The following is a 127,335-nucleotide window of genomic DNA, read 5'->3' on the forward strand; positions in this document are numbered from 1 at the left end:
ATTCGACTTCATCTCCTCTTCGTTCGGAACAAGAGGTTATCGGAGGTCATCAGAAAAAGAACACAGTCCATACCGTTTATTAGGCAATGATAATAATACAACAAGTAGCAGTTGGTGAAGCTAGCTGTGTACAGTAGTCAGTAAAATAGATAAACAAACCAAACTGTTTTAGGGAACAACACTGTTCTCATAGCATGTGACATTCATTTCAAACAAAGACAGTTCTTTGTCTAGTACATACAAAATCAACAGCAAAAAATATATATAATGAATCAAAAAATACATGTATTCTTTTTTGCCATGAGAGAAAGAAAAAAGTATGAGGAAAAATGGCAAGTTACTGTAAAACTATGGCAAGTTACTGTAAAACTATGGCACGTTACTGTAAAACTATGGCACGTTACTGTAAAACTATGGCACGTTACTGTAAAACGATGGCACGTTACTGTAAAACGATGGCACGTTACTGTAAAACTATGGCACGTTACTGTAAAACTATGGCACGTTACTGTAAAACGATGGCACGTTACTGTAAAACTATACTATAGAAATGCTGTAATGTCACTGGTTAGACCAGTCCCCTACAGACAGACAGACAGAGAGATGACTAAACAAGCTTCATACTGTCGCTAATAGCAACAGCTGTCTATCAAATACATGTGTAGATTAGTGTACTCATATTAGTGTGTATTTCTGTCTGTTTTGATTTGTTTAAAAACTCCCTGCTAAATAGCTCCATGTAAAAGCAAGTCAAATATAGTATGGAGTAAAGTCAGATACATGTATACCGGTAATCATATCAGTGTGTAATTAACAGTAGACGTGTCAGTCAGTGATGCCACTGTGGACCCAGTCATCCAAGGAATGTTGAGTTATTAAACAGTAGATGTGAGATTGTGAGGATTTATAATAATGTAATGTCGTTTCTGACATAACATCTGTGTGAGAATATAACATATACAAGACATCTAGAAAGAGAATGTGTGGTTAACCTGCTAGTTTGGAGAAAGTAGTGTTCAGAGTAGAGCAGAGTAGAGTGTAGTAGTGTAGAATTTAGTAGAGTAGAATTTAGTAGAGTAGAATGTAGTAGTGTAGAGTGTAGTAGTGTAGAGTGTAGTAGAGTAGAATGTAGTAGAGTAGAATGTAGTAGAGTAGAATGTAGTAGAGTAGAATGTAGTAGAGTAGAGTGTAGTAGAGTAGAGTGTAGTAGAGTAGAATGTAGTAGTGTAGAATGTGGTAGAGTAGAATGTAGTAGAGTAGAATGTAGTAGAGTAGAATGTAGTAGAGTAGAGTGTAGTAGAGTAGAGTGTAGTAGAGTAGAGTGTAGTAGAGTAGAATGTAGTAGAGTAGAATGTAGTAGAGTAGAGTGTAGTAGAGTAGAATGTAGTAGAGTAGAATGTAGTAGAGTAGAGTGTAGTAGAGTAGAATGTAGTAGAGTAGAATGTAGTAGAGTAGAATGTAGTAGAGTAGAATGTAGTAGAGTAGAATGTGGTAGAGTAGAGTGTAGTAGAGTAGAATGTAGTAGAGTAGAATGTAGTAGTGTAGAATGTAGTAGAGTAGAATGTAGTAGAGTAGAATGTAGTAGAGTAGAGTGTAGTAGAGTAGAATGTAGTAGAGTAGAATGTAGTAGAGTAGAGTGTAGTAGAGTAGAATGTAGTAGAGTAGAGTGTAGTAGAGTAGAGTGTAGTAGAGTAGAGTGTAGTAGAGTAGAGTGTAGTAGAGTAGAATGTAGTAGAGTAGAGTGTAGTAGAGTAGAATGTAGTAGAGTAGAGTGTAGTAGAGTAGAATGTAGTAGAGTAGAATGTAGTAGAGTAGAGTGTAGTAGAGTAGAATGTAGTAGAGTAGAATGTAGTAGAGTAGAATGTAGTAGAGTAGAATGTAGTAGAGTAGAATGTAGTAGAGTAGAGTGTAGTAGAGTAGAATGTAGTAGAGTAGAATGTAGTAGAGTAGAGTGTAGTAGAGTAGAATGTAGTAGAGTAGAGTGTAGTAGAGTAGAGTGTAGTAGAGTAGAGTGTAGTAGAGTAGAGTGTAGTAGAGTAGAATGTAGTAGAGTAGAGTGTAGTAGAGTAGAATGTAGTAGAGTAGAGTGTAGTAGAGTAGAATGTAGTAGAGTAGAATGTAGTAGAGTAGAGTGTAGTAGAGTAGAATGTAGTAGAGTAGAATGTAGTAGAGTAGAATGTAGTAGAGTAGAATGTAGTAGAGTAGAATGTGGTAGAGTAGAGTGTAGTAGAGTAGAATGTAGTAGAGTAGAATGTAGTAGTGTAGAATGTAGTAGAGTAGAATGTAGTAGAGTAGAATGTAGTAGAGTAGAGTGTAGTAGAGGAGAGTGTAGTAGAGTAGAATGTGGTAGAGTAGAATGTAGTAGAGTAGAATGTAGTAGAGTAGAGTGTAGTAGAGTAGAATGTAGTAGAGTGTAGTAGAGTAGAATGTAGTAGTGTAGAATGTAGTAGAGTAGAATGTAGTAGAGTAGAATGTAGTAGAGTGTAGTAGAGTAGAATGTGGTAGAGTAGAGTGTAGTAGAGTAGAGTGTAGTAGAGTAGAATGTAGTAGAGTAGAATGTAGTAGAGTAGAATGTAGTAGAGTAGAATGTGGTAGAGTAGAGTGTAGTAGAGTAGAGTGTAGTAGAGTAGAATGTAGTAGAGTGTAGTAGAGTAGAATGTAGTAGTGTAGAATGTAGTAGAGTAGAGTGTAGTAGAGTAGAATGTAGTAGAGTGTAGTAGAGTAGAATGTAGTAGAGTAGAATGTAGTAGAGTAGAATGTAGTAGAGTAGAATGTAGTAGAGTAGAGTGTAGTAGAGTAGAGTGTAGTAGAGTAGAATGTAGTAGAGTAGAGTGTAGTAGAGTAGAATGTGGTAGAGTAGAATGTAGTAGAGTAGAGTGTAGTAGAGTAGAATGTAGTAGAGTAGAATGTGGTAGAGTAGAATGTAGTAGAGTAGAATGTAGTAGAGTAGAATGTGGTAGTGTAGAGTGTAGTAGAGTAGAGTGTAGTAGAGTAGAATGTAGTAGTGTAGAGTGTAGTAGAGTAGAATGTAGTAGAGTAGAATGTGGTAGAGTAGAATGTAGTAGAGTAGAATGTAGTAGAGTAGAGTGTAGTAGAGTAGAATGTAGTAGAGTAGAGTGTAGTAGAGTAGAGTGTAGTAGAGTAGAATGTAGTAGTGTAGAATGTAGTAGAGTAGAATGTAGTAGAGTAGAATGTAGTAGAGTAGAGTGTAGTAGAGTAGAGTGTAGTAGAGTAGAGTAGAATGGAGTAGAATGTAGTAGAGTGGAGTAGAGTAGAATGGAGTAGAGTGGAGTAGAGTAGAATGGAGTAGAGTGGAGTAGAGTAGAATGGAGTAGAATGTAGTAGAGTGGAGTAGAGTAGAATGGAGTAGAATGTAGTAGAGTGGAGTAGAGTAGAATGGAGTAGAATGTAGTAGAGTAGTGTGTAGTACTATAGTAGAGTGTAGTTGAGTGGAGTGGGGTAGAGTAGAGTGTAGTAGAGTGTAGTGTAGTAGTAGAGTAGAGTGTAGTAGTAGAGTAGAGTGTAGTAGAGTGGAGTAGAGCAGAGCAGTAGAGTAGAGTAGATCGGTATAGTACAGTAGCATATAATAGAGTAGAGTAGATCGGTATAGTACAGTAGCATTTAATAGAGTAGAGTAGATCGGTATAGTACAGTAGCATATAATAGAGTAGAGTACAGCAGAGTAGAGCAGTAGAGTATTGTAGATTACAATATAGTATAATAGAGTAGAGAAGTAGAGTACAATATAGTATAATAGAATAGAGAAGTAGAGTATAATATAGTATAATAGAGTAGAGAAGTAGAGTATAATATAGTATAATAGAGTAGAGAAGTAGAGTATAATATAGTATAATAAAGTAGAGAAGTAGAGTATAATATAGTATAATAGAGTAGAGAAGTAGAGTATAATATAGTATAATAAAGTAGAGAAGTAGAGTATAATATAGTATAATAAAGTAGAGAAGTAGAGTATAATATAGTATAATAAAGTAGAGAAGTAGAGTATAATATAGTATAATAGAGTAGAGAAGTAGAGTATAATATAGTATAATAGAGTAGAGAAGTATAATATAGTATAATAGAGTAGAGAAGTAGAGTATAATATAGTATAATAAAGTAGAGAAGTAGAGTATAATATAATAGAGTAGAGCAGTGTGGGCCACTAGCCTTTATTTGACCTCAGCTCAGCTAAACACAAGATCCAATAAGACAAAATTGGGGTGCATTTCAATAGTGTAAAGTATCTCCCCCCCTCCTTTTCTTACTGTCTCCCTCTCGAAGACCGGAGATGAAACGACCAGAGGAAGCTACCTTAGACTATCGAGATACACCCAGGGGCTTACCTTAGACTATCGAGATACACCCAGGGGCTTACCTTAGACTATCGAGATACACCCAGGGGCTTACCTTAGACTATCGAGATACACCCAGGGGCTTACCTTAGACTATCGAGATACACCCAGGGGCTTACCTTAGACTATCGAGATACACCCAGGGGCTTACCTTAGACTATCGAGATACACCCAGGGGCTTACCTTAGACTATCGAGATACACCCAGGGGCTTACCTTAGACTATCGAGATACACCCAGGGGCTTACCTTAGACTATCGAGATACACCCAGGGGCTTACCTTAGACTATCGAGATACACCCAGGGGCTTACCTTAGACTATCGAGATACACCCAGGGGCTTACCTTAGACTATCGAGATACACCCAGGGGCTTACCTTAGACTATCGAGATACACCCGGGGGCTTACCTTAGACTATCGAGATACACCCGGGGGCTTACCTTAGACTATCGAGATACACCCAGGGGCTTACCTTAGACTATCGAGATACACCCAGGGGCTTACCTTAGACTATCGAGATACACCCAGGGGCTTACCTTAGACTATCGAGATACACCCGGGGGCTTACCTTAGACTATCGAGATACACCCAGGGGCTTACCTAAGACTACCGAGATACACCCAGGGGCTTACCTAAGACTATCGAGATACACCCGGGGGCTGACAGACATAAAGACAAGGAGACAAGAGGACAATGTGGGGAGGGGGGCAGTAGCGTGTGTGTCAGCCGTCAGGGGGTTATACTGTCAGCTCCACAGGGTGGGTTGATGTAAAAGTCTCTATATATCCGATCCTTTCATTCTGCGCTTGGAGGGGGGCACCAGACGGGCGGGCAGTTCAGGGGGCAGACCATGCCCCTCTAACTTCACCTCGATCAGGTGGCTGGCCAGGGCAAACTCCTCGTCATCCAGCATGCCATCCCGGTCCACATCCGACAGCTTCCAGATTCTCCCCAGTACGGAGTTAGGCAGCCGGGTGCTCACCATCCAGTCCTTGGCCTTGGTGCCACTCAGCTTGCCCTCGTTGGGCGCCAGGTTGTAGAAGATCTCGTCGTATTTGGGCTTGTCCTTGGTCACTACCCAGGACATCTCGCCCTCTTCCTCGCCATCCTCCCCCCCATTCTCCACCTCTCTGAATGGGTCATTCTCCACAAAGGGCCCGGCGCGGGTACCCAGGAAGGCACCCCCTTGCACCCCTGGCTGCACCCCCGCGTCAATCTCCTCTTGGCGTAGCAGGGGCATGAGCTTGGCGATGTCGGACGCCAACAGCTCATCCAGAGCAGCCATCAGGGACGGCTTCAGGGGCTTGAACTTAGTGAAGTCATGGATCAACAGCTGCTCCTGGACGGGAAACAGAGGCCACAGCAAACTAGTTAGCCAAATCATCTGGCACATATTACAGAGGGATGAACTACCAGACTTGAGCTTTGGACATTGAAACCTGAATAGAAATATTAGACTAAACATACCTGCATCTTGACGCAGTCAGGGAAGTCCCCAGCAGAGATGTGGTGCTGCAGCTGGATCTTGGAGAAGATGACAGGAAGTTGGTAGATCAGGTTCTTCTTCATTTTGTCCTTCCTGAAGGTTGGCATCTCCTTCTTTAGATAGCTGATGATGTGGGCATGCACCTGGAGGGGGGAGAGAGAGATGTGGGGGGGGGGGGGGGGGATGTGGGGAGAGGGAGAGAGAGGGTTGGGGAGAGAGAGATGTGGGGAGAGGGAGAGAGAGGGTTGGGGAGAGAGAGAGGGGGTTGGGAGAGGGGTGTGGGGGGATGGGGAGAGGGATGTGGGGGGATGGGGAGAGGGATGTGGGGGGAGAAGGATGTGGGGGGAGGGAGAGAGAGGGGGGAGAGGGATGTAGGGGGAGGGAGAGAGAGGGGGGGAGAGGGATATAGGGGGAGAGAGAGAGAGGGTTGGGGGAGGGAGAGAGTTAGGGGGGAGAAGGATGGGGGAGAGAGAGAAAGAAAGAGAAAGACGAGTAGAGTGAGAGAATTAGGGGGGGGTGGCAAATATTAACTTCAGCAATGCCACTCTCTCCTCATTTTCTTATATGAACCTAGTAAAACACCTTATTCCTCAGTAACGCGATCTACTAGACAGGATGTGTGTTACAGAGTTGATTATATCATACCATCTACTTCAACAGAAAGGGATGAGTGAGCGACGTTGATAAGCGAGAGACGTAGAGAAAGATTCAGATAGATATACCATTTGTTTTCTAGTTTGGTAATTACAGGGCTCATCTGTAAAAAAAATAAATAAAGACCTTGGTCTCCCAAATAAAACATAAAACATGTATTGTAGAGAGAGAGAACCTACCCTGACCAGTCGTGCCCTCTTCACCAGGTCATTGAGTTTCCTGAGGGCTGCATTATGAGGAAGATTCTGGATGTCACTAAACAGATCTTCCTCTTCCAGCTCAAACAGACGACGGTTATCAGCGACCAGCAGCGGCTCGGACCAGAACGACCCGATATACACCCTCAAGACCTCTGGAGTGTTGAACACCTGTTAAATCATATCAATAATATCAATCAATTGTATCACAAAGTGCTATATACACTCCCAACTGCTTTAGGTGCGGGCTTTACGGGCTAACGTTAGTTAGCTAACATTACGGGCTAACGTTAGTTGGCTAACATTACGGGCTAACGTTAGTTGGCTAACATTACTGGCTAACGTTAGTTGGCTAACATTACTGGCTAACGTTAGTTAGCTAACATTACGGGCTAACGTTAGTTGGCTAACATTACGGGCTAACGTTAGTTGGCTAACATTACGGGCTAACGTTAGTTGGCTAGCTAACTGGCTATAGCAGCCAAGGACGTTCGCTATCTTATTTGTTTGTGATGATTAAACTCAAGTGTCAAGGCCAACAGTTTATCTTCCGATGACTTCAGCCATGTGAAAAACCTTCCATAGCAAAATATAGCTAGTTTCCTTTGCTTGTAGCTTGCCTCTAATCTGACTGGTGTTAGCTAGCTTCTAGCGCTGTTGTTGCGCAACCTAAGTGCTTTGGTCCGGTTTTAGAACTCTGAGATTCGGCTAGAAATGAGCATGTGAGAGCGATAAATTACAAATGTAATGAAAACTGTTGCCCCTACAAACTTATTCAGTCCGAAAGGTGGCAAGTCTAATAATGGTCACTTTATGGACGCTGTAGTAACAGTTCTTATCCGACCCCAAGACATTGAGTTAGGTCGGGGCAAGACATTATATATTTTACCTAATGCTAAAGACCCTGATAAAAAATCTGTGTGGTTCTCGTTAACTACCGGACGGCTCATGACGAGAGGCGAGGAGTGAGTTGTGTATCTCCAATCAAGTTGATTTGGAACTTTTCATCGACATTGGTGGCATATTAGATATGATGGTAGGGAGATTTGAATCAACCAATGAGCTTCAACCAATGAGCTTCAACCAATGAGCTTCAACCAATGCATATCGCCCCCACAATAATATTTATTTTCTAGTGATAGTTTAATGTTGTCATCATTTATACAGTTTTTACTAGCTGTAGTATGACAACATTTCCCTTTGGGGGATGAATAAAGGACTCCTCTCACCTTGCCCAGGGACCACATTAGAGCTCCGTAGATTCTCATCAGCTGTTGTGTTCCCACCATGTCAGCCTTGTTCAGGACAACACGAAGTTTGTCCTCGTTACCCCGCAGCGCTCCGATGGCCTCGGAGAACTCATCACTGATCTCCAACTTGTGTGCGTCGAACAGGAGTATTATGCGGTCAACGCGCTCCGCAAACCAACGTAGCACCGCTGGGAAGTCATAGCCTGAGGGAGGGTTAGGGGTCAGAGGTCAGGGGAGAGACGGGACACGAGGGGTCTGTCAGAGTATTAATAGTTGACAGTGAAAAGGAGATTAGGGTGTTACATTTCTAGATTTGCAACACGCTGAGCACAAAACACGCTGAACACAAAACACACTGAACACAAAACACGCTGAACACAAAACACACTGAGCACAAAACACACTGAGCACAAAACACACTGAGCACAAAACACATGAGCACAAAACACACTGAGCACAAAACACATGAGCACAAAACACATGAGCACAAAACACATGAGCACAAAACACATGAGCACAAAACACATGAGCACAAAACACGCTGAACACAAAACACACTGAGCACAAAACACACTGAGCACAAAACACATGAGCACAAAACACACTGAGCACAAAACACACTGAGCACAAAACACATGAGCACAAAACACACTGAGCACAAAACACACTGAGCACAAAACACACTGAGCACAAAACACACTGAGCACAAAACACACTGAACACAAAACACGCTGAGCACAAAACACGCTGAGCACAAAACACACTGAACACAAAACACATGAGCACAAAACACACTGAGCACAAAACACATGAGCACAAAACACACTGAGCACAAAACACACTGAACACAAAACACACTGAACACAAAACACACTGAACACAAAACACACTGAGCACAAAGCACACTGAGCACAAAACACACTGAGCACAAAACACACTGAGCACAAAACACACTGAACACAAAACACACTGAACACAAAACACACTGAACACAAAACACACTGAACACAAAACACATGAGCACAAAACACGCTGAGCACAAAACACGCTGAGCACAAAACACATGAGCACAAAACACACTGAGCACAAAACACATGAGCACAAAACACACTGAGCACAAAACACGCTGAGCACAAAACACATGAACACAAAACACATGAACACAAAACACATGAACACAAAACACACTGAACACAAAACACACTGAACACAAAACACATGAACACAAAACACGCTGAGCACAAAACACATGAGCACAAAACACGCTGAGCACAAAACACGCTGAGCACAAAACACATGAGCACAAAACACACTGAACACAAAACACACTGAACACAAAACACACTGAACACAAAACACAAAACACACTGAACACAAAACACACTGAACACAAAACACACTGAGCACAAAACACACTGAACACAAAACACATGAGCACAAAACACATGAGCACAAAACACATGAGCACAAAACACATGAGCACAAAACACACTGAGCACAAAACACATGCTTAACATGTCTCTCGTGGAAAATAGATGTTATCTCAATGAGAAAAACCTGTTTAAATAAAGGTCAAAAAAATAAAATATATATAAAAAAAAAAAAATACATGTTGAAGCACTCCCATGAAGTTGGTTTTAGAGCACATCATGGACGCGCACACACACACACACACACACACACACACACACACACACACACACACACACACACACACACACACACACACACACACACACACACACACACACACACACACACACACACACACACACACACACACACACACACACACACACACACACACACACAGGAGAGGGGAATAGGGCAACACAGACCCTTCACATCTCTCTCTGATGAGTCCTTCGTTCCTAACATTCCTCTAACTGATACAGTTTCCTCTCCAGTATCTGCCGTACATACGTTACGATGTGACTCCAACAGGACCTTGAGCAGAAAGCTCTCCTAACTGATAGGTTGGAATGTAATAACATAACACTGGAGGCAATGACATACCCTCATATGTTCCACAAGGCTTAGTCTCTTCTGTTGTTCCAACATCATCATACTTCATGTTGTTATAGTTACTCATGCCCCATGAACGGTGACACAGTATTAGGATGGAAAGGGAGGGAATTTAAGGAGTGAGAGACAGATTGATGAGGCTTCATGCTCAAAACCTCTGTCCTGTATTTATCTTTGTGTGCGTTCCTGACAAGATGTGGTGGAGGAATCTGAAGAACTCTCCAGGGTCCCCCTGTATCCTCGTCCCCCTGTATCCTCGTCCCCCTGTATCCTCGTCCCCCTGTATCCTCGTCTCCCTGTATCCTCGTCCCCCTGTATCCTCGTCCCCCCTGTATCCTCGTCCCCCCTGTATCCTCGTCCCCCTGTATCCTCGTCCCCCTGTATCCTCGTCTCCCTGTATCCTCGTCCCCCCTGTATCCTCGTCCCCCTGTATCCTCGTCTCCCTGTATCCTCGTGCCCCTGTATCCTCGTCGCCCCTGTATCCTCGTCTCCCTGTATCCTCGTCCCCCTGTATCCTCGTCCCCCTGTATCCTCGTGCCCCCTGTATCCTCGTCCCCCTGTATCCTCGTCCCCCTGTATCCTCGTCCCCCTGTATCCTCGTCTCCCCGTATCCTCGTCCCCCCTGTATCCTCGTCTCCTGTATCCTCGTCCCCCCTGTATCCTCGTCCCCCTGTATCCTCGTCCCCCTGTATCCTCGTCCCCCTGTATCCTCGTCCCCCCTGTATCCTCGTCCCCCTGTATCCTCGTCCCCCTGTATCCTCGTCCCCCTGTATCCTCGTCCCCCCTGTATCCTCGTCACCCTGTATCCTTATCTCCTTGGGGTGTCCAATCAAAAACAAATCTTTTGACAATTTGGTAAAATAGGTTAATTGTGTAGATACCGCTCTAAGAAAACCAATGCTCCAAACCTCATGTCTCAGTCATAATCCGTTCAAAACTTATTGTAGTTTTTACCCTTGAAGGATGGCCAAGATTAGGCTGACTAAATCAATGGAGGCCAAACTGGTTGAATCCACGTGGAAAACTGATTGGATTTGCAAAACATCATCAATGTAAAGGAATTGAGTCTTTTATTTAGCCAAATTCAACCTAAATCCATTGATATGGTGACATTTGTTGTTGATTTCACATTGAATTCAAGGTTAGTTGACAACTCAACCAAATATACATCAAAAGCAGACGTGGAACTGACGTCTGTGGCCCAGTGGGTTGCGTCAGCTAGGCTGGATGCTGTGAGAATTAAGGCTAACTGACACTTAAATTTAAACTCTCATCTTTCTTCTCATATCCAGAGGACATAAAACAATACAGAGGTAAGATCGATTTTCAGACATGACGTAGTATTTTCATATTTTAGTTCTTTAGTTTAAGTTCATTCATATTTTCAAATTCCTGTTATTTTTCAAAGATTTCTCAGAAAAACAAGCGTATCTGTGAAATTTCAACGGAGCTTTTTACATTTATTTGGGCTTGTGTCGTGTTCATTTTGTTTTTTACGACCCGCGGAAACCACTTCGCAGAAGACCACCCCGACATGTAAAATCCTCAAAAGTTGCGGCAAGAAGTGGCACAGCTATGTCAACAGAGATCGCTGCTTATGATTGGATGTAATAAGGTGACGAAATCCGACTTCCCAGATATAATGTTAATGATGTGGTAGAGAAAGACTGAACGATTCAGAACATAAACAATCATATTTGTCTTGGTAAAATGTCTTTTATAACGTAAGGAAGTTCAATTTCATCACCAAAGCATGTTTTCACACACACACTACCCTATATCCTTGTCACCTTATATCCTTGTCAGCCTATATTCTTGTCACCTAAATCCTTGTCTCCTTTTCACCCTATATCCTTGTCTCCTTATATCCTTGTCTCCTTGTCACCTTATATCCTTGTCACCTTATCCTTGTCAACTTATATCCTTGTCAACTTATATCCTTGTCACCCTATATCCTTGTCTTCCTATATCCTTGTCTCCTTGCCTCAGTGCATGGAGGTCGGTCACATGGGTTAGCCAGGTCAGGAGGGAGGAAGTAGTTGTTTTAGCTGACCATGACAGATGAGGGATCAGACCCGGTGTGTACCAGGAGTGTCTGTGACCCCCTACCTCCTCCTCACCTTGTCCTGTCTACTCCCCCCTACCTCCTCCTCACCTTGTCCTGTCTACTCCCCCCTACCTCCTCCTCACCATGTCCTGTCTACTCCCCCCTACCTCCTCCTCACCTTGTCCTGTCTACTCCCCTCCACCTCACCTTGTCCTGTCTACTCCCCTCCTCCTCACCTTGTCCTGTCTACTCCCCTCCACCTCACCATGTCCTGTCTACTCCCCCCTACCTCCTCCTCACCTTGTCCTGTCTACTCCCCCCTACCTCCTCCTCACCATGTCCTGTCTACTCCCCCCTACCTCCTCCTCTCCTTGTCCTGTCTACTCCCCCCTACCTCCACCTCACCTTGTCCTGTCTACTCCCCTCCACCTCACCTTGTCCTGTCTACTCCCCCTACCTCACCTTGTCCTGTCTACTCCCCCCTACCTCACCTTGTCCTGTCTACTCCCCTCCACCTCACCTTGTCCTGTCTACTCCCCTCCACCTCACCTTGTCCTGTCTACTCCCCCTACCTCCACCTCACCTTGTCCTGTCTACTCCCCTCTACCTCCACCTCACCTTGTCCTGTCTACTCCCCCTACCTCCTCCTCACCTTGTCCTGTCTACTCCCCTCCACCTCACCTTGTCCTGTCTACTCCCCTCCACCTCACCTTGTCCTGTCTACTCCCCTCCACCTCACCATGTCCTGTCTACTACCCCCTACCTCCACCTCACCTTGTCCTGTCTACTCCCCCCTACCTCCACCTCACCTTGTCCTGTCTACTCCCCTCCACCTCACCTTGTCCTGTCTACTCCCCCTACCTCCACCTCACCTTGTCCTGTCTACTCCCCTCCTCCTCACCTTGTCCTGTCTACTCCCCTCCACCTCACCTTGTCCTGTCTACTCCCCTCCACCTCACCTTGTCCTGTCTACTCCCCTCCACCTCACCTTGTCCTGTCTACTCCCCTCCACCTCACCTTGTCCTGTCTACTCCCCTCCACCTCACCTTGTCCTGTCTACTCCCCTCCACCTCACCTTGTCCTGTCTACTCCCCTCCACCTCACCTTGTCCTGTCTACTCCCCTCCACCTCACCTTGTCCTGTCTACTCCCCCTACCTCCACCTCACCTTGTCCTGTCTACTCCCCCTACCTCCACCTCACCTTGTCCTGTCTACTCCCCTCCACCTCACCTTGTCCTGTCTACTCCCCTCCACCTCACCTTGTCCTGTCTACTCCCCTCCACCTCACCTTGTCCTGTCTACTCCCCTCCCCTCCACCTCACCATGTCCTGTCTACTCCCCCCTACCTCCACCTCACCTTGTCCTGTCTACTCCCCTCCACCTCACCTTGTCCTGTCTACTCCCCTCCACCTCACCTTGACCTGTCTACTCCCCTCCACCTCACCTTGTCCTGTCTACTCCCCTCCACCTCACCTTGTCCTGTCTACTCCCCTCCACCTCACCTTGTCCTGTCTACTCCCCCCTACCTCCACCTCACCTTGTCCTGTCTACTCCCCCCTACCTCCACCTCACCTTGTCCTGTCTACTCCCCCTACCTCCTCCTCACCTTGTCCTGTCTACTCCCCCCTACCTCCACCTCACCTTGTCCTGTCTACTCCCCTCCACCTCACCTTGTCCTGTCTACTCCCCTCCACCTCACCTTGTCCTGTCTACTCCCCTCCACCTCACCTTGTCCTGTCTACTCCCCTCCACCTCACCTTGTCCTGTCTACTCCCCTCCACCTCACCTTGTCCTGTCTACTCCCCTCCACCTCACCTTGTCCTGTCTACTCCCCTCCTCCTCACCTTGTCCTGTCTACTCCCCTCCACCTCACCTTGTCCTGTCTACTCCCCTCCACCTCACCTTGTCCTGTCTACTCCCCCCTACCTCCTCCTCACCTTGTCCTGTCTACTCCCCTCCACCTCACCTTGTCCTGTCTACTACCCCCTACCTCCTCCTCACCTTGTCCTGTCTACTCCCCCCTACCTCCACCTCACCTTGTCCTGTCTACTCCCCTCCACCTCACCTTGTCCTGTCTACTCCCCCTACCTCCTCCTCACCTTGTCCTGTCTACTCCCCTCCACCTCACCTTGTCCTGTCTACTCCCCTCCACCTCACCTTGTCCTGTCTACTCCCCTCCACCTCACCTTGTCCTGTCTACTCCCCTCCACCTCACCTTGTCCTGTCTACTCCCCCCTACCTCCACCTCACCATGTCCTGTCTACTCCCCCCTACCTCCACCTCACCATGTCCTGTCTACTCCCCCCTACCTCCACCTCACCTTGTCCTGTCTACTCCCCCTACCTCCTCCTCACCTTGTCCTGTCTACTCCCCTCCACCTCACCTTGTCCTGTCTACTCCCCTCCACCTCACCTTGTCCTGTCTACTCCCCTCCACCTCACCTTGTCCTGTCTACTCCCCTCCACCTCACCTTGTCCTGTCTACTCCCCTCCACCTCACCTTGTCCTGTCTACTCCCCCTACCTCCACCTCACCTTGTCCTGTCTACTCCCCCTACCTCCACCTCACCTTGTCCTGTCTACTCCCCTCCGCCTCACCTTGACCTGTCTACTCCCCTCCGCCTCACCTTGTCCTGTCTACTCCCCCTCCCCTCCACCTCACCTTGTCCTGTCTACTCCCCTCCACCTCACCTTGTCCTGTCTACTCCCCTCCACCTCACCTTGTCCTGTCTACTCCCCCCTACCTCCTCCTCACCATGTCCTGTCTACTACCCCCTACCTCCACCTCACCTTGTCCTGTCTACTCCCCCTACCTCCACCTCTCCTTGTCCTGTCTACTCCCCTCCACCTCACCTTGTCCTGTCTACTCCCCTCCACCTCACCTTGTCCTGTCTACTCCCCTCCACCTCACCTTGTCCTGTCTACTCCCCTCCACCTCACCTTGTCCTGTCTACTCCCCTCCACCTCACCTTGTCCTGTCTACTCCCCTCCACCTCACCTTGTCCTGTCTACTCCCCTCCACCTCACCTTGTCCTGTCTACTCCCCTCCACCTCACCTTGTCCTGTCTACTCCCCCTACCTCCACCTCACCTTGTCCTGTCTACTCCCCCTACCTCCACCTCACCTTGTCCTGTCTACTCCCCTCCACCTCACCTTGTCCTGTCTACTCCCCTCCACCTCACCTTGTCCTGTCTACTCCCCTCCACCTCACCTTGTCCTGTCTACTCCCCTCCACCTCACCTTGTCCTGTCTACTCCCCTCCCCTCCACCTCACCATGTCCTGTCTACTCCCCCCTACCTCCACCTCACCTTGTCCTGTCTACTCCCCTCCACCTCACCTTGTCCTGTCTACTCCCCTCCACCTCACCTTGACCTGTCTACTCCCCTCCACCTCACCTTGTCCTGTCTACTCCCCTCCACCTCACCTTGTCCTGTCTACTCCCCTCCACCTCACCTTGTCCTGTCTACTCCCCCCTACCTCCACCTCACCTTGTCCTGTCTACTCCCCCCTACCTCCACCTCACCTTGTCCTGTCTACTCCCCCTACCTCCTCCTCACCTTGTCCTGTCTACTCCCCCCTACCTCCACCTCACCTTGTCCTGTCTACTCCCCTCCACCTCACCTTGTCCTGTCTACTCCCCTCCACCTCACCTTGTCCTGTCTACTCCCCTCCACCTCACCTTGTCCTGTCTACTCCCCTCCACCTCACCTTGTCCTGTCTACTCCCCTCCACCTCACCTTGTCCTGTCTACTCCCCTCCACCTCACCTTGTCCTGTCTACTCCCCTCCTCCTCACCTTGTCCTGTCTACTCCCCTCCACCTCACCTTGTCCTGTCTACTCCCCTCCACCTCACCTTGTCCTGTCTACTCCCCCCTACCTCCTCCTCACCTTGTCCTGTCTACTCCCCTCCACCTCACCTTGTCCTGTCTACTACCCCCTACCTCCTCCTCACCTTGTCCTGTCTACTCCCCCCTACCTCCACCTCACCTTGTCCTGTCTACTCCCCTCCACCTCACCTTGTCCTGTCTACTCCCCCTACCTCCTCCTCACCTTGTCCTGTCTACTCCCCTCCACCTCACCTTGTCCTGTCTACTCCCCTCCACCTCACCTTGTCCTGTCTACTCCCCTCCACCTCACCTTGTCCTGTCTACTCCCCTCCACCTCACCTTGTCCTGTCTACTCCCCCCTACCTCCACCTCACCATGTCCTGTCTACTCCCCCCTACCTCCACCTCACCTTGTCCTGTCTACTCCCCCTACCTCCTCCTCACCTTGTCCTGTCTACTCCCCTCCACCTCACCTTGTCCTGTCTACTCCCCTCCACCTCACCTTGTCCTGTCTACTCCCCTCCACCTCACCTTGTCCTGTCTACTCCCCTCCACCTCACCTTGTCCTGTCTACTCCCCTCCACCTCACCTTGTCCTGTCTACTCCCCCTACCTCCACCTCACCTTGTCCTGTCTACTCCCCCTACCTCCACCTCACCTTGTCCTGTCTACTCCCCTCCGCCTCACCTTGACCTGTCTACTCCCCTCCGCCTCACCTTGTCCTGTCTACTCCCCCTCCCCTCCACCTCACCTTGTCCTGTCTACTCCCCTCCACCTCACCTTGTCCTGTCTACTCCCCTCCACCTCACCTTGTCCTGTCTACTCCCCCCTACCTCCTCCTCACCATGTCCTGTCTACTACCCCCTACCTCCACCTCACCTTGTCCTGTCTACTCCCCCTACCTCCACCTCTCCTTGTCCTGTCTACTCCCCTCCACCTCACCTTGTCCTGTCTACTCCCCTCCACCTCACCTTGTCCTGTCTACTCCCCTCCACCTCACCTTGTCCTGTCTACTCCCCTCCACCTCACCTTGTCCTGTCTACTCCCCTCCACCTCACCTTGTCCTGTCTACTCCCCTCCACCTCACCTTGTCCTGTCTACTCCCCTCCACCTCACCTTGTCCTGTCTACTCCCCTCCACCTCACCTTGTCCTGTCTACTCCCCTCCTCCTCACCTTGTCCTGTCTACTCCCCCTACCTCCACCTCACCTTGTCCTGTCTACTCCCCTCCACCTCACCTTGTCCTGTCTACTCCCCTCCACCTCACCTTGTCCTGTCTACTCCCCTCCACCTCACCTTGTCCTGTCTACTCCCCCCTACCTCCACCTCACCTTGTCCTGTCTACTCCCCTCCTCCTCACCTTGTCCTGTCTACTCCCCTCCACCTCACCTTGTCCTGTCTACTCCCCCCTACCTCCACCTCACCTTGTCCTGTCTACTCCCCTCCTCCTCACCTTGTCATGTCTACTCCCCTCCACCTCACCTTGTCCTGTCTACTCCCCCCTACCTCCACCTCTTCTTACCTCGGCTCACCCTCTGCTTCGCTCCTGACAGGATCCCCGGCGTGTCGATGATGCTGATGCTCTCCAGGACCTGATTGGGCAGCTGGGCGCACTGGAACCTATCACGCAACAGCAGAGAAGGGGGCGGGATATGACACAACACTCATACAATGCCTTACAAAAGTATTCATCCACCTTGGCGGTTTTCCTATTTTGTTGCATTACAACCTGTAATTTAAATAGATTTTTATTTGGATTTCATGTAATGGACATAAACAAAATAGTCCAAATTGGTGAAGTGAAATGAAAATAATTACTTGTTTAAAAAAGTGATGCGTGCATATGTATTCACCCTCTTTGCTATGAAGCCCCTAAATAAGATTTGGTGCAACCAATTACCTTCAGAAGTCACATAATTAGTTGTATAAAGTCCACCTGTGTGCAATCTAAGTGTCACATGATCTCAGTTTATATACACCTGTTCTGAAAGGCCCCAGAGTCTGCAACACCACTAAGCAAGTGGCACAATGAAGATCAAGGAGCTCTCCAAACAGGTCAGGGACGAAGTTGTGGAGAAGTACAGATCAGGGTTGGGTTATAAAAAAATATCCGAAACTTTGAACTCAACACCTCTCATCACCCCGAGAACCCCATCGCCACAGTGAAGCATGGTGGTGGAAGCATCATGCTGTGGGGATGTTTTTCATCTGCAGGGACTGGGAAACTGATCAGAATTGAAGGAATGATGGATGGTGCTAAATACAGGGAAATTCCTGAGGGAAACCTGTTTCAGTCTTCCAGAGATTTGAGACTGGGATGGAGGTTCACCTTCCAGCAGGACAATGACCCTAAGCATACTGCTAAAGCAACCCTCGAGTGGTTTAAGGGGAAACATTTAAATGTCTTGGTATGGCCTAGTCAAAGCCCAGACCTCAATCCAATTGAGAATCTGTGGTACGACTTAAAGATTGATGTACACCAGCGGAACCCATCCAACTTGAAGGAGCTGGAACAGATTTGCCTTGAAGAATGGGCAAAAATCCCAGTGGCTAGATGTGCCAAGCTTATAGAGACATACCCCAAGAGACTTGCAGCTGTAATTGCAGCAAAAACTGGCAAGGTATTGACTTGTGGGGGGTGAATAGTTATGCACGCTCAAGTTTTCAGTTTTTTTGTCTTATTTCTTGTTTGTTTCACAATAAAACATATTTTGCATCTTCAAAGTGGTAGGCTTGTTGTGTAAATCAAATTATAGATTTGTGGGGTTTATATTTTAATTCCAGATTGTAAGGCAACAAAATAGGAAAAATGCCAAGGGGGTTGAATACTTTCTCAAGCCACTGTAAAACAATAACACAATAACACAATAACACAACATGGAACAGTTAGAGGAGGGTCTAGCATCTATAATTTACCTACAGGTTCTCCTCAGGTCACTCAGGTCAGGGAAGCTTTCCAAACATTCCACTAAATGCCCCCCCCCCCCAACCCCCCTCCCGTCCACCGCTCCATCAGTTAACATCAATGGAATGAATGTGGATAATGGAGGAACATGATGCTGAGCGATTAACCCGCCCAAAAAATGTCTGAGTTTAATGCACAGCTTCTCTAAAGATAAATCAGATCAACTGAACTGAACTGTGTGATGTAGTAGGGAGTTGTAGTTTCCAACAGGTCAATAATCTACATAGTTTAGTGCAGAAAACGTGGTAATTAACTACAATGACCGTAATCCATTGTGCGCCTACATGTCCGGTCTGTGTGGGGCACGGAGACGAGAGAGAAAGAATGAAGAAGGTGCGATGGAGAGGGATACAGAGCAGTTGCTTCACTAGGGATCTCTACCTGAAAATACATGATCTAAGTGATTGATAGTTGGTATTCAGCAGTCTTAAAGCCTTATTTACTTTGAACAAATAGTAAAATAGGGATTTTGTCAGACAGAATAGACAGCAGCTCTATAGAGATGAGATGATGACTTGGAATAAAATAATATAGTTATCAAATAAAACTAATGTAATATATTATATATATAACTAATGTAATATATTATATATAACTAATGTAATATATATATAAAACTAATGTAATATATATATAAAACTAATGTAATATATATATATAACTAATGTAATATATTATATAACTAATGTAATATATATATAACTAATGTAATATATTATATATATAAAACTAATGTAAATATATTATATATATATATATGTAACTAATGTAATATATTATATATATAACTAATGTAATATATATATAACTAATGTAATATATTATATATATAAAACTAATGTAAATATATTATATATATATATATGTAACTAATGTAATATATTATATATATAAAACTAATGTAATATATTATATATATATAACTAATGTAATATATTATATATATATAACTAATGTAAATATATTATATATATATATGTAACTAATGTAATATATTATATATATAACTAATGTAATATACACAACAACTGAAATGTGTTATTAAAGTAAAGTCATGTGAATAACTGATGGTTAATAAGTAATAAACAGTAATGGACAGTTAACTACCATCATGGGACTTTTATTGTTTTATTATGTGTCTAAAAACATAATCGAAATCTTAAACCATGATAATTTTATAAATAATCAAACCAAAGCTGAACCAACCTAAAAAAAAAAAGAAAACACTCTCAGCACAGTCAAGGTAACAGCTAAAGGCGATCTAGGAACCAGATCATGAGTTGAGAGCTGGACTCATTGTGCTACTGTGTCGGACTACTCCCTTCCCAGGACCCATTGTGTTGAAGCAGGACTCTCAATGCTCTGGGCTTCCTGAAGGAAAACGGTCTCCAGTGCCATAGCCTCAACAATATGACCTGCTAATGATCGTCCGCTAACAACAACACCAGCTACTTCCTGATTCAGATGGCTTTAACGAGACCAGGGCTTCACCGGACAGGAAGGACTGACGCAAACACACCCCACCAAGGAGGGGGAGAGAGAGCGAAAGAGAGAGAGAGAGAGAGAGAGAGAGAGAGAGAGAGAGAGAGAGAGAGAGAGAGAGAGAGAGAAAGAAAGAGAGAGAAAGAAAGAGAGAGAAAGAGAGAAAGAGAGAAAGAGAAAGAGAGAAAGAGAGCGAAAGAGAGAAAGAGAGAAAGAGAGCGAAAGAGAGAGAGAAAGAGAGAGAGAGAGAGAGAGAGCGAGAGAGAGAGAGAGAAAGAGAGAAAGAGAGAAAGAGAAAGAGAGAAAGAGAGCGAAAGAGAGAAAGAGAGAAAGAGAGAGAGAGAGCGAGAGAGAGAGAGAGCGAGAGAGAGAGAGAGCGAGAGAGAGAGAGCGAAAGAGAGAGAGAGAAAGAGAGAAAGAGAGAGAAAGAGAGAGAGAGAGAGCGTAAAAGAGAGAGAGCGAGAGAAGAGAGACCATTCCTTGGATCTTTGTAATTTGTGCGTCAGAACGTCAGAATGCTAGATCTAGCCTGATGGTTATAGTTAGGATTTTGGGAGTGTAGGCTGGTCCCAGATCTGTGCCTTAAGGTTACATCTACTGTATCTCTACAGTTGATATGGCTTCAGTATAACAGCAAACAATGTTCCATAAACAGTAAGGCCGAGCTGCCACAGCTTGCCTCAATAGAAGGAAATCCCATGAAAAAGGGTATCCCAGACGACAGGATAAACACACCAGAGCAGTGGAAAATACCTCAGGGTGATTCAGCCCAGCCAGTCTGCTCTGCTTTACCCTGGCCCTGCCATGTCTCTGACGTCACCTGTTAGTTAGTCCTGCATGGTTTGTGGCTCTTGGGGCCCTCTGACCCTGCCTTTAAACTGGAGCACATAGCAGCTCATATCTGAGTACACGACCTCCCCCCACGCTCTCCCTCTCTACAGAGATATCACTCCCTTTCTCCATTTTTCCACAAATAAGGCAAGTCCCTCCCAGCTCTGAAATTTGGCACGGACACTTGGAATTCCACAGAGCAAAAAAAAAACTAACACACTTCTTTCTCTCCCTTCCTCCAACCCCGTTCCCTTCAGACAGGCCCTTCTAGAACATTCTAAAACACGACATCCTGCATTCTGGATTCCGCCCCTGTACTCACCTGTTGAGGAAGGTGTTTCCGAAGGGGTTGAGCTTGCGAAAAGGTTTGTTGGGGTCAACGATGAGAGCGTTGCCCGGGATCACCCCTTCCACCTCGCCGTGCATGATGGCTGTGAAACAGTCGGTGGTCGGCTCTGGTCCTATCCTGCTTCCTGGAATATCCTGCTCCAACAGATACCTGTTACACACAGCAACGGGTCACCAGGTCAGATACCTGTTACACACAGCAACGGGTCACCAGGTCAGATACCTGATACACACAGCAACGGGTCACCAGGTCAGATACCTGTTACACACAGCAACGGGTCACCAGGTCAGATACCTGTTACACACAGCAACGGGTCACCAGGTCAGATACCTGTTACACACAGCAACGGGTCACCAGGTCAGATACCTGTTACACACAGCAACGGGTCACCAGGTCAGATACCTGTTACATACACAACAACGGGTCACCAGGTCAGATACCTGATACACACAGCAACGGGTCACCAGGTCAGATACCTGTTACACACAGCAACGGGTCACCAGGTCAGATACCTGTTACACACAGCAACGGGTCACCAGGTCAGATACCTGATACACACAGCAACGGGTCACCAGGTCAGATACCTGTTACACACAGCAACGGGTCACCAGGTCAGATACCTGATACACACAGCAACGGGTCACCAGGTCAGAATGAATACTAGCAGTAAATCAGGACGACATACGGTTATGATGTGTAGTACTACATTAATAGAGCCCAGGTAGCTAGAGTCAGTCATAGGACACAGAGGCCCTTCATTTATAAAGGCTGGTCTAGAGTCCCTACAGTATAATCTGGGAAAAGTCTTACTTGATAATGGTAGTCTTGCCAGTAGACTACTACCCCACCAACAGCACCATGGACTATAGGTTAACCTGTCATGTACAGGGCCTTCAGAAACCATGGACTATAGGTTAACCTGTCATGTACAGGGCCTTCAGAAACCATGGACTATAGGTTAACCTGTCATGTACAGAGTCTTCAGAAACCATGGACTATAGGTTAACCTGTCATGTACAGGGCCTTCAGAAACCATGGACTATAGGTTAACCTGTCATGTACAGAGTCTTCAGAAACCATGGACTATAGGTTAACCTGTCATGTACAGTCTTCAGAAACCATGGACTATAGGTTAACCTGTCATGTACAGAGTCTTCAGAAACCATGGACTATAGGTTAACCTGTCATGTACAGGGCCTTCAGAAACCATGGACTATAGGTTAACCTGTCATGTACAGAGTCTTCAGAAACCATGGACTATAGGTTAACCTGTCATGTACAGAGTCTTCAGAAACCATGGACTATAGGTTAACCTGTCATGTACAGAGTCTTCAGAAACCATGGACTATAGGTTAACCTGTCATGTACAGAGTCTTCAGAAACCATGGACTATAGGTTAACCTGTCATGTACAGAGTCTTCAGAAACCATGGACTATAGGTTAACCTGTCATGTACAGGGCCTTCAGAAACCATGGACTATAGGTTAACCTGTCATGTACAGAGTCTTCAGAAACCATGGACTATAGGTTAACCTGTCATGTACAGAGTCTTCAGAAACCATGGACTATAGGTTAACCTGTCATGTACAGGGCCTTCAGAAACCATGGACTATAGGTTAACCTGTCATGTACAGGGCCTTCAGAAACCATGGACTATAGGTTAACCTGTCATGTACAGAGTCTTCAGAAACCATGGACTATAGGTTAACCTGTCATGTACAGGGCCTTCAGAAACCATGGACTATAGGTTAACCTGTCATGTACAGGGCCTTCAGAAACCATGGACTATAGGTTAACCTGTCATGTACAGAGTCTTCAGAAAGTATTCATACCCCTTGACTTATTCCACATTTTGTACTGTTACAGCTTGAATTCAACATGGATCAAATAGATTTTCTTTCTCACCCATCTACACGCAATACCCCATAATGAATGATAAAGTGAAAACATGTTTCTATACATTTTTGCAAATGTATTGAAGATACAGCAAATATCTTATTTACATAAGTAAATACATGTTAGAATCCCATTTGGCAGCGATTACAGCTGTGAGTCTTTCTGAGTATGTCTCTAAGAGCTTTGCACACCTGGATTGTACAATATTTGCACATTATTCTTTTAAAAATTCTTACAGCTCTGTCAAGTTGGTTGTTGATCATTGCTTGACAGCCTTTTTCACGCTGATTGAAGTCAAAACTGTAACTTGGCCAGTCAGAACGTTCACTGTCATCTTGGTTAGCAACTCCAATGTATATTTGGCCTTGTGTTTTAGATTATTGTCCTGCTAAAAGGTGAATTCATCTCCCAGTGTCTGTTGGAAAGCAGACTGAACCAGGTTTTGCTCTAGGACTTTGCCTGTGCTTAGCGCTATTCATTTTCTTTTTATCCTAGTCCTTGTCAATGACAAGCATACCCATAACATGATGCAGCCACCACCATGCTTGAACATATAAAGACTGGTACTCAGTGATGTTGATTTGCCCCAAACATAACACTTTGTATTCAGGACATAAATTGCCACATTTTGTGCAGTTTTACTTTAGTGCCTTGTTACAAACAGAATGTATGTTTTGGAATATTTTTTTGTCTGTACAGGCTTCCTTCTTTTCACTCTATCATTTAGATTAGTATTCTGGAGTAACTACCATGTTGTTGATGCATCCTTAGTTTTCTCTTATCACAGCCATTAAACTCTGTAACTGTTTTAAAGTCACCATTGGCCTCATGGTGAAATCCCTGAGCGGTTTCCTTCCTCTCCGGCAACTGAGTTAGGAAGGACACATGCCTTCTGCTTTTCTTTTTTTTCTTTTTTTTATAAACAAAACAATTCTACAAAACATAATTTCACTTCAACATTATAGGGTATTGTGTGTAGGCCAGTGCCCCCCCCAAAAATCTCAATATAATCAATTTTTAGTTCAGGCTGTAACATAACAAAATGTGGAAATAGTCAATGGGTGTGAATACTTTCTGAAGGCTCTGTATATAAACTTTACTATATGTAAAGCTTACTGAATATAAACCTTAGTGTGTATAATATCTTACTTGATGAACGTAGTCTTGCCAGTGGAGTACTGTCCCACCACCAGTACCATGGGTTTGTTGTCAAAGTCTGCGTCCTCCAGAGAGGGGGAGTGGAAGTCATGGAAACCGTAGTACTGCTCCAGGGGGAGGAGCTTCTGACGGTACAGAGACTTTAGCCCCTCTGTTACCGTCCTGATCACCTCAGGAGTTTTCTTCACATCCTTACGGCCCCAACGAGACATCCTGATTGGCCGACTGGCTGAATGATTGGCCGATTGGTTGATTGTTGTCCTTCAAGAGGACTTGGGAGTTCCGTAAAGTACCTGTGGGTGTGTGTGTGGGAATGTGTGTCTGTGTGTGTGTGTTGCGTCTGTTTCTTGAAGGTGACCCTGGGACTGTTTTCAGGTGTTTCCTGTGTTTTAATGTGAACTCTTCTCCTCTGAGACCTCTTCTTCAGTCGAGCCTCTTAGAAGATGGTACTGGATGTTACTGTACGGCCTGCTTTATGTCCTTAAAGCTCTGGTCTGAGGTCTTCCCTCTCCACTCTGACTCCTGAAAAGACTTCTGTGGGGGGAAAAAAAGAAAACCAGCAATGAAACGTAAATTATAAACATCCAGAAAGACACGAAACACACTGCTGCAAAAGAAAACCGTCAACAAATTGTCAACATGTTCCAGTGCCATTTTGTAGTGACAGGAGAAACAACGTAGAACAGAAACAACTAGAAACAACGTAGAACAGAGAGTCTGTTCAGAACACGCTACACATACAGAACATACAGCTAGATGTATAGGGACCTAGCATAGAACCGCTATGATACTCAACAATAGTTTAGTGGGATTTCAGGTCTATGCATACAAATTCTGTCTGCAACATTGTGAATATTACAACCTACTGAACACTGCCTGTCTACTGCTTTGACTTTTCCTACGGACGTGGAGTCAGATTTAGCCCACTACAGTGCATTGTCTGGAAACTACAGTATATTGTCTGGACTCTACAGTACAGGGAGAGAGAGAGAGACACAGCTGCATGTGAGCTCTCACATTTTTCAACATGTTTTTTTTTAACAAAAAGATAGATTTGGAGTTAGATAAACTTGGATTTTTTCCCCGGCAGGGACACATATAGGATGCTACCCTACACAGTATAACTTGGATTTATTCCGGCAGGGACACATATAGGATGCTACCCTCCACAGTATAACTTGGATTTATTCCGGCAGGGACACATATAGGATGCTACCCTCCACAGTATAACTTGGATTTATTCCGGCAGGGACACATATAGGATGCTACCCTCCACAGTATAACTTGGATTTATTCCAGCAGGGACACATATAGGATGCTACCCTACACAGTATAACTTGGATTTATTCCGGCAGTGACACATATAGGATGCTACCCTCCACAGTATAACTTGGATTTATTCCGGCAGGGACACATATAGGATGCTACCCTCCACAGTATAACTTGGATTTATTCCGGCAGGGACACATATAGGATGCTACCCTCCACAGTATAACTTGGATTTATTCCAGCAGGGACACATATAGGATGCTACCCTACACAGTATAACTTGGATTTATTCCGGCAGTGACACATATAGGATGCTACCCTCCACAGTATAACTTGGATTTATTCCGGCAGGGACACATAGGATGCTACCCTCCACAGTATAACTTGGATTTATTCCGGCAGGGACACACATAGGATGCTACCCTCCACAGTATAACTTGGATTTATTCCGGCAGGGACACACATAGGATGCTACCCTCCACAGTATAACTTGGATTTATTCCGGCAGGGACACACATAGGATGCTACCCTCCACAGTATAACTTGGATTTATTCCGGCAGGGACACACATAGGATGCTACCCTCCACAGTATAACTTGGATTTATTCCGGCAGGGACACACATAGGATGCTACCCTCCACAGTATAACTTGGATTTATTCCGGCAGGGACACATAGGATGCTACCCTCCACAGTATAACTTGGATTTATTCCGGCAGGGACACACATAGGATGCTACCCTCCACAATATAACCTTCACTCCAGATTCAAAACTACAAACCTACAAACTAATTTTGGACAAAATTACCTGGAAGGATTACTACTTGCAAGGATTCCTTTTTTCAAGCTGTACAGAGGGTGCTTTGGCAAACAAACAGTAGAGACCCGAGGACACCATCCAACCCGGAACTGAGACAGACCAGACACAACTTTAATTAGCACTGAGGTGTGAAGTGAGAGGTGTCATAGCCTTTGAGCCCAACAAATGGCGGGAGTCTGTTCAGAGACAATCCACTGGCATTTTCTACACAAAATCTCCCTCCAAAAATTAAAGCTTCTTCCAAGTGGGTGTGACACTTACTCCCTTTGCCTGCTGCACCGCTGCTTGGATTCCACCTGGTGATCTGTTCACCGTCTGCCCTGGCCTGTCTCCCCCTGTCTGGTACAGGTACCCCCACCACATTCCCCCCTCTCTCCCGAGCTTTCGCTCGCCTCCAGCACACAGGTACTGTTGGAGCGAGTGACTCTGAACTTACAATGGCTAACCCCAAGTCGTTATATATTTTTTCTTGTGCATTTTGCTATTTGCCTCATGACTCCTGCATGCTTTGTTGACTATGCCCTTTCTTGTTTACCCAACCGTGGGATTAACTATGTTTGTTTCCACACTCGGGACTCTCTATTGGTTACACGTACTCTTGGCCTCCCATCCTATTCTAACCACCTCTCGCCGGCTTTGTATTCATGTTACCTGATGAAATTGCTGTACAATATGATCTTGTTGCCATCTGATGCACATTCAGATGTCATAAATCAGCACTGCAGAGCTCTCCCTGTCCTCTGCCGTGCCCTGATTGTATTACTATTGATGATATCTGGAACCGTGCATGTACACCCTGGCCCATCTATTGTTGCTAGCCCCAATTCTGACTTGTGTTCTGATATCTGCTTCACTGATTTCTGCTCTCGTAAAAGCCTGGGTTTTCTGCATGTTAACACTAGAAGCGTATTACCTAAAATGGATCAATTGAAAGTGTGGGTTCTCAGCTCCAATCCAGATGTGCTGGTTTTAACCTTTTTCGGCAAGGCAGGTCTTCCAAAGGTGGGGGAGTGGCAATCTTTACCAAGGATCACCTTCAGTGCTCGGTTGTCTCCACCAAGTCTGTCCCCAAACAATTTGATTTGCTGGTTTTAAGCATTAAACTTTCAAATAGCTCTTCGTTGACTGTTGCTGTGTGTTATCGTCCTCCATCAGCACTGGCCTGTACCCTCGCTGCCCTCAGCTCTCCCCTGGCCCCTTACACTAAGTCTGAATTTGTCCTGCTAGGTGACCTAAACTGGGACATGTTTAAGCCACCTGACCAAGTCCTAAAGCAATAGGACTCCCTAAATCTTTCTCAGATTATTACCAATCCCACAAGGTATGACTCCAAACACCTAGAACAGGCTACTCTCCTTGATGTTATTCTCACAAATAATCCTGATAGGTATCAGTCTGGTGTTTTCAGTAATGACCTTAGTGATCACTGTTTTACAGCCTGCGTTCGTAATGGCTGCTCAGTTGAACGACCTGTCCTGATTTGTCATAGACGCTTGCTAAAAGAAAATTAATTAGCAAGCCTTCCTTCATGACCTGGCTTCTGTAAAATGGTATAGAATCAGCGAGATCCCCCCTCTGTCGAAGACACTTGGACCTTATTTTTTTATATTTTCAGTGGTGTTGTTAACAATCACGCTCTCATAAAGAAAATGAGAATTAAAAACAGGTTCCTGGTTCGACCGTAATCTTGCAGAGTGACTCCACCTCAAGAATTGCATTTGGTGAAAGGTTCGGCACACGTATACTCAGGCTGACTGGCTCTCCTTCAGGCAAATGAGAAATCAGTGCACTCGGGCTATCCGGAAGACCAAAGTTAGTTACTTTAAGGAGCAGTTCTCTCTCTGTGGGTCTAACCCCAAGAAGTTCTGGAAAACGGTTAAAGACCTGGAGAATAAACCCTCCTCCTCACAGCTGCCCATGTCCCTTAATGTTGATGATGTGGTTGTTACTGACAAGAAGCACATGGCTGAGCTCTTTAATCACCACTTCATTAAGTCAGGATTCCTATTTGACTCAGTCATGCCTCCTTGCCCGTCCAACTTTTCCTCATCTCCCACCCCTTCTAATGTGACTATCCCCGATGCTTCTCCCTCTTTTTCCCCTGCCCCGCTACAAAGTTTCTTCCTGCAGGCGGTCACTGAGTCCGAGGTGCTAAAGGAGCTCCTTAAACTTGACCCCAAAAAAACATCTAAGTCAGATGGTTTAGACCCTTTCTTCTTTAAGGTTGCTGCCCCCATCATCACCAAGCCTATCTCCAACCTTCTTAACCTGGCTCTCCTCTCTGGGGAGGTTCCCATTGCTTGGAAGGCAGCCACGGTTCGTCCTTTATTTAAAAGGGGGAGATCAAGCTGATCCTAACTGTTATAGGCCTATTTCTATTTTGCCCTGTTTTCATCAAAAGTGTTGGAAAAACTTGTCAATAATCAACTGACTGGCTTTCTTGATGTCTATAGTATTCTCTCTGGTATGCAATCTGGTTTCCGCTCAGGTTATGGATGTGTCACTGCAACCTTAAAGGTCCTCAATGATGTCACCATTGCCCCTTGATTCTAAGCAATGTTGTGCTGCTATTTTTATTGACTTGGCCAAAGCTTTTGATACGGTAGACCATTCCATTCTTGTGGGCCGGCTAAGGAGTAATGGTGTCTCTGAGGGGTCTTTGGCCTGGTTTGCTAACTACCTCTCTCAAAGAGTTCAGTGTATAAAGTCAGAACATCTGCTGTCTCAGCCACTGCCTGTCACCAAGGGAGTACCCCAAGGCTCGATCCTAGGCCCCACGCTCTTCTTAATTTCCATCAACAACATCGCTCAGGCTGTAGGAAGCTCTCTCATCCATTTATATGCAGTTGATACAGTCTTATACTCAGCTGGCCCCTCCCCGGATTTTGTGTTTAACACTCTACAACAAAGCTTTTTTAGTGTCCAACAAGCTTTCTCTGCCCTTAACCTTGTTCTGAACACCTCCAAAACAAAGGTCATGTGGTTTGGTAAGAAGAATGCCCCTCTCCCCTCGGGTGTGACTACTACCTCTGAGGGTTTAGAGCTTGAGGTAGTCACCTCATACAAGTACTTGGGAGTATGGCTAGACGGTACACTGTCCTTCTCTCAGCACATATGCAAGCTGCAGGCTAAAGTTAAATCTAGACTTGGTTTCCTCTATCGTAATCACTCCTGTTTCACCCCAGCTGCCAAACTAACCCTGATTCAGATGACCATCCTACCCATGCTAGATTACGGAGACATCGTTTATAGATCGGCAGGTAAGGGTGCTCTCGAGCGGCTAGATGTTCTTTGCCATTCGGCCATCAGATTTGCCACCAACGCTCCTTATAGGACACATCACTGCACTCTGTACTCCTCTGTAAACTGGTCATCTCTATATACCCGTCGCAAGACCCACTGGTTGATGCTTATTTATAAAACCCTCTTAGGCCTCACTCCCTCCTATCTGAGATATCTACTGCAGCCCTCATCCTCCACATACAACACCCGTTCTGCCAGTCACATTCTGTTAAAGGTCCCCAAAGCACACACATCCCTGGGTTGCTCCTCTTTTCAGTTCGCGATTAGAACGAGCTGCAACAAACACAAACTGGACAGTTTTATCTCCATCTCTTCATTCAAAGACTCAATCATGAACACTCTTACTGACAGTTGTGGCTGCTTCGCCTGATGTATTGCTGTCTCTACCTTCTTGCTCTTTGTGATGTTGTCTGTGCCCAATAATGTTTGTACCATGTTGTGTTTCTACCATGTTGTGTTGCTTCCATGTTGTTGCCATGTTGTGTTGCTACCATGCTGTGTTGTCATGTGTTGCTACCATGTTATGTTGTTCTCTTAGGTCTCTCTTTATGTAGTGTTGTGGTGTCTCTCTTGTCGTGATGTGTGTTTTGTCCTACATTTTTATAATTAAAAAAATTCCCAGCCCCCGTCCCCGGTAGGCCGTCATTGTATATAAGAATTTGTTCTTAACTGTTTTGCCTAGTTAAATAAAAACTAAAAATTGTAAGAGCATGTCTGGAAAAACATGGTGTTCCCTTGGAGTGGAAACACTAACACACACACAGCTCTGCACACACACACACACACAGCTCTGCACACACACACACACAGCTCTGCACACACACACACACAGCTCTGCACACACACACACACACAGCTCTGCACACACACACAGCTCTGCACACACACACAGCTCTGCACACACACACACACAGCTCTGCACACACACACACACAGCTCTGCACACACACACACACACACAGCTCTGCACACACACACACACACACACAGCCGTGTGTCCACTCACACCCAGCCCTGCTACATTAGTAGCCTACCTCATTTCCTTACATTGAAATGAGTAAGACATCAGATTTTCCGAGAGGATGTGTTTGTTCTCAAGGGAACGTTAAATGAGTGAATGATTATGAATTGTTCGCACAATGGAACGCTGTTGGAGAATGTTGGAGCGAACACACACACACACACACACACACACACACACACCAATCCTCTCTACATGCACAAACACAGTCTGCCCTTTCATCCGTGGGCTGTTAATCACCAGTCTGCTTTGAGAGAGCAAGTTATTACAGGAGTCAACTACCAAATGGTGCTGTATGCCCCTAGAGAAACATTACATCTGATAGGTATGAATGGTGCTGTATGCCCCTAGAGAAACATTACATCTGATAGGTATGAATGGTGCTGTATGCCCCTAGAGAAACATTACATCTGATAGGTATGAATGGTGCTGTATGCCCCTAGAGAAACACTACATCTGATAAGTATGAATGGTGCTGTATGCCCCTAGAGAAGCATTACATCTGATAGGTATGAATGGTGCTGTATGCCCCTAGAGAAACACTACATCTGATAGGTATGAATGGTGCTGTATGCCCCTAGAGAAGCATTACATCTGATAGGTATGAATGGTGCTGTAATGTAACTGTGTGTGGTGATAGTCAGATCAGATAGCACCTCCTGTCTTTATCTCTTTCTTTCATTCTCTCTCCCTCGGCCGGAAGAGCTACAGTGAGAGAATAAGGATAAGATCAGTCACACATCAGTAGATTTGAACTCATCTGTGGAGAGAGAGCGAGAGAGAGAGAGAGAGAGAGAGAGAGCGAGAGAGAGCGAGAGAGAGAGAGAGAGAGAGAGAGAGAGAGAACTTCCTGGACAAAATGTTTCCCTGCAATAGCGAAGGTGTAAACTTAGCAGTAGAAATCCTGAATAGTATATTTAACGTAGCACCTTTTTTTTAATAAGAAAATTAGTAGCAATGAGAAAATGGTTTGATGAAGAGCGCAAAAACCTAAGAAATACATTGAGAAACCTATCCAACCCAAAAACACAGACCCAGAAAACCAGAACGCAGGCCTTTACTATGGGGAATCAGTACAGAAACACACTACGAAAAAAGAAGGAACAGCATGTGTGAAAACAGCTCAATAACCACGTTTCCATTCACAGAGTTTATGTGAGTAAAGTCATACGAATTAAAATACATAAATCACGACAGCTGTGATGGAGACAGGAATTTCCGGTACAATTTTATACATGCCTACAGATAATTTGTTCGTTCGACATGGTAAGGATCTTTTTGAGTCTGTAAAATTAATAACGCACGAAATGGCGGTGGAAATGGCTTTATGCACAGATATTGATATAATAAACATCATATTGAAGTAAACTTGAAATCACGCGATAATATGCTGTGTGGGTCCTCCCACTACCACTCGGGAAACCAGTTAGTTTATTAGGCTACAGATTATTTATAATTTATGATGAACTTCACAGGGTGGCGAAAGGTGATGAGCTGGATGCTCCTTTTTTATAAATATCTTGGGTCTTATTCTGGTGACACGATGATCGATGCTGTTTGACTAATACAAATATTCTCTCTCTTACCCGTAATAATCATAATGTAGACTAGACAACCTGCACTGTATCTGTGAGACGTTGGCTAGAGCGCACGGGTCAAGACCAGAGGAGGCACATTTCATATTTAGCGCAACAGTTTCCGTGGCAAAACTACCGGTAACGTTTAAAATGAGATGGAAACACATTGAACTTTCGATTTTTATTCGGTAAATGAAAACTTAATCGGAAAAGTTAAGTGTGTGCACGTCTTTCATCACGCAACAATATCCTCAACAAGTCCGTTTTGTGGGAACAGCAGTCTTTATCCAGATTTTAGAATATTTGCATGGAAATCTGTTGCCGTGGAAACCTTAGCTAGAGAGATGGAAGATTCCAGAGTATCAAGTCACTTCTGTAAAACAGTGAATAAACAACAACACAAAGAGTTATTTTTACAAAATGGAGATGTATGTATGGATAAACCACTTCTCCAACCCTATAACAAAGAACCTAGAGCTAAAATATATTATACATGATCATTTACTAAACTTAGAATCAACTATTAAAGATTACCAGAACGCAATGGATTCTCCAATTACATTGAATGAATTACAGGACAAAATACAAACCCTCCAACCCAAAAAGGCCTGTGGTGTTGATGGCATCTTAAATGAAATTATTAAATATACAGACCACAAATTCAACTTGGTAATATACAAACTCTTCACTATTATCCTCAGCTCTGGCATCTTCCCCGATATTTGGAACCAAGGACTGATCACCCCAATTCACAAAAGTGTAGATGAATTGAACCCCAATAGTTACAGTGGAAACTGTGTCAACAACAGCCTCAGAGAAACCCTCTGCAGTATCATCAACAGCAGACTACAACATTTCTCCAGTGAAAACAAATGTCAAATTGGCTTCTTACCAGAATCCCGTATGACAGAGCATGTATTCACCCGGCAAACCTTAATTTAAAAAAAACAACAATCCTAAACAAACCAAAGTATTCTCATGCTTTGTTGATTTAAAAAAAGCTTTTGATTCAATTTGGCATGAGGGGCTGCTGTATAAACTGATGGAAAGCGGTGTTGGGGGGGGGGGGGGGGGGGGGATCAATGTCCACAGACAATAAGTGTAAAAATTGGCAATAAACACAGAAGTATTCCATCAGAGCCGGGGGATGTATCAGGAATGCAGCTTGAGCCCCACCCTCTTCAACATATATATACCAACTAATTGGCGAGGGCACTAGAACAGTCTGCAGCACCCGGCCTCACCCTACTAGAATCTGAAGTCAAATGTCTACTGTTTGCTGATGATCTGGTGCTTCTGTCCCCAACCAAGGAGGGCCTACAGCAGCACCTAGATCTTCTGCACAGATTCTGCCAGACCTGGGCACAGACAGTAAGGTACCAGGACCACAAACATAAATTCTATCTAGACACTGTTGCCCTAGAGCACACAAATAATTACACCTACCTCGGCCTAAACATCAACACCACAGGTAACTTCCACAAGGCTGTGAACAATCTGAGACACAAGGCAAGAGGGGCCTTCTACGCCGTAAAAAGGAACATCAAATTAGAAATCCCAGTTAGGATCTGGCTAAAAATAAACTATATATACAAAAGCATGTGGACACGCGTTAAAATTAGTGGATTCGGCTATTTCAGCCACACCCGTTGATAACAGGTGTATAAAATCGAGCACACAGCCATGCAATCTCCATAGACAAACATTGGCAGTAGAATGGCCTTGCTGAAGAGCTCAGTGACTTTCAACGTGGCACCGTCATAGGATGCCACCTTTCCAACAAGTCAGTACTTCAAATTTATGGCCTGCTAGAACTGCCCCGGTCAGCGGTAAATGCTGTTATTGTGAAGTAGAAACATCTGTCGTAAAAAATGGTCTGTCCTCGGTTGCAACACTCAATACCGAGTTCCAAACTGCCTCTGGAAGCAACGTCAGCACAAGAACTGTTTGTTGGGAGCTTCATGAAATGAGTTTCCATGGCCAAGTCATGACGCAATGCTGAGCGTCGGCTGGAGAGGTGTAAAGCTCACCTTCATTGGACTCTGGAGAAGTGGAAACACATTCTCTGTAGTGATGAATCACGCTTCACCATCTGGCAGCCTGACGGACGAATCTGGGTTTGGCAGATGCCAGGAGAACACTACCTGCCCTGATGCATAGTGCCAACTGTAAAGTTTGGTGGAGGAGGAATAATGGTCTGGGGCTGTTTTTCATGGTTCGGGCCCCTTTAGTTCCAGTGAAGGGAAATCTTAACTCTACAGCACACAATGACATTCTAGACGATTCTGTCCCAACTTTGTGGCAACAGTTTGGGGAAGATTTGTACAGGGTAAAAGGGATCTTGAAGAAGGAAGGCTATCACGCCATTTTGCAACAGCTAGCTAGCTGGCTACAGTAGGCCACTTTGTAGGCTATAACTCAACTGACTTACACGCTGTTTAGCTAAGTGAATAAAATCTCATTAGCTAGCTATCTCGATGTTGTCATTGTAAATTAAAAACAGTCTCCAAATGGTTTTGTAGATAATGGCCATGGAAGAGGGTGACATTGCAGCTCCAGCTATCAGTGAAGGGAGAGTGTAGGCTACTGGACAGGACAGTGTAGGCTACTGGACAGGAGAGTGTAGACTACTGGAAAGGACAGTGTAGGCTATTGGACAGGACAGGAGACTGTAGGCTATTGGACAGGACAGGAGAGTGTAGGCTACTGGACAGGACAGGAGAGTGTAGGCTACTGGACAGGACAGGAGACTGTAGGCTACTGGACAGGACAGGAGAGTGTAGGCTACTGGACAGGACATGAGACTGTAGGCTACTGGACAGGACAGGAGAGTGTAGGCTACTGGACAGGACAGGAGAGTGTAGGCTACTGGACAGGACAGGAGAGTGTAGGCTACTGGACAGGACAGGAGAGTGTAGGCTACTGGACAGGACAGGAGAGTGTAGGCTACTGGACAGGACAGGAGAGTGTAGGCTACTGGACAGGACAGGAGAGTGTAGGCTACTGGACAGGACAGGAGACTGTAGGCTACTGGACAGGACAGGAGACTGTAGGCTACTGGACAGGACAGGAGAGTGTAGGCTACTGGACAGGACAGGAGAGTGTAGGCTACTGGACAGGACAGGAGAGTGTAGGCTACTGGACAGGACAGGACAGTGTAGGCTACTGGACAGGACAGGAGAGTGTAGGCTACTGGACAGGACAGGAGAGTAAAGGCTACTGGACAGGACAGGAGAGTGTAGGCTACTGGACAGGAGAGGAGAGTAAAGGCTACTGGACAGGACAGGACAGTGTAGGCTACTGGACAGGACAGGACAGTGTAGGCTACTGGACAGGACAGGAGAGTGTAGGCTACTGGACAGGAGAGGAGAGTAAAGGCTACTGGACAGGACAGGAGAGTGTAGGCTACTGGACAGGAGAGTGTAGGCTACTGGACAGGAGAGTGTAGGCTACTGGACAGGAGAGTGTAGGCTACTGGACAGGAGAGTGTAGGCTACTGGACAGGAGAGTGTAGGCTACTGGACAGGGCAGGAGAGTGTAGGCTACTGGACAGGGCAGGAGAGTGTAGGCTACTGGACAGGGCAGGAGAGTGTAGGCTACTGGACAGGGCAGGAGAGTGTAGGCTACTGGACAGGAGAGTGTAGGCTACTGGACAGGACAGGAGAGTGTAGGCTACTGGACAGGAGAGTGTAGGCTACTGGACAGGAGAGTGTAGGTTATTGGACAGGACAGGAGAGTGTAGGCTACTGGACAGGAGAGTGTAGGCTACTGGACAGGACAGGAGAGTGTAGGCTACTGAACAGGAGAGTGTAGGCTACTGGACAGAACAGGAGACTGTAGGCTACTGGACAGGAGAGGAGAGTGTAGGCTACTGGACAGGACAGGAGAGTGTAGGCTACTGGACAGGACAGGAGAGTGTAGGCTACTGGACAGCCCCGGACAGTGTAGGCTACTGGACAGGACAGGAGAGTGTAGGCTACTGGACAGGACAGGAGAGTGTAGGCTACTGGACAGGAGAGGAGAGTAAAGGCTACTGGACAGGACAGGACAGTGTAGGCTACTGGACAGGACAGGAGAGTGTAGGCTACTGGACAGGAGAGGAGAGTAAAGGCTACTGGACAGGACAGGACAGTGTAGGCTACTGGACAGGACAGGAGAGTGTAGGCTACTGGACAGGAGAGTGTAGGCTACTGGACAGGAGAGTGTAGGCTACTGGACAGGAGAGTGTAGGCTACTGGACAGGGCAGGAGAGTGTAGGCTACTGGACAGGGCAGGAGAGTGTAGGCTACTGGACAGGAGAGTGTAGGCTACTGGACAGGACAGGAGAGTGTAGGCTACTGGACAGGAGAGTGTAGGCTACTGGACAGGAGAGTGTAGGTTATTGGACAGGACAGGAGAGTGTAGGCTACTGGACAGGAGAGTGTAGGCTACTGGACAGGACAGGAGAGTGTAGGCTACTGAACAGGAGAGTGTAGGCTACTGGACAGAACAGGAGACTGTAGGCTACTGGACAGGAGAGGAGAGTGTAGGCTACTGGACAGGAGAGGAGAGTGTAGGCTACTGGACAGGACAGGAGAGTGTAGGCTACTGGACAGGAGAGTGTAGGCTACTGGACAGGACAGGAGAGTGTAGGCTACTGGACAGGACAGGAGAGTGTAGGCTACTGGACAGGACAGGAGAGTGTAGGCTACTGGACAGGACAGGAGAGTGTAGGCTACTGGACAGGACAGGAGAGTGTAGGCTACTGGACAGGAGAGTGTAGGCTACTGGACAGGACAGGAGAGTGTAGGCTACTGGACAGGACAGGAGAGTGTAGGCTACTGGACAGGACAGGAGAGTGTAGGCTACTGGACAGGACAGGAGAGTGTAGGCTACTGGACAGGACAGGAGAGTGTAGGCTACTGGACAGGACAGGAGAGTGTAGGCTACTGGACAGGACAGGAGAGTGTAGGCTACTGGACAGGACAGGAGAGTGTAGGCTACTGGACAGGACAGGAGAGTGTAGGCTACTGGACAGGACAGGTCATATTGAGGGAGAACATTATGAAAAGATTCTCCTGTTCCAGTCCCTAGAGGGGAAAACTTTGAGGACAGAGAGACAATAGCAACATAATATTCAGTGCTGTCGATTTTGAGTATAATGAAGTCTGTTACTTTGTGTTGTTTTTTGACCTCGGATATGGAAATCTGTTAAAGCCTGTTTACAGATGAAGAGAGAGGTCCTAATGAACGTCCCCAAGAGACTAAGGGTATATCCTGTATGTCACGGGTTAAATGTGTAGGCCAACCTATGGTAGCAAATGTTGTATACAAAGACACAGTGAAACCATCAAACACAATGTACAAAGCATTAAGAACACCTTTCTAATGGTGAGTTGCACCTCCCCCTTTTGTCCTGAGAACAGTCTCAATTCGTCGGGGGGGGGGGCATGGACTCTGGAAAGCGTTCCACAGGGATGCTCACCCAGTAGATCAGGGGTCAGATTGGCCACCACTGGTAATGGGGTTTTGTTTGTTTACCTGAAGTAATGTTTTAGTAATAATAGCCTACTTGTTACGACTCAATTATCTAGTGTTGTTTTACAAACCGGTTAGATTATTTTGTAAAATTTTAAGTATTGAATTCTTTGAAGTGAAGTGTTTAAACTTGTTTTAATTGTTAAACTATTCTTCAAAATGAACTAGTGTCAATGTTGATGAAACACATATCACATTCCCGCACTAAAGAGAGAAAGGGGTTCTGTGTTTTATTCTCAAATTAACATTTCCTTTTTGGGTCTACTTTTTAGTTTTTATTTGATTGTCACACTCTCTCTCAGTAAGTCAACTATGTGAAACCATTTGGCAGCTTATCATATGGAATGCATCACCATAGGCCAGCCATAGACCTACAGTATGATGGCATTACTAGCATCTGAAGCAGAGAAGAGCTCAAACTCACACATTGTTTACATGTTGAGCTTTATGTTCTCAGTGTAAAATGATACCAGTAGATAATGTATACGAGTCAGACCATATACCAGATTGTGTACACACCTTTTAAATGCTGACATATCAAATAGTATAGTGCAAATCCAACCCTTGTAATGTAGATACAGTATGAAAATTAGGCTACACGAGATGAGCATTAAAATTTAACATTTTACGAGGTTCATTTTGAATTTTAATTCATTTTGGCAACGTTGCTTGCAAAATGGTTGCAGTTGTTCCCATAGATAGACAGTACATAGTGTCTCTATGTGTCACTGACCCTGGATAACCTAGTGACTGGGCTAACACTGCTAACCTTTTAGGTCAATATGCTGTTGTTATTAACATTTTATTTGGTTTATAATAGAAATTGAACTAGCTAGTAGTAGTTTACAAGGTATGCTGACTTTTCTCAAAAACAAACATCATCATGGCTAGCTCCTCGTTCCTCATGGCTAGCTCCTCGTTCCTCATGCTAGCTCCTCGTTCCTCATGGCTAGCTCCTCGTTCCTCATGGCTAGCTCCTCGTTCCTCATGCTAGCTCCTCGTTCCTCATGCTAGCTCCTCGTTCCTCATGCTAGCTCCTTGTTCCTCATGGCTAGCTCCTTGTTCCTCATGGCTAGCTCCTTGTTCCTCATGGCTAGCTCCTTGTTCCTCATGGCTAGCTCCTTGTTCCTCATGGCTAGCTCCTCGTTCCTCATGCTAGCTCCTCGTTCCTCATGCTAGCTCCTCGTTCCTCATGGCTAGCTCCTCGTTCCTCATGGCTAGCTCCTCGTTCCTCATGGCTAGCTCCTCGTTCCTCATGGCTAGCTCCTCGTTCCTCATGGCTAGCTCCTCGTTCCTCATGGCTAGCTCCTCGTTCCTCATGGCTAGCTCCTCGTTCCTCATGGCTAGCTCCTCGTTCCTCATGGCTAGCTCCTCGTTCCTCATGGCTAGCACCTCGTTCCTCATGGCTAGCACCTCGTTCCTCATGGCTAGCACCTCGTTCCTCATGGCTAGCTCCTCGTTCCTCATGGCTAGCTCCTCGTTCCTCATGCTAGCTCCTCGTTCCTCATGCTAGCTCCTCGTTCCTCATGCTAGCTCCTCGTTCCTCATGCTAGCTCCTCGTTCCTCATGGCTAGCTCCTCGTTCCTCATGGCTAGCTCCTCGTTCCTCATGGCTAGCTCCTTGTTCCTCATGGCTAGCTCCTTGTTCCTCATGGCTAGCTCCTTGTTCCTCATGGCTAGCTCCTTGTTCCTCATGGCTAGCTCCTTGTTCCTCATGGCTAGCTCCTCATTCCTCGTGCTAGCTCCTTGTTCCTCGTGCTAGCTCCTTGTTCCTCGTGCTAGCTCCTTGTTCCTCGTGCTAGCTCCTTGTTCCTCATGGCTAGCTCCTTGTTCCTCATGGCTAGCTCCTTGTTCCTCATGGCTAGCTCCTCATTCCTCATGGCTAGCTCCTCGTTCCTCATGCTAGCTCCTCGTTCCTCATGCTAGCTCCTTGTTCCTCATGGCTAGCTCCTTGTGCCTCATGCTAACCTTTACCATTTCAGATGTTCATATGGCCAGCATGTCTCCCCTCTTACTGCAGCTTTACCTCATCTCAAAATAACAGAAATGCTGTGAAATGTTTTGTCACCAGTGTTCGTTTTGTTGACACGTTTCGTCCTCACTGTTACTCCTCCGGCATTAATCTGGTGAGCATCTTTGGAGCTCCGCCCAAGCAAGGCATTTGATTAGGTTGACGTGTCGCGAGGAGTCAATTTACACCGGGGTTCCCGACCCCTCTTTAACTGATTTCTGACATGGAACTTTCCCAGGCTTACCCGGTTGCCGTGACGAGGCTACCATGTCCTAAACAAAGTACATTGTGGCAGAACACCTGACCACTGTGACGAACCCAAAACTAAGAAAATCCTCGACTATGTACAGACTCAGTGAGCATCAAATCAAAGTTTATTTGTCACGTGCGTCGAATACAACAGGTGTAGGTAGACCTTACAGTGAAATGCTCACTTACAAGCTCTAACCAATAGTGCAAAAAGGGTGTTAGGTGAACAATAGGTAAGTAAAGAAATAAAACAACAGTAAAAAGACAGGCTATATACAGTAGCGAGACTATAAAAATAGCAAGGCTACATACAGGCACCGGTTAGTCGGGCTGATTGAGGTAGTATGTACATGTAGATATGGTTAAAGTGACTATGCATATATGATGAACAGAGAGTAGCAGCAGCGTAAAAGAGGGGTTGGTGGGTGGTGGGATACAATGCAGATAGCCCAGTTAGCCACTGTGTGGGAGCACTGGTTGGTCGGGCCAATTGAGGTAGTACATGAATGTATAGTTAAAGAGCATAGCCTTGCTATTGAGAGAGGTGACAATAGGCAGACCTGGCTCTCAAGAGAAGACAGGCTATGTGCTCACTGCCCACAAAATGAGGTGGAAACTGAGCTGCACTTCCTAACCTCCTGCCAAATGTACGAACATATTAGAGACACATATTTCCCTCAGATTACACAAATCCACAAAGAATTCAAACACAAATAACATTTTCACAAACTAGATTTATTTGACTGCTAATAATATATTATAAATGTTATTCTCTTGAATCTTTGTGTGTGTAATGTTTACTGTTACTGTCTGATTATTTTTGTCTTTAATTCACTTTGTGGGTTTTATTGGTTGTTTTAGTTTTTCACTACAGTGGGGGAGAAAGGGAGAGAGAGGGGGAGAGAGGGAGAGAGAGGGAGAGAGAGGGAGAGAGGGAGAGAGAGAGGGAGAGAGAGAGGGAGAGAGAGAGAGAGAGGGAGAGAGGGAGAGAGGGAGAGAGGGAGAAAGGGAGAGGGAGAGGGAGAGGGGGAGAGGGTGAGAGAGGGGGAGAGGGAGGGGGAGAGAGGGGGAGAGAGAGAGAGGGGGAGAGAGGGAGAGGGGGAGAGAGGGAGAGGGAGAGAGAGAGAGGGAGAGAGAAAGAGAGAGGGAGAGGGAAAGAGAGAGAGGGAGGGAGAGGGAGAGAGGGGGAGAGGGAGGGGGAGAGAGGGAGAGAGGGAGAGAGGGAGAGAGGGGGGGAGAGAGGGAGAATATTTTCATGTCACAAGACTAAATGGGGCAGAGGGGTAGAGTCAAAATGGTGACAGAGGAGAGAGGAGTTGGCATCATCACAATATAATCCAAACAGCAGTATCAGACATAGGATATGGAGAAAATGGTTCCTATGGGGTAACTACTATCTAGCATTAGAGAGAATGGATTCTCTGGGCTCCTATGTGTTAACTACTATCTAGCATTAGAGAGAATGGATTCTCTGGGTTCCTATGGGGTAACTACTATCTAGCATTAGAGAAAATGGATTCTCTGGATTCCTATGTGTTAACTACTATCTAGCATTAGAGAGAATGGATTCTCTGGGTTCCTATGGGGTAACTACTATCTAGCATTAGAGAGAATGGATTCTCTGGATTCCTATGTGTTAACTACTATCTAGCATTAGAGAGAATGGATTCTCTGGGTTCCTATGTATTAACTACTATCTAGCATTAGAGAGAATGGATTCTCTGGGTTCCTATGGGGTAACTACTATCTAGCATTAGAGAGAATGGATTCTCTGGATTCCTATGTGTTAACTACTATCTAGCTCTGGGTTTTGGGTTAGGCTCCTTTATGAAAGCATAACTCACAAACTGTTGAAGATCATGGAAAATGCCTTGTGGGTTTGTACACATTGCAACACAGTCACAGTCAGTCCTTGGACTGGAAACAAGCAAGTTACCATTCTATCTAGATTACTGGCTGAGCCAAACATAATCTATAGTGAACATTCTAGAGTACTGGCAGAGCCAAATAGAATCTATAGTGAACATTCCAGAATACTGGCTGAGCCAAACATAATCTATAGTGAACATTCCAGAGTACTGGCAGAACCAAACAGAATCTATAGTGAACATTCTAGAGTACTGGCAGAGCTAAATATAATCTATAGTGAACATTCTAGAGTGCTGGCAGAGCCAAACAGAATCTATAGTGAACATTCTAGAGTACTGGCAGAGCTAAATATAATCTATAGTGAACATTCCAGAGTGCTGGCAGAGCCAAACAGAATCTATAGTGAACATTCTAGAGTACTGGCAGAGCCAAACAGAATCTATAGTGAACATTCTAGAGTACTGGCAGAGCCAAACAGAATCTATAGTGAACATTCTAGAGTACTGGCAGAGCCAAACAGAATCTATAGTGAACATTCCAGAGTACTGGCAGAGCCAAACAGGATCTATAGTGAACATTCCAGAGTACTGGCAGAGCCAAACAGAATCTATAGTGAACATTCTAGAGTACTGGCTGAGCCAAACATAATTTATAGTGAACATTCTAGAGTACTGGCAGAGCCAAACAGAATCTATAGTGAACATTCCAGAGTACTGGCTGAGCCAAACATAATCTATAGTGAACATTCTAGAGTACTGGCAGAGCCAAACATAATCTATAGTGAACATTCTAGAGTACTGGCAGAGCCAAATAGAATATATAGTGAACATTCTAGAGTACTGGCAGAGCCAAACAGAATCTATAGTGAACATTCTAGAGTACTGGCTGAGCCAAACATAATCTATAGTGAACATTCTAGAGTACTGGCAGAGCCAAATAGAATATATAGTGAACATTCCAGAGTACTGGCAGAGCCAAACAGAATCTATAGTGAACATTCTAGAGTACTGGCAGAGCCAAACAGAATCTATAGTGAACATTCTAGAGTACTGGCAGAGCCAAACAGAATCTATAGTGAACATTCTAGAGTACTGGCAGAGCCAAACAGAATCTATAGTGAACATTCTAGAGTACTGGCAGAGCCAAACAGAATCTATAGTGAACATTCCAGAGTACTGGCAGAGCCAAACAGAATCTATAGTGAACATTCTAGAGTACTGGCAGAGCAAAACATAATCTATAGTGAACATTCTAGAGTACTGGCTGAGCCAAACAGAATCTAGTGAACATTCCAGAATACTGGCTGAGCCAAACAGAATCTATAGTGAACATTCCAGAGTACTGGCTGAGCCAAACAGAATCTATAGTGAACATTCTAGAGTACTGGCTGAGCCAAACAGAATCTATAGTGAACATTCCAGAATACTGGCTGAGCCAAACAGAATCTATAGTGAACATTCCAGAGTACTGGCTGAGCCAAACAGAATCTATAGTGAACATTCGAGAGTACTGGCAGAGCCAAATAGAATCTATAGTGAACATTCTAGAGTACTGGCAGAGCTAAATAGAATCTATAGTGAACATTCCAGAGTACTGGCAGAGCCAAACAGAATCTATAGTGAACATTCCAGAGTACTGGCTGAGCCAAACAGAATCTATAGTGAACATTCTAGAGTACTGGCTGAGCCAAACAGAATCTATAGTGAACATTCCAGAATACTGGCTGAGCCAAACAGAATCTATAGTGAACATTCCAGAGTACTGGCTGAGCCAAACAGAATCTATAGTGAACATTCGAGAGTACTGGCAGAGCCAAATAGAATCTATAGTGAACATTCTAGAGTACTGGCAGAGCTAAATAGAATCTATAGTGAACATTCCAGAGTACTGGCAGAGCCAAATAGAATCTATAGTGAACATTCTAGAGTACTGGCAGAGCCAAACAGAATCTATAGTGAACATTCTAGAGTACTGGCAGAGCCAAACAGAATCTATAGTGAACGTTCTAGAATACTGGCAGATAGAATATTCTAGAGCAGAGGTTCCAAAAATGTGGGGTGTGCCTCGGGGGGGGGGGGGGGGGGGGGGGTGTAGAAAATGTGTAGAATTGCAGGAAATTTGCTTTAAAATGACACACAAAAAAAGTATCTATCCCATGCCAAAATGTATAGAATTGCAGGAAGTTAGCTTTAAACCTGTGAAATGTTCTCTGCCAAACAAATAGGGGTGTGAACAGTTTGTATCATTAATTAACAGTGGCCATAGAGATAGACGTGGCGTACCGGGGGGGGGGGCTTAAGAGATGGCGCAGTAGGGAACTGTACAGAGACAGAGTTTGGTAGTTTTAACAGACAGGGCAATATATCTAGGAGTTCACTGTAACAGTTGGAACAGAGTGACCCTAACAGAGTGACCCTAGCGAAATGCATCAGACCTTCACCAAGACCTTCCATTTCACTGATTCAAATTCTAAACTTTCAACTTTTTCCATTCAGTGCTTCACAATTTCCATAAAAGGTCTTTATACGGGAACTTGTTAACACAGTTTAGGTAACATGAGTTTAAAGTCAGAAAACAAAACCCTTACCTGGTGAAGATGGGAGAAACGTCTCCTCCCTTCAGGAGGTTGTAGAATGAAAGGTTAGAGAGTTGCTCCTGCATGTATGCTGTCAGTAAATACTAGCTAGTCAGGAGGGTGCTCTCTCTCTCTACTGTCAGTAAATACCAGCTAGTCAGGAGGGTGCTCTCTCTCTCTCTACTGTCAGTAAATACCAGCTACTCAGGAGGGTGCTCTCTCTCTTTCTCTACTGTCAGTAAATACCAGCTAGTCAGAAGGGTGCTCTCTCTCTCTCTCTACTGTCAGTAAATACCAGCTACTCAGGAGGGTGCTCTCTCTCTCTCTACTGTCAGTAAATACCAGCTAGTCAGGAGGGTGCTCTCTCTCTCTACTGTCAGTAAATACCAGCTACTCAGGAGGGTGCTCTCTCTCTCTACTGTCAGTAAATACCAGCTACTCAGGAGGGTGCTCTCTCTCTCTACTGTCAGTAAATACCAGCTACTCAGGAGGGTGCTCCTGTGAGGTAAGGGCAACCAGAAGCCTGTCAGTCCGTGGGATGGTTTCTCTCCAGAGTTGAATATATTTCAGATGAAGGGGTCCTCTCTCTGCTAGCTGGAGGAAGACAGGGACACACTGACTACACCTTTCTCTCTCTCTCCCTCTCTCTCTCAATGCACCTCCTCTCCCAGCGATGCCAAGCAAAACTCTGGGACTAACCCTGAGTCTCTACTGTTTAGAGCTGGGAAAAAGGTTGGGTGGGGTACTGGCAGGGAAGGTTGAGGAGGGTGGAGAGCACGGTGTGTACGTGCGATGGGGGAGTTGGATAAATAATTTGGGTGGAGTCTTTCTTTGATGACAACCCCAATACAGAGATCTTCAACAGATCTTAAAGAGTCTAGATTAGATTAAAGAGTCTAGAGATTACACATCCTGCCAATGGTTGCATTATTCAGTTATAGTTTCTCCCAGTTCTTTTTTTTAAATGTAATAAACATTCTCAGAGACCACCCCATGACTTAGTTTAAGTTCCCAGCATTTAGACATTTTCCACTGTCTACCTTCTCTCCTCCTCTTTCCACTGCTCCTCCTCCTCCTCTCCGCAACTCTCTAAACCCCGCAGGCACACCAACCATCACCCCAGCGCAACGTTTCCACTACCACCGGCGCCTCCTGCTGGCTCTCAGCTACATTACATCCTTCTTCCCCTCCAAAAATCGACACCTCTTCTGTCATCGTTACTCATCCAAAATGGTATGTAGGATGCCCTGAATGTAAGCAAGGCCAGTTTTTCCAGTTGCCCAGTTTTTCCTGGTCAAATCACATGAGTGAAAAACGTTTTACATCAACAAACACAAGGCACTGTAATAGAAGCACTAGAAGCATCACAAAAACATCCTGTGGCGTTCTGCATTAGCATCGAATAGCCCCCCGCGATATGCAACTTTTCAGGGAAGTCAGGAACCAATATACACAGACAGTTAAGGAAAGCGGCTGGCCACGGCTGGCCATGCTTTCCACCTGGCTACACCTACCCCGGTCAACAGCCCTGCACCCCCCCACAGAAACTTGCCCAAGCCTCCCCCATTTCTCTTTCACCCAAATCCAGATAGCTGATGTTCTGAAAGAGCTGCAAAATCTGGACCCATACAAATCAGCCGAGCTAGAGAATCTGGACCCTCTCTTTCTAAAATTTTCCACCGAAATTGTTGCAACCCCTATTACTAGCCTGTTCAACCTCTCTTTCGTATCGTCTGAGATCCCCAAAGATTGGAAAGCTGCCGTGGTCACCCCCCTCTTCAAAGGGGGAGACACTCTAGATCCAAACTGCTACAGACCTTTATCTATTCTACCCTGCCTTTCTAAGGTCTTTGAAAACCAAGTTAACCGAAGCATTTCGAATCCCACCTTACCTTCTCCGCTATGCAATCTGGTTTCCGAGCTGGTCATGGGTGCACCTCAGCCACACTCAAGGTCCTGAACGATATCATAACCGCCATCGATAACAGACAATACTGTGCAGCTGTATTCATCGACCTGGCCAAGGCTTTCGACTCTGTCAATCACCACATTCTCATCGGCAGACTCAACAGCCTTGGTTTCTCTAATGACTGCCTCGCCTGGTTCACCAACTCCTTCTCAGACAGAGTTCAGTGTGTCAAATCGGAGGGTCTGTTGTCCGGACCTCTGGCAGTCTCTATGGGGGTACCACAGGGTTCAATTCTCGGACCGACTCTTTTCTCTGTATATATCAATGATGTCGCTCTCGCTGCTGGTGATTCTCTGATCCACCTCTACGCAGACGACACCATTCTGTATACTTTTGGCCCTTCTTTGGACACTGTGTTAACTAACCTCCAGACGAGCTTCAATGTCATACAACTCTCCTTCCGTGGCCTCCAACTGCTCTTAAATACAAGTAAAACTAAACGCCTGCTCTTCAACCGATCGTTGCCCACACCTGCCTGCCCATCCAGCATCAGTACTCTGGACGGTTCTGACTTAGAATATGTGGACAACTACAAATACCTAGGTATCTGGTTAGACTGTAAACTCTCCGTCCAGACTCACATTAAGCATCTCCAATCCAAAATTAAATCTTGAATTGGCATCCTATTTCGCTACAAAGAATCCTTCACTCATACTGCCAAACATACCCTCGTAAAACTGACTATCCTACCGATCCTCGACTTCGGCGATGTCATTTACAAAATAGCCTCCAACACTCTACTCAGCAAATTGGATGCAGTCTATCACAGTGCCATCCGTTTTGTCACCAAAGCCCCATATACTACCCACCACTGCGACCTGTACTCTCGTTGGCTGGCCCTCGCTTCATACTCGTTGCCAAAGCCACTGGCTCCAGGTCATCTATAAGTCTTTGCTAGGTAAAGCCCCGCCTTAACTCAGCTCACTGGTCACGATAACAACACCCACCTGTAGCACGCGATCCAGCAGGTATATCTCACTGGTCACCATAGCAGCACCTACTCGTAGCACGCGCTCCAGCAGGTATATGTCACTTGACACTCCCAAAGCCAGTTCGTCCTTCGGCCGCCTTTCCTTCCAGTTCTCTGCTGCAAATGACTGGAAAGAACTGCAAAAATCACTGAAGCTGGAGACTTATATCTCCCTCACTAACTTTAAGCACCAGCTGTCAGAGCAGCTCACAGATCACTGCACCTGTACATAGCCCATCTGTAAATAGCCCATCCAACTACCTCATCCCCATACTGTATTTATTTATTTATCTTGCTCCTTTGCACCCCAGTATCTCTACTTGCACATTCATCTTCTGCACATCTATCACTCCAGTGTTTAATTGCTATATTGTAATTATTTAGCCACTATGGCCTATTTATTGCCTTACCTCCGTTATCCTACCTCATTTGCACACAATGTATAAAGACTTTTCTATTGTATTATTGACTGTATGTTTTGTTTATTCCATGTGTAACTCTGTGTCGCAGTTGTAAACGAGAACTTGTTCTCAACTGGCCTACCTGGTTAAATAAAGGTGAAATAAAAAAAAATCAACTCTTTTAGAAAAGAAGCAAGGTTTAATTTACAGTTTTACTAAATGTACATTTATTTTTTAAAAAGTTTCATTATACACAATAAATACAATACAAAATTAATCTGTAATAATATACTACCAATTCTCTTCTGGGTTTTTTGTACATTATTTTGTTTGTCCATGTTGCTGTTGCTCTCGCTGCGTTTGGGTTTGACTTCTCCACTGGGCTTTGAAGAGGGATGACATGGAGGAAGAGAGGGATAGATGGATGAACAGTGACAGGGGGGGTGTAGGGTCTGTGTGTTGACTGAAATGCAGCTAACATATTGAACTAGTCAGAAAGACAACATCTTGCCAGGACAACCAGAGACATTCACAACAGAAGAGATGTGTTTTAACATGCAGGCGATTTCATCACTACATGTCTTCATCAACACCTCATCAATACAGTAATGGGGTTCCATTAGAGACCGACAGCACCCACAACAGTCAACCCACAACAGTCAGTCAGAGAGCAGTAACAACAGTCAACCCACAACAGTCAGTCAGAGAGCAGTAACAACAGTCAACCAACAACAGTCAGTCAGAGAGCAGTAACAACAGTCAACCAACAACAGTCAGTCAGAGAGCAGTAACAACAGTCAGTCAGAGAGCAGTAACAACAGTCAACCAACAACAGTCAGTCAGAGAGCAGTAACAACAGTCAACCAACAACAGTCAGTCAGAGAGCAGTAACAACAGTCAACCAACAACAGTCAGTCAGAGAGCAGTAACAACAGTCAGTCAGAGAGCAGTAACAACAGTCAACCAACAACAGTCAGTCAGAGAGCAGTAACAACAGTCAACCAACAACAGTCAGTCAGAGAGCAGTAACAAGTCAGTCAGAGAGCAGTAACAACAGTCAACCAACAACAGTCAGTCAGAGAGCAGTAACAAGTCAGTCAGAGTCGCCACCTCGCTATTAAAACCAGTCAGATACACCATGAATATGATGATAGACAACAGGAGAAGAGGACAGTTGATCTGGGGGACACATGGACAACAGGAGAAGAGGACAGTTGATCTGGGGGACACATGGACAACAGGAGAAGAGGACAGTTGACCTGGGGGATACATGGACAACAGGAGAAGAGGACAGTTGACCTGGGGGACACATGGACAACAGGAGAAGAGGACAGTTGACCTGGGGGACACATGGACAACAGGAGAAGAGGACAGTTGACCTGGGGGACACATGGACAACAGGAGAAGAGGACAGTTGACCTGGGGGACACATGGACAACAGGAGAAGAGGACAGTTGATCTGGGGGACACATGGACAACAGGAGAAGAGGACAGTTGACCTGGGGGACACATGGACAACAGGAGAAGAGGACAGTTGACCTGGGGGACACATGGACAACAGGAGAAGAGGACAGTTGACCTGGGGGACACATGGACAACAGGAGAAGAGGACAGTTGACCTGGGGGACACATGGACAACAGGAGAAGAGGACAGTTGATCTGGGGGACACATGGACAACAGGAGAAGAGGACAGTTGATCTGGTGGACACATGGACAACAGGAGAAGAGGACAGTTGACCTGGGGGACACATGGACAACAGGAGAAGAGGACAGTTGATCTGGGGGACACATGGACAACAGGAGAAGAGGACAGTTGACCTGGGGGACACATGGACAACAGGAGAAGAGGACAGTTGATCTGGGGGACACATGGACAACAGGAGAAGAGGACAGTTGATCTGGGGGACACATGGACAACAGGAGAAGAGGACAGTTGACCTGGGGGACACATGGACAACAAGCTGAACCAGAAACTCTATTTGGGGTGCTGATAGAAATCCCGATATGGAAAGAGACACATGGATCTGTATGTGATGATATGGTTAAACCAGATCTCTCTCTTCCTGGTGTGGGTTACCTAGTGACAGCAGGCTGTAGGGCGTTCTATACCAGACCTCTCTCTTCCTGGTGTGGGTTACCTAGTGACAGCAGGCTGTAGGGCGTTCTATACCAGACCTCTCTCTTCCTGGTGTGGGTTACCTAGTGACAGCAGGCTGTAGGGCGTTCTATACCAGACCTCTCTCTTCCTGGTGTGGGTTACCTAGTGACAGCAGGCTGTAGGGCGTTCTATACCAGACCTCTCTCTTCCTGGTGTGGGTTACCTAGTGACAGCAGGCTGTAGGGCGTTCTATACCAGACCTCTCTCTTCCTGGTGTGGGTTACCTAGTGACAGCAGGCTGTAGGGCGTTCTATACCAGACCTCTCTCTTCCTGGTGTGGGTTACCTAGTGACAGCAGGCTGTAGGGCGTTCTATACCAGACCTCTCTCTTCCTGGTGTGGGTTACCTAGTGACAGCAGGCTGTAGGGCGTTCTATACCAGACCTCTCTCTTCCTGGTGTGGGTTACCTAGTGACAGCAGGCTGTAGGGCGTTCTATACCAGACCTCTCTCTTCCTGGTGTGGGTTACCTAGTGACAGCAGGCTGTAGGGCGTTCTATACCAGACCTCTCTCTTCCTGGTGTGGGTTACCTAGTGACAGCAGGCTGTAGGGCGTTCTATACCAGACCTCTCTCTTCCTGGTGTGGGTTACCTAGTGACAGCAGGCTGTAGGGCGTTCTATACCAGACCTCTCTCTTCCTGGTGTGGGTTACCTAGTGACAGCAGGCTGTAGGGCGTTCTATACCAGACCTCTCTCTTCCTGGTGTGGGTTACCTAGTGACAGCAGGCTGTAGGACGTTCTATACCAGACCTCTCTCTTCCTGGTGTGGGTTACCTAGTGACAGCAGGCTGTAGGGCGTTCTATACCAGACCTCTCTCTTCCTGGTGTGGGTTACCTAGTGACAGCAGGCTGTAGGGCGTTCTATACCAGACCTCTCTCTTCCTGGTGTGGGTTACCTAGTGACAGCAGGCTGTAGGGCGTTCTATACCAGACCTCTCTCTTCCTGGTGTGGGTTACCTAGTGACAGCAGGCTGTAGGGCGTTCTATACCAGACCTCTCTCTTCCTGGTGTGGGTTACCTAGTGACAGCAGGCTGTAGGGCGTTCTATACCAGACCTCTCTCTTCCTGGTGTGGGTTACCTAGTGACAGCAGGCTGTAGGGCGTTCTATACCAGACCTCTCTCTTCCTGGTGTGGGTTACCTAGTGACAGCAGGCTGTAGGGCGTTCTATACCAGACCTCTCTCTTCCTGGTGTGGGTTACCTAGTGACAGCAGGCTGTAGGGCGTTCTATACCAGACCTCTCTCTTCCTGGTGTGGGTTACCTAGTGACAGCAGGCTGTAGGGCGTTCTATACCAGACCTCTCTCTTCCTGGTGTGGGTTACCTAGTGACAGCAGGCTGTAGGGCGTTCTATACCAGACCTCTCTCTTCCTGGTGTGGGTTACCTAGTGACAGCAGGCTGTAGGGCGTTCTATACCAGACCTCTCTCTTCCTGGTGTGGGTTACCTAGTGACAGCAGGCTGTAGGGCGTTCTATACCAGACCTCTCTCTTCCTGGTGTGGGTTACCTAGTGACAGCAGGCTGTAGGGCGTTCTATACCAGACCTCTCTCTTCCTGGTGTGGGTTACCTAGTGACAGCAGGCTGTAGGGCGTTCTATACCAGACCTCTCTCTTCCTGGTGTGGGTTACCTAGTGACAGCAGGCTGTAGGGCGTTCTATACCAGACCTCTCTCTTCCTGGTGTGGGTTACCTAGTGACAGCAGGCTGTAGGGCGTTCTATACCAGACCTCTCTCTTCCTGGTGTGGGTTACCTAGTGACAGCAGGCTGTAGGGCGTTCTATACCAGACCTCTCTCTTCCTGGTGTGGGTTACCTAGTGACAGCAGGCTGTAGGGAGAGTCCCCTCAGTAGTGTTCAGTAGGACACACCGTAGTAAAACCGTTTGCAACAGAAAACAAAAATCTGTGTTCTTATTGGACTAGTTTGTGTAGTTTCAGAATTCTTTTCACCCGTTTCATACCTCGTGAACATGACCAAAGTGTTATTATTAACCAGGAGACAGACAGACAGACAGACGAGCAGACAGACGAGCAGACAGACAGACGAGCAGACAGACGAGCAGACAGACAGACAGACGAGCAGACAGACGAGCAGACAGACAGACGAGCAGACAGACAGACGAGCAGACAGACAGACAGACGAAACATGATGAACTAAGGAATGTAATGGAATACAGCGTGTGAATGAAAAACCTCAAGACTAATTACTCTAATGAATGATTGAGCGTGGTTGAGAGAGCAGAGGAGACTTCCAGAGTAAAGCATGATACCTTTTTACAGAGAGAGAGAGTCGTCACCATCCACCCATCCATGGTGTGACTGAGAGCATTGGGTCATGTTGTAAAGTAGACAACATTCAGATGGACAAACAGTTTATCAAAGCACAGTGAGACTTCTCTGTGCACCTCTCCTCCTCTTCAGTCTCTACTGTCCCGTGTGTGTGTGTGTGTGTGTGTGTGTGTGTGTGTGTGTGTGTGTGTGTTATCTGCCTTGAGTCTGTGGCACCAGGCCGCCGTTGCGTCCTCTGCCTCCAACCTGAGAAGAGGAGGAGGATGAGGAAGAGGAGGAGACTGAGGGTCTGTGTGTGTTTGAGGAGGACTGGGGGCCCGTGGCGCGCTGACTGTGGTGTGGCTTGGCGGAGCCCCCTTTGGCCCCGCGCGGCGTGGGTCCCTGGGCTTGGCCCTGCAGGTTGAGGATGGAGTCGATGGCACACTGCAGGTGCTCGTTAAGAGACTCATCGTGTGGCGGGGAACCGGAAGAGAAGGAGGCGTTGTCCATGTCAGGGGAGTCCGACTTACAGCGCTTAGCAGGAAGTGATGAGTCTCTGTAACAGGAAGCATCTGACGGCGTGGACGGGGGCCCAGGGGCATGCTGGTCCATTCTGAATGTTCCGCTCCCTGACCTCTGATGGTTTTTACTGCTCACCCTTTTACACCTCCCCACGTCCGCCCCTCTGTCCCCTCTGTCCCCCTCACTGTCTCTGGATCTGTCTGAGAGGTGAGGGTTTGTGTTTTTGATGCCACGGTACAACACCTCCATTTGCTCCAGACCTTGCACTAAGCCAGGGGAGGAGGAGGTGGAGTTCCCCAGCCTCGGGGCCTCTCGGCTGGGCTCTGTGTAGGGGTGGGAGCCCGCCTCCCTGGAGCTGCCTCCTCTCTTCTCCAACTTCACGTTGGCGATCACTGTCCGCTCCGAGAGGGCAGAGGGTGAGGAGGAGGGCGGTGGGAGGGGAGATTTGGGGGGTGAGGGGGAGGGACGGGGGTACGGGACACTGTCTCCTCCTCCTCCCGGTACGCCCGGTCGGACGCGCGGGCTGATGTTCTCCCGGTAAGTCTTCCGTAGCGGTAGGCGGCAAGTGGTCTGAGGAGGCGTGACCGTGGAGGCGGGGTTACGCTCGACTCCACCCACATTGTGATGTTCTAACGTTCCGTTCATCTGAGCAGTGAAGGAGGACGAGGATGGTGTTGTCGTTGATGATGAAGACCAAGGGTGATAGGAAGAGGAGGATGGGGGTGGGGGGGCTGTGACTCTCTGGAGGGGGCTGGGGGTCGCCTGTGTGGTTGCTATGGAGACCGTTGCAGAGGAAGTGGCATTACAGGTAGGGGGCGGAGTCCTAATGACAGTAGTTATAGAAGGAGGCGTGGCCAGTGCTGCTACGGCTCGGGCTTTTGGGTGTGTCAGTGTTGATTGGGGCTGGGTGGTAGGCTGTGGTTGGGCTGATTGGGGCTGGGTGGTAGGCTGTGTCAGTGTTGATTGGGGCTGGGTGGTAGGCTGTGTCAGTACTGATTGGGGCTGGGTGGTAGGGTGTGTCAGTGCTGATTGGGGCTGGGTGGTAGGCTGTGTCAGTGCTGATTGGGGCTGGGTGGTAGGCTGTGTCAGTGCTGATTGGGGCTGGGTGGTAGGCTGTGTCAGTGCTGATTGGGGCTGGGTGGTAGGCTGTGTCAGTGCTGATTGGGGCTGGGTGGTAGGCTGTGTCAGTGCTGATTGGGGCTGGGTGGTAGGCTGTGTCAGTGCTGATTGGGGCTGGGTGGTAGGCTGTGTCAGTGCTGATTGGGGTTGGGTGGTAGGCTGTGGTTGGGCTTGAGGCTGGGTGGTAGGCTGTGGTTGGGCTTGAGGCTGGGTGGTAGGCTGTGGTTGGGCTTGAGGCTGGGTGGTAGGCTGTGGTTGGGCTTGAGGCTGGGGGGTAGGCTGTGGTTGGGCTTGAGGCTGGGGGGTAGGCTGTGGTTGGGCTTGAGGCTGGGGGGTAGGCTGTGGTTGGGCTTGAGGCTGGGGGGTAGGCTGTGGTTGGGCTTGAGGCTGGGGGGGGGGTGGTGTGTGGACCGGGTCGAGGGCAGTGTTGTGTACCACCTTACTAAATCCCGCTTCCTGTTTGATCTTGAGCTTCAAGCCGATGCGTGGGCGGGCGGCGTAAGTCTTCATGGGAGGTTTACTGGTCCTCTGGGGAAGAGAATCACCATCATCTTCATCAGCTGGACGAGAGGAGGGGCGGTAGGAGGAGTTGGAGGAGAAGGGGCGGTAGGAGGAGTTGGAGGAGGGAGGCGGCGGAGGACCGTGGCTGAAGGAGGAGCTGTGACTCTGGGTGTCGGATGTCTGCCTGACCCCTGACCCCGACCTGGCTACAGGAACTGGGGAGCTGGACCAGGAGACAGACGCCCCTGCTCCTCCCTGCTTTATAACCAGCTTGGTGGAGGGGAAGTGGGCCGGTGTCGAAGCTGCGATGGGGATGGGAGCTTTATCTGCCCCTGCCGCAGATACACTACTCCACACGGCGCTGGGCTCAGCCGACACAAAAGACTGGGGCTGGGGCATGCTGGCAGATCCACTCTCCCGCTCCAGCATCTTCGAGTTGGCCACATACTCCTCTGGAGAGAGAGAGAGCGAGACAGAGAGAGCGAGACAGAGAGAGAGAGAGAGAGAGAGAGAGAGAGAGTGAGAGAGCGAGACAGAGAGAGAGAGAGAGAGAGAAAGAGAGAGCGAGACAGAGAGAGCGAGACAGAGAGAGAGAGAGAGAGAGAGAAAGAGAGAGAGAGAGAGAGAGAGAGAGAGCGAGACAGAGAGAGAGCGAGACAGAGAGACAGAGAGAGACAGAGAGAGAGCGAGACAGAGAGACAGAGAGAGAGAGAGAGAGAGAGAGAGAGAGAGAGAGAGAGAGAGAGAGAGAGAGAGAGAGAGAGAGAGAGAGAGAGAGAGAGAGAGAGAGAGAGAGAGAGAGAGAGAGAGAGAGAGAGAGAGAGAGAGAGAGAGAGAGAGAGAGAGAGAGAAGAGAGAGAGAGAGAGAGAGAGAGAGAGAGAGAGAGAGAGAGAGAGAGAGAGCGAGAGAGCGAGACAGAGAGAGCGAGACAGAGAGAGCGAGACAGATGTTATAAGATGAGGCAGAGATGAGAGACCTAACCAAAGACAAATCTACTCCAAATACTAAACTGATTAGCTATATGCTGCTCTGCTGCTGTACACAAGAGGGACAGACTGACCAATAGAAACGTTACAGAGCTTCTCCTTGCTGATCTCTTGTCATTTTTGTCAAGTCTCTCACTCCCCAAGAGGTTGATCACCTCAAGACATTTACCTGGGATAACACATCTACCAGGGATAACACTGTCATGACATTGGCCTGGGGGTAGGTTTATGACAGTCATAAATACACCCCCCCCCCCCCCCTTTTTTCCTCTCTCTACCCTACTGATGTGACATTTGAAAATCCCTTGGTTAACATAGAGATTCTGGGAACATCAGAAGGTGGGGGGAAATTAACCATATTGTGATAATCCGACCAGTTGAACATATGGGTTGGTACTTAATGAATATGATGTCAGTTCGGTTGTCATCTGAGACATTCTCATCAATGACAGGATGACATAAACTCTACAGTGGAAAGTCTACATATTAGAGTTATCAGATTCACATGGAATTGTTGGGCAATTTAAATGTTTGAATATAAAATTATTGGTGAAAAGATGAAATGTAATTTTAGCTTCCAAATGAGAGATTTGGGTTTTCACAAGGGCTCTGCTCAATCAGTGGCCCGCCCCTGTGAAGAGACATGGGTTATAAACTATGAAACACACCCTTCTCTCCCTCCACTATATAAAGCCTTGACGAAAATGTAACCTCCTGTTCCGAGGATGTGAGGGTGACGGTCCATACATTAAGAGGACTAACATGTCAACTGTTCCGGGTACATTAGGATGACGATCCGATGTCAGATTGGTTCAGATAATAACTACAGAACGAAGCCAACCTCAGCGTGAGCTTTGGTTTGCGAATGGTATGAACTTTGAACTCTTATTCGCTACAGAAGTGATGCAAACGTGGGCTAGGAAAGAACGGACAGAGTATCCCGTCTACCACACAACGACGTTACTACAACGTATTCAATTTACCAGCAGAGAATCTTCAAAGGACAAATGACTCTGTTGGGCAACACGGCCTTCCATCTACCACCAACCTACCGAAGCGCAGCTCAGAGTAAATATTTATTGCATTTCCCTTTTCCAAATGGGCGGTAATTTAGAATGCATAAGATAATGTATTTACGATAGCATGGCTTCTCCCTTTGTTCCTCAAGTCTTCCCGCTCTTTCACTCAAACCCAGCCCCCTTTTCTTTTGTGTAACCAGCTGTCATATCTGTTCCGCCCGCTAGGGACGTTTTCCTTTATGACGTAATTTGTAATCATTCTGTGTATATGTAATTCTGTGTGATTAGTTAGGTATTTAGTAAATAAATAATTAAACCCAATTTTGTATTGCTGATTCAACTTGTTAGCCAGGGTTCGTGAAGACAACCAAGAATTTACAACTTTCAGATGAGACTGAAATAAGGTGACGATTAATATTGACTGCTATTGATGTAAAATATTACTAGGTCTTTAAGAGTTTATTCGGAAGATAACAGCTCTATAAATATTATTTCGTGGTGCCCGACTCTCTAGTTAATTACATTTACATGATTAGCTCAATCAGGTAATATTAATTACGGAGAAAGGATTTTATAGAATAGCATGTCATATCACTTAATCCGGCATAGCCAAAGACACGACAACACATCTACCAACACATCCACCAGGGATAACACATCCACCGGGGATAACACATCCACCGGGGATAACACATCCACCAGGGATAACACATCCACCAAGACATTGACCATTGATAACACATCCACCAGGGATAACACATCCACCAAGACATTGACCAGGGATAACACATCCACCAGGGATAACACATCCACCAGGGATAACACATCCACCAGGGATAACACATCCACCAAGACATTGACATGGGATAACACATCCACCAGGGATAACACATCCACCAAGACATTGACCAGGGATAACACATCCACCAAGACATTGACCAGGGATAACACATCCACCAGGGATAACACATCCACCAGGGATAACACATCCACCAGGGATAACACATCCACCTGGGATAACACATCCACCAGGGATAACACATCCACCAGGGATAACACATCCACCAGGGATAACACATCCACCAGGGATAACACACCCACCAGGGATAACACATCCACCAAGACATTGACCAGGGATAACACATCCACCAAGACATCGACCAGGGATAACACATCCACCAGGGATAACACATCCACCAGGGATAACACATCCACCAGGGATAACACATCCACCTGGGATAACACATCCACCAGGGATAACACACCCACCAGGGATAACACATCCATGATAAGTATGTATTGATATTTATCTAAAGGCTGTAGCAGGTCTATCCCTGGAAAGGACGGGGTCTTGTCTTGGTAGATGTGTCTATCCCTGGAAAGGACGGGGTCTTGTCCCAGAGAGTTCTGTGATATACATTGCATTCGGAAAGTATTCAGACCCCTGGACTTCCCCCCCCCCCACACATTTTGTTACAGCCTTATTCTAAAATTGATTAGATAGTTTTTTCCCGCCTTCATCAATCTACATACAATACCCCATAAAGGCACCTAAAGGAGTCTCTGACCATGAGAAACAAGATTCTCTGGCTCGATGAAACCATTAAGCATGAATACTTTCCAAATGCACTGTGGATCCACACACACCCGTTGAAAAGTATTGGAACACCTACTCATTCAAGGGTTTTGCTTTATTTTGACTGTTTTCTACATTGTAGAATAATAGTGAAGACATCAAAACTATGAAATAACACATATGGAATTATGTAGTAACCAAAAAAGTGTTAAACAAATCAAAATACATTTTATATTTGAGATTCTTCAAAATAGCCACCCTTTGCCTTGATGACAGCTTTGCACAGTCTTGGCATTCTCTCAACCAGCTTCATGGGAATGATTTTCCAACAGTCTTGAAGGAGTTCCCACATATGCTGAGCACGTGTTGGCTGCTTTTCCTTCACTCTGCGTTTCGACTCATCCCAAACTATCTCAATTGGGTTGAGTTCGGGTGATTGCGGAGGCCAGGTCATCTGATGCAGAACTCCATCACTCTCCTTCTTGGTCAAATAGCCCTTACACAGCCTGGAGGTGTGTTGGGTCATTGTCCTGTTGAAAAAGAAATGGATAGTCCCACCAAGCGCAAACCAGATGGGATGGCGTATCGCTGCAGAATGCTGTTGTAACCATGCCTTGAATTCTAAATAAATCACTGACAGAGCCACCAGCAAAGCACCCCAACACCAAAACAACTCCTCCTCTGCCATGCTTCACCGTGGGAACCACACATGCGGAGATCATCCGTTCACCTACTCTGCGTCTCAAAAAGACACGGCAGGTTGGAACCAAATATCCCAAATTTGGACGCATCAGACCAAAGGACAGATTTCCACCAGTCTAATGTCCATTGCTCGTGTTTCTTGGCACAAGCAAGTCTCTTCTTATTATTGGTGTCCTTTAGTAGCGATTTATTTGCAGCAATTCGACCATGAAGGCCTGATTCACACAGTTTCCTCTGAACAGTTGATGTTGAGATGTGTCTGTTACTGAGATGTTGATATGTGTCTGTTATTTGGGCTGCAATTTCTGAGGCTGGTAACTCTAATGAACTTATCCTCTGCAGCAGAGGTAACTCTGGGTATTCCTTTCCTGTGGTGTTCCTCATGAGAGCCAGTTTCATCATATCGCTTGATGGTTTTTGCAACTGCAGTTAAAGAAACTTTCAAAGTTCTTGACATTTTCCAGATTGACTGACCTTCATGTCTTAAAGTAATGATGGACTGTCATTTCTCTTTGCTTATTTGAGCTGTTCTTGCCATAATATGGACTTGGTCTTATACCAAATAGGGCTATCTACTGTATACCAACCCTACCTTGTCACAACACAACTGATTGGCTCAAACGCATTAAGGAAAGAAGTTCCACAAATTAACTTTTAACAAGGCACACCTGTTAATTGAAATGCATTCCAGGTGACTACCTCATGAAGCTGGTTGAGAGAATGCCATGAGGGTGCAAAGCTGTCATCAAGGCAAAGGGTGGCTACTTTGAAGAATCTCAAATATACATTTTGATTTGTTTAAAACCTTTTTTTTGTTTACAAATGATTAAAGCTCAGTATTTGTATTATTCAACTGTCGTCTTTTTCCCTCATCCTTACGAAGGTATCCAATCATTCCGGACCCCACTTTGTGTGTGTGTGTGTGTAAATATACACTGAACAAAAAGATGAACGCAACATGTAAAGTGTTGTTCCCATGTTTCATGAGCTGAAATAAAAGATCCCAGAAAAATTCCATACGCACAAAAAGCCTATTTTCTTTCAAATGTTGTTCACAAATGTGTTTGAATTAGTGAGCGTTTCTCCTTTGCCAAGATAATCCATGCACCTGACAGGTGTGGCAAACCAAGAACCCGATTAAACAGTATAATAATTACATAGGTTCACCTTGTGCTGGGGACAATAAAAGGCCACTAAAAAAAATTGCAGTTTTGACACACAACACAATACCACAGATGCCTCAAGTTTTGATGGAGTGTGCAATTGACATGCTGACTGCAGGATTGTCCACCAAAGCTGTTGCCAGAGAATTGAATGTTCATTTCTCTACCATAAGCCACCTCCAACGTCATTTTCGGTAATCTGGCAGTATGTCCATTCGGCCTCACAACCGCAGACCACGTTTAACCACGCCAGCCCAGGATTTCCACATCTGGCTTCTTCACCTGCAGGATCGTCTGAGACCAGCCACCCAGACAACTGATGAAACTGAGGAATATTTATGTCTGTAATAAAGCCCTTTTGTGGGGAAAACCTCATTCTGATTGGGGAGCCAGGCCCAGCCAGGGGGGTGGGCCTATGCCCTTCAAGAGCCACCCATGACTGCACCCCTGCCCAGTCATGGAAAATCCATAGATAAGGGCCTAATGAATTTATTTAAATTGACTGATATCCTTATATGAACTGTGGCGCAGTAAAATTGTTGCGTTTATATTTTTCATAAAGTATATATATATTTTTATATATAAAAAGGTACAGGTATATTATATATACACTGGGGTCCAGAATTATTGGTGCCTTCAGAAGCTTAACAACCTCTTATTAAGGCTCGGGTGGAGTGTTCGGAAGTTCGGATGAATGATGTGCCCAAAGTAAACTGCCTGTTACTCAGGCCCAGAAGCTAGGATATGCATGTAATTTGTAGCATTGGATAGAAAACACTCTGAAGTTTCTAAAACTGTTAAAGTAATGTATGTGAGTATAAGAGAACTGATTTGGCAGGCAAAAACTAGAGGAAAATCCATTCGGACATTCTTTTTTTTGAGGTCGAAAGCCATTTCAATGATAGCCTATGGGAAAAACAAATAGATAGGATCCTATGGCTTCCACTAGATGTCAACAGTCATTAGAAAGGGTTTCAGGTTTGATTTTTGAAAAAATGAACAAGTAGTTGTAGTTTTTCCAAGGTGTCCCTCATTAGAAAAGTAGTCTTGTTGCACGCGTGAATGAGGTGCGCGCTCTTCGTTATTTATCTTCCCTGTTGAACATACTATTCTCTGTCTTAAATTGTATTGTTTATTTAGATATTTGAGTACCTGAGGATTAATTAGAATCATCGTTTGACTTGTTTGGACGAACTTTACCGGTAACGTTTTGGATTCGTTTGTCTGCATGTTGAACGAGTGGATTACTGAGATCAATGGTGCCAACTAAACTGACTTTTTTTGGATATAAAGAGGGACTTTATCGAACAAAACGATATGTGTAGCTGTGACCCTTGGGATTGCAAACAGAGTTAGATCTTCAAAGTTAAGTGATTTATTTAATCGCTTTGTGATTATTTGTGATTTTTGTGACGCCTGTGCTGGTTTGAAAAAGTATTTTGATGTGGGGCGCAGTCCTCAGATAATCGCAAGGTATGCTTTCGCCGTAAAGCCTTTTTGAAATCTGACAACGCGGTTGGATTAACAAGTTAAGCTTTTAAACGATGAAAGACAGTTGTATTTTCATGAATGCCACGAGTGTGCAAAGCTGTCATCAAGTCAAAGGATGGCTACTTTGAAGAATCTCAAATATAAAATATATTTTGATTTGTTTAACACTTTTTGGGTTACTACATGATTCCATATGTGTTATTTCATAGTTTTGATGTCTTCACTATTATTCTACAATGTAGAAAATAGTAAAAAAATAAAGAAAAACCCTTCAATGAGTAGGTGTGTCCAAACATTTCACTGTTACTGTATATATATTTATATGCTGCAACTAGACAAGAGAAAATTAGTTTTGATCAGTCATGGAAATACATATATATATGTGGAAAGTGTCTTCAAATGAGTGGTAAACGGATATTTCGCTGAAACGCTCAGTGACTTTCAACGTGGCACCGTCATAGGACGCCACCTTTCCAACAAGTCAGTTCATCAAGTTTCTACCCTGCTAGAGCTGTCCCCGGTCAACTGTAAGTGCTGTTATTGTAAAGTGGAAACGTCTAGGAGCAACAACGGCTCAGCTGCGAAGTGGTAGGCCACACAAGCTCACAGAATGGGACTGCCGAGTGCTGTAGCGCGTAAACACAATCTGTCCTCGGTTGCAACACTTCACTACCGAGTTCCAAACTGCCTCTGGAAGCAACATCAGCACAAGAACTGTTCGTCAGGAGCTTCATGAAATGGGTTTCCATGGTCGAGCAGCCGCACACAAGCCTAAGATCACCATGCATAACGCCAAGCGTCGGCTGGAGTGGTGTAAAACTCATCGCCATTGGACTCTGGAGAAGTGGAAACGCGTTCTCTGTAGTGATGAATCACGCTTCACCATCTGGCAGTCCGACGGAGGAATCTGGGTTTGGCGGATGCCAGGAGAACGCTACCGGCCTCAATGCATAGTGCAAACTGTAAAGTTTGGTGGAGGAGGAATAATGGTCTGTTGCTCTTTTTCATGGTTCAGGCCCCTTAGTTCCAGTGAAGGGAAATCTTAACGCTACCGCATACAATGACATTCTAGACGATTCTGTGCTTCCAACTTTGTGGCAACAGTTTGGGAAAGGCCCTTTCCTGTTTCAGCATGACAATGCCCCCGTGCACAAAGCGAGGTTCATACAGAAATGTTTTGTCGAGATAGGTGTGGAAGAACTTGACTGGCCTGCACAGAGCCCTGACCTCAACCCCATTAAACACCTTTGGGATGAATTGGACTGTGAGCCAGGTCTAATCGCCCAACATCAATGCCCGACCTCACTAATGCTCTCGTGGCTGAATGGAAGCAAGTCCCCGCAGCAATGTTCCAACAACTAGTGGAAAGTCTCCCCAGAACGGAAGAGGCTGTTATAGCAGCAGAGGGGACCAACTCCATTTTAATGCCAATGATTTTGGAACAAGATGTTTGACGAGCAGGTGTCCACATACTTTTGGACATGCAGTGTATATCCATCCATCCATTCATATCTATATATCTATATACACACATACCTATCTAGATATATATATATATCTATCTATCTATCTATCTATCTATCTATCTATCTATCTATCTATCTATCTATCTATCTATCTATATATATATATATATATATATATATATATATCTATATATATATATATATATATATATCTATATATATATATATCTATCTATCTCTATCTATATATCTATATCTATACACACACACATACCTATCTATCTATATATATATATATATATATATATATATATCTATCTCTATCTATATATATATATCTATACACACACACATACCTATCTAGATATACATCTATATATATATATATATATATACAGTTGAAATCTGAAGTAAAAAAAAAAGAAAAAGGGGGACGCTTGCAAGCTGAAGAACACCATCCCAACCGTGAAGCACGGGGGTGGCAGCATCATGTTGTGGGGGTGCTTTGCTGCAGGAGGGACAGGTGCACTTCACAAAACAGATGGCATCATGAGGACAGAAAATGATGTGGATATATTGAAGCAACATCTCAAGACATCAGTCAGGAAGTTAAAGCTTGGTTGCAAATGGGTCTTCCAAATGGACAATGACCCCAAGCATACTTCCAAAGTTGTGAGGAAATGGCTTAAGGACAACAAAGTCAAGGTATTGGAGTGGCCATCACAAAGCCCTGACCTCAATCCTATAGAAAATGTGTGAGCAGAACTGAAAAAGCGTGGGCGAACAAGGAGGCCTACAAACCTGACTCAGTTACACCAGCTCTGTCAGGAGGAATGGGCCAAAATTCACCCCACTTATTGTGGGAAGCTTGTGGAAGGCTACCCGAAACGTTTGACCCGAGTTAAACAATTTAAAGGCAATGCTACCAAATACTAATTGAGTGTATGTGTATTCTAGGGAGTTTTTCCAAGCCATCGTGTTTCTACACCTGCATTGCTTGCTGTTTGGGGGTTTTAGGCTGGGTTTCTGTACAGCACTTTGAGATATCAGCTGATGTAAAAAGGGCTTTATAAATACATTTGATTTCATTTGTATGTAAACTTCTGACCCACTGGGAATGTGATGAAAGAAATAAAAGCTGAAATAAATAATTCTCTACTACTATTCAGACAATTCACATTCTTAAAATAAAGTGGTGATCATAACTGACCTAAAACAGGGAATTTTTACTAGGATTAAATGTCAGGAATTGCATTTAAACTCAGTTTTTCCACATTTGGCTAAGGTGTATGTAAACTTCCGACTTCAACTGTATACACACACACACACACACACACACACACACACACACACACACACACACACACACACACACACACACACACACACACACACACACACACACACACACACAGTATAGTATTACCAGGTCTGTCCCTGGCGAGGATGCGGTCCTGTCCCAGAGAGATCTTCTCCTCCTGAATAAACATCCTGTCCATCATTACCATCTCAGCTGACGGGCCGAGGCGCTGTGAAACATACGACAGGGACACAGCCAACCAGGCAATCAACACACCATAGCACATCAGTTAGCAAGACAATCCTAGTGAGGGACAGAAAGACTATCCTAGTGAGGGACAGAAAGACAATCCTAGTGAGGGACAGAAAGACTATCCTAGTGAGGGACAGAAAGACTATCCTAGTGAGGGACAGAAAGACCACACTGAACAGACAGAAGGAATCCTAGTGAGGGACAGAAAGAATACACTGAACAGACAGAAGGTATCCTAGTGAGGGACAGAAAGAACACACTGAACAGACAGAAGGAATCCTAGTGAGGGACAGAAAGAACACACTGAACAGACAGAAGGAATCCTAGTGAGGGACAGAAAGAACACACTGAACAGACAGAAGGAATCCTAGTGAGGGACAGAAAGAACACACTGAACAGACAGAAGGAATCCTAGTGAGGGACACACTGAACAGACAGAAGGAATCCTAGTGAGGGACAGAAAGAACACACTGAACAGACAGAAGGAATCCTAGTGAGGGACAGAAAGAACACACTGAACAGACAGAAGGAATCCTAGTGAGGGACAGAAAGAACACACTGAACAGACAGAAGGAATCCTAGTGAGGGACAGAAAGAATACACTGAACAGACAGAAGGAATCCTAGTGAGGGACAGAAAGAACACACTGAACAGACAGAAGGAATCCTAGTGAGGGACAGAAAGAATACACTGAACAGACAGAAGGAATCCTAGTGAGGGACAGAAAGAACACACTGAACAGACAGAAGGAATCCTAGTGAGGGACAGAAAGAACACACTGAACAGACAGAAGGAATCCTAGTGAGGGACAGAAAGAATACACTGAACAGACAGAAGGAATCCTAGTGAGGGACAGAAAGAACACACTGAACAGACAGAAGGAATCCTAGTGAGGGACAGAAAGAATACACTGAACAGACAGAAGGAATCCTAGTGAGGGACACACTGAACAGACAGAAGGAATCCTAGTGAGGGACAGAAAGAACACACTGAACAGACAGAAGGAATCCTAGTGAGGGACAGAAAGAATACACTGAACAGACAGAAGGAATCCTAGTGAGGGACACACTGAACAGACAGAAGGAATCCTAGTGAGGGACAGAAAGAACACACTGAACAGACAGAAGGAATCCTAGTGAGGGACAGAAAGAACACACTGAACAGACAGAAGGAATCCTAGTGAGGGCTGAGTAAGGAGACGGACCTTTATACAGGGAGAAGGACAAGAACGATTGAGATCAATGTGAGAAAAAAAATAGCTCATAAAGGTAACAATATTAATAACTTACTGTTGATAATAACGTCAAATAATATGATTTACTTACTGTTGATAAAAACATAAAATAATATGATTTACTTACCGTTGATTCCTCAAAAAGCAGGTGTCTGTATTTATCCAGCATGGCCTGCGTTCTCTTCAGGAGCTGGCTGGAAACCCTCTCGAACTCATCATCCACTAAGGGGGCAGAGAGGGAGAGAACGGAACATGGGACATCAGATGGTGGGAACCCAACGGTAATTAGGGCTTGGAGTTTCTGGTCAGGTCATGTGGTCAATCCCGACCATACACATTAGGGCTGGGAATTGCCAGGGACCTCACGATATGATATTATCACGATACGATATGTATTGCGATTCTCACGATTCTATATGTATTGCTATTTTAATGTGTTTCGGATGTCCCAAACATATGGCTCACTATACGTCTTCTGCAACGAGACAAGAGAGAGCATGAGAATGGTTTTTGATCAGGAAATAAAGTGCTGAAAACATGCTCACAGCAAAGCTGTCATCAAGGCAAAGGGTGGCTACTTTGAAGAATCTCAAATATAAAATATATTTTGATTTGTTTAACATTTATTTGGTTACTACATAATTCCATATGTGTTATTTCATAGTGTTGATGTCTTCACTATTATTCTACAATGTAGAAAACAGTCAAAATAAAGAGAAACCCTTGAATGAGTAGGCGTGTCCAAAACGTTGACTGGTACTGTATATTGTGCCTTCGGAAAGTATTCAGACCCCTTGACTTTTCCCCCACATTGTTATGTTACAGCCTTGCTCTAAAATGAATTAAATAAATAATCCTCAGCAATCTACACACAATACCCCATAATGACGTCACAATACCCCATAATGACGTCACAATACCCCATAATGACGTCACAATACCCCAGAAATACCTTATTTACATAAGTGTTCAGACCCTTTGGTATGAGACTTGAAATTGAGCTCAGGTGCATCCTGTTTCCATTGATCATCCTTGAGATGTTTCTACAACTTGATTGGAGTCCACCTGTGGTAAATTCAATTGATTGGACATGATTTGGAAAGGCACACACCTGTCTATATAAGGTCCCACAGTTGACAGTGCATGTCAGAGCAAAAACCAAGCAATGAGGTCGAGGAAATTGTCTGTAGAGCTCCGGGACAGGATTGTGTCAAGACACAGATCTGGGGAAGGGTACCAAAACATTTCTGCAACATTGAAGGTCCCCAAGAACACAGTGGCCTCCATCATTCTTAAATGGAAGAAGTTTGGAACCACCAAGACTCTTCCTAGAGCTGGCGGCCCAGCCAAACTGAGCAATCGGAGGAGAAGGGCCTTGGTCAGGGAGGTAGGTGACCAAGAACCCGATGGTCACTGACAGAGCTCTAGAGTTCCTCTGTGAAGATGGGAGAACCTTCCAGAAGGACAACCATCTCTGCAGCACTCCACCAATCAGGCCTTTATCAATTATAAGTGAAATAATGTCTGTAAACAATTATTGGAAAAATGACTTGTGTCATGCACAAAGTAGATGTCCTAACCGACTTGCCAAAACTATAGTTTGTTAATTAACAAGAAATTTGTGGAGTGGTTGAAAAACAAGTTTTAATGACTCCATCCTAGGTGTATGTAAACTTCCGACTTCAACAGAATATAACGTAATAACGGCACGTAAAATTTTGTGTGCGACACGTGCAACACAGCATTCCTAACCTAGCCCACAATGTCTGCAGTGTGGATCGTGCAGTCAACAAGTCAAGCAGTCATTTGAAAAATAATTAAATTTCAGCGAAACAACTCAAAGGAGAAATCCATTAAAGCCAAGATAATGGAATTCATTGCCCTTGACAACCAACTGTTCTCTGTCGTTGGTGATGTTGGCTTTCGCCGACTGGTCGAGCACCGGTACACACTACCAAGTGCACAATTTTTCAGATGTTGCATCACTGCTATTAGCTTCACGACATACATACTATGGAACGCGGTTTGGGTCTTTGCGTGTCAAAAAAGATACAGTAGCACTGTCAAAGCTATACTAAAAAAGTCTGCAAACACCGGCCACAAACGAACGATGCGTTTACAATACAGCGTTGGTAATAAAGCATAATTTGTTCGACCACAACTTCTGGGGTAGCTAGCTTTAGCTTGGTACCTAGCTAGCACCAATACAACCAGCTTGAAAACAATGACTGCAGTCATTTTCATTATTCTTAGCAATGATTTAGGAATCCTTGTGAGTAATACCCTGAATACACCGCTCGCGTCGCAAAATACATTTTGAAATCTATGTTATTAAATTATTGCACCCACACTGCGTCTGCGTTGCAAAGGGCTAAAATAGAAGTCATTTCTATTTCTGACGCAGATCGCGCTGCAAGTCCTGCCCATCTCCTTATTGGTTTATTGAAGCAGGTACCCACGTGCCATCTCCTCATTGGTTATACCCACGTGGGTGATTGAAAGACGAACTGTGTTGCCGGTCATCGTGGTAATACTATGAAAGTTTAGATGCCAATCACCATACAAGTTCAAAGATGAAAAGGCCTGGAAGGAGGAGAGATGACGAGAAACGATTCGGTTGACTGTTTTATGTGTGGATTAATTGTCGGAGTAGAGGACCTTGTGCATTTCAGGTAAAATAACAACTCAATGTTTATGTTCCAGGACAAATTAGCTAGCAACAGCAAGCTAGCTAAATAGGACAAATTAGCTAGCAAGTGCAAGCTAACTAGCTAAATTGCCATACATGTTTAATGCTTTCCGACCTGTCCCCAAATTAATGTCATTGGTTCAGAGTTTGTTATGATATTTTAACCTGCGTGTCGTGATCGCGTTTGGTGTAGGGGGACAAAATAAATGTATGCACGATAGCGCACGATGGCGCACGTGCGCAGCCGGTTTGGGTTCTGTGTCAGTATTAGCTAGGTTGCCACTTGTTGTTCGCCTATTGAAATTGAACTTCAGTTCATGAAAATAAATAGCTAGCCAGCTACATAACACTGTTGCCCAAAGCTAACGTTATAAGCAGCCAGCTAGCTTCATCTGGCTAGTGTCGCTCGACCGGACCGGGTTATGTGTTGTGAAGCTAGCCACAATAAGGATTAGGCACAATAGAGGAATTTGACGTTTGCCTTCAAAATAAAAGTATGTCATTGACAGTGATGCAAATGAATACAAATACTAGCATTACGCCATACTTTTATTTTGAAGGCTAACCGCAAAGTCCACTATTGTGGCTAATCCTTATTGTGGCTAGCTTCACATAGATGGGTCCGACCACCATTAATCAAATAAAAACGGTCTTAAAAATTAGTGATATTTTAGATGTTTTATATTAGCTAGCTAGCTATAGCTACTGAAACAGATTATGTTGTGTTTTTTGACACATCAAATAGTGTTATTTGACGTGTATCTTTTCTGACACGCAAAGATCCAAACGGCGTTCCATAGAAACCCTGGTTGAGAATGAAACGACTGAACAAATGAACAACGAAACAGCACAGCAAGTAAGTGAAAAAAATAGGATTTGATTATGTTTTACTGGTAATGGGGACATACGTAAATGTCAACCAAATAACTCTTTGGTCAGTGTGGTGTGTGTGTGTGTAACCTTTATTTAACTAGGCAAGTCAGTTAATGACGGCCTGGACGATGTGCGCCACCCTATGGGACTCCCAATCACGGCCGGATGTGATACAGTCCGAATTCGAACCAGGGACTGTAGCGACACCTCCAGCATTGAGATGAATGTTAAATATCGGTTATCGGTATCATTTTTTTTTGGCAAGGAAAATAAATCGGATATCGGCCAAAAATGTCATATCGGTGCATCACTAATAAAAACCTGTTTTTGCTTTGTCATTATTGGGTATTGTGATGTCCTTATGGGGTATTGTGATGTCCTTATGGGGTATTGTGATGTCATTATGGGGTATTGTGATGTCCTTATGGGGTATTGTGATGTCCTTATGGGGTATTGTGATGTCCTTATGGGGTATTGTGTGTAGATTGATGAGAAAAAATCAATTTTAGAATAAGGCTGTAATGTAACAAATGTTAAGGGGTCTGAATACTTTCCAAAGGAACTGAGTGAACTCCCTAAGTATTGGGACAGTGACATATTTTTTAGTGGTTATGGCTCTGTACTCCAGCATTTTGGAATGATACAATGACTGAGGTGAAAGTGCAGACTGTCAGCTTTAATTTGAGGGTATTTTCATCCATATCGGGTGAATCGTTCAGAAATTATAGCACTTTCTGTACATAGTCCTCCCATTTTAGGGGACCCAAAGTATTGGGACAAATTCACTTACATGTGTATTGAAGTAGTTAAAGGTCTGATATTTGGTCCCATATTCATAGAACACAATGACAACATCCAGCTTGTGATTCTACAAACTTGTTGGATGCATTTGCTGTTTGTTTTGGTTGTTTCAGATTATTTTGTGCCCAATAGAAATGAATGGTAAATAATGTATTGTGTCATTTTGGAGTCACTTTTATTGTAAATCAGAATAGAATAAGTTTGTTAACACTTCTACATTAATGTGGATGCTACCATGGTTACGGATCATCTTGAATGAATCGTGAATAATGAATCGAGAAAGTTAGATGCACAAATATCATACATGCTAACCTCTCACCATTACAATAACAGGGGAGGTTAGCATTTTATATCATACCCCCGAGACATGCTAACCTCTCACCATTACAATAACAGAAGAGGTTAGCATTTTATATCATACCTCCAAGACATGCTAACCTCTCACCATTACAATGACAGGGGAGGTTAGCATTTTATATCATACCCCCAAGACATGCTAACCTCTCACCATTACAATAACAGGGGAGGTTAGCATTTTATACCATACCCCCAAGACATGCTAACCTCTCACCATTACAATAACAGGGGAGGTTAGCATTTTATATCATACCCCCAAGACATGCTAACCTCTCACCATTACAATAACAGGGGAGGTTAGCATTTTATATCATACCCCCAAGACATGCTAACCTCTCACCATTACAATAACAGGGGAGGTTAGCATTTTATACCATACCCTCAAGACATGCTAACCTCTCACCATTACAATGACAGGGGAGGTTAGCATTTGATATCATACCCCCAAGACATGCTAACCTCTCACCATTACAATAACAGGGGAGGTTAGCATTTTATATCATACCCTCAAGACATGCTAACCTCTCACCATTACAATGACAGGGGAGGTTAGCATTTGATATCATACCCCCAAGACATGCTAACCTCTCACCATTACAATAACAGGGGAGGTTAGCATTTGATATCATACCCTCAAGACATGCTAACCTCTCACCATTACAATAACAGGGGAGGTTAGCATTTGATATCATACCCCCAAGACATGCTAACCTCTCACCATTACAATGACAGGGGAGGTTAGCATTTTATATCATACCCCCAAGACATGCTAACCTCTCACCATTACAATAACAGGGGAGGTTAGCATTTTTATCATACCCCCAAGACATGCTAACCTCTCACCATTACAATAACAGGGGAGGTTAGCATTTTATATCATACCCCCAAGACATGCTAACCTCTCACCATTACAATGACAGGGGAGGTTAGCATTTTATATCATACCCCCAAGACATGCTAACCTCTCACCATTACAATGACAGGGGAGGTTAGCATTTTTGGGGGCTATGATATTTGTGCATCTAACTTCCTCACTCATAATTTTTCAGTAGTCATTGTGTGCTATGAATATGGGACCAAATAATAAACTTTTAACTACTTTAATACACATAAGTGAATTTGTCCCAATACTTTTGGTCCCCTAAAATGGAGGGACTATGTACAGAAAGTGCTGTAATTTCTAAACGTTTCACCTGATATGGATGAAAATACCTTTAAATTAAAGCTGACAGTCTGCATTAATCTCATAGTCATTGTATCATTTTCAATCCAAAGTGCTCGAGTACAGAGCCCCCCAAAATTAATATGTCACTGTCCTAATAGGTTTAAGGGGGGGGGGGGGGGGTCTTCACATAAAGTCCCCACAAGGATAGTAAAACAAGGAAAAGTCTCCCATGACATTTCCCACATCCCCTCAAGGACAAAGGCTATTTTAAATTTAGGGGTTAGGTTTATTAGTTACAATTAGGGTTAGGTTTAATGTTCAGGTTTAGGGGTTAGGTTTAGGGGTTAGGTTTAGAGTTACAGTTAGGGTTAGGTTTAATGTTCAGGTTCAGGGGTTAGGTTTAATGTTCAGGTTTAGGGGTTAGGTTTAGGGGTTAGGTTTAGGGGTTAGGTTTAGGGGTTAGGTTTAGGGGTTATGTTCAGGGTTAGGTTTAGGGTTAGGGGTTAGGTTTAGGGGTTATGTTCAGGGTTAGGTTTAGGGTTAGGGGTTAGGTTTAGGTTTAGGCATTAGGGAAAAATTGGATTTTGAATGGAAATACATTTTAGGTCCCCACGAGGATAGAAAAACAAGTGTGTGTGTACCTCTGTGGTAGTTGTGTGGTGGTGCCCTGGTAGAGGTGGTAAGGCACCAGGCGGGTCAGGGTGTGTGTACCTCTGTGGTAGTCGTGTGGTGCGGTGGCAGTGCCCTGGTAGAGGTGGTAAGGCACCAGGCGGGTCAGGGTGTGTGTACCTCTGTGGTAGTCGTGTGGTGGTAAGAGGTGGTAAGGCACCAGGCGGGTCAGGGTGCGTGTACCTCTGTGGTAGTCGTGTGGTGCGGTGGCAGTGCCCTGGTAGAGGTGGTAAGGCACCAGGCGGGTCAGGGTGTGTGTACCTCTGTGGTAGTCGTGTGGTGCGGTGGCAGTGCCCTGGTAGAGGTGGTAAGGCACCAGGCGGGTCAGGGTGCGTGTACCTCTGTGGTAGTCGTGTGGTGCGGTGGCAGTGCCCTGGTAGAGGTGGTAAGGCACCAGGCGGGTCAGGGTGTCTTCAAAACACTGGAAGGAAGAACTGTAGTCTGGGTGGAGGACTGAGCCCTGCTGTTTCCTCAGCTGCTCCAACATCCTACACACACACAGTCAGAGAACATTGGTCACAAGACTGGATTGGCATACTTATAACAAGTGGTATGACAACACGCATGCACGTAAACATAAGGGCAAGGCACCCTACTTTGCTGTACTACTATGACTGACCCTGTACAACAACACCTATCATACTACTATGACTGACCCTGTAAAACAACACCTATCCTACTACTATGACTGACCCTGTACAACAACACCTATCATACTACTATGACTGACCCTGTACAACAACACCTATCATACTACTATGACTGACCCTGTAAAACAACACCTATCCTACTACTATGACTGACCCTGTAAAACAACACCTATCCTACTACTATGACTGACCCTGTAAAACAACACCTATCATACTACTATGGCTGACCCTGTAAAACAACACCTATCATACTACTATGACTGACCCTGTAAAACAACACCTATCCTACTACTATGACTGACCCTGTAAAACAACACCTATCCTACTACTATGACTGACCCTGTAAAACAACACCTATCCTACTACTATGACTGACCCTGTAAAACAACACCTATCCTACTACTATGACTGACCCTGTACAACAACACCTATCATACTACTATGACTGACCCTGTACAACAACACCTATCATACTACTATGACTGACCCTGTACAACAACACCTATCCTACTACTATGACTGACCCTGTAAAACAACACCTATCCTACTACTATGACTGACCCTGTAAAACAACACCTATCCTACTACTATGACTGACCCTGTAAAACAACACCTATCCTACTACTATGACTGACCCTGTACAACAACACCTATCATACTACTATGACTGACCCTGTAAAACAACACCTATCCTACTGATATGACTGACCCTGTAAAACAACACCTATCATACTACTATGACTGACCCTGTACAACAACACCTATCATACTACTATGACTGACCCTGTAAAACAACACCTATCATACTACTATGACTGACCCTGTAAAACAACACCTATCATACTACTATGACTGACCCTGTAAAACAACACCTATCATACTACTATGACTGACCCTGTAAAACAACACCTATCATACTACTATGGCTGACCCTGTAAAACAACACCTATCATACTACTATGACTGACCCTGTAAAACAACACCTATCATACTACTATGACTGACCCTGTACAACAACACCTATCATACTACTATGACTGACCCTGTAAAACAACACCTATCATACTACTATGACTGACCCTGTACAACAACACCTATCATACTACTATGACTGACCCTGTAAAACAACACCTATCATACTACTATGACTGACCCTGTAAAACAACACCTATCATACTACTATGACTGACCCTGTAAAACAACACCTATCATACTACTATGACTGACCCTGTAAAACAACACCTATCATACTACTATGACTGACCCTGTAAAACAACACCTATCATACTACTATGACTGACCCTGTAAAACAACACCTATCATACTACTATGACTGACCCTGTAAAACAACACCTATCATACTACTAACTCTATCCGGTGGATGTGACAACAGTTTTTTATAATCCATACAAACAGAGAGAAATAAAACTTGATTGTTTCACACAATGTGGATATTTCACAGGGCCACACGATACAGGACCATGATACAGGATGACGATGAAGGACCATGATACAGAATGACGATACAGGGCCACGATACAGGACCATGATACAGGATGACGATGAAGGACCATGATACAGAATGACGATACAGGGCCACGATACAGGACCACGATACAGGACCATGATACAGGATGACGATGAAGGACCATGATACAGGATGACGATGAAGGACCATGATACAGGATGACGATACAGGACCATGATACAGGATGACGATGAAGGACCATGATACAGGATGACGATACAGGATGACGATACAGGATGACGATGAAGGACCATGATACAGGATGACGATACAGGGCCACGATACAGGGCCACGATACAGGATGACGATACAGTACAATGATACAGGACCACGATACAGGACCACGATAGAGAATGATGTAATAGCATACCTGGCTTCCTTGCTGGGTTCAGCAATACTGAAAGGCATCTTCATAGTAGCAGTCTGTCAGGTGAACAAGACACAGCATCCATGACATCACACCATCCATGACATCACCCCATCACACCATCCATGACATCACCCCATCCATGACATCACCCCATCCATGACATCACACCATCCATGACATCACACCATCACCCCATCCATGACATCACCCCATCCATGACATCACACCATCACCCCATCCATGACATCACCCCATCCATGACATCACAGCATCCATGACCATCACCCCATTAGAACACAGACCCATCCATGACATCACCCCATTAGAACACAGACCCATCTATATGGTCAGATTAACATAGAATGGTACCGGAGTATCTGGCTGATGTTTTACGGTCTCCTAACCAATTGTGCTATTGTTAACGGATGAGCTCCGATCAAGACTATCCGACCAACGGGACATTTAAAAGCTGTAATATCTTCTGTTTCACCGAGTCGTGGCTGAACGACGACATGTATAACATACAGCTGGCTGGGTTTTCGGTGAATCGGCAGAACAGCTGCCTTCGGTAAGATAAGGGGGTAGTGGTCTGTGTCTATTTGTCAATAACAGCTGGTGCACAAAATCTAATATTAAGGAAGTCTCTAGGTTTTTCTCGCCTGAGGTAGAGTATCTCATGATAAGCTGTAGATAACACAATTTACCAAGAGACGCGTAACAAAGCTCTCTCTCGCCCTTCATTTGGTAAATCTGACCACAATTCTATCCTCCTGATTCCTGATTACAAACAAAAATGAAAGCAGGAAGTACCAGTGACACACTCAATAAGGAAGTGGTCAGATGACACAGATGCTAAGCTACAGGACTGTTTTGTTAGTACAGACTGGAATATGTTCCGGGATTTTTCCGATGGCATTGAGGAGTACACCACATCAGTCACTGGCTTCATCAATAAGTGCATTGAAGATCACGTCCCAACAGTGATCGTACGTACATACCCCAACCAGAAGCCATGGATTACAGGCAACAACCGCACTGAGCTAAAGGGTAGAGCTGCCGTTTCTGACGAACCCCCAAACAGGCAAAGTGTCAACACAGAAGGCCCAAAACATTGCCAAAGATTCCAGCCACCCCAGTCATAGACTGTTCTCTCTGCTACCGCACGGCAAGCGGTATTGGAGCGCAAGTCTAGGTCCAAAAGGCTTCTAAACAGTTTCTACCCCCAAGCCATAAGACTCCTGAACAACTAATCAAATGGCTACCCAGACTATTTGCATTGTCCCCATCCCACCCGCCTTTTTACGCTGCTGCTACTCTCTGTTTATTATCTATGCATAATCCCTTTACCTCTACCTACATGTACATATATATTTTTTTATTTAACCTTTATTTAACTAGGCAAGTCAGTCAAGAACAAATTCTTATTTACAATGAAGGCCAACACATATAACCTCATTACTAACCGGTGCCCCCGCACATTGACTCTGTACCAGTACCCCCTGTATATAGCCTCCACATTGAGTCTGTACCGGTACACCCTGTATATAGCCTCCACATTGACTCTGTACTGGTACCCCCTGTATATAGCCTCCACATTGACTCTGTACCGGTACCCCCTGTATATAGCCTCCACATTGAGTCTGTACCGGTACCCCTGTATATAGCCTCCACATTGACTCTGTACCGTAATACCCTGTATATAGCCTCCACATTGACTCTGTACCGGTACCCCCTGTATATAGCCTCCACATTGACTCTGTACCGGTACCTCCTGTATATAGCCTCCACATTGACTCTGTACCGGTACCCCCTGTATATAGCCTCCACATTGACTCTGTACCGGTACCCCCTGTATATAGCCTCCACATTGACTCTGTACCGGTACCCCCTGTATATAGCCTCCACATTGACTCGGTACAGGTACCCCCTGTATATAGCCTCCACATTGACTCGGTACAGGTACCCCCTGTATATAGCCTCGCTATTGTTATTTTATTGTTGCTCTTTAATTATTTGTTATTTTTCTTTTTTTCTTTTTTTATTATTATTCTTTTTTTTTTTTTTGGTTTATTTCAGTTTTAGTAAATACTTTTAACACTTTTTTATTTTCTTAAAACTGCATTGTTGGTTAAGGGCTTTAAGTGAGCATTTCACTGGAAGGTATTTGGCGAATGTGACAAATAGCATTACATACAACAGTGGTTGTTAATCCTGGTCCCGGAAACCCAAAGGGCTGTTCACTGTTGTTTTCACCCTCGCAGTACACTCCCGTATACCACTAATCAACTCACCACTAAGCCATTGATCATTTTAAATCAGACGCGGTACTGCAAAGGCAAGAACAACCATGTACAGCCCTTTGGGTCGCCAGGACCAGAATTAAGAACCACACACATACAGTAACAAATGGAACCCAGTAGGATTGGTTGAGGGTCTCCTCACCTGTGTTTGTAGCGAGACCAGACCAGTGGTCTGCTGTGTTGACATCATATGACCCAGACCTGACCCAATCACCTGGATCATCCCCAGGCTCCTCCCTCCCGTCTGACCAATCAGGCCTTCAGGCGTTGACTGGAAGAGCAGTAGAAACAAAATAATCATGTTTTATTACATATTTATCCGATTTAACTTTTAATCCAGGTATGTCAGTTAAAACTTCTTAAGGCTAGGGGGCAGTATTTTCATTTTTGGCTAAAAAACGTGCCCATTTCAAACTGCCTATTTCTCTGCCCCCGAAACTAGAATATGCATATAATTGTCAGATCAGGATAGATATTTATCCGATTGAACTTTTAATCCAGGTATGTCAGTTAAGAACAAATTCTTATTTATGTCAATTGGATGGACAATAAAGCTTTCATTTTATTTTAAAAAAGGAGTCACTACTTCTATCAAAATGGTTGAAAGGAGCACGGATCGTCAGTAGGTACTACCCACCTGCACAGACTGATGTAGGCACTGTTGACCAGGCTGGTGTCCTGACTGGTTAAAACTAGCTGGAGCCACGCCCCCTTGGTTCACCTCAACTCTACCTTGACCCTGCACTCCTGAGAACACCTGCACGTCATTGGATGCTGCAAGAGAGAAAGAGGAGTCAAACATTTCGCTGTAGATTGTGGTTTTTATGAAGAGATCATTGCCAACCACACTGAAGAAGTAAGGAGATTCAGCAACACTTGGAGGACAATGGAATAATAATAAAAAAAAAATGGAATTTAAATGTTTTTCTAAAAGCTTCTTTATTGCTAAAAGTAGAAGCAAAGCGTTTCGGCTTTTGGTCTTCATCAGGGTTGTTTTTGGCACCTGTTGTTTTTCTCTGACCTGTGGCAGGAGTCTTGACCAGCACAGACGCCTGCTGTGAGCTGAACTGGGCCTGTTGTTGGGGGATGAGCAGAGCAGGCACATCCTGCTGTGAGCTGAACTGGGCCTGTTGTTGGGGGATGAGCAGAGCAGGCACATCCTGCTGTGAGCTGAACTGGGCCTGTTGTTGGGGGATGAGCAGGGCAGGCACGTCCTGCTGTGAGCTGAACTGGGCCTGTTGTTGGGGGATGAGCAGAGCAGGCACATCCTGCTGTGAGCTGAACTGGGCCTGTTGTTGGGGGATGAGCAGGGCAGGCACGTCCTGCTGTGAGCTGAACTGGGCCTGTTGTTGGGGGATGAGAAGAGCAGGCACGTCCTGCTGTGAGCTGAACTGGGCCTGTTGTTGGGGGATGAGCAGAGCAGGCACATCCTGCTGTGAGCTGAACTGGGCCTGTTGTTGGGGGATGAGCAGAGCAGGCACATCCTGCTGTGAGCTGAACTGGGCCTGTTGTTGGGGGATGAGCAGAGCAGGCACATCCTGCTGTGAGCTGAACTGGGCCTGTTGTTGGGGTGGAGTTTGGGGTTGGCTGTGCTGCTGTTGTTTGGCCTGTAGTAAAATGTTCTGTTGGACCTGCGAGTGAATAATGGACAGATAGAACAGAAATGAGTAGAAATACTTTGATAGTAACGTATATAATGATTGAAAAGCTGGTTTTGCTGGACTAAGACCCCTCTCACATATCAGGCAAATAAACATGCAAGTAGAAGAAAGTCGTGAAGAGGGCACGACAAAACCCATTCCCCCTCAGGAGACTGAAAAGATTTGGCATGGGTCCCCCGATCCCCAATAAGTTCTACAGCTGCACCAACGAGAGCATCCTGGTTGCATCACCGCCTGGTACGGCAACTGCTCGGCCTCCGACCGTAAGGCGCTACAGAGGGTAATGCGTACGGCCCAGTACATCACTGGGGCCAAGCTTCCTGCCATCCAGGACCTATATACTAGGCGGTGTCAGAGGAAGGCCCTAAATATTATCAAAGACTTCAGCCACCCTAGTCATAGACTGTTCTCTCTACTACCGCACGCAAAGCGGTACCGTAGCACCAATTATTTATTTGTATTTTATTTAACCAGGTAGACTAGTTGAGAACAAGTTCTCATTTACAACTGCGACCTGGCCAAGACAAAGCAAAGCGACACAAAACAACAACACAGAGTTACACATAAACAAACGTACAGTCAATAATACAGTAGAAAAAGTCTAGGTCCAAGAGGCTTCGAAACAGCTTCTACCCCAAAAACCATTCAACTCCTGAACATCTAGTCAAATGGTTAACCAGACTATTTGCATTGCCCCCCCCCCCCCCCTCTTTTACACCACTGCCACTCTCTGTTGTCATCATCTATGCATAGTCACTTTAATAACTCTACCTACATGTACATATTACCTCAACTAACCGGTGCCCCGCACATTGACTCTGTACCGACACCCCCCTGTATATATTGTTATTTTACTGCTGCTCTTTAATTACTTGTTAATTTTATTTCTTATCTGTATTTTTTTGAAACTGCATTGTTGGTTAGGGGCTCATAAGTAAGCATTTCACTGTGAAGTCTACACCTGTTGTATTCAGCATTTCACTGTGAGGTCTACTACACCCGTTGTATTCAGCATTTCACTGTAAGGTCTACTACACCTGTTGTATTCAGCATTTCACTGTGAGGTCTACTACACCTGTTGTATTTAGCATTTCACTGTGAGGTCTACTACACCTGTTGTATTTAGCATTTCACTGTGAGGTCTACTACACCTGTTGTATTCAGCATTTCACTGTGAGGTCTACTACACCTGTTGTATTCAGCATTTCACTGTAAGGTCTACTACACCTGTTGTATTCAGCATTTCACTGTGAGGTCTACTACACCTGTTGTATTTAGCATTTCACTGTGAGGTCTACTACACCTGTTGTATTTAGCATTTCACTGTGAGGTCTACTACACCTGTTGTATTCAGCATTTCACTGTGAGGTCTACTACACCTGTTGTATTCAGCATTTCACTGTGAGGTCTACTACACCCGTTGTATTCAGCATTTCACTGTGAGGTCTACTACACCTGTTGTATTTAGCATTTCACTGTGAGGTCTACTACACCTGTTGTATTCAGCATTACACTGTGAGGTCTACTACACCTGTTGTATTCAGCATTTCACTGTGAGGTCTACTATACCTGTTGTATTCAGCATTTCACTGTAAGGTCTACTACACCTGTTGTATTCAGTATTTCACTGTGAGGTCTACTACACCTGTTGTATTCAGCATTTCACTGTAAGGTCTACTACACCTGTTGTATTCAGCATTTCACTGTGAGGTCTACTACACCTGTTGTATTCAGCATTTCACTGTAAGGTCTACTACACCTGTTGTATTCAGCATTTCACTGTGAGGTCTACTACACCTGTTGTATTCAGCATTTCACTGTAAGGTCTACTACACCTGTTGTATTCAGCATTTCACTGTGAGGTCTACTACACCTGTTGTATTCAGCATTTCACTGTGAGGTCTACTACACCTGTTGTATTCAGCATTTCACTGTGAGGTCTACTACACCTGTTGTATTCAGCATTTCACTGTAAGGTCTACTACACCTGTTGTATTCAGCATTTCACTGTGAGGTCTACTACACCTGTTGTATTCAGCATTTCACTGTGAGGTCTACTACACCTGTTGTATTCAGCATTTCACTGTAAGGTCTACTACACCTGTTGTATTCAGCATTTCACTGTAAGGTCTACTACACCTGTTGTATTCAGCATTTCACTGTGAGGTCTACTACACCTGTTGTATTCAGCATTTCACTGTAAGGTCTACACCTGTTGTATTCAGCATTTCACTGTGAGGTCTACTACACCTGTTGTATTCAGCATTTCACTGTGAGGTCTACTACACCTGTTGTATTCAGCATTTCACTGTGAGGTCTACTACACCTGTTGTATTCAGCATTTCACTGTAAGGTCTACTACACCTGTTGTATTCAGCATTTCACTGTGAGGTCTACTACACCTGTTGTATTCAGCATTTCACTGTAAGGTCTACTACACCTGTTGTATTCAGCATTTCACTGTTAGGTCTACTACACCTGTTGTATTCAGCATTTCACTGTGAGGTCTACTACACCTGTTGTATTCAGCATTTCACTGTGAGGTCTACTACACCTGTTGTATTCAGCATTTCACTGTGAGGTCTACTACACCTGTTGTATTCAGCATTTCACTGTAAGGTCTACTACACCTGTTGTATTCAGCATTTCACTGTGAGGTCTACTACACCTGTTGTATTCAGCATTTCACTGTGAGGTCTACTACACCTGTTGTATTCAGCATTTCACTGTAAGGTCTACTACACCTGTTGTATTCAGCATTTCACTGTAAGGTCTACTACACCTGTTGTATTCAGCATTTCACTGTGAGGTCTACTACACCTGTTGTATTCAGCATTTCACTGTGAGGTCTACTACACCTGTTGTATTCAGCATTTCACTGTAAGGTCTACTACACCTGTTGTATTCAGCATTTCACTGTGAGGTCTACTACACCTGTTGTATTCAGCATTTCACTGTGAGGTCTACTACACCTGTTGTATTCAGCATTTCACTGTGAGGTCTACTACACCTGTTGTATTCAGCATTTCACTGTGAGGTCTACTACACCTGTTGTATTCAGCATTTCACTGTAAGGTCTACTACACCTGTTGTATTCAGCATTTCACTGTGAGGTCTACTACACCTGTTGTATTCAGCATTTCACTGTAAGGTCTACCTACACCTGTTGTATTCAGCATTTCACTGTAAGGTCTACTACACCTGTTGTATTCAGCATTTCACTGTAAGGTCTACACCTGTTGTATTCAGCATTTCACTGTGAGGTCTACTACACCTGTTGTATTCAGCATTTCACTGTAAGGTCTACACCTGTTGTATTCAGCATTTCACTGTAAGGTCTACTACACCTGTTGTATTCAGCATTTCACTGTAAGGTCTACCTACACCTGTTGTATTCAGCATTTCACTGTAAGGTCTACCTACACCTGTTGTATTCAGCATTTCACTGTGAGGTCTACTACACCTGTTGTATTCAGCATTTCACTGTGAGGTCTACTACACCTGTTGTATTCGGCATTTCACTGTGAGGTCTACTACACCTGTTGTATTCAGCATTTCACTGTAAGGTCTACTACACCTGTTGTATTCAGCATTTCACTGTGAGGTCTACTACACCTGTTGTATTCAGCATTTCACTGTAAGGTCTACTACACCTGTTGTATTCAGCATTTCACTGTGAGGTCTACTACACCTGTTGTATTCAGCATTTCACTGTAAGGTCTACTACACCTGTTGTATTCAGCATTTCACTGTGAGGTCTACTACACCTGTTGTATTCAGCATTTCACTGTAAGGTCTACTACACCTGTTGTATTCAGCATTTCACTGTGAGGTCTACTACACCTGTTGTATTCAGCATTTCACTGTAAGGTCTACTACACCTGTTGTATTCAGCATTTCACTGTGAGGTCTACTACACCTGTTGTATTCAGCATTTCACTGTGAGGTCTACTACACCTGTTGTATTGGGCATTTCACTGTGAGGTCTACTACACCTGTTGTATTCAGCATTTCACTGTGAGGTCTACACCTGTTGTATTCGGCGCATGTGACAAATAAACTGTGATTTGATCAATTAAATTAACAACCAATCAAAACATCTGAGGAGTGAGAGAAGTGTTAGGGTGTGTCCCTTCACACCTGGTGTAGTTTCTGTTGTGGAGAGGACTGAGCGATTGGCTGAGCGATGGGCTGAGCGATGGACAGAGCCTGGAGCTGCAGTGGGACCTGGGTCTTCACCACTCCACCGCCGGGGGCCCCCACCTCGGGCACCGTGAATTGGAACCCTGCAGGAGGGCCCTGGAGAGTCTGGGGGGGTTTGGGGGAACAGGTGGGAGGGGGGACGTCAGGTTGGTAGAGAGCAGGCTGGGAGGGGGGCCGGGACTGGATGTGCTGCTGTTGTTGCTGTTGTTGGGCAGGCTGGGGGGAGCCAGGGATCTGGTTGTGGATAATGAACATTGGGGGAAGAGATGAGGGGGTGCAGGAGCGGACGGGGGTCTGTGGCTGGGAGGGGGTGCGGGACTGGCCATGGTGGTGGGGGGACTGCAGGGGGAAGGGGGAGGGCTGAGGGCTGTCCGACAGAGGGGGAGCAGTGTGGGAGGCCAGGGGCTGGGAGGGGGACAGGCTCTGGAGCTTCAACTGCTGTCCAGCCGCCTGGGGCATCTAGGGTTAGAGGTCAAAACAGACAGGAAACACGTCAGATACAGAGGTACCAAATAATACCAGACTTTAAGAAAATAAAACATGTGAAAACAGCATTATAACATCATCAAGGAGGAGCAGAGAGGAGCAGAGAGGAGTGAGGACAGAGGAGGTGAGGAGAGCAGAGGGGAGCAGGGGAGCAGAGGGGAGCAGAGAGGAGTGAGGACAGAGGAGGTGAGGAGAGCAGAGGGGAGCAGAGAGGAGCAGAGGCAGGTATAGGACATCAAGCTAAAACAGGAGAGGAGCAGAGAGGAGTGAGGACAGAGGAGGAAAGAGGACAGAGGGGGTGAGGAGAGCAGAGGGGAGCAGAGAGGAGCAGAGAGGAGTAGAGAGGAGTGAGGACAGAGGAGGTGAGGAGAGCAGCGAGGAGCAGAGGCAGGTATAGGACATCAAGCAAAAACAGGAAAGGAGCAGAGAGGAGTGAGGACAGAGGAGGAAAGAGGACAGAGGAGGTGAGGAGAGCAGAGGGGAGCAGAGGGGAGCAGAGGAGAAAAGAGGACAGAGGAGGTGAGGAGAGCAGCGAGGAGGAGAGCAGCGAGGAGCAAAGCAGCGAGGAGCAGAGGAGTAAAGAGGACAGAGGAGGTGAGGAGAGCAGTGAGGAGCAGAGGAGGGGGAGAGCAGAGAAGAGAGAGAGGACAGGAGAGCAGCAGGATCATCTTTCAGAGAGAACAGGTTGTGAGGACCACACAGAGACACAAGCACCCTGCCAGTCAGTTTCTACAGGATCACTAGAGGCTGGTTTTATACTCCTTCACTACCGCCCATGGAAAAGAACAAGTCCGTAGCATTCTGCCTGGCCTGCGAGAGACAGTTGAAAGGAGGAGAGATGATCTTGTGTTATTATGCTGAGGGGAACCAGTGGACACGGGGCGGGGGTTCCGGGAATAGAAGGGGGTGGGGGCATCTTGGTTTGGGGCAAAACCCAGTTGTTGCATGAGAGGGGTAGAGAGACTGAAGCAAAGAGGGGTGGAGGAGGGAGAAAGAGCAGGAGGAGGGGAGAGTGCAGGATGAGAGAGGAGAGAGAGCAGGAGGAGGGGAGAGTGCAGGATGAGAGAGGAGAGAGAGCAGGAGGAGTGGAGGGGGAGGAGAAAGAGCAGGAGGAGGGGGGAGAGAGCAGGAGGAGGGGAAGGCAGGATGAGAGAGGAGGGGAGGGCAGGATGAGAGAGGAGGAAAGGGCAGGAGGGGGGAGAAAGAGCAGGAGGAGGGGAGAAAGAGCAGGAGGGGGGGAGAGGGCAGGAGGGGGGGAGAGGGCAGGAGGGGGGAGAGAGTGCAAGAGGGGGGAGAGAGTGCAAGAGGAGGGGAGAGGGCAGGATGAGAGAGGAGGAGAGGGCAGGAGGGGGGAGAAAGAGCAGGAGGAGGGGAGAGGGCAGGAAGGGGGAGAGAGAGCAGGAGGAGGGGAGAGAGAGCAGGAAGGGGGAGAGAGAGCAGGAGGAGGGGAGAGAGAGCAGGATGAGAGAGGAGGAGGGCAGGGGGGAGAGAGAGCAGGAGGAGGGGAGAGGGCAGGATGAGAGAGAAGGAGGGCAGGAGGGGGGGGAGAGAGCAGGATGAGAGAGAAGGAGAGAGCAGGAGGGGGGGAGAGAGCAGGATGAGAGAGAAGGAGAGAGCAGGAGGGGGGGGGAGCAGGATGAGAGAGAAGGAGAGAGCAGGAGGGGTGAGAGAGCAGGATGAGAGAGAAGGAGAGAGCAGGAGGGGGAAGAGAGAGCAGGATGATGTGTCACGGACTCCGTTGTCTGTAGCGCAGAAGAACGATGGAGTGTGTGGATAGGTGAGAGAGAGAAAGGGGGTGAGAGAAAATGGTTGAGAGAGAGAGGGGTAAGTCAGTTTACTAGATGGTCATGCCATGCAAAGAGAAGAGACTGAGACAGGTCTAGATATGACAGGTGTAGTATTCTACCATGAGATATGACAGGTGTAGTATTATGAGATATGACAGGTGTAGTATTATGAGATATGACAGGTCTGGTATTATGAGATATGACAGGTGTGGTATTATGAGATATGACAGGTGTGGTATTATGAGATATGACAGGTGTGGTATTATGAGATATGACAGGTGTGGTATTATGAGATATGACAGGTGTGGTATTATGAGATATGACAGGTGTAGTATTATGAGATATGACAGGTGTAGTATTATGAGACATGACAGGTGTAGTATTATGAGATATGACAGGTGTAGTATTATGAGATATGACAGGTGTAGTATTATGAGACATGACAGGTGTAGTATTATGAGACATGACAGGTGTAGTATTATGAGACATGACAGGTGTAGTATTATGAGACATGACAGGTGTAGTATTATGAGACATGACAGGTGTAGTATTATGAGACATGACAGGTGTAGTATTATGAGATATGACAGGTCTAGTATTATGAGACATGACAGGTCTAGTATTATGAGACATGACAGGTGTAGTATTATGAGATATGACAGGTGTAGTATTATGAGATATGACAGGTGTAGTATTATGAGATATGACAGGTGTAGTATTATGAGATATGACAGGTGTAGTATTATGAGACATGACAGGTGTAGTATTATGAGACATGACAGGTGTAGTATTATGAGACATGACAGGTGTAGTATTATGAGACATGACAGGTGTAGTATTATGAGATATGACAGGTATAGTATTATGAGATATGACAGGTGTAGTATTATGAGATATGACAGGTGTAGTATTATGAGATATGACAGGTGTAGTATTATGAGATATGACAGGTGTAGTATTATGAGACATGACAGGTCTAGTATTATGAGACATGACAGGTCTAGTATTATGAGACATGACAGGTGTAGTATTATGAGACATGACAGGTGTAGTATTATGAGACATGACAGGTGTAGTATTATGAGATATGACAGGTATAGTATTATGAGATATGACAGGTGTAGTATTATGAGATATGACAGGTGTAGTATTATGAGATATGACAGGTGTAGTATTATGAGATATGACAGGTGTAGTATTATGAGACATGACAGGTCTAGTATTATGAGACATGACAGGTGTAGTATTATGAGACATGACAGGTGTAGTATTATGAGACATGACAGGTGTAGTATTATGAGATATGACAGGTGTAGTATTATGAGATATGACAGGTGTAGTATTATGAGACATGACAGGTGTAGTATTATGAGATATGACAGGTGTAGTATTATGAGACATGACAGGTGTAGTATTATGAGATATGACAGGTGTAGTATTATGAGATATGACAGGTGTAGTATTATGAGACATGACAGGTATAGTATTATGAGATATGACAGGTGTAGTATTATGAGATATGACAGGTATAGTATTATGAGATATGACAGGTGTAGTATTATGAGATATGACAGGTGTAGTATTATGAGATATGACAGGTGTAGTATTATGAGATATGACAGGTGTAGTATTATGAGATATGACAGGTGTAGTATTATGAGACATGACAGGTGTAGTATTATGAGACATGACAGGTGTAGTATTATGAGATATGACAGGTGTAGTATTATGAGATATGACAGGTGTAGTATTATGAGACATGACAGGTGTAGTATTATGAGACATGACAGGTGTAGTATTATGAGATATGACAGGTGTAGTATTATGAGACATGACAGGTGTAGTATTATGAGACATGACAGGTATAGTATTATGAGATATGACAGGTGTAGTATTATGAGATATGACAGGTATAGTATTATGAGATATGACAGGTGTAGTATTATGAGATATGACAGGTGTAGTATTATGAGATATGACAGGTGTAGTATTATGAGATATGACAGGTGTAGTATTATGAGATATGACAGGTATAGTATTATGAGATATGACAGGTCTAGTATTATGAGACATGACAGGTGTAGTATTATGAGACATGACAGGTGTAGTATTATGAGATATGACAGGTGTAGTATTATGAGACATGACAGGTGTAGTATTATGAGACATGACAGGTGTAGTATTATGAGATATGACAGGTATAGTATTATGAGATATGACAGGTGTAGTATTATGAGATATGACAGGTATAGTATTATGAGATATGACAGGTGTAGTATTATGAGATATGACAGGTGTAGTATTATGAGATATGACAGGTGTAGTATTATGAGATATGACAGGTATAGTATTATGAGATATGACAGGTCTAGTATTATGAGACATGACAGGTGTAGTATTATGAGACATGACAGGTGTAGTATTATGAGATATGACAGGTGTAGTATTATGAGACATGACAGGTGTAGTATTATGAGACATGACAGGTGTGGTATTATGAGACATGACAGGTATAGTATTATGAGATATGACAGGTGTAGTATTATGAGATATGACAGGTGTAGTATTATGAGATATGACAGGTCTAGTATTCTACGATGAGATATGACAGGTCTAGTATTCTACGATGAGATATGACAGGTCTAGTATTCTACGATGAGTCAAATCCACCACTGTCCTTCCCATACATGAGTAGTGATGTCACATTCAGGAACACATGCATGTTTGATAATATATTTATCTCTAGATTGTTTATAATAATACAGGAAATGTTTCTACATCTACCATGCGTCCACAACCATAGTATGTACGACCCACTATAATCCATACTCAGCCATGCATGTCCATGACTGGAGAGGGTGAGACACAGACAGACAACCTCTGACACATGGGCAGTGACAGTAAGAAAAAGGCTTTTTACATAGAAAGCAGGGCTGGAAACCCACTCCAGACACACCCAAACACAAGCGGCAGAGACGTGAGGGTGAATAGATAAACAAAGTGAGAGTTATGACAACAGACTGGTGATTTACAGGAAACAAATTGTGCAGAGAGAGAGAGAGAGAGAGAGAGAGGGATGAGGGAGGGAGAGAGATGAGGGAGGGAGAGAGAGATGAGGGAGGGAGAGAGAGATGAGGGAGAGAGAGGGATGAGGGAGAGAGAGGGATGAGGGAGAGAGAGGGATGAGGGAGAGAGAGAGATGAGGGAGGGAGAGAGGGATGAGGGAGAGAGAGGGATGAGGGAGAGAGAGGGATGAGGGAGGGAGAGAGAGGGATGAGGGAGAGAGAGAGAGGGATGAGGGAGGGAGAGAGAGATGAGGGAGAGAGAGAGAGAGATGAGGGAGGGAGAGAGAGAGAGGCAGACAATGTCCTAACAGAGTGGCAGTGGCAGCAACAGGGGGGTGGGGCTTAGCATTAAGGGGCGTATTGTCTACCTGGTTTACCACTGCTGCCTCTGCTAATTGGCTGTCAAGACCCGAGGGTGTGTGGCCAGAGCTGCTGTTGCTGCTGACGATAACGGACGCTGGCACGCCCACTGAGAGAGAGGGGGCGGGGTCATTCTCTGTCTGTCGCTGGTCCTGACATGGGCACATTAACGATTCAGGAAGAGAGGGAGGGAGAGAGAGAGATGAGGGAGGGAGAGAGAGAGATGAGGGAGGGAGAGAGAGAGATATGTGGAGTGAGGGAAGGAGAGAGAGAGATGTGGAGGGAGGGAAGGAGAGAGAGATGAGGGAGGGAGAGAGAGAGATGAGGAGGGAAGGAGAGAGAGATGAGGGAGGGAAGGAGAGGGATGAGGGAGGGAGAGAGAGATGAGGGAGGGAGAGAGAGATGAGAGAGGGAGAGAGGGATGAGGGAGGGAGAGAGGGATGAGGGAGGGAGAGAGGGATGAGGGAGGGAGAGAGGGATGAGGGAGGGAGAGAGGGATGAGGGAGGGAGAGAGAGATGAGGGAGGGAGAGAGAGGGATGAGGGAGGGAGAGAGAGGGATGAGGGAGGGAGAGAGAGAGATGAGGGAGGGAGAGAGAGGGATGAGGGAGGGAGAGAGAGAGATGAGGGAGGGAGAGAGAGAGAGAGATGAGGGAGGGAGAGAGAGAGAGCGATGAGGGAGGGAGAGAGAGAGAGATGAGGGGGAGAGAGAGAGATGAGGGAGGGAGAGAGAGAGAGATGAGGGAGGGAGAGAGAGAGAGAGATGAGGGAGGGAGAGAGAGAGAGAGATGAGGGAGGGAGAGAGAGAGAGAGATGAGGGAGGGAGAGAGAGATGAGGGAGGGAGAGAGAGAGAGAGATGAGGGAGGGAGAGAGAGAGAGAGATGAGGGAGAGAGAGAGAGATGAGGGAGGGAGAGAGAGATGAGGGAGGGAGAGAGAGATGAGGGAGGGAGAGAGAGAGGAGGGAGGGAGAGAGAGAGGAGCGAGGGAGAGAGAGAGGAGCGAGGGAGAGAGAGAGGAGCGAGGGAGAGAGAGGGATGAGGGAGGGAGAGAGAGATGAGGGAGGGAGAGAGAGATGAGGGAGGGAGAGAGAGATGAGGGAGGGAGAGAGAGATGAGGGAGGGAGAGAGAGATGAGGGAGGGAGAGAGAGATGAGGGAGGGAGAGAGGGATGAGGGAGGGAGAGAGAGATGAGGGAGGGAGAGAGAGATGAGGGAGGGAGAGAGAGATGAGGGAGGGAGAGAGAGATGAGGGAGGGAGAGAGAGAGATGAGGGAGGGAGAGAGAGGGATGAGGGAGGGAGAGAGAGGGATGAGGGAGGGAGAGAGAGAGATGAGGGAGGGAGAGAGAGAGATGAGGGAGGGAGAGAGAGAGATGAGGGAGGGAGAGAGAGAGATGAGGGAGGGAGAGAGAGAGAGATGAGGGAGGGAGAGAGATGAGGGAGGGAGAGAGAGAGATGAGGGAGGGAGAGAGAGAGAGATGAGGGAGGGAGAGAGAGAGAGATGAGGGAGGGAGAGAGATGAGGGAGGGAGAGAGATGAGGGAGGGAGAGAGATGAGGGAGGGAGAGAGAGATGAGGGAGGGAGAGAGATGAGGGAGGGAAAGAGAGAGATGGAGTGAGGGAGGGAAAGAGAGAGATGGAGTGAGGGAGGGAAAGAGAGAGATGGAGTGAGGGAGGGAAAGAGAGAGAGATGAGGGAGGGAGAGAGAGAGAGATGAGGGAGGGAGAGAGAGAGAGATGAGGGAGGGAGAGAGAGAGAGATGAGGGAGGGAGAGCGAGAGAGATGAGGGAGGGAGAGCGAGAGAGATGAGGGAGGGAGAGCGAGAGAGATGAGGGAGGGAGAGCGAGAGAGATGAGGGAGGGAGAGCGAGAGAGATGAGGGAGGGAGAGAGAGATGAGGGAGGGAGAGAGAGGTGAGGGAGGGAGAGGGATGAGGGAGGGAGAGAGAGGGATGAGGGAGGGAGGTAGGAATTGGGATGAAGGGAGGGAGAAGGAAGAGAAAGAGGGATGAGGGAGGCAGGGAGAGAGAGGGAGGGAGGGAGGGAGGGAAGAGGCAGGGAGAGAGAGGGAGGGAAGAGGCAGGGAGAGAGAGAGGAGGAGGAGATGGGGAGTAAAATAGGAAACCAGAGGTAGGTCAGACCAGGATACCATTGGAATCAGTCTATCATCCATGATGCATCACTCTGTTATCTAGTTGGCCAATGTTAACTGTTCACTTCCGATCAACAACAATGTCAACAGAGACAGGAGTGGTAGAGGAGGAGAGAAGAGGTAGAGGTAGAGGAGGAGAGAAGAGGTAGAGGAGGAGAGAAGAGGTAGAGGAGGAGAGAAGAGGTAGAGGAGGAGAGAAGAGGTAGAGAGGAAAGCGGTAGAGGAGAGGTGGAGAGTTCTAGAGGACAGGTATAGAGGACAGGTATAGAGTATGGGTGGAGGTAGAGAGGTAAAGAGGAGAGGTAGAGAGTAGGGCTGTTGCGGTGACAGTATTCCTGCCATACCGGCAGTCATGAGTCCAGACCACATTCAAATTATACGTGACCGTCGAACCACTGCAATCTCCTCTTATGCACCCTGGACATACGTTGGTAGTACTAACGACCATCAGGTCCTAATGGCCTGGTACTCAGAGCTCTAACGACCAACAGGTCCTAATGGCCTGGTACTCAGGGCTCTAACGACCATCAGGTCCTAATGGCCTGGTACTCAGAGCTCTAACGACCAACAGGTCCTAATGGCCTGGTACTCAGAGCTCTAACGACCAACAGGCCCTAATGGCCTGGTACTCAGGGCTCTAACGACCAACAGGTCCTAATGGCCTGGGACTCAGGGCTCTAACGACCATCAGGTCCTAATGGCCTGGTACTCAGGGCTCTAACGACCAACAGGTCCTAATGGCCTGGTACTCAGAGCTCTAACGACCATCAGGTCCTAATGGCCTGGTACTCAGGGCTCTAACGACCATCAGGTCCTAATGGCCTGGTACTCAGAGCTCTAACGACCATCAGGTCCTAATGGCCTGGTACTCAGGGCTCTAACGACCAACAGGTCCTAATGGCCTGGGACTCAGGGCTCTAACGACCATCAGGTCCTAATGGCCTGGGACTCAGGGCTCTAACGACCATCAGGTCCTAATGGCCTGGGACTCAGGGCTCTAACGACCATCAGGTCCTAATGGCCTGGGACTCAGGGCTCTAACGACCATCAGGTCCTAATGGCCTGGGACTCAGGGCTCTAACGACCATCAGGTCCTAATGGCCTGGGACTCAGGGCTCTAACGACCATCAGGTCCTAATGGCCTGGGACTCAGGGCTCTAACGACCATCAGGTCCTAATGGCCTGGGACTCAGGGCTCTAACGACCATCAGGTCCTAATGGCCTGGGACTCAGGGCTCTAACGACCAACAGGCCCTAATGGCCTGGGACTCAGGGATCTAACGACCAACAGGCCCTAATGGCCTGGGACTCAGGGCTCTACTGCCCCTCAAACGACTCTGACAAGGCTCTGACAAACCATGAGAAACAAGATTCTCTGGTCTGATGAAACCAAGATTGAACTCTTTGGCCTGAATGCCAAGCATCACATCTGGAAGAAACCTGGCACCATCTCTATGGTGAAGCATGGTGGTGGCATTATCATGCTGTGGGGATGTTTTTCAGCAGCAGGAACTGGGAGACTAGTCGGGATCGAGGGAAAGAACGGAGCAAAGTACAGAGAGATCCTTGACGAAAACCTGCTCCAGAGCGCTCAGGACCTCAGACTGGGGTGAAGGTTCACCTTCCAACAGGACAACGACCCTAAGCACACAGCCAAGACAACACATGAGTGGCTTTGGGACAAGTCTCTGAATGTCCTTGAGTGGCCCAACCAGAGCCCGGACTTGAACCTGATCGAACATCTCTGGAGACCTGAAAATATCTGTGCAGCAACGCTCCCCATCCAACCTGACAGAGCTTGAGAGGATCTGCAGAGAAGAATGGGAGAAACTCCCCAAATACAGGTGTGCCAAACTGAGTAAAGAGTCCGAATATTTATGTAAATGTGATATTTTAGTTTTAATAAATTCGATTCTTTCCCCTCTAAAATTCTGTTTTTGCTTTGTTATGATGGGGTATTGTGATGTCATTATGGGGTATTGTGATGCCATTATGGGGTATTGTGATGTCATTATGCGGTATTGTGATGCCATTATGGGGTATTGTGATGTCATTATGCGGTATTGTGTGTAGATTGATGAGGAAAAACATTAATGTAATCCATTTTAGAATTAAGCTGTAACGTAACAAAATGTGTAAAAACAGAAGGGGTCTGAACACTTTCAGAATGCACTCCGTTACTATTGATGTTCTCGAACAGATTTCACTTGGTTTCCCCAAATGAAGCACTAGGGGGCAGCAGGGTTGGAGTGCCCATACACAGTTTGGGTGGGATATCACCTGTCCCGCAGCAAAATAACACGAGTAGCCATCCAGACATGAGAGAAAAACCTACCGGAGGGAAAGTGGCCTCCATTCACTATTCGAGTGCATAATCTATTTTTCTTCTTGACCCTGTTCCTGCCCATTTGATACATCGGCCATTTTAAATCACAACTAAATTGTACATATTAGGTAAAGACAATATTCAACTGAGAATAGTCTGATGGGTGAAAATATGATGCCTTGATGAGAGAACAGCTTGTGCAGCCTGAGGCGAGGAACCGAGAGCAAACTTCCTGAAATCATCAATCGTCTGTAGTCCCACCATGCAGCCGATATATCTAACTTCCTGAAATCATCAATAGTCTGTAGTCCCACCCTGCAGCCGATATATCTAACTTCCTGAAATCATCAATAGTCTGTAGTCCCACCCTGCAGCCGATATATCTAACTTCCTGAAATCATCAATAGTCTGTAGTCCCACCATGCAGCCGATATATCTAACTTCCTGAAATCATCAATCGTCTGTAGTCCCACCATGCAGCAGATATATCTAACTTTCTGAAATCATCAATAGTCTGTAGTCCCACCCTGCAGCCGATATATCTAACTTCCTGAAATCATCAATCGTCTGTAGTCCCACCATGCAGCAGATATCTAACTTCCTGAAATCATCAATAGTCTGTAGTCCCACCATGCAGCCGATATATCTAACTTCCTGAAATCATCAATAGTCTGTAGTCCCACCATGCAGCCGATATATCTAACTTCCTGAAATCATCAATAGTCTGTAGTCCCACCATGCAGCCGATATATCTAACTTCCTGAAATCATCAATAGTCTGTAGTCCCACCATGCAGCCGATATATCTAACTTCCTGAAATCATCAATAGTCTGTAGTCCCACCATGCAGCCGATATATCTAACTTCCTGAAATCATCAATAGTCTGTAGTCCCACCATGCAGCCGATATATCTTATGATTTCTAACACATTCTAAGGTTTGTATAATTTACAACTAAAGTTGTCAAATAACTCTAAATCTAGCGTATAGGACCTGTTTCAAATGATCACTTTAACGCTCAACATAGCCACTACATATGCGCACCTCGCTTCGGGAAAAACATCCTTTCTATTTTATTCAGCTAAATTCAATTATATTCTTCTTACTATATTATTGTTATAATATAAAATAATGTTATGGGACTTATAAGCATATCTAGTCTGCTAAATGAACAAGTCTACAGTCTATATCATAGCCAGATAACATACAGTATCTAGTCTGATAAATGAACAAGTCTACAGTCTATATCATAGCCAGATAACATACAGTATCTAGTCTGATAAATGAACAAGTCTACAGTCTATATCATAGCCAGATAACATACAGTATCTAGTCTGATAAATGAACAAGTCTACAGTCTATATCATAGCCAGATAACATACAGTATCTAGTCTGATAAATGAACAAGTCTACAGTCTATATCATAGCCAGATAACATACAGTATCTAGTCTGCTAAATGAACAAGTCTACAGTCTATATCATAGCCAGATAACATACAGTATCTAGTCTGATAAATGAACAAGTCTACAGTCTATATCATAGCCAGATAACATACAGTATCTAGTCTGATAAATGAACAAGTCTACAGTCTATATCATAGCCAGATAACATACAGTATCTAGTCTGATAAATGAACAAGTCTACAGTCTATATCATAGCCAGATAACATACAGTATCTAGTCTGATAAATGAACAAGTCTACAGTCTATATCATAGCCAGATAACATACAGTATCTAGTCTGATAAATGAACAAGTCTACAGTCTATATCATAGCCAGATAACACAGTATCTAGTCTGCTAAATGAACAAGTCTACAGTCTATAGCATAGCCAGATAACATACAGTATCTAGTATGATAAATGAACAAGCCTACAGTCTATATCATAGTCAGATAACATACAGTATCTAGTCTGATAAATGAACAAGTCTACAGTCTATATCATAGCCAGATAACACAGTATCTAGTCTGATAAATGAACAAGCCTACAGTCTATATCATAGCCAGATAACATACAGTATCTAGTCTGATAAATGAACAAGTCTACAGTCTATATCATAGCCAGATAACACAGTATCTAGTCTGATAAATGAACAAGCCTACAGTCTATATCATAGCCAGATAACATACAGTAGGACAACTCATATTCTGTTCTTCTGAAATGCATTTTTTGACCTAACATTTTTGACCTAACATAAATAATGTATTTTATTGTGACTGTGTTTTTAGATTCATTAGACTTTATTTAAATGGAGATACCCAAGGTGCAGCTTGTTCGGGTTACGGCCTGGAGAGGCTCAACAGGTCTGTTAATTAACGGTCAATTACCAATAAACCAGCTGACAACATGTCATAACTGTCACCGCCCAAGTAGAGGGGTAGAGAGGTAGTGAGGTAGAGAGGTGAGGTAGTGAGGTAGACAGGTAGTGAGGTAGAGAGGTGAGGTAGTGAGGTAGAGAGGTGGTGAGGTAGTGAGGTAGACAGGTAGTGAGGTAGAGAGGTGAGGTAGTGAGGTAGAGAGGTGGTGAGGTAGAGAGGTATAGAGGTGGTGAGGTAGAGAGGTGGTGAGGTAGAGAGGTAGAGAGGTAGTGAGGTAGAGAGGTGAGGTAGTGAGGTAAAGAGGTAGTGAGGTAGAGAGGTGAGGTAGTGAGGTAGAGAGGTAGTGAGGTAGAGAGGTGGTGAGGTAGAGAGGTAGAGAGGTAGTGAGGTAGAGAGGTGAGGTAGTGAGGTAGAGAGGTAGTGAGGTAGTGAGGTAGTGAGGTAGAGAGGTAGTGAGGTAAAGAGGTAGAGAGGTAGTGAGGTGGTGAGGTAGTGAGGTATAGAGGTAGTGAGGTAGTGAGGTAGAGAGGTGAGGTAGTGAGGTAGTGAGGTAGAGAGGTGGTGAGGTAGAGAGGTGGTGAGGTAGAGAGGTAGTGAGGTAGAGAGGTGAGGTAGTGAGGTAGAGAGGTGGTGAGGTAGAGAGGTAGAGAGGTAGAGAGGTGGTGAGGTGGTGAGGTGGTGAGGTGGTGAGGTGGTGAGGTAGAGAGGTAGAGAGGTAGAGAGGTAGAGAGGTGGTGAGGTAGTGAGGTAGAGAGGTGGTGAGGTAGAGAGGTAGAGAGGTGGTGAGGTGGTGAGGTGGTGAGGTAGAGAGGTAGAGAGGTAGTGAGGTAGTGAGGTAGTGAGGTAAAGAGGTGAGGTAGAGAGGTAGAGAGGTGGTGAGGTAGTGAGGTAGTGAGGTGGTGAGGTAGAGAGGTAGAGAGGTGGTGAGGTAGTGAGGTAGTGAGGTAGAGAGGTAGTGAGGTAGTGAGGTAGAGAGGTGAGGTAGAAGCTGGGCCATACTGACCTGCTGAAGGAACATCTGAAGGTGTTCCTGGCTGAGGATCATGCTGGAGCCTTGTGGCCCTGTGAAGAGCACCCTGCTCCCAGGGCTGTGCTGCTGCTGGGCTGACGTGGTGGACACAGATAAGGATGGAGAAGAGGAGGGGACAGAGACAGCCACAGAGACAGAGGGCCCAGTCTGCATAGAGAGGATGGAGGAGTGCTGTGGGGGTTGTCCAGGATGGGCTGCCTGGTCTGTACAGCTCCCACTCTCCCCAGGCTGGCCCTGTGCCATGGCAGCCGCCCCGCCCATCCCGCTGCTGGGAACGCCCCCCGGCTGCGGTTGCAGAGCGGGCTGCAGACTGACAGCAGGACTCACCCCCTCCACCTGGCTCAGCATGGCCAGGGAGTTCTGCAGGGGCATGCCCTGGATCACTGTGTGGGCCTGGTGGCCCGTGACCGGGTGGGTCTGGTGGCCCGTGACCGGGTGGGTCTGGCTCTGCGACAGGGTAACAGGCATCTGGAAAAGCTGATGTCCAACCCCCATCTGACCCGGCTGCAGCTGGATGTGGCCCTGAGACATCAACACCTGGCCCAGGTTGATGTTCTGGTGCTGAGCCAGGATCTGATTGGCTATCAGCTGGCCCCCAGGCCCCTGGGAGGTGATGATGTGGCCCCCAGGATGCTGTGTGAGGATCTGACCCCCGGCTAGCTGCTGCGGCAAGAGGAACTGGTGGTTCTGCCCCCCCAGCATGATGCTGCCGGGCTGATTGAGCAGATGGACACTGAGCGCTTTCCCAGAGGGGTGGTGAGCTGTCTGCTGTTTGAACAGTGCCTGCTGGGAAACCCCTGCCTGGGAGGTCAGGACCACGTTAGAACCAGGCTTGCCTGTCAGGAAGGTTACATTCTGGGCAGCGGAGACAGGAACCTGACCCCCAAGAGGCTTGTTGGAATCGTTCTGGAAGGCGTGGGGCTGGGTCTGCTGCTGCTTAAACAGTTTGGGCTGGATGGCCGCGCCCCCTTGAGGGGGTTTGGGCTGGATGGGGGTCGGGGTCCGCTGGATGATCAGGTTCTGCATGATCTGTCCTTGGGGATGGTTTTGCCCATGTTGTGCCAGTCCGGGGCTACTGAACCCAACCAAGGTTCCTGTGGTACTGCTGCCACCACACACCGCTGGTCCGTTTAAAGCAGGAGGTCCCAGAGTGGCTTTGCCCCCTTGGATCAGAAGTCCCCCTCCCAGTCCGCCCTGCCCACCAGGCACCTGTGCCTCGGGGCCAGGCTGGTGCAGCTGGTATCCTCCCATACCTTTGGCCAGGATGGGCTGTCCTGATTGGTTCATAGTCATCACGGTGGGCTGGCCCATCACCTGTATCTGTCCCAGTCCCAGGTGTCCTGACTGACAGCCGTTTGGTAGAGCCTGAAGGGAGGTGATTGGCTGAAGGGTGACGTTACCCAGGCCTGCCACCTGCTGCATGAACGGCTGCATACTGATGGCCTGGGCCTTGTTCATGACCTGGGGCCCAAACTCCAGGCCCTGTTGGGCCAGCACCGAGCCCAGCATGTCAGCTGTGGCCTGGGGAGGGGTGGCGGAGGAGTCTGGAGCTCCAGGGAAGATGGGGAGCCCCACCCCCACAGCGGTCCCTCCAGGCCCAGTCAGGCTGTCTGTACAGGGCAGGGTCTGGACCACCTGAGTCAGGCCTGGCATGGTGAGGTCGAAGGAGCCCAGGTCCAGCTCTGCCTCAGCCTCCTGCAGGCTCTGCTCTGTAATGTTAGCCTCCGCCAGGCTCTGTTGCAGAATGTCACATGGCACCATGGCGTTGCCTCCGATGCCGTTGCTACCGTCGTCGCCCGGCGACCCGCCCAGGATGACGTCATCTTCCAGGAAGTCCAGGTCCACGCTGACCCGGGGCAGGCCTTGCTGCTCATTGGACGACAGCTGGACTGGGGGTGGTACCTCTGGAACGTGGCACTATGAAGGAGAGAGAAGGAAGAACAGTGAAGCTCTGTGATGGAGGACGAGAAGGGAAGAGGAGAGCTGAGTAGAGATGAGATGAGAAGGAATGGGTTGAGTTGAACTGAGCAGGCCTGAGATCAGCCTGGACAGGTCTCACACGTGGAGATGTTGACCAGACAGGCCCCCTCAGACAGGACCCTTAGACCCCCACAGTGTCATGGCTCCTACCAACCAGTCCAGGGCCATCAGAGCTTGGTGTGTGTGGATGTGTGTTACTGGAAGGGTGGGGTGGCAGGGTGAGGTGGCAGGGTGGCAGGGTGAGGTGGCAGGGTGGGTGGCAGAGAGATGCATGCTACATTTATGAATGGAGACAGGAGGGTCAGAGGTCAGAGTGGGGAAGAGCCGTTACTCACCCCAACAGAAGAGAAGAACGAGCTGGAGGGGTCGTTAGAGCCATCCAAAAGGTCGTCAGTGTCCAGCTACAGACAGACACGACAGACGCAGCCAGGATAGGACAGAACGACAGACAGAACAGGCCGGAGGGAGGTCACACCACAAGGACAGCCAAAAATGCAGTCATGCAGTCATGCAGGCGTGCAGACAGACAGACAGACAGACAGACAGACAGACAGACAGACAGACAGACAGACAGACAGACAGAGAGAGACAGGGAGAGAGAGACAGGGAGAGAGAGACAGGGAGAGAGAGACAGAGAGAGAGAGACAGAGAGAGAGAGACAGACAAACCCACCGATGACCCGGAATTGAGGAGGGGCAGCAAAGTGGTTTAAAGGTGAGAGGGAGGGAGGGAGGGAGAAAGCGAAGCAGAAGAGGGCTAGTGTTAGACTAGTACTGGTCATTGTGGATTAATCAGGTGACAAGGCAGGGTTGAAATCATACAGACCAGCCACACAGACCAACCATACAGACCAACCACACAGACCAGTCATACAGACCAACCATACAGACCAACCACACAAACCAGTCATACAGACCAACCACACAGACCAACCACACAAACCAGTCATACAGACCAACCACACAGACCAGTCATACAGACCAACCACACAGACCAGTCATAGACCAACCACACAGACCAGTCACACAGACCAACCACACAGACCAGTCACACAGACCAGTCACACAGACCAGTCACACAGACCAGTCACACAGACCAGTCACACAGACCAGTCACACAGACCAACCATACAGACCAGTCATACAGACCAACCACACAGACCAGTCATACAGACCAACCACACAGACCAGCCACACAGACCAGCCACACAGACCAGCCACACAGACCAGCCACACAGACCAGCCACACAGACCAGTCACACAGACCAGTCACACAGACCAACCACACAGACCAGTCACAAAGCAAGAAATCATAAACAGTAGCAGAGGGCAACAAAACCCCATTGGAGAGGGACGGGGAGGTGTGTGTGTGTGTGTGTGTGTGTGTCTGTGTGGTAGCCAGTGTACGTGTTGACCTCAATGTGTCACTGACGCTATGCCCAAGAGAAGTAGCCTGTTCTGTTAGCTGATATCGGGTGCTTGGAAGTCAACCACACCCATCCTCATTGTCAAGTCAACTGCTATGAAACACAATCCAGCCAAGTCCTTAGCTTGGTAAGTACAACAGAAGCATCATAACCATCCTTGCAGGGAAATAGCAGCCACTTACATGTATCTCTGATCCATGAAGAAAATCGTTGAGTGCTTCTGGATCACTGTGGAGAGAGGAGCATCGGTCAGACAGACAGGCAAGGTAGTCGTTGAGGTCACATCTATTGCTCTGCCCCAGTATCCACGCTTACTACCTAGTAGAGTTGAGCGGTATACAGATGTTCATATCGTCATTACCGTCCTTCTCTCATCCTGGGATTTACGCTATTACTGCCGAAATTCACAAGGGGGCGCTAAAAAAAAAAAAAACACCCACTGGCCATTTATTATCAGAACACTAACCAAAATAAAAAAATAAAAAAAAAAGGTGAGAGGGACAAAAATTGGCACAAGTACTAACGAATTTCCACAGAGGCTGCTAGCTAAATATGCTAATGAGCGCTAAAATGAAAATAAACTAATTACAAAAAGACATCTATAACTTGAGCTGGATTGCCTCTATTAGGTAGTAGCTAACAAATTTTAAAAAAAAAATTGGTGAGTTTCGACATTTACAAGAGAGTATGAACGAGAGGGATTGTATAAATGGCATGTCTGAAGGAAGAACAGCAGTGGATCTGGAACAGCATGTGTACCTGCTGTGTCTGTGTGGAGTCTGGAGTCGCTAGGGCAACGGGCCTGTCTGCTCTGCTCGGGCAGAGAACGAAGAGGAGAAAATAGGCAAGGAAATCAAGATCGTAGCGGCAGCTGTACAGATAATTCATCCAAAGCTCTAGGGACTTCTCAAAACACAACAGAAATCTAACACTGTATGATGCAGTGGAGGCTGCCTCGTCATAATGTCTGGAACGGAGCGAATGGAACGGCATTAAACACATGGAAACCATGTTTGATGTATTTGAACCCATTCCACCTATTTCTGCTCCAGCCATTACCACGGGCCCGTCCTCCCCAAATAAGATGTCACCAACCTCCTGCGATACGATGCCCTGTCTCCTTATTAAGTTAGCTACTTACTGGAGATAACTAGCAAGTTACACAGCTGGATTCACCAGCTCCTGCATTCTCCCGTTGTGCCATTTACAACAACAAAAAACACGTGACTGGCTCAACTGTTCTGGGGAACAACGGTGAGCTTCATAATGTCAAATAATGTGACAGCTGAAATGAAGATCACAATCTGCTTTATCTCCTAACGTATTGCACAAGTTGACTGCAGGTATTTACTTTAAAAGTAGATACAAATATTCAAATTTATTGAAAAACTTCAAAGACATTATTTTAACATTAAGTAGGTCAGTTTTTTTTCCCGAAAGCTCGGCACTTGTCCCTGCCCCCCAGAAATGGTATGTAAAACCATTTTTACCTTATTGTATGATGCAAGGAACCACTTTACAATATAAAATCCTTTACCATATTTTTTAACATAGAGAATCAAACAAAATGGAGGCTACACTCTGCCCATTGGCTTCTCTCCATATTCAGCCGGGCTCAAAATACAACACTGCCCCTTTAAGTTTATCCTGGAGGATGGTTGGCCACCCTATCAAAATATTACAACATTACAATTACAACTAAATAACACACTTGGTAGCCTAAGCGCGAATGTTCCAAAATGAAATTAGTGGATAAACCCCAAAAGCACACCACAGGCTGTTTCATGTGACAGAGAAGAAAATATTCATTAGAAATTAAGAGAGGAGATCTGAAAGATGCATCAATAAGACCAGGATTAATAAAAACCGGGATGAATAAAACCGGGATTAAGCCTTTGGCTGCTGGACAATAAATGAAAGTCGATTTGAAAATAGAACATGAGAGAAATGCTGGTTTCAACGGCATGTTAGGTTTTTATGAAATAATTCCATCAACATTTCTATGGCCGTATTTTAGCTAGGCTAGTTTGAAACTAAGACAGACATGCTTCATAAAATTACATAAAACATCCAGGTTTTAAACAATTAAGTTTATGGTTAAATTGTTTCCAAAATGCTGACCGTCTCTGCTCTGATTCAAGGTGGGTAATGTGCACGGCCCTTTACTCTTGGGTCTGGTGACCATTTGATCAGAACGATCCGTGCCTCGCGTATGTCCACAGAATCAAGTCTTTAGATGTTAAAATGGTAATTATCCGTCATTATATTAGTCAAACATGACTGTCCTTTAGCCTGCCGTATTCCACATTTTGTTGTGTTACAGGCCAAATTATATTAAATAGTCCCCCCCCATCCCATCTACACACAATACCCCATAATGACAAAGTGAAAAGGGGGACTTCTGATCCAAGGGGGCAAAGCCACTCTGGGACCTCCTGCTTTAAACGGACCAGCGGTGTGTGGTGGCAGCAGTACCACAGGAACCTTGGTTGGGTTCAGTAGCCCCGGACTGTTTAGACATTTTTGCAAATTTATTTAAAATAAAATACAGAAATCTCTTTTACATAAGTATTCACACCCGAGTCAATACTTTGTAGAAGCTTTGAGAGCGATTACAGCTGTGAGTCTGAGTAAGTCTCTAAGAGCTTTCCACGTGTGGATTGTGCAACATTTGCTCATTATTCTTAAAAGAAAATTCTTCAAGTTGGTTGTTGATCATTGCTAGACAACAATTTTCAGGTTTTGCCAGATTTTCAAGTAGATTTAAGTCAAAACTGTAACTCTGCCACTCTGGGAACATTCCCTGTCATCATGATAAGCAACGGCAGCGTAAATTTGGCCTTGTGTTTTAGGTTATTGTCCTGCTGGAAGTTGAATTCATCTTCAAGCGTCTGGTGGAAAGCCGTTTTTTTCCTCGAGGATTTTGTTTGTGCTTCAACTCCATTCCCTTTCGGTTTTTGTTCTGAAAAAACTCCCCAGTTCTTAACTGACTTGAAAACAGTTTAACAGCTGTGGTAGTTTTCAACAACATTGTAGTTACTTCATAATACTATATAATAATACTCTCTACCTAAATGACAGAGTGAACAGAACAAAGCCTGTAAAGAAAAACAATATTCCAAAACGTGCATCCGGTTTGCAACAAGGCACTGAAGCAATACTGGAAAGCAATTAACTTTATGTTTGGGGAAAATCCAATAAAACACATTACAAAGTACCACTCTCCATGTTTTCAAGCATAATGGTGGCTGCGTCATGTTATGGGTATGCTTGTAATTGTTAAGGACTGGAGAGTTTAACAGAACAAAAAAAAAAAAAAACATAATAATAATTTCAATTAATTAGCAGTCATTTCTAAAAACATGTCACTGTGTCATTATGGGGTATTGTGTGTAGGGCGAGAAATCCATTTTGAATTTTGTGAATTTAACGCAACAAAATGTGGAAGAAGTCAAGGGGTATGACTACATCCTGAAGGCACTGTCAATGGCGGTGAGCTTTACACCACTCCAGCCGAAGCTTGGCATTGCGCATGGTGATCTTAGGCTTGTGTGCGGCTGCTCGGCCATGGAAACACATTTTCACGAAGCTCCAGACGAACAGTTCTTGTGCTGACGTTGCTTCCAGAGGCAGTTTGGAACTCGGTAATGGGGCCAATGTTTGACATTGAAATCAAAATGGATTGAAACAGAAAAATACAAATGATATTTACGCAGTTCCTCGTGTGTACTTAGAGGTATACATGTCCATAACTACACCAATACAAAAACATAGGACTATAAACATGTTAAGAAGGGCTCGTACAGATATTGGCAAGAGAAATCCAATGACTTTCAGCAACTTTTTAACACCTTTCTAGCGCAGGCGTTCCGCTAGCGGAACCCCTCGCCAACGTTCCGCTAGCGGAACCCCTCGCCAACGTTCCGCTAGCGGAACCCCTCGACAACATTCCGCTAGCGGAACCCCTCGACAACATTCCGCTAGCGGAACCCCTCGACAACATTCCGCTAGCGGAACCCCCCTCTGAAAAGGCAGCGCGGGAAATTCAAAAATATTTTTGGGAAATATGTAACTTTCACACATTAACAAGTCTAATACAGCAAATAAAAATATTAACAAGATGTTTATCTACCCATCGGGGCCGATTTCAAAAAGGCTTTACAGCGAAAGCACAACATATGATTATGTTAGTTCAGAGCCAAGTCAAAAAAAAAAGAAGACATTTTTCCAGCCAAAGATAGGAGTCACAAAAAGCAGAAATATAGATAAAATTAATCACTAACCTTTGATGATCTTCATCAGATGACACTCATAGAACATCATGTTACACAATACATGTATGTTTTGTTCGATAATGTGCATATTTATATCCAAAAATCTTAGTTTATATTGGCGCGTTACGTGCAGTAATGTTTTGATTCCAAAACATCCGGTGATCTTGCAGATAGCCACATAATTTCACAGAAATACTCATAATAAACATCAATAAAAGATACAAGTGTTATTCACATAAGGAGAAGCCTATCTTTAATTAATGCAACCGCTGTGTCAGATTTCGAAAAAAACATTACGGAAAAAGCATAATCTGAGTACGGCGCTCAGAGCCCAATCCAGCCAAAGAAATATCCGCCATGTTGGAGTCAACAGAAGTTAGAAATAACATGATAAATATTCACTTACCTTTGATGATCTTCATCAGAATGCACTCCCAGGAATCCCAGTTCGACAATAAATGACTGATTTGTTCCATAAAGTTCCATAAAGTCCATAATTTATGTCCAAATAGCCACTAGTTGTTAGCGTGTTCAGCCCAGTAATCCATCTTCATGAGCACTAGGTCCAGACAAAAACTCGAAAAGTTTTGTTACAGGTCGTAGAAACATATCAAACGATGTATGGAATCATTGTGTTTTTAACATAAATCATCAATAATTTTCCAACCGGAGAATTCCATTGTCTGTAGCAAAGGACTGGAACGAGAGCTAACTCTGTCGGGAGCGCACGGTTTCATGAGCCCCTCCTTTATAGCAGAAGCCTGAAACAAGTTTCTAAAGACGGTTGACATCTAGTGGAAGCCTTAGGAAGTGCAACCCCATAGACACTGTGTATTCGGTAGGCCAAGCTTTGAAAAACTACAAACCTCAGATTTCCCACTTCCGGGTTGGATTTTTCTCAGGTTTTCGCCTGCCATATGAGTTCTGTTATACTCACAGACATCATTCAAACAGTTTTAGAAACTTCAGAGTGTTTGTTATCGAATACTACTAATGATATGCATATATTAGCATCTGGGACAGAGTAGCAGGCAGTTTACTCTGGGCACGCATTTCATGCAAATGTGAAAATGCTGCCCCCTATCCCAAACAGGTTTTAAGCACTTAATTGTAATTTTGATAGACCTCAATGTTATACAATTGTATAATTGATATAATAATTGTACATGTAGGGCTTTACATATATGGTTTTATGTTGCGCAACACTAAGATTGAAGCGGCGGGGGGGGGGGGGGCGGAAGTGGCAACATCTCGCACAAAAAAACAAATAAGGGAACAAGCGGAACTTATAAATTGGCTAGAATAATTACAAGGACAATTCAAACTCCAAATTCAACGAGCAAGGATGCAAACTGGCGAGGCCCCAAAAAAGGTGACCATTTTTTGTGTTGCACCGAAACAGGCAAAAGAAATCCCTGCTAGGGGAAAATGCAGGTTTTAACTAATTAAACAACACAGAATATGACCTACATCATCAGTCTCTGTGTGTAAAACAAAAAGTGGTTCATGTGAACCTGACTCAGAGCTAAAAAATGTAAAGAAAGCAATCCTATGTTATTTGTTGCCTAGACTTTACTGCAAATGACACTCAAGTCTTGAGAAAAAAACTACACTAATATTGCAGTAAGCCACAACAGCCTTTACAACAGAACGCTCGTTACCGCGACAGCCTTTACAACAGAACGCTCGTTACCGCGACAGCCTTTACAACAGAACGCTCGTTACCGCGACAGCCTTTACAACAGAACGCTCGTTACCGCGACAGCCTTTACAACAGAACGCTCGTTACCGCGACAGCCTTTACAACAGAACGCTCGTTACCGCGACAGCCTTTACAACAGAACGCTCGTTACCGCGACAGCCTTTACAACAGAACGCTCGTTACCGCGACAGCCTTTACAACAGAACGCTCGTTACCGCGACAGCCTTTACAACAGAACGCTCGTTACCGCGACAGCCTTTACAACAGAACGCTCGTTACCGCGACAGCCTTTACAACAGAACGCTCGTTACCGCGACAGCCTTTACAACAGAACGCTCGTTACCGCGACAGCCTTTACAACAGAACGCTCGTTACCGCGACAGCCTTTATAATTAGAATCGCTTGTGATCACACACATCTAAATATTGCACTTGGGGGGGGGAAAAAACATCTTAAAGTAGAAATAGAATGAAACAAAGGCATTCTATTGTTGCTCTATTATAGTGGCCTCTATAGACATTGATCAAGTGTGTGGAAAAAATAACGTTCACCCAGTAAAAAAGAATAAATAATCGCCCCCCTCACTCACACACGTGGTACTGTCAAGTTCAACACAACAACAACACCCTCTTTGGGCTACACTCCAGGTTATTACACTGTACACTTTCTGCCTGTGGACATCAGATCTACAATGTGCCAGCAGAGCATGATACCCTTTGTTGGTATAATTGATCTCTTTGTCTCACAGGCAGAGAGTACACCTGGCATACCCCCTTTTTATCCACTGTATTGAAAGAGGGAAAGTGTGTGCTGTTTCTTTCACCTCTAGAGGCATCCAGTTTAAGCCAGGCCCAGCTACACTTCATCCCTGAATCCACTTAACAAGCCACGCCTCATTTTCACCTAATTCTCTCATTCTGAAAATGAACCACATACTGTAGAGGGAAAAGGTTAGTTAGTTTGTTAACTAGTTAACATTTCACACAGATTGCCAGGGTCCAGTAAGCAACTAACGCGCTATAACTTGAGGAACGGTGTCGTGCCAAAAATCTCCCCCCTGACAGAATTTGGCATTGCCATTTCTCTAGCCACAAGAGTAAGAAAATTAGAGGGGGGGGGGGGGGGGGTATTTCGGCAAGGCCATTTTCATGCATGCCGAACCCCTCCCCTCTAATTTCCTTAATTTTGTGGCTAGAGTCAAATACTTTCTGTGGCACACACTACTGGTCAACATGAGCTACCAAAATGATTCTGTAGTGTGCCAGGCCTTGCAGTCCCAAGATAGAAGGGGGGGGGGGGGGGGGGGGGGGTCATTAATGTGTGTTATATTAAACAGAGGGAGTAAAATGCAGGCAAGCAATAAACATTTCACAACAACTACTAGTTGAATAAGACATGGGAGAGAGATTACGATTTTTGGCTAAGAGATGTATTTATAGACTAATAAACTTGAAACATAATAGCCAAACCTAAAACTGCAAACATTACTAGTGCCTCCCCGGGATCAAACCTCCATAAAAAAATGACATGAAACGCAGCCTAACGTGATCACTGACAGCTGCCTTGAAGAACACAAATAAAAATAGCTTTCTGCTACTAAATTCAGTGATATGAAGGTTAAACTGAGCAGAAATCTCAACTAGCAAGCAAGTTGCAGCAATGAAGAATTGAGTGTGTGCGCGTTCACGCGATAGGGGGGCACAACAAGGCAAGGAAGGAGTCTTATACAGTACCAGTCAATACTATAGCGCATTGGTTAAGTTACCACCGTTAGCTTATCGGATGTTGTAACATTAGCTATCTTGCTGTCTGACTTTATTAGCCTGCTAATTTTCAAACAAACTCAATGATTTGATCAGTTAAGTTGGCTAATGTTGCTCAACATTTCTTTGGCTAGCTAACGGAGAATTCGATCCAGCTACTATAGCAAGATTACTTAACAATGCTAACAAATACTTGTTCCACCACACTTTCTCCCTCATCTCAAACTTTCCAAAAGCCAGTTGTTTTTCGGTTACAGCTCATGAAGTAGCGGCTTCATACCCCGGTCTCCGTGGTCTGTATTCTTGCCTACCTCTTCGTTATCGTTCAGGGACGCGCTGCTGTAAAATTAACTGACAAACTGCTGTCTTTTTGATGCTGTAACTAGTAAATTGGTTGTCTCTCCTCTCTTCAGTTTCATGCTGCATTCTGTTGATATGGGAATGATTGGCTGAGCCTTGGATACAGCTAGTATTGCTGCAAACGCGCTTCACTCGTTCGCTTACAAACGCGCTTCACTCGTTCGCTTACAAACGCGCTTCACTCGTTCGCTTACAAACGCGCTTCACTCGTTCGCTTACAAACGCGCTTCACTCGTTCGCTTACAAACGCGCTTCACTCGTTCGCTTACAAACGCGCTTCACTCGTTCGCTTACAAACGCGCTTCACTCGTTCGCTTACAGCCAGTAGTGATCCAAAGCCCCCCCCCCCCCCCCCCCCCCCAAAAAAAAATATTTTCTCATCTGATCTACACGATTCACTGTAGGTCACCTATTTTGGAAATTAAAACGGCGAATTTCGCCTAAAGGTGACTAGTTTGTATCCCTGAAGTAGACTACGTCAAGCCCCTTGGTATTGTTGAAAATCGCTGGAAACCAACATGTATTTGTCGTGATATTTCATTACCAGATCATACTGTGAAGCCCACTAGGCTGCCATTTGTTGTCATTATATACAGAATAATTAATATGAATAGTGTTGGGTGTTGCGCAATAGTGTATCCTAAATAATTGCGCACAGTAGGCCCGGTGTCCAATCCGAGGCACAAAACACTATGAAAATATTACCTTGATGCTTTCTCTGTTAAATCTAACGAGACCCTGCTGTAAATGAAGCAGACAACAACAGATAATCAACATATCAAGTCACTAGGGATATTAGATCCAACGTCTTCGCTGCATAACTAATGAGACTGCAACATTTTTATGGATATTCCTCGCAGACACTTTTTTTTGGTTCACATGGGCTGTTGTCGCATTGGATGCACTATCACAACAGCTTGTCATCACTTGACTGTCATTCAAACAAAACAAATCCTTAAAATGGTTCAGATGATGTGTGAAAATATCACAATTTAATTAAAACAGCCCCGACATCAAATCGTATTTGTCACATGTGCGGAATACAACAGGTGAAGACCTCACCGTGAAATGCAGACTTACAAGGCCTTAACCAACAAGGCAGTTCAATAAATAGAGTTAAGAAAATATTTACTAAAAAAAAGACTAAAGTAATTTTTTTTAATTAAAATTAACAATAACGAGGCTATATACAGGGGGTACCGGGTACAGAGTCAATGTGCGGAGGTAAAGGTTAGTTGAGGTAATTACTACATGTAGGTAGGGGTAAAGTGACTATGCATAGATAATAAACAGCAAGTATCAGCAGTGTAAAAACAAAAATGGGGGGGTGTCAATGTAAATAGTCCGGGTGGCCATTTGATTAATAGATAATTAGTCTTATGGATTGGGAGTAGAAGCTGTTAAGGAGTCTTTTGGTCCTACACTTGGCACTCTGGTCCCGCTTGCCGTGCGGTAACAGAGAGAACAGTCTGACTTGGGTGACTGAAGTCTTTGACAATTTTTGGGGCATTCCTCTGACACAGCCTAGTATAGAGGTCCTGGATGGCACAGGAAGCTTGGCCCCAGTGGTGTACTGGGCCGTTCGCACTACCCTCTGTAGCACCTTACGGTCAAGATGCCGAGCAGTTACCATACCAGGCGGTGATGCAACCAGTCAGGATGCGCTCGATGGTGCAGCTGTAGAACTTTTTGAGGATCTGGGGACCCATGCCAAATCTTTTCAGCCTCCTGAGGGGGAAAAGGTGTTGTCGTGGGCTTCTTCACGATTGTTTTGGTGTGTTTGGATCATGATGGTTTGTTTGTTGATGTGGACACCAAGGAACTTGAAACTGTCGACCCGCTCCACTACAGCCCCGTCGATGTTAATGGAGGCCTGTTCGGCCCTCCTTTTCCTGTAGTCCACGATCAGCTCCTTTGTCTTGATCACGTTGAGGGAGAGGTTGTTGTCTTGGCACCACTCCTCCCTATAGGCCGTCTCATCGTTGTTGGTGATCAGGCCTACCCCTGTTGTGTCATCAGAAAACTTAATGGTGTTGGAGTCGTGGGTGAACAGGGAGTACAGGAGGGGACTGAGCACGCACCCCTGAGGGGCCCCCGTGTTGAGGATCAGTGTGGCAGATGTGTTGTTGCCTACCCTTACCACCTGGGGGCGGCCCGTCAGGATGTCCAGGATCCAGTTGCAGAGGGAGGTGTTTAGTCCCAGGGTCCTTAGCTTAGTGATGAGCGTTGTGGGCACTATGGTGTTGAACGCTGAGCTGTAGTCAATGAACAGCATTCTCACATAGGTGTTCCTTCTGTCCAGGTAAGAAAAGGCAGTGTGGAGTGCGATTGAGATTGCATCATCTGTGGATCTGTTGGGGCAGTATGCAAATTGGAGTGGGTCTAGGGTTTCCGGGATGATTGTGTTGATGTGAACCATGACGAGGCTTTCAAAACACTTCATGGCTACCAACATGAGTGCTACGGGGCGGTAGTCATTTAGGCAGATTACCTTCACTTTTTTGTGCACAGGGACAATGGTGGTCTGCTTGAAATATATTGGTATTACAGACTCGGTCAGGGAGAGGTTGAAAATGTCAGTGAAGACACTTGCCAGTTGGTCCGCGCATGCTTTGAGTACACATCCTGGTAATCCGTCTGGCAAATGCGCTTCCAATAGGTATTCTGTCACGGTAATGACACTATCGATTTGGCTTTTAAGTATCAAGGTGACTCTTTCTGTGTGAAGCATTCGATTTTACAATTGCGTACATTTTGGGGGATTTGTGAGCCCATGAAAACTGTTTTCACCCCATAACATAAGGAGACACTAAATGTTACGTAGTTACACTGTATTTCTGAACACTGTCTGACAGCTAGATTCCAGGATTCTTACAGGGTTCAATTTCAATGTCTAATTTAACTGATGAATCTACGATATAAGGAGAACTTTCACTGCCATAAATGTAAGGACAGAAAAGTAAATGTTTTATGTCACACCATTTTGGACAAATCCGTCAAGAAATCAACCACGATAAAGGGTTAAACATAGGTTTTTAAATCAACTCGTGAATTGTATTGAATATACCCATGTTCCCCCCCCTATATCTTCATGTAATGACATGAAAATAAATTGGCAGATTATTATCAATGACTTATCAACAGCTGTAACAAGTTGTCCAGTGTAGGAAATTCTTACTGGTACCTTACTTTCTAAAGACCCATAGGAAAAACAGATTGAAATATTATTTCCACTGTTAGTCTCTATGATCTAAGTAATGGATATGGTTAATGTCGAACCCTGTGACAAAAAAATCCTGTGGCTATTTTAGAAATACCCCCCCAGGTATAGGGTAGTATAACCGCCCAAGCCTACTACATAGACTGAACCAATGTCTTGGTCAGGTATACTAGATGTTGTGTACAGTGGATACATAAATCAATAGTTTGATGAGGATGAATAGCTTGGATATATGGACTCACCAAATGACATCTAGCAGGCACCTGCCATCTTCATCGTCCATGTCAACTGAAAACACATTAAACAAACACCCCCCCCACCAAAAAAACAATATTTAGTTCAATACATCAATCATTATATTTCACCACTCCAGTATAAATAGAGGTTTACAAAACTATTTCCTTCAGATTTTCTATTCAGACAAGCTGAAATCAAACTGACGACAATACTGCCTTGTCTGTTGTTGGGGGGGAAACTTAAAGTGTAAAGTGGTAGGCTATATCAAACAGAGCTTGTGTAATCCTTTTTGTAAACCAATATACTTTTAACAAGGTTAGGCCTATATTTGGGATACAAAGATACGAGCAACTATGTAAACAAAGACGAAATTGCATCATTATTGCAAGAATATTAATTTCTAAGTGTATCTCTTTAAAGGTTGTTTTATAAGTTCACAGAATCCAACCATCCAGGGAGTGCTGTGAGGAGGTTCTCTGTCTAATTGTAGGAAAACTGAAACCTGTTCTTCCAACTTGGCTGCAGTGAAAGTCTGATAACTGTTTTTAGGGGGAAGTTGTATTTTTCTACATTTTCTGTTCTGGTCGATATAAAAATACTTCCACGAGGTCCTAGGCTACAGTACATGTTAGTTACAATGTTCTGAACCTAAACAAAGCATTGTGATACCACGATACTTGATTTTCCCCCCAAAAAAGAAAACATCACCAAAATGATGCCAGTGTATTGGATGTGTCCGGAAGGTTTTCATTGTTGTGATTCTGAATGGTCAGATAGCTAGCAACGATGACAAGAAGCTAGCAACGATGACAAGAAGCTAGCAACGATGACAAGAAGCTAGCAACGATGACAAGAAGCTAGCAACGATGACAAGAAGCTAGCAACGATGACAAGAAGCTGTCAAGTGGGGAGTCGTAGGTGGTTCTTTCAGCTAGTTGTATCTTGTTGTTGATACCACGTCTTGTTTTGAGGTGTTTTGACTGATGTCATGTCTATGCTAATATGGCTCAAATTCGCTAGCAAGCTAACCAACAACTAACAATGTATTTGAGATACAAGCGCAAATGTATTTATGTTTTAATAAACATTTCGAGACTAAATTGAGTTTAAGTGTTATCAACAATCTAAGCCAACCCGGTCTGTTTTGCCCCATAGTTGCCCAGGGGTTGGTTGTAAAACAGATGGGGTTGGCTTAGATTGTTGTTAACATGGAATCTATATGTTGTCTTCCAATGTTTATTGAAAACATAAATAAAGCTGCACAATGTGCACTTGTCTCTCAAATACATCGTTACAGTTGGTTGACGTTTGCTTACTAGCAAATATGAGCATAAACGTGACATCAGTCAAAACACCTCATGGTATCAAGATCAAACGAGCTACTTACGACTCGTCACAGATCTGAGCAGAACATAGCATTTTGAAAACAACATAGCTAAGTATGTAAAGCTTCACCACACTGAAACCACCAGAGAACAACCAGGTTGAAATATTGATGGGACAGGAACATTTTTTAAACTTTCCAGATTTATTTAACTTGTCTCACCCAGAACGTCAGGACTAATGACATACATAGCCTATTGATTATCAGTGATCTGAAATCTTAATTGATGCTCTTAAATAGTTATCTTGCTATTAAAATCTCAAAAAAAATGTGAGCATTACAATAAAAAGTAATTTTTGTAGGCAAAGTTAAGCATGCATTAACATAGCACCTCGGCTTGAATATCACCACTACCTGATCACAATAAAATGTGATGCTCTTCCTTGAGCAAATCACCTTCTGGGATAAAAACGTGCGTTTTTCACTCACTCGGTTATCATTCAATGTTCAGATATATATTTTTTTATACAAGTAGAGAGAAGACTAATAGCTAAATTCATTGAGGCCGACTGTTTATGTTACCAGGAAACAGTACGGTGATGTTGCTGAAACCAGCTAGGTTTTTAAATCTCTCTGCTATGATCTTCTCGACAAAAACAAGCGGAGTAGATTCTGAGATTAGGTAGGCGGAGACGAGAGCAGCGGACTTGCGCCGAAAAAAACACTGTTCGATATATATAGAGGACAAATCTCCATTTGCCGCTCTCCATAATGTTGGTTGGTAGCTGAAGCGGTCGTAGCCATTGCACAGCCAGCAGGGCAGAGAAGAGCGGTGCGCAGCATATGAATGGAGGGATACAGCGAGCGGCTAGCTAGCTTTGGTGGTTTCACTTAACGTTGTATGCCTCCAATGTAGTTACATTATCATATAATTGTTTTTGCCCTGTTGCTACTGGGTTTCCTCTAAAACAATTCGCATGTTCGTTTGATGTCTATTTGTCTGAATCTGCTAGCTATTTTGAACCTTTTGATGCATAGCTTTCATTTCGTTAGCATTAGCTGCTAGGTAGCTAACATTCTATCAACATTCTGGTGTTAACAGATTCCGACATTTGTATACGTTTGACATGTAAAACATCACAAGCGGGTTTACTATCGAAACACTTGTAATGCACGGTAGCGTTGCATCTTAGATTCCCCGATGCATTATTTTGTTTGCCTTAAATGCAATTGCGTAGCCAGCTCTCCTTGCAAGCAAAATATGAGTTAATGTTGGAATACTCTTGGACCAGGGGGTATGCTTGGGAATTCGTTGGAAAATGAAACGGTTTGCCTCGCCGTGCGGGACTACGGCATTTAGATCAAGGCAGATGCGAGGTTTGTATACCGCTTGCAGTACGCAAATGTTGCAGCTTTAATATAGTTATTCAGATTAATAGAGAAATTGCTACATTGTAACAAACTCACCCGAGACGATAGAGGTGCAGGCAGCGCGGGGTCTCCGGGACAGCCTTGCACGGGCTTCCATACAGGACCCAGCTACAGGCAGGAAACAGAGGACCGTTGAGTTCGCCTGTTCAAAATCATTGTTTTGTGTGCATTCAATAGAAAAAATCCCTCAACCTTTCATGAACCTTGAGCGCCAGTTTATCTATCATAGTAAAACTACTGATCTACACTGAAGTGCTTCTACACCTGCATTGCTTGCTGTTTGGGGTGTTAGGCTGGGTTTTCTGTACAGCACTTCGAGATATTAGCTGATGTAAGAAGGGCTATATAAAATAAACTTGATTTGATTTGATAAAACAGCCAATGATCCAGTTTAGGCAAGTTAAAAATTATTTCTCTCTCATACAGATAATTATATGGCTGCAAACCTTTATTTAACAGAACATATTTAAACAGTGTGCAGTTTTGTAATAGCTTTAAGCATATATCCACTGTTAGAATCTAATAGAGACATTATCACTTGTATTTACCATCATAATTCAACTGGGTTGAGGTTATGCTATTAGCATTTCATGTCTGAGATTGTGGTAATAACCAATCCATGTCTCAAGGCTTAAAAATCCTTCTTTAACCTGTCTTCTCCCCTTCATCTACAGCTGCAGGACGATTTCTTTCTTGAGCGGATGGTCAGAGTCCCGAACATAATTACAAATAATTTGTAGACTGCAAATTGAAATGCAAGAAGCCCAAACATATATAATATTGGACTAAAACATAATAATTTCAAACCTTGTTTACATTTGTATACAATCACGTGTCTCTATTATGTGTGAGAATTACTAGGGAACAGATTTGTAAAAATGTAAATAACTTAGAGCTGATTTCCTTAAGTTTTTACAGTCTTTTATGTTCAACCATGAAAATAAATAAATGTTGTTTTTTTTTGCTCCGAAAACTTGAGTGGCCAAATAAAATCACCTGCGGGGCTGACAGTTGGGGAACCCTGATCTACACTAAAGTAAACTTAACAAGTGATCATAGCTTTCACCTGGTCAGTCCATGTCATGGAAACAGCCGATGTTCTTAATGTTTTGTCCATAGCATTAAAATACCAGTAGTTATGTGTCCTGAAGTAAATACACAGCTATCCATCTCTGCCTCAGAGCTGCATTAGTGACAAAGCTATTTGTAATTAAATATATATTGTTATGTGATTGGCCAATACCCCCCCCCCAAAAAGGGCATAATCAGTTAAACGATGACTACAAAATATGTGTTAGGTCATTTACCTCCAGCATACAGGGATTGGCAGTTTTAAAGAGCTATTTTTCCTGGGGGCGTGGTTTGGGTTGTTGTTTACACTCGGTGATTGGTTGAATTTGAATGAGGACTAGAGATCATTTGTCCATTTGGGTGTGGTTACAGAATGTTCTTCTAGATGATTTTGACACTACATTCAAATCATATATTATGAAAATTTACATTTACATAAATTTTCATAAAAATCATATACCCGTGGTGTTGAATGAAACATGTCGTTTGTGAATGCAGCATTTATTTAGAGGACCTTTAGAATATCCGACCGCTGGCCTGCGGCCAACTCTGAGAAAGGTCATATCACTCACCATACTATTACCAGCAACGGTATTTTACAAGCTATTTCATTGATATCTATGCATGTTTAACCATCAGTGGTGACCCGTCATTCAGGAGGTTGCTTGTTTTGCATGTTATTTTGGCATTAATACGTGTCACATATCAGTTTGTTAACAATGCAAAAAAATATATATAATTCATTGAGTTAATAAAGCCGCATACAAACTTGGTCTTTTTTTTGCATTCTTGAATAAGGCAGCTCCAACATGCAGGTGTTTCAGCCTAACTCAGTGCTTTCTGTGGTGGTGGTGCAGCCAGCGGAAAATACGGAGAGTAGGGGTTGGTAATGTTCTCTAGTTGTGCCGTGATTGGCTCAGTGTTCTGTCACTCATGGGGACACTACGTCACTGCAAAATCTATGGGTAGAACTCGAACATTCAAGCCCCTTGAGTGCTGCCATAGAGTTACATTAGAAGTGCCCATCCAAGAAGGCTCAAGGTCATTGGCCACAGATAAAATGACGTCAAATCACGTTATATCGACAGTAGCTTTGATTAGACTGATCATGTCAACATCGTACTTTCAAAATCTTAGCTAGCAAGCTAGCAGTCATCATAATGAATCAAGTCGACAATCTATTGGCAAATCCTTTTCAATCCTTGTCATATGAAGAGAAATAATTAAGAGAAATTATAGATAAAACGTATCGGTGCTCATCGGCCATTGGACATAAACATTACACAACAAGTTGGAAATCGCAAATTCAACAATGACTGGTTTGGAAGGAATCAACGGCTAACTGCAAGCATTGCAAAGCAATCACTAGCCTAGCTATTCAGTGGAGTGGGTGTGTGGTCCCAATTCTGTGTTTAAGGGTCTCTTTTCCAAGTTTAAAATGATAAACATCCAACATTGGCCATGCTGTCAATCCAGCATGATTTCTGCCGTGCTCAAAACAACTGTTAACTCGGAACTGGGAAATTTGACTTCAGTGAGTTCAAGACAACTGGGAACTCTAGAAAAACCGAGCTCCGACTGGTAAAATACGTTTTGAACGGTCATCCAACTTGGAATTGTAAATCGGGAACTCGGGTCTCTTTCTAGAGCTACGACCTGAAGATCACTGACATCATCATGATTCGACCTTGTTTTTTTCCCAGAGTTCCCAGTTGTTTTGAAAGCACAATAAATACAGAGAATGACAGACTTTGATGACAAATTATGATGATAAAATTTGCCCACGAAGGACTGCCACGCCACCGTTCTGTTCAAGTGAGCACAGGTGAGTGCAAAAATGTGCTGCTGCATAAATGATGTAATATGCCACGGAGATATGTATACTGTAGCTAAGAAAATAATACTAAGTGTATGTTGTGTAGTAAGCTGTTAGTAGCCCATATGCCTCAACCTAATAATTTGGTCTATTTCCCCACATAACATTATTAAGATTAGTTAATAAAATAAATTAATGATACATTATTAGTATCATTAACATCATTTCACCTACTGTTCTAACTTGGTGGTGCACATGTAGCCTATAACCTGTTTTAGAGAAATGTAATCATCGAATATTGTAAGAGCTTTCATTGTCTGCTTATATGCCCCCTTTAATTATCTTACGGTTCTGACTTGTCTGTTGTTGAAAGCAATTACATGGACAAGATCCCTCCCAATTGAGGTAACAACCTGGCGGACAAAATGGCGGACGGAAGACAGGGTGGTGCGGCAGGTGCCGCTTCGCATTCGAATGCTGTAATTTTATCTAAACCATCAGGTGTACGCCGACCCCAGCTAAGTAACTCATGCAAAGAGTTAAAGCGCAATTATGTGTTTTATCTCCAGTACTCTGCCATGATTGTCAGTTATGTAGCTGCTCTACTGATAATCTCAGTGCGTCCTTGCTGGGATGACACAATCAGTCTACTACCGGAGAATATTAACACCAAACACATTGGTTCACCGTTCCACGGGAGCGGACAGTACACAGCATACCATAATGTTCTGAATAATGGCCAAGTCTACCTCGCTCCTTATTCTACTGAACCGCTTAGGCGCAACAAACACAAGTCCAACATTTATCGGAAACTGTTAAACTACCTGTTCACTACCCTCCTGCTCTCCGGGGATGTGCAACTCAATCCTGGGCCCAACATCACCGAGCCAGCGATACGCACCGGAGTGGAAAGCGGTGGATGGCCTCGTCCACTGATCGTCGCCGCTGTGGAAGTGGGTGAGTGCTATGGTCCTATGGTTTCTCTCGACTCACCCGGCTCCAGGATAGATTTTGACTCTTCAAACATACCAAAGTCGCTATATGCGATCCCTGACTCTGCTTCTGGTACGCAAGCTGTTTTAATTAGTTCCCCGCATCCAGTGCAGGCGGGAGGGATTGTTAATTGCGCTACCGAACTGCCCCTAATCAAAACGAAACAAAACGGCCTAAACCCAGCCGTCAGAAAACACAGAAAATTTAACTTTTTTCAATGTGTCAATCACTCTCGAGTCATCTGGGACCCACGAGCTAAGCCCAAGGGACTACTAGGGGGGCACTTGAACATTCGTAGTGTCATTCCAAAAAGTGATCAAATTCAACATCTACTCACAGACTCCAACCTTGACTTTCTCTGCCTCTCGGAGACATGGCTCCATAAAAACTCTCCATCTGCTGCTTTGATTGTGCCTGGCTACAATGTTTTCAGGAGAGACAGGACTGAAGGAAGAGGAGGGGGTGTGATGATTTACATTAAAGAACATATCCGATGTAAACAAATTGAGTGGTCATGTGATAATGAACTAGAATGTATTGGCCTGAACATTACACTGTCTCCCCAAATGTCTTTTACCCTCATTGGAATGTATAGGCCACCTTCCACCAAAAGTGTGTTTTTTGATCAGTTTAAAAACATGCTTAGGGAATGTGATTTTGGGAAAGAGGTCATCTTAATGGGAGATTTTAACATTAATTATGAAGACAAGTGTTGTAGGAAAACCCTCAAACGGATCATTAATACCTTTGACCTTACACAGCTAGTTAAAGGGCCAACCAGGGTGACTTGTTGCTCTAAAACACAGATTGATTTGGTGTTCAGTAATAAACCAGAGAGAGTGACTAAATCATTCAATATGGTTACTGGGCTATCTGATCATAATCTGACACTTATAGCCAGAAAGCTGTCTAAGAGCAGGTTTAACCTCTCTACTGTTAGAAAGCCTGATCAACTAAGAATACCTAAGAGTGAATTAAGCTATTTTGAAAATGCAATTAAGGGAATTAACTGGAATGATCTCTTGTCCTATGCAGACGTGGAAGCTGATAGTCAAGTTTTTCTATCCACAATCCAGACTACATTAAATGGTTTCCTAAAGAAAATCAAATCCAAACCTGGCCAAAAGAGCACTCTTCCTTGGCTAAATGGAGAAATCTGGAAATTGATGAAAGAACGAGATTATTATCTAAAAATAGCCCTAAGATCCAAATTAGAGCATGACAGACGTAGGTTTACCATGTTGAGAAATAAGGTGATGAAAGAAATCAGACAGGCCAAGGCAAACTTTTTTATTAACATAATTGGTGAAGCAAAGGGAAATTCTAAACTGATCTGGGAGAATCTAAAAAAGTTAACAGGGAAAGACCATAGTAACACTGCAAAAAGACTAGAAATCATGGTGAATAACAATCTAACACAGGATGCAGTTGAAATAGCAATAGCCTTCAATTCCTACTTTATTGACTCTGTCAGGGTACTGACACAGAACCCCTCCACTGGTTTCTTGGGCTCAGTGCTAGTAAATGATGCTCAACCTGTCTTCATCATAAGGGAGGTTTCTGAGTCAAAGGTGGACAAGGTGATTAGCTCACTAAAGAACTCTAAAGCCAAAGATGTGTTTGGGATGGACTCTACCTTTCTTAAAAACTACAAAGAGTCACTCATTGGCCCCATTACTAAGGTCACCAACACATCTATTGGTCTCGGGGTGTTTCCAAGGGTATGGAAGTCGGCCATAATAACAGCCATCTTTAAATCAGGCGACCCTGCTGACGTGAGTAACTACAGGCCCATTAGTATATTACCTGTGGTGTCAAAGGTTGTTGAAAAGTGTGTAGCAGAACAACTGATTGCCCACCTCAACAACAGCCCCTTCACATTACATTCCATGCAGTTTGGCTTCAGAGCGAAACACTCCACAGAAACGGCCAACTGCTTTCTTCTGGAAAATGTGAAGTCCAAGATGGACAAAGGGGGCGTTGTTGGGGCTGTGTTTCTGGACCTAAGGAAGGCTTTTGATACTGTTAACCATGAGATTCTCATCACAAAATTGTCCAAGTTTAACTTTTCCCCTGATGCCTTGAGATGGATGAAATCATACCTTGAAGGCAGAACTCAGTGTGTCAGAGTGAGCAATGAGCTGTCGCCCACTCTTAGCTATGATGTGGGCGTGCCCCAAGGGTCAATACTGGGGCCCCTCCTGTTCAGCCTGTACATTAATGATCTGCCTTCTGTCTGTACTGGGTCTGAAGTTCAAATGTATGCAGATGATACAGTGATATATGTGCATGCAAAGAGCAAACAACAAGCTGCACAAGAACTCACTACTGTAATGGTCCAGGTTACAAAGTGGCTCAGTGACTCGTGTTTGCATCTCAATGTGAAAAAAACTGTTTGCATGTTCTTCACAAAGAGGGCAACAGATGCTACTGAGCCAGATGTCTATGTGTCAGGGGAGAAGCTCCAGGTGGTATCTGATTTTAAGTACCTTGGCATCATACTTGATTCCAACCTCTCTTTTAAAAAGCACGTGAAAAAGGTAATTCAAATAACCAAATTCAACCTAGCTAATTTCCGATATATTCGAAATTGTTTGACTACAGAGGTAGCAAAACTGTACTTCAAATCTATGATACTCCCCCACTTAACATACTGCTTGACTAGTTGGGCCCAAGCTTGCTGTACAACAGTAAGACCTATTCAGTCTGTCTACAAACAGGCTCTCAAAGTGCTTGATAGGAAGCCCAATAGCCATCATCACTGTCACATCCTCAGAAAGCATGAGCTCCTGAGTTGGGAAAATCTTGTGCAATACACTGATGCATGTCTTGTATTCAAGATCCTAAATGGCTTGGCTCCCCCTCCACTCAGTATTTTTGTTAAACAGAAAACCCAAACATATGGCAGCAGATCCACAAGGTCTGCCATGAGAGGTGACTGTGTAGTTCCCCTAAGGAAAAGCACCTTTAGTAAATCCGCTTTTTCTGTGAGAGCTTCCCATGTCTGGAATACACTGCCATCAGACACACATAACTGCACCACATATCACACTTTCACAAAATGCTTGAAGACATGGCTTAAGGTCAATCAGATTTGTGAACATGGTCCCTAGCTGTGTGTTGCCGCTTTCCATGTCTGTTGTCTAACTTGTGAGGTGTGGAAACACTTTGTTGCTTTTATGAATTTTGTCTTGCTGCTTTTTGTTCTATGTTGCTCTGTCTGTATGCTACGTCTTGCTTGTCCTATGTTGCTATGTCTGTATGCTATGTCTTGTTCTATGTTGCTATTGTCCATATTGTAATTGTTTTTAATAACCTGCCCAGGGACTGCGGTTGAAAATTAGCCGGCTGGCTAAAACCGGCACTTTTACTGAAACGTTGATTAATGTGCACTGTCCCTGTAAAAATAAAATAAACTCAAACTCAAACTCAAACTTGGTGTACAGGGAGAATACTGTAAGAACGGCCCATGTTCTAAATTCTGTCGCTGTACATTTCAAAAGTGCTGAACAAATTGTTAAATTGACTATGTCCATCTTAGCTCGCTCATTTGTGTCTTAATTGAAATTACGGATTGCCTCTTATTCGCTCATCGTCCCCTTATGCCATAGTTTGTACATCTCAATTGTCAGTAGAAATCACGTTTGTTTAAGCAAGTCAGTCATATCAGCTATGGGTTTTTTTTAAAGCAGTAAATGAGGCTGAATTAACTGTTTTGCTGCCAGACAAGGCTCCACTGATAGCCAGGTGTAGCAGTGGTAAGGTGTTGGGACTCTGCTGTTGGGACAGCTTTATGTAGGCCCTAACAGTTTGTGGTCACAGTTTGTCACCGTTATAGTGCAATTAATGTATTTTTTTCATTTTTTTTATTTCACCTTTATTTAACCAGGTAAGCTAGTTGAAAACAAGTTCTCATTTACAACCAAGGAAGGAGTGTTGTATGACATTGAAGCTTGTTTGGAGGTTAGTTTACACAGTGTCCAAAGAAGGGCCAGATGTATACAGAATGGTGTCGTCTGCATAGAGGTGGATCAGAGAATCACCCGCAGCAAGAGCGACATCGTTGATATACACAGAGAAAAGAGTCGGTCCGAGAATTGAACCCTGTGGTACCCCCATAGAGACTGCCAACAGGCCCTCCGATTTGACACACTGAACTCTGTCTGCGAAGTAGTTGGTGAACCAGGCGAGGCAGTCAGTTGAGAAACCAAGGCTATTGAGTGTGTCGATAAGAATACGGTGATTGACAGAGTTTAGTGTTGTGTAGTGGCTTTCGTTGGCATGCATCCCCCAATTTTTGTTTGCGCCACTTTTAACAAGGCATTTAGAAACTTACGGTTATAAATTGAACATACACAGATGATGTCCTCAGCTCTTCTGCACCTCTATATTTTACATACATTCTCCACTAGAGGGCGCAAACCGATTGATTTCAGCAGCATTTTCAAGTACAGGTAGTAAATCATATTATCCAGACCAGAGCCTTCATGCCTGTTATCAGCAGAGCTGTGCTACAGTAGGTATATCAATTTGAGCTGACATTAAATGGTTAATCCAGAGATTCTTACCTTTGTCACAATTCGGCAGTTTTGTCCAGAACATCATGGTATTTGTAGTTCTTTATGATAGCCACATTAGCAGCTAATTAGCATTCCATTTTTTTGGGGGGGGTGTAAATACATCCAAATATATTGATAAAAGTCACCTTGTCCTAACGAGATTTACTAGGTTATCAAAATGTCATGTCAGGGTAAGCCTACACACAACACAGCCCTTGTTTTAAGCGCTTCCAAAATGAGAAAAATGAATAGTGGGAAAACTATTGGAACCATTTCCTTGTTTGACTGCTAGGTGTTATGGGTATTATGACTCATACTGTTGTACTCTATAGCTAGGGCATATCTCTAATCTAGCAATAGATACTGTTGGTTTTTGCTGTGTAGCATCATTTAATAAGATGACCAATGGTTAGCTAGGTAGCTAGGCTATATCTGTCAGCTAAACAATTACAGTAACAGCATTTCATAATTTTTATTTAATAAAAATATATATTTCACCTTTATTTAACCAGGTAGGCTAGTTGAGAAAAAGGTCTCATTTGCAACTGCGACCTGGCCAAGAATAAAGCAAAGCAGTGCGACACACACAACAACACAGAGTTACACATGGAATAAAGAAAACATAGTCAATAATACAGTAGAACAAAAGAAAACAAAAAGTCTATATACAGTGAGTGCAAATGAGGTAAGATAAGGGAGTTAAGAGAGATTTTTGCAGTTCGTTCCAGTCATTGGCAGCAGAGAACTGGAAGGAAAGACGACCAAAGGAGGAATTGGCTTTGGGGGTGACCAGTGAGATATACCTGCTGGAGCGCGTGCTACGAGTGGGTGCTGCTATGGTGACCAGTGAGCTGAGATAAGGCGGGGCTTTACCTAGCAAAGACTTGTAAAATAACGCAATAGAAAAATCTATGCACACTGTGTGCAAATGTAGAAGAGTATGATATAAAGGGGGAACATAGATACATTCAATATAATTCATGAGTTAAATCATAACCTGTGTTTAAACCCTTTCTCATACTTGAAGTCTTCATGGATTTGGCAAATATCATGTGACATAAAACGCTGTCTTTCTTTCCTTGCATTGATGATACTGCTGTTTGTTGTTATATCATATACTAAGCATTTTAACAATTGATTTACACATTGACCTTGATCTTGTGAAATTCCTGGATATTGCTTGTCAGACTCTTTTTAGTGTGGAGATCTGGGAAGTGGACTGTGACCTCATAACATTTAGTGTTTGGATTGACAATGATTTACCGTTTAAAAAGCATACGAACGAACTTGTTAAGAAGCTAAGTAGCCTTTTTTTTTATAGAAAGATCTTGCCTCTCTCTAGTCAACAGGAAGCACATTGTGCAGTCAACCTTTCTACCTGTTCTTGATTATGGTAATACTAGTCTTAAACCCCTGGATGTCGTTTATGAGCTCCCTTCGTTTTTATCACAGGAGACGGTTTTATTACTACATTCTTTAACAAAAAGTTGGCTGGACCTCTTTAAAGTCATGCAGATCAATCACATCATTACATTCTGTTTGTTTACAAAGCCCTGCTCCATAAGCAGGGCTTATGGACTTACCTAACATCCTTGTTAAGATTTAACAAGTCATCAAACCCGTTCACAGGGTTGGTTAACGTTGAAAACTCCTTTGTCGTCTACAGAGTTAGGTTAACTCCCTTGCACCCTGTGTTTGGAATACGTCACACCCTGATCTGTTTCACCTGTCTTTGTGCTCGTCTCCACCCCCCTCCTGGTGTCGCCCATCTCCCCCCATTATCCCCTGTGTATTTATACCTGTGTTCTCTGTTTGTCTGTTGCCAGTTCGTCTTGTCAGGTCTTATCAGCGTTCTTTCCCGCCTTCCTGTTTCTCTAGTTCTGTTTCCTAGTTTTCCCGGTTCTGACCATTCTGCCTGCCCTGACCCCGAGCCTGCCTGCCGTCCTGTACCTGCCTAACTCTGACCCGATTACGAACCGTTGCCTGCCCTCGACCTGCCCTTTGCATGCCCCGTGTTTCTAATTAAACATCTGAGAACTGTACTATCCGCCTCCCGTGTCTGCATCTGGGTCACATCCTGAGTCGTGATTGAATAATCTACAAAATATGTTTTAATTGGATGCTTTGAAGTCCCTAGGGCAATTCATACAGCTAAAAGAGGATTTTTATCATGAAAAATGTGTTTGTTTTAATTTACTGTTTTGTATCTTAATGTGCATATTGTCTATATTTATGTTTATCCATTGTTGTATGTGCTTATTTTTGTATTGTGCTGGGCTCATTTGTAAAAAAGACTTTAGTTTCAATATGAGTTCCCTGTTGAAATAAAGGGAAATAATATTTTGATACTTGAGTGCAGTCGATATAGCAGAGCTTGTCATGTAGTGTGTACGATATCACAAATGTAATTACATGAAAATGCTATAATACTACAGAATTCTAAGACGTGTATGTTATATATGCAGGATAGATCCTGTGGTGGACTGCATTAGCATCGAATAGTCCCCGCGATATGCAACTTTTCAGGGAAGTCAGGGACCAACACACGCAGTCAGTCAGGAAAGCAAAGGCTAGCTTTTTCAAACAGAAATTTGCATCCTGTAGCTCTAACTCCAAAACGTTTTGGGACACTGTAAAGTCCATGGAGAATAATAGGCTAGGAAACACTGTCACCACCGATAAATCCACGATAATCGAGAATTTCAATAAGCATTTATCTACGGCTGGCCATGCTTTCCTCCTGGCTACCCCTACCCCGGCCAACAGCTCCGCAACCCCCGCAGCTACTTGCCCAAGCCTCCCCAGCTTCTCCTTCACCCAAATCCAGACAGCAGATGTTCTGAAAGAGCTGCAAAATCTGGACCCGTACAAATTAGCTGGGCTAGACAATCTGGACCCTCTCTGTCTAAAATTATCCGCTGTCATTGTTGCAACCCTTATTACCAGTCTGTTCAACCTCTCTTTCATATCGTCCGAGATCCCTAAAGATTGGAAAGCTGCCGTGGTCATCCGCCTCTTCAAAGGGGGAGACACTCTAGACCCAAACTGTTTTAGACCTATATCCATCCTGCCCTGCCTTTCTAAAGTCTTCGAAAGCCAAGTTAACAAACAGATCACTGACCATTTTGAATCCCACCGTACCTTCTCTGCTGTGCAATCCGGTTTCCGAGTTGGTCATGGGTGCACCTCAGCCACGCTCAAGGTCCTAAACGATATCATAACCTCCATCGTTAAAAGACAGTACTGTGCAGCTGTCTTCATCGACCTGGCCATACAACACTCCTTCTGTGGCCTCCAACTGCTCTTAAACGCTAGTAAAACCAAATGCATGTTTTTCAACCGTTCGCTGCCCGCACCCACCCGCCCGACCAGCATCACTACCCTGGACGGTTCTGACTTAGAATATGTGGACAACTACAAATACCTAGGTGTCTGGCTAGACTGTAAACTCTCCTTCCGGACTCACATTAAGCATCTCCAATCCAAAATTAAATCTAGAATCGGCTTCCTATTTCACAAAAAAGCCTCCTTCACTCACGCCGCCAAACATACCCTTGTAAAACTGATTATCCTACTGATCCTCGACTTTGACGATGTCATCTACAAAATAGCTTCCAATACTCTACTCAGCAAATTGGATGTAGTCTATCACAGTGCCATCCGTTTTGTCACCAAAGCCCCATATACCACCCACCACTGCGACCTGTATGCTCTCGTTGGCTGGCCCTCGCCGCATATTCGTCGCCAGACCCACTGGCTCCAGGTCATCTATAAGTCTATGCTAGGTAAAGCCCCGCCTTATCTCAGCTCACTGGTCACGATAACAACACCCACCCGTAGCACGCGCTCCAGCAGGTATATCTCACTGGTCACCCCCAAAGCCAACACCTCCTTTGCCCGCCTTTCCTTCCAGTTCTCTGCTGCCAATGACTGGAACGAATTGCAAAAATCGCTGAAGCTGGAGACTTATATTTCCCTCACTAACTTTAAACATCAGCTGTCAGAGCAGCTAACCGATCGCTGCAGCTGTACATAGCCCATCTGTAAATAGCCCACCCAAACTACCTACCTCATCCCCATATTGTTTTTAATGTACTTTTCTGCTCTTTTGCACACCAGTATTTCTACTTGCACATCATCATCTGCTCATCTATCACTCCAGTGTTAATCTGCTAAATTGTAATTACTTTGCTACTATGGCCTATTTATTGCCTTACCTCCTCAAGCCATTTGCACACACTGTATATAGACATTATTTTTTTCTATTGTGTTATTGACTGTACGCTTGTTTATTCCATGTGTAACTCTGTGTTGTTTGTCACACTGCTTTGCTTTATCTTGGCCAGGTCGCAGTTGTAAATGAGAACGTGTTCTCAACTGGCCTACCTGGTTAAATAAAGGTGAAATATATATATTTTTTTAATTCAACCTCTTAGGTAAACAGCTCTCTGCTGGCCTGTCTACTGTATCTTCACAAGTAATATATGGAACAAGGATTACATTAAAAGCTTGACAACTGAAAGTTATTAGCAGTATTGCATGTTTTACAAATCTACTTCTTGCAGTGAAATTAATTAT

General features: G+C 45.0%; 2 protein-coding genes across 3 annotated transcripts; both read right to left on the bottom strand.

The window, feature by feature from the left end:
- Positions 1–4,046: 4,046 nt before the first annotated feature.
- ehd2b (EH-domain containing 2b) lies at positions 4,047–45,422 on the bottom strand. Of its 2 annotated transcripts, XR_005475584.1 has the most exons (9): positions 44,736–45,422; positions 24,506–25,048; positions 21,434–21,610; positions 17,356–17,453; positions 7,918–8,141; positions 6,671–6,859; positions 5,819–5,980; positions 4,344–5,690; positions 4,047–4,311 (listed from the first exon to the last, which is right to left on the bottom strand). XR_005475584.1 is itself a non-coding variant. In XM_038985415.1 (8 exons), the coding sequence occupies exons 2-8, from the start codon at positions 24,724–24,726 to the stop codon at positions 5,130–5,132; spliced, it is 1,632 nt and encodes a 543-aa protein (XP_038841343.1). In that variant the 5' UTR covers positions 24,727–25,048; positions 44,736–45,422; the 3' UTR covers positions 4,047–5,129. The 2 variants fall into 2 exon arrangements, 1 of the variants encoding a protein (XP_038841343.1); XM_038985415.1 differs by having other exon boundaries at positions 4,047–5,690.
- Positions 45,423–50,111: 4,689 nt separating this feature from the next.
- On the bottom strand, positions 50,112–114,515 carry LOC120040168 (BRD4-interacting chromatin-remodeling complex-associated protein-like). The gene is made up of 14 exons (XM_038985413.1): positions 114,355–114,515; positions 111,569–111,614; positions 100,190–100,235; positions 96,575–98,518; positions 88,791–88,934; positions 83,022–83,543; positions 78,242–78,851; positions 77,858–77,994; positions 77,363–77,491; positions 74,921–74,973; positions 72,415–72,860; positions 65,946–66,040; positions 64,459–64,561; positions 50,112–55,080 (listed from the first exon to the last, which is right to left on the bottom strand). Exons 1-14 carry the CDS (start codon positions 114,413–114,415, stop codon positions 52,700–52,702), a joined length of 6,717 nt encoding a protein of 2,238 aa, XP_038841341.1. The 5' UTR covers positions 114,416–114,515; the 3' UTR covers positions 50,112–52,699.
- Positions 114,516–127,335: the final 12,820 nt, after the last annotated feature.

Source organism: Salvelinus namaycush, unplaced genomic scaffold (assembly GCF_016432855.1).
Source record: "Salvelinus namaycush isolate Seneca unplaced genomic scaffold, SaNama_1.0 Scaffold331, whole genome shotgun sequence".
Taxonomy (NCBI): domain Eukaryota; kingdom Metazoa; phylum Chordata; class Actinopteri; order Salmoniformes; family Salmonidae; genus Salvelinus; species Salvelinus namaycush.

Bases quoted from the DNA above. Each gene is read 5' to 3' on its own strand.
- ehd2b (XM_038985415.1), bottom strand. From the start codon at position 24,726: ATGTCTCGTTGGGGCCGTAAGGATGTGAAGAAAACTCCTGAGGTGATC. The intron at 17,454-21,433 runs GTGAGTACAGGG...GTTGCGTGATAG, and splicing joins GGAAACACCTTCCTCAACAG to GTTCCAGTGCGCCCAGCTGC. The intron at 8,142-17,355 runs GTAAGAAGAGGT...ACCCTCCCTCAG, and splicing joins GAAGCAGAGGGTGAGCCGAG to GCTATGACTTCCCAGCGGTG.
- LOC120040168 (XM_038985413.1), bottom strand. From the start codon at position 114,415: ATGGAAGCCCGTGCAAGGCTGTCCCGGAGACCCCGCGCTGCCTGCACC. The intron at 111,615-114,354 runs GTGAGTTTGTTA...ATGTGTTTTCAG, and splicing joins CTGCACCTCTATCGTCTCGG to TTGACATGGACGATGAAGAT. The intron at 77,492-77,857 runs GTGGGTAGTACC...CTGCTCTTCCAG, and splicing joins GCCTACATCAGTCTGTGCAG to TCAACGCCTGAAGGCCTGAT.